Source organism: Labeo rohita, unplaced genomic scaffold (genome assembly GCF_022985175.1).
Source record: "Labeo rohita strain BAU-BD-2019 unplaced genomic scaffold, IGBB_LRoh.1.0 scaffold_95, whole genome shotgun sequence".
Classification (NCBI taxonomy): domain Eukaryota; kingdom Metazoa; phylum Chordata; class Actinopteri; order Cypriniformes; family Cyprinidae; genus Labeo; species Labeo rohita.
In genome coordinates this window covers 381,185-488,499 of record NW_026129909.1, presented here as the reverse complement: position 1 = coordinate 488,499, position 107,315 = coordinate 381,185, and the positions used below count along the sequence as shown (strand labels likewise).

The following is a 107,315-nucleotide window of genomic DNA, read 5'->3' as shown; positions in this document are numbered from 1 at the left end:
AATGCTTCATGATAAACCAAATCCAACGTCAGTAAACGATGTTTAGGTGCCTGAATATAAATGATATCACAGTAATCCAACACTGACAAAAATGTAGCTGCTACCAATCTCTTCCTTGCTTCAAAAGAAAGAAAAGTTGACTCTTAAAAAAAGTCCCAGTTTCAACTTAAATTGACTCACTAGGTACTGAATATGAGGCCCAAAAGAAAGAGAATAATCAGTTAAAAATCACAGGTATTTATACTTAGATACTACTTCAACCTCCAAACCTTGAAGAGTAGTAACTGAGCATGAGTTTGAGAGTGCAGGCTTTCTTTTTGTGAACATCATACGTTTAGATTTCTCCACTTTTAAAACAAGTTTTAAATCGTTCAGTGTTTGCTGAACTACATCAAAATCAAACTGAAGATGACTCAGAACCTCATCCAATGTTTATGCAGAGTAAATCACCATATCATCAGCATATAAATGAAAACTATAATGTACAAGATTAGCACCAATATTATTAACATATAAAATAAATAATAATGGCCCAAGGACCGATCCCTGTGGTACGACCATATTTATCTATAGAAGTGAGCACCTCTATATTCATTGAGATCAATCCGATAAGTAATTAACAAACCATCCAACAGCATTTACTGATAAACCTACACTAATAGTCTCTGATACCGATATATATCCTTTTGTATGGAAAGTTAGTTTTTAACAAGAACTTATTTGTTAGGATTAAATAAACAATAATAAGTGTTTAACGTTCAACCTCTTCTTATTCATCAGTAGGCTAGTATTATTTATGATTTGAATTTTGTGAAAGAAGTTCACTTTTGCTGTATTATAAGCCGAGCTTCAGATGATTTCACTTTCGAATTCGCAATCTTGTTGTCACGTTATAAAGAAAATTGTTTGTTTTGCTTATATCTATACACCCTCTCACTTTATAAGTCTTTAAGTTAATTTGTAAAATGAGGGAACAAATTAAAAAGTCGTATTAACGAATTCTTAATTTATTGCCATGAAATCTTGTATTTCCCACCCCCAGTTTACCACAGTAAGAGATGCGAAATCATGGATTAAAAGTGAATGATAAGAAAATAAACCTGCGAAATTAAAGGGTGAGATGGTGAGGATTTGGGAAAAGACCGCCAAAACAACCCAGTCGTTGGGTATGTCCATATTTTACCCAGCGCTAGGTTGTTTTTAACCAGCAGTTTTTTAGAGTGTAGCCGCGTATGACTTTAAATGTATGGGCCCCAACGACATGAATCCAAAAGCATGGTCACTAGGGATGCAACAATACAGTGAGTCCACGGTTCAATATGTACCTCGGTTTTTAGCCACGGTTTTCGGTTCAGTTCGGTTCTGATTTCTTGCCACTTCAGTTTTTTTTTTTTTTGGATCAAATTAACAAAATACTCCCTTAAACTTCTGTACATTAAAAAAAAAGCGTGTTTTAGTATATGTCTGCTTATTTTTCTTTTGAGAGAGGTTTTATTTTTTTCGATTTTTACGCTAAATAGAATGGGTTTCATTCATACTGGACGCTAGAGGGCGCACTCGTGCAGTAAATCCACATATGCGTCAAAGAAGTAGCACTAATTACGTTCCGTTCCTGCTTCTCTAATGTGGATAAAAGCAGCGCTATGATCTCAGATTTCTCTACCTGCTTGTGTAAGCTATTGAAATAACATACTTAGTGATATAGAATGGGAAGAGTTTTGGCTTCTTCGACAGAAATTCTTCTTGTCTAATAAATTGCCATAACGGCGACACGTGACACTTTCTCACTTTCTCGTGACGCGCGCATCCCAGAGCTACGCGGTTTTTCCAGTCATTGCAGGATCAGCATCCACAGATCGGTAGGTATCTAAAGCCTTACTGATTTCTTCACACCACCTTGTTTATTCCCGCACAGCGCCAAAAGACGTTGCTGTCAAAACCTAATATGTTTGCACGAATGTCGGTTTCATCCTGGGGATCACTCTGAGTAGTTGCAATAACAGTGGTACTGCGGTCACGCCAGCCGCGTCTTGAAAATACACGGTCAAGCCAGCCGCACTTTTTTTTCCCTTTGCGCATCTAATCGCGTACTTACGGTATGGGTGCTGCGAGCGGTCAAAATGGATGTAAAGATGCTGTCAGAACGGCGTTTTCTTTATGCTTTAGCTAATATTTTCAGTAGATTGCTGTTCACGAATATTACTGCATAAAATCTAATTTAACCCTTAAAAGACCATAAAGCAACACCAGAATAGTTGCTTATTGCTATTTTCCATCAGAATGTAAAAAATAGTAGTACAATTACTGATTTTTTTTAACATTGATTTGAATGAATCTGAATATATTACATATATACATATATTTATTTATTTATTTATTTATTTCTGTATCAAAGCTGATTTTTTTAGGTTAATTAGTCCAGTCAAATGATCCTTCTGAAATAATTCTAATATTCTAATTTGCTGCTCAGAAAACATTTATTAATATTATTATGTTGAAAAGAGTTCAGGAGAACAGCATTTATCTAAAATAGTAATCTTTTGTATTAATAAATGTCTTTAGCATCACTTGTGATCAATTTAAAGCATCCTTGTTAAATAAAAGTATTAATTTCCATAATGTCTTCCAAAAAAAAAAAAAAAGAATAAAAAAGGAAGAAACATTTCTCTTTAAGAAATGCTGATCTTTGGATTTTCTATTAATCAAAGAATCCTGAAAAAAATTACTCAACTGTTTTAAATAATAATAACAGCAACATCAACAACAATATATTATATATTATTAACACCAATATATGTATAATTATAATACATTGTTTCTTGAGCAGCAAATCAGCATATTAGAATGATTTCTGAAGTATCATGTGACACTGAAGACTGGAGTAATGATGCTGAAAATTTAGCTTTGATCAAAGTAATAAATTACATTTTAAAATACATTCAAATACAAAACAGTTATTTTAAATAGTAAAAATTAATTCACAACATTGCTGCTTTTGCTGTATGTTGGACTCTTTCCTTTATAGGTTTGCTCATTCTTTCACTTGATTTCTGTTCACAGTCACCCTGACTATTACTGTATTAATTTCCAAGTAATTTTACTGTATAGTTTTGGAGACAATTAAAGGCAAATTCACATCAAGCATGTCTGCATTCTAGCACTTTTGCATCATGTCCCATTTTAAAATGCTCATAACAATCTTTCCTTTATAGGTTTGCTCATTCTTAATTTTAATTTTTTAATTTTTATTAATGTCTATGTAATTTTAATGTACAGTTTTGGAGAAAATTAAAGGCAAATTCATCCCAAACATCTAAGAGCATTTTATCACTTTTGCATTATATCTCATATTCAAATGCTCATAAAAATCTTTACTTTATAGGTTTGCTCATTCTTTCACTTGAGTCCTGTTCACAGTCACCCTGACTATTACTGTATTAATTTCCAAGTAATTTTATGTGTATAGTTTTGGAAAAAAAAGAAAGGCAAATTCACCCCAAGCATAAGTGCATCATGTCCCGTATTCAAACGTTCACAAAAATCTTTCCATCATAGGTTTGCTCATTCTTTCACTTAATTCTTGTTCACAGTCACCCTGACTATTACTGTATTAATTTCCAAGTCATTTTACTGTACAGTTTTGAAGAAAATTAATAGCAAATTGAAAATGAAATTGAAAAATGAATATGGGACATGATGCAAAAGTGGATGCACTTACGCTTGGGGTGAATTTGCCTTTCATTTTCTCCAAAACTATACAGTAGAATTACTTGGAAATTAATACAGTAATAGTCACGGTGACTATGAACAGAAATCAAGTGAAAGAATGAGCAAACCTATAAAGGAAAGATTTTTATGAGCATTTGAATATGGGACATGATGCAAAAGTGATAAAATGCTCTTAGATGTTTGGGATGAATTTGCCTTTAATTTTCTCCAAAACTATACAGTAAAATTACTTGGAAATTAATACAGTAATAATCAGGGTGACTGTGAACTGGAATCAAGTGAAAGAATGAGCAAACCTACAAAGGAAAGATTTTAAGAGTCCAATACAGCAAAAGCAGCAATGTTGTGATTTTTTTTTTAACTAATTAAAATAACTGTTTTGTATTTGAATGTATTTTAAAATGTAATTTATTACTTTGATCAAAGCTAAATTTTAAGCATAATTACTCCAGTCTTCAGTGTCACATGATACTTCAGAAATCATTCTAATATGCTGATCTGCTGCTCAAGAAACAATGTATCATAATTATATATATATATATATATATTGGTGTTAATAATATATAATATATTGTTGTTGTTGCTGCTGTTATTACTATTTAAAACAGTTGAGTACATTTTTTCAGGATTCTTTGATAAATAGAACATCTAAAGATCAGCATTTCTTAAAAAAATACTTTTATTTAACAAGGATGCTTTAAAGTGATTTCTATTTGAGATAAATGCTAATAAATGCTTTTAGATAAAAGATTACTATTTTAGATAAATGCTGTTCTTCTGAACTTCTATTCATCAAAGAAACCTGAAAAATCATACTCCTCTCTTTTCAACATAATAATATTAATAAATGTTTCCTGAGCAGCAAATGAGAATATTAGAATTATTTTTGAAGGATCATTTGACGGGACTATTGAACCTAAAAAATCAGCTTTGATACAGAAATAAATAAATAAATATACATACATATATATATAGTATGTAATGTATTCAGATTCATTCAAATCAATGTTAAAAAAATCAGTAATTGTACTACTATTTTTTACATTCTGATGGAAAATAGCAATAAGCAACTATTCTGGTGTTGCTTTATGGTCTTTTAAGGGTTAAATTAGATTTTATGCAGTAATATTCGTGAATAGCAATCTACTGAAAATATTAGCTAAAGCATAAAGAAAACGCCGTTCTGACAGCATCTGTACATCCATTTTGACCGCTCGCAGCACCCATACCGTAAGTACGCGATTAGATGCGCAAAGGGGAAAAAAAGTGCGGCTGGCGTGACCGTGTATTTTCAAGACGCGGCTGGCGTGACCGCAGTACAGTGGTGGACAGTAACGAAGTAGTTTTACTTTGTTATTGTACTTAAGTACATTTTTGAAGTATCTGTACTTTACTTAAGTAGTTTTATTTTAAGTAACTTTTACTTTTACTTCACTTCATTCCAAAGCATAAGATCGTACTTTTTACTTCACTACGTTTCATAAAACATATCGTTCCTCCTTGATAAATATTACATGCTCCGGTGTCTTATTCATGAAGAAACTGATTATTTTCAACGAACCTGGTAAATCGGTTCGAAAATCGCACCAAACGATTCATTCACGAATTGGACTGATCCGATTGCAGCTGTTCTCGAGTCGACAACTCACTGATTCAAAGGAGTCGTTTAGAGCGAGTCTCCAGTCAACTGACCTTATTCTCATATCATATAAAACTGTGACGTTCTGCTAAACAACAAGCTTTAAAACACTTTTTTCTTACTGGTGAAAATTAGGTGGTCAAATCTGTTTTCTGTCAGGTTCACTGCAGTGTAAGCCTCACAGTGAACATTACTACATCACTCTCATCAACAAAGTTCATATCAACAACAAAAATATATCTGGACTCCATATAGGCTAGGCATTTTGAACAGTAAGATTATAAAAAAATATATGTATAAAATTATATAAATATATTATATATAAATTGCTAAATCTATCAGTACTTTTTTACTTAAGTGCATAAAAATTGAGTACTGTTGTACTTTCACTCGAGTAAAATTGAAAAAGGAGTACTTTCACTTTTACTGGAGTAATATTTATTTATACGTATCTGTACTTTTACTCAAGTACTTGATTTGTGTACTTCATCCACCACTGTGCAATAATGCAAACTTTGTCTCCGAAATTCATGTTAGCCATAGGTAACACTGCTCTAGTGTAGGAATTTTCTCGCTAATCTAGAAGGTTTGGGTTATCAAAACAGCAGCCTACTTTTAGACAGTCAGGATTATGTTTGAAATATAGTGTGTAGCTATCAAAATGCAGTTGCTCTGTTTGTGCAATATGTGTAGGCTAAATTTAAGTGTAACTTAGCTTGTTATGAGCGCCTTGAATAGGCTAGATTGCATTAGAGATGGGGTGAAGAAAAGCTAGTGTTATACCTGAACTATAATAAAGTAATGTTTTTGACACCAGGAGACCAGAGAAGGTGATAGATAAAAGCACAAAACTTAAAAACAAGTTAAACCAAAGCATAATAAAGAACAATCCTGAAGCATGTTAATTGCCCTAACACTAAAGAACTAGGCTTGTTGGTTTGGCAACCCGAGCTCATGCAATGTTAGCTGTAATTGTTATTTACCATCATAATTTTGTCAACTAATTTCATAATGTTATTTTGTATCATGTGTAATCCTACTTGTGTATTTTTTTTTGTCTGCAGATTAATTGTGAGGCACCCAAATATTTCTCCTGTCTATTACTTTTCAGCATCTTTATTTTCTCTCTTTTTTATATTTTCTTCATCCCAACATTTCAGTAAGTATCCAAGGATAAAAGTTATTTTCTTCACTGTACAAACCAAATACCAGTCTTCAAATGGTTCTTTAAAGGCTCCATAGTGTTATATACTGTGCCAGCACATATTTGTTGCTAAACCCATGTAGATGGCCAATTAGCATTAGGGAAAAACTACTAACCAATTCAAGTTTGATACAGGCAGAGCAAGTTACAAAATGATTATACCAGATTCTGTGGATCAGTCGCATATGTGTTTCGACAAAAGTTTGTCAGTTATCGGATTAGTGTATATTGCAACACAGTTAAAATATTGACACCATTGTTATATAGGTGAAATGTCTTAGCAATTAAGTTTTTTTTTTTTTTTTTTTTTTTGCAATGATAACAGAAGTTATACCTTACTCTTTCTGGTTTACAGCATCACCAAACCATGTCCAAGAGGGGAGGGGGGCTGAAGAAAACTTGCCCTGCTTGTATGGAAACATTTTTTAATGTATTTAAAATGTGCCCTAATTGCAAGGCCCCACAGCCAAAAAATCTGAGATTAAAAAAAAAAAAATTTAACAAAAAAAGAACACATGGGTAGTGAACAACAAAAGAAATCACGTGATCTCCCACTTATTGGATGATGCAGTCATTTTGGTAAGTAACTTGTATTGTGCTTGGTCACTTTAGTAGAAATGATGTTATCAAAATGACAAAGGTCCTGGTTAGTGTGCAGTGATTTTGGGGTCTTTGAAATGCATGTATTTTTTCAAATGGCAGGTTAGTGTTTCTTAATTGCTGGTTCACTATGTGGGTTAGTGGCAGTTTAACACACCTTTCAGGTTATATATTTGACATTCTGATTCTGAGACAAGATTATGCATCATATTTAAGGAGGCTGTTTATTTAACAGTTTCAACATAACTTTACCATATTATCACTGAAAAACATTGCAAACATTAACCAGAGACTCTCAGGATCAGGTCATAGCCTGCAGTACTGTTGTGATATTTCACAGCTCTTTATATCAAGAACAGTTGACTTTTCCCTTGTCAGCGGCTTGCACAAGTGCCAGTATGTTAGCACATAGCACATGACAAGTTGACATCACATCTTGTGGGCAATGTGATGTGTGAACTGAACTTGACCAATAAGACAGAGGTGCATTAGACAGCAGACCAGCAGAAATCGTATTGTGCACCATCTGACCATGTCAGTGAGTGAGCTTTCACTGTTCTTATTTGACAAATCACAAGAGAAGACAGTATATTGACAAAACACAATGACAGAGGAGTGCACAGTCTGCTTTGATCCAAAGATTTTCATGTTGACTTCATGTTGTATTTGTGCATTGTGATATGCAAACAAAGATCCATACACACCACACCAAAGCACTTGTAATTGTTTTTAATGTTTTTTGTTGTTGTTGTTGTTTTTTTCCTGATAGAGAAGCTATACGCAGTTGGCTGGAGGCCTTTGCTCCTGCTTGAATACCCCCACAAGGAGGCAAAATTGATTTTGCCTAAGGATCTGGCGTTGGACACAAATGTGCGTGAAAAATATCCATGAGATCTATAAAATTATGGTTGAAGGTGAGACTATATTTAACATATATATTTTAAAAACTCATGTCAATTATTTTATATTTTTATATATGTGTAGATGGTGGGGAGCAATGGTTGGAAATAGTGAGGGCAGATATGCTAATCCGAATATCTAAGGCGTGTGGGATGCAGGTTTATTTTACCTTACCTTTCACATTTTGACCTAACTGCATATTGTATGTTTTTGTGTTTGTACTGTTCAGGAAATACAAACCAGGGAACAGAAAGTAGCCAGGAAACTGTGGAAGCTACTGTCATTCTGCATTTAGAGACTTTGGTCAACGTTTCAACAGCAGAACAAGGTGTGTTTGGCACCTCCGGTTTATGTTGTTCCCCTTAAGATCTTTGTGAGAATGTAGTTTAGCGGGGGGTCTCTGTTTTCTTTACAGTTATCTAAACTTTTATGAGAGACAACACAATCTCTCCACTTATCCTCAGATTCGACAGCCGCAGCGTGTCTGGACCAGGGGTCTGGGACAATGGATGGTCCAGAACTGAACCTTCACTCCCCTCCTACAGGACAAGGTGTTTAACTCTTGCAGCTGTATCTGTTTTGTTCATATCCTTGTGAGATGTCCTTCAGCAACTGATCTTTATTTTGACCAGATTGTCCATCATGTAATCTACATCGACCAAGCATGACATTATGACCACCTGCCTAATATTGTGTTGAGTGGGTATATCCCCCTTTTGCTGCCAAAACAGCCCTGACTGTGATGCACTGTGTATTCTGATACCTTTCTATCAGAAGCAGATAGACAGATACACACACATGTACTCCAGAAACTATAAAAGCTCTAAAAAGGGAAATGTGTCCATGCTGTGACCCAGTTGTCTACCCTTCACAATTTTGGCCCTTGTCAAACTCACTCAAATCCTTATGTTTGCCTATTTTTCCTGCTTTTGAGGACATTTTCACTTACTGCATAATATATTCCATCCACTTACAGGCGATGAAGAGATCATCAGTGTCAACACAATATTAGGCAGGTGATAATAATGTTATGCTTAACCAATGTATGTGTGTACACTTTGGTGAGACAACACCATCTCTCCACTCATCCTCAGATTTGACAGCTGCGACGTGTCTGGACCAGGGGGCTGGGACTATGGACGGTCCAGAATGCGATCTCAGTCTTCTTTCTAGAGGACAAGGTGTTTCACTCTTCAGCTTTATTTGTGTTCTTCATGTCCTTGTGAGATGTAGCAGAAGATCTCTATTTTGACCAGGGACCGTATTCACAAAGACTTTTATCTTAGTGTTAAGAGAACTCCTAAATCACAGTCAAACTAAATTTCTCTCTTAAAACCAATTTACAAAGCAGCTGAGACCTACTTTCTAGTAAGGAAAAATGACCTCTATGATATGATATAAATTCCTTTGCTATGGTTGATGTCTGTTGTCATGTACAAGCCTGCTTGCAGTTACCTCTGTGATCGGTTGATAGGGGTGGCATGGTATGTGTATTCGTGTTGAACCGTCACGGTATGGGGGTCACGGTTCGGTACGTGCATTTTTTACAGAGAATACATGGTACAAAATATAAAATTTGATATTGCACTCAAAGTGGAACTACTGTCTCATGTAGGAGTTCTTTCAGGACATGTTTAACTTGTAGCGACTTATTGGTCACTTTCAAACACTGATTGGTGATTGATAACTGAAACTAGACGGAAGAAAAGTCTCTAGTTAGGCCTGCTTCTCCCCAGCGTACTTCACTAACCATTAGACACAAACTTGATCTACACTCACCACTGATAGTGTGGACAAGCTTGTTTTAAGAAAAACTTAAAAATAGAATAAAGCTTGAATACTTTTGAGAGGTGCATGTCTAATATTGCAAAATGTTAATGTGGTTGTTTCCCAAAGCATAAAATTGTGTTTGATTTGTAGATGTGCTAGTGAAGTAGTATATTGCCTTTCTTTTGCATCTGGTAGGCTGAAATGATTGAAATGAAAACTTTTATTTGAGCATTTTCATTGCAAACAAGATGCATTTCAATTTTTGAACCTTGTGTGATTTTCTTTTTACATCAGCCACCATATATGTATGATCTGTGCTTTACTCTGAGCTTTACTCTTTAGTTTGCACTTAAAATGATAAAATGAGACAATGTGTCATTTTCTTTTTCATTTGTTTAATTTAAAAACACAGCCTTTTTTATGATGCATTTTTTATAACCCTATATTGTATCGAAAATGTATTGAACTGTGGGGTCTGAACCGAAGTATGTACCGAACCGTGACTTTTGTGTACCGTGCCGCCCCTATCGGTTGATAAGCAACAAGTCTGTATAGAATGTGCTGTGTGATTGTCATGGTGGGATAGATGACAGAGATAGATGACAGGCTATGAATGAAATGGTAATGTAATACACTGCAGATAAACTAAATATCAGTGCACTGATTTTTAAATGCATCCATGATAACATGTTTGCACAAATAGAAAGTAGGCTTCTTTAATTTGATTATGATTAAAGACAATGTTTTATGAATTGGTCTCAGAGTGTGAGGAGTCATTTGGATTACCTCTAAGATATCGCAGACAGGTGCTGCTTTTAGCGCAAAATATTCTCCTAAATTGGCCTGTTATGAGCTACTTTTAGCCCTAGGGTTCTTTGTAAATACAGCCCCTGATTTGTATTTTATGTAATTTGTACACTTTTGAGAGACAACACTTACTCACCACTCATCCTCAGATTTTACAGCCACCACATGTCTGGACCAGAAGATTGGGACTACGGATGGTCCAGAATCAAAAATTAGCCCTCTTCCTACAGGACAAGGTGTTGAAGCTTACAGGCCTTCTTACCATAGCCCTGTTATTCCAGTTCACCGTATGCTGTCAGTAGGAAGAAGAACCAGATTATTTGGTATAAAATAGACCAAATAGTGAACTGGCAGCTAACGTTAAATTAACTAGTTGAGTTAGCATAAGCTGCCAGTTTGCTATTCTCTCATTTTTCTTCCAACCAACAGTACCTGGTGAGCTTGAACCACAGGGATCTGGTTTAAGCTTATTTTTCCAGATCTTTATTTTGACCTAATTGTATATTATGAGACAACGTCATCTCTCCACTCATCCCCAGATTCCACAGCCAACGTGGTTATGGACCAGGAGTCTGGGACTACAGTCGATCCAGAACAGGATTTAAACCTTCCTCCTACAGGACAAGGTGTTAAGCACTTCAGCTTTTTTTGTGTTCTTTATCTTTTCAGGAATATGCTTGAGCATCAAATCTCTATATGTACTGAACCAAGTCTATTTGTCTATCTATCAAGACAAATTCGGAGGAAGAAAGGTGAATTTAAATGTGACAAAGCTAATATTCTGCCATCTTTTACATTATCAACACAGAGTATGAATTGATTTGTCATGCAGGTCTTCCTAATATTATTGGTTTAGTTAATGTCTACATAATATACACTATAAACATAGTGTATATAGATGCATTTACAGATACCCGAAGTTGTGGAGTTAAGCCACACCAAAAATATTTATTCTCTAATTTGTGTTTGGTTTTTAATTATTTTCTTTTTGGCTATCACTACTATATGTACTTATCCTACACATGTGGAACAAAACAGAAAGATTGCCCCACAACAACCGGGAGGTTCACCCATACAAGGGCATAATCCGGACAAAGCAGAGAAAGGTAGGACAGCAGATGCTTAATTATGTGACGGTTGCTATACTTACAGACAATTTTGCCTCCATGCAATCAGAATATGGACCATAATGTTGGGGAATATTCCTGTTAACATCTTTCATCTTTATTTGGAAAAAATCTGCAACCCCATTGTGTTTATTCAAGTTTAAAACAATGAGCTTACGAGTAAATCATTAATCTTTTTCTTAGCCACTGAAGGCTCCTTCACACTTTTTGCAGTACATATAACTTTTTGCAAACCTTTCACGTTCACACTACAAGAACTACTTGGGCCTATTGTACAGATAGTTGGTCTACAGTTCCTAATAAGTGTTTTAGCTCTTACCTTGGGGTGTGGTCTTCTCTGTTAGATCACTGTCTCCATGCCTAGACAAATAAAATCCAGCCCCGGATGCCAGATCCTGTCAGAAAATATCAGTTTGTCCAGTATCAGAACAACTCGTCAGCAGAGTAGTCTAATACCCAAACCCTGTTAACAGGAGGTCTTGTCTGGTACCCAGAATCTCAGCTCTGAATAGTTCCAGAAATCAGATGTGTCGTAGCATCTCAAACAGCAGCTAGACATGACTGATACACCAGTAAGGTGTTGAATCAAATCTGCTAAAAGACTGGTGAAATAGCTAGTAGCATTGACCAACACCCATTAGCAACATCAGTTACTAAAAACAATTGTTGTCCTAAAAATCTCTCAAAAATGACCAGTTTCACATGTCATTGAACTTGTAAAAATAACCTGATGAAATCACTCTTTCTCAGAGTCTAAAACAAAATTATTTCCCATTCAAGCTGATAAAACTACGGGAGCAAGATTTAAATTCCCCCAAATTATTAAAAGATATAAATATAGCATACACTGTAAACCCTAATGCTGTCTTTACTTATACAATCAAGTAATGTTGACTAAACATTACTTAAAATTTTGCATTTTGGACGTATTACTTAAAAATATGAGTTCATTTAACTTATTTACTATCAAAATGCATAAACTTAAGATTTCAAATGTTGTGAGCTCAAAATCATGATTAATCATTTGAAAAAAAAAATCATTTTAAAAAGTCATCTTGAATGTTGAATTTTCAATACAACTGAAATATTTGAGAGAACATCACATAAGCTGACTTCATAAATTAATGTTGATTTTCCTGAAAAGGTTTTTTTTTTTTTTTTTAAATACTCACCATTATAGTGAATAGTGTTAGTTTTGGTTGGGCACTTGGAATTTTGTTTATATTACTATAGTTTTCTTTCTGTTGTTGCAACAATGCAGCATGAAATCAGAGTTCTTTGATTTCAAAGAAAGAAAAGTAATAAATAGATTGCTTTTAGAAGGTGATCTATATTCTAATTAAATCATTAGGTTTTTTAGGTAATTAAATCATGAGTTTTTTTTTTATACTGATTAATGATTTTACTGATTTTCTTTTTTTATAAACACTATAAGAGGCTTTTAACTGCGTTTATATAATCTTTTAATATTTGGGGTAATGTGCGTGAGTCACACACAGACTTCAACATTCAGCATGTGAATCACAACAATGGTAACAACTCAATTTTATTTATTTTTATTAACTATCAATAACCATTTTATGAGCTTTTTTTGTTTGTTTTTTTGTTGTGCTACTACTGACATGACTTGCAGTCAAATATAAGAACATTGTTTAACAGTTTTAAGTTACATTTTCATGTTGAGTTAACTTAAATATATAAGTACACTTAAAAAAATGAATACCAAGTGAACACAATCGTTTAAGTACATTAAATAAGTGCTAAGTTTGTTGAACTGAATGATTTAAGTACAGTCTACAAAACCGCCAAGTTAAATAAACTTAAATATGCAAGTTTTGGAAGATTCCATTACTCAGTTAAATTGAGGCAACGAGTTTACTCAATCAATTTAATCCAATTAACTTATTAGGGTTTTCAGTGTACAAATATGTATATTAGGCTGCAAATCAAGATTCACACTGGCTTTGAGGCTAGCTCTGTCTGCTTGTGCTATATCTTTGCAGCTATCATAATAATAAACAGAACACACTCACTCTGCACTGCAGTAGTTAAGTCAGGAGAAGACGCCTGCGAGAGTCGTCCCCGTCCTCACTCGTGGCCCGGAGTCAGAAGCCCAGTGGTCTGGGACATTCCACCGTCTGGTCATGTGAGAAACAACCCGACTCCACTCTTATGGAGATAACAGCTCCGTGTTATTCCATCCTGCCGACAACGCCAAAATGTTATATCGCTGCCTCCATGCCTAGACAAATAAGATTCAGCCCCAGACGCCAGATCCTGTCAGAAAATATCAGTTTGTCCAGTATCAGAACAACTCGTCAGCAGAGAGGTCTAATACCCAAACCCTGTTAACAGGAGGTCTTGTCTGGTACACAAAATATCCAAAACACTATTAACAGTCTTCTATCAGCCAAGAAGTTGACTGAGGAAAAAGCCAATGAAAATGAAGAGCAGAAGCAGGAGATGAAGTAATGATGATAAAAGGAGCAGAATTTATTGAATAGTCTTAGTTGCGTATGTCTCAATGCTCAGACTTCGTCTGAAGAACACAAATCCAACAAGTATTGTTATAACAAACTGATTCACAACAACATCCCATAAACCTTGAGTTTCCATAAACATTCCCTTGTATCTCTTATTCATGAAGACAAACAGCCCTTGAAGCTACACAGTCATAAGACTAAACAACAATGGAAAAAATATATAAAAAACAACTATAATATAAATGACTAATCAATTAATGAATCAATAAAATTAATATAATGACTATAATGATTATTATAAATGATTAAATAAATGAAGAATATATGAAGAATATATAAAAAGAAAGCAAAACACAACACAAATGTATGGTTGCTCTGAGGCAAAACACACACAGTTTGCATTTGAGGATCGTCGGATCCTTCACTAGTATCAGTGTTATGTACAGACCCTCCCATCAATAATAAAAACTCTGTAGGGGGCATATTCATTTGTAACTTGAATGTGGGCGACTTCCAGTGCCAGTTGCTTTCAGTTTTTTTTACCTGTACAGAAACAGTGTGTTATTCTGCGTAATATTGCAAACTGATTTATAGTTTTACTAACATTTCTCATTCTGCATAAATCAATGTCACAGCAGCACTCTTAAAACTGAAAGAAGATCCAGTAGCAGTTTTATTGTAGTCTAAAACAATGATCCAAAAACAGAGCAACAGGCAGAAAGCACTGACAAAAGGTAATCCACAAAATACTGAACCCACAAACACAAACTAACAGATGCAATACTGCAGCAAACAAAGACACAGACCACAGGTGAGCTGAGTCTCTCTTAACTACACCCACCTGAGGGTAATGGACCAATAATCAGAGCAAAGGGTGATGGGAACACACACATGCAATGGGCAATGATCTGTGAGGAGTGCCCTCTGGTGGCTGTCATGGGCACATCAGCAGATGACTGTGACAAGCACTAACAAAACAAGACCTGAAAACCACTGATATGAGCTTCTCTTCACTCGCTTGTGGTTTATTTGAAATCAAACCATTAACTTCTTAGGGCCTGTCCAAATACCCACAATTGCATTCTTGGCCACTTGAGAGCATGTGCATGCGACAGGAAGTGTGTGCGCAAGATTGTCCCAGTTCTTAAAAACGCCAAAGTGCAGTGCCCTTAATGCACACTGGCCGTGCCCTAATCCCTTTAAAGGGTTTACCCCTGAGAGTGAGAGCTTTGAAGGGTTGAAGGCTGTAGGGGACCAAACAACTGTTTCTTGAAGTGCCCTTCTGTGTCATCATCCCGTGCCCATGCAAAATTTCTAACCAGCATGCACTGCTTTAAGTCAGATTTTGATCGATCTGTGCAGTGCCGCATTAAGTCGAACACACCTACAGTGTTGCATGTTTTATTGGTGCAAAGATATAAAATTAAAACTCTGTGAACACTTGCATTTTTTACAACATTTTAAGTGTGTCCCATCAGGTAATGAAAAGTTCTACACACACTTGTGGTCTTCAAGCTCACATGAACATTTGGACCAAATACAGAAAATAGATCATATAAGTAGTCAAGTGGTTGAAGTGCAAAGACTGCAGGTGTTTATTTGGACAGGGCATTAGTAATGCATCTAATTTAATGCAAGCTATTTATTCTTTCTCTTGTACTTCCTCTTTCACATCATTCTCTCAGTTAAATATTGATGCATGTCTGATGTCAGCTGTATCTTTCTAAAAAAAAAAACATATTTATAAGAAAAAAATATATATGGTTACTTTCTTCAGATTTGCTACAGTTTTTACTGACTGTGTCACTAATCAGTCAACAGTGCAAAACATACAGTGACCAGTGTAGTCTGCATTGTTGTCATGTTATATTTTACTTTTGTATTTGACATTGCTGTGCTTTGTTGTTGTTGTTCAGAGTCTACAGTACCTCACACATTTCACTGCTTAGTTTTACACTGTGTAAACTGTTCAAATTACAATAAAAGACTCATGTCCTTTTAACACAATTAAACAGACTTCTGGGAGCTGAAAATAATAAAAAAAAAAAGTTCCTTAAAACAACTGAAAAATGTATTTTCAAATTAAGAATGAGGATACATAAAGATAAACTGGAATCATAATCATTAAGTTTGTTTCAATGCTGTCCCTTGCCTTAGCGTATAAATATTAAACTGTGTTCACAGGAACAAATATATCAGTGTCAGACTCCAACAGCCCTGACAGAATAAAAATAGATCATCTTGAGCTCACAGGTGTGGTTTGGTTTCTTCTATTTCTATTTCAGCTCCACTGCACTAACCATTATTATAAATACGGTTAATACCACCATTATGATAAAGAGAAATCAAAATATTGTTCCATTTCTCCTGTTCATTGAACACACTGGAATATAACTTCTCATAATGGAAAATAATACTGTACAATTTAATACTGAATGGGTCATGACAACATTTCTGTAGAAAGATTGCATGTAAGTCAGTGTGACATTTTGTGAAAACATGCTACAAGATTATCAACATTATCAAAAGATCTTCTGTAACACATGAGGTACATTTATATGTGTTTAATCTGTCATGATGTTTCTAAAGATCTGACTGCAGGTTTCAGGAAGTCTTGAGTCTTTAACACAGTCTGTGTCTTTAACCGTCTGTCATCAATCAGTCAGTATGAAGCTCAGTCAACTTCCTCTTGTGCTCTGTGAGTATTATTTTCTCTAAATCTATTTCAGTGGTATTGCTATTATGTTATGTAAATGATCAAGTGTTTTAGTGTTTCTAGATTTTTTTTTTTTTTTTTTTTTTTTTTTTTTTTTTTTGCTGCTTTTAAGAGATGAGTTTTGTGCAGTTAGTTCTGTTTGTGAAAGAAATGCACTCTGTTGTGTTGTAGATCAGTGTGTTTGTTCAGTCATTCAGTTTTGTGATGTGTAATGGTGTTAAATCAGTTCTGTTGGTTTGTTTTGCAGTTATTGTTGCTGTTGTTGTAATATTCACTAGTACAGTTTGTAAGAGTTTGTCTTTATTCTTCTGCTCATGATCAGAAAGTTCCCTAAACAGTTTTCTGCTACGACCAAATCTATAAAATACCAGTCAGATATTTTTATGTTTGTCTGGACACATATACAGTCCCCCACACAATATTTTAATATTTGGTCATATTTATAATTATCAGCTCAATATTCACATTGTAATGAGTTTTTCTCTTTGTATTTTTAGTGCTGATTTCAAACATCTACTCTCAACATACTGGAGGTGAGTCAATTTAATTCATATATTTTTATCACATATGAGTGATTCTACGGTAAACTAACAAATCAACTGAGAGTTGAGAAATTACTTACATTTTTTATGATTATAAATGCACCCTTTTTATAGTTGAATTCATGTGACAATTCTGAGCTCAAACAAACAAACAAACAACATCAGTCTATCAAAAACAGCAGATACAAAGTTCTGGCATGAAACTATATGTTTGTGCAGTCTGATAGGTATAACTTAATCTGACATAATGACATCATTATCACATGGCACAGCCGATTGGTTCTTTCCTGTATCGGTAGCCAATGAGCTCGCTGCTCAACATTCAAATATATGACTAGTGCTAACTGTAATAGTTTTGCAGCTTGCTTCAGAAATTCTCCACCTTCCCCAGCTCCACCTGTATAGATCTGCTATGAGGTGAATCATGTATGTAATATGAGGGTTATTTCATGTGTGTTATATGTGCAGCAGCAGTATTTCTTACATTCTCACAGCAGCATGTTGTGGATGTATTGGCAGTAGCAAGTCTCTGTACTTGCTCTGTCACAGCAGCATAGCAGATCTATTCCACCAAGACCAAATACATTAACATTGTCATGTACATTACCATGTCAATCCCTCCGAGAGTTGTCATGACAGAAATATATTTCTTACATTTTCTGTGAAACTGAAATCAGAACAGTGAGACACAAGATCCTTCTGTTAGAAAACTTGTTGAAAAACAATTCATGTTTCCAAATTCATACAGGATTATATACTGACAGATCTTTTATAAATGACAACAACAGCTATAGAGAACAACACTTCAGTCTCATCTGATTTAGCATGTGTGTTTTACAGTCAAGTAACTGTGTTCATACAGTAAAAGCAGCACATTATTTTCATTGTGAATTGTTGTCATTGTACAGAAAAACCAAAAGCCAAAGTGACCATCAAACCTGCTCAACATGTATTCAGAGGAGAGACAGTCACTCTCAGATGTGACATATATGATGAAGGAGTCACTAGATGGCGCTACAGCTGGTATAAAAAAGGTTCAATCGGTGTTTTCAGTGATAAACAGGAACACACATTCAGTCCTGTTAAAGAGGTTGACACAGGTAAATACTCCTGTTATGGAGAAGAGACAGAAGGATCACAGACAACACACAGTGATGAAATTACACTGAGAGTATCAGGTGAGTTTGATCATCTCTTCACATTCACACACAAGTTTAACATGTTATTAATGAGTGATTTCTCAACTTCAGTTCCCAGAGCAGTTTTAAGTGTTTCTCCACAGATGTGGTTGACTGAAGGAGATTCAGTGACTCTGATCTGTGAGGTTAACGGCTCCTCTACAGGCTGGACATTCAGCTGGTTCACTGAGACTGTCTCATCAGGTAAAATATAATGTGCTTCATGTAGTAACATCTGAATAAACTGGTTTAAAAAAAAAAAAAAAAAAAAAAATTAGAGATTCAAAATATTTAATCATTGGGATTGTACCAACCCAAGTAATTTATAAGACATAAAAAAATATCTGCTCATTTCTTGAGGTAACTGCTCATTTTTACTTTATACAGACTACAGCAATCATTATAATCTGCTCTCAGACAGCAGCAGAGGAGCTGGAGGAAACTACACTGTCAGTTCTGCTGCTCTAAATCACACAGGAGTTTATGTGTGCAGAGCAGAGAGAGGAAAACCAGCCTATAACTCAACCATCAGCAACACACAGTTAATATGGGTCACTGGTGAGTTCAAACTGAACCACAGAATGAGTGAAACACTCTTGAAATTTTCATTGATCTTTTCAGAGCTTGAAGTGTCTTGAAATTTTATCCTGTCATAATATACGCTAATTTTTAATGGTGTCAATGGAGAAAGATGCTTTTGCTGTCAGGTGTAGTTACTGCATCTACTAGCAGGGCCTAAATAGACCAAACTAACCAGCAAAACCTTGATTCCTGAGATCTACCTACCTGCAGGTTCCAGCTCCAACACAGTGTCTGTAATTATCAAGTGCTACCTAAGACATTAAAAATCAGGGTTGTAGCTAAACTTTGTAGGATTAATTGAGCTAATGTAAAATGTTTAATTCTAATGGTGGAAAACAGTCATGGAAAAACTAAAATATAACTATTGTCACAAAAGTGTTAATTACATAAGTGGACTTGAGGGAAATTAATCAAGGCGTAATAAATGTATAATCTGAGCTATTTAATATATAATGTTTTCATTATGAAATTTATTTTTAATTGTTATGTCATTGACCACACCTCAATTCTAAGAGGCGCTTTACCAAAAACACAGGACACTCCATCAATGTGCACATCAGCAAATTTTATAGGCTGGACCACATAAACACTTAATCAGTCATTTTACAGTTTGATTAATATCAGTCTACTAATTATATCTTAATATACAACACATTCAGTTAACTATAAATACTACTAGATTTACACTGTATAGGCAAAGAAGAACTGACTCCTTTGAGTCTGGTTCCTCCCTAGGTGTTTTTTTTCTCCAATAGTAACACCTTATGCAGGTTTTTGTTGTTTGTCACCACAGTTGTCCTTGGCTTGTTTGCTGATGCCATAATGACAAATTTATTAATCAATATACCAACTTGTCTTGATTTTCAAACTGTATCTGTAATTGTCTTCTCAGGTGTTTCTCCTCCAGTCTCTCTGATCATCAGTCCCAACAGAACTCAACACTTCACATCTGTCTCTGTCTCTCTGAGCTGTGAGGACCAGAGTGACTCTACTGGATGGAGAGTGAGAAGAAACACAGACAGATTTGGGCTGAAATATTGTTCATCATCAGTGTGGGGATCACAAACAGGATCTACATGTACAATCAGATCCACCATCATATGGGACACTGGAGTGTACTGGTGTGAGTCTGAATCTGGAGAGAAAAATCATCCTGTTAATATCACTGTACACTGTGAGTCATTGTTCATTTGCCCACGTCATGTAAACAAATAAATGTTTATTTATAAATAGAGTATTATTATTATTATTACTACTGTTACTCTGTGCATAATTACTAGAGTGTCTTCCACTGAAATCGTTCGGTTGTGCTGTTGTTGTTGTTGTCTCCACATTGTTGATTCATTCTTACTATATTTTTACTATTTGTCAGTTGATGTTTGCTCTGTTTCTGTAGCTGATGTGATTCTGGAGAGTCCTGTTCATCCTGTGACTGAAGGAGATACTCTGACTCTACACTGTTTATATCAAAATACAACACCACCAAACCTCAGAGCTGATTTCTATAAAGATGAATCACTCATCCAGAGTCAAACTACAGAGATGATCATCTCTACTGTCTCAAAGTCACATGAGGGTTTCTACTACTGCAAACACCCAGAGAGAGGAGAGTCACCCAAGAGCTGGATCTCAGTCACAGGTGAGACTAGGAACTATAAACACTATTGAAATGCTTCTGTATAATATACAGCACTAATATGATTGTAAAATGTGTTCATCTCAGCTTCCTCCAGAAGATCAGGATCTGATGGTCTCAATCCTGTGATAGTTGGAGTGTCTGCTGGACTGACTGTCACATTTTTGATTGTTGTCTTCTTGGTCCTGTTGTGGCGCTACAGAAACAACAAAGGTTCATCTTCTGCCATATTAAAATTCAATGATGCAGACTATTTTCCTAAACCTGTGATGTGTCGTCCTACAACAGCCTAAGTTAAGCATCTCAAGCTTTATTGTTGACTGATTTTAAAGGGTTTCTGGGTAGTTTTCTACTGGGCAGGTACTGCTCCAAATAATAGGCTACTACAGATTAGCCATTTATGTATTTAATGTTTATTTTTCTGTGGGCTTAAATTCATAAGATGCAATCATTTATTACAGGGACTGATCATATTTATGACTCCACTGATGCAACAATTAATAAAGACACACAAATAAGCACAGGTAACTAATGATATTACAGAAGGTAATTATGTCATATTGATAATTTACCAATGCAGTACTTATATTAAAAATAATCAAATCTATCTTTGTTTTACATTTCACTGTGATAGTTATTTGCAGAAAAAAAAATCAGTTCACTTTTTTCTGTTATTCATTGTAGACACTGTAAGTGGAGCTACTGAACTCACCAATGCTGAGATTGAACTCAAATCTACAGAGAAACAGACAAAAAAAGAAAATAAAGGTAAACTAAAACAAAAGTTGATTCTCTTATGTTTTTATGATCATGACAATAGTGTTCAGCAGAGCTAAAGACCTCTGAGGTAAAAAGCCCCTTTGATTTTATTTTCTCTCGCAACAGTAAATAGCAACAAAAAACACCTCAGTATTTTCTTAAACACTCATTTGTGAAATCAGCCTCATCCATAAAGATCATTGCATGCAAATTACAATAAGTTGATTCTGAGGTAATATGGCTAAACATATAATTGTTTTAACATAAATAATTGTATTATTTCTGTAGAAGCTGTAGAGATTTTATGAACATAAAATGAATATTGGACACACAGTGAGCACTGGTGATATTAACTCTTGGCATCTTTTAGGGAAAACCAGTGAAAGTTCAGACACTGTTTACTATAAACTGACCCTGGTGACCCATCAAGGTGAGTGTCAAAATAAAAACATCAATCACAATTCACAAGGAGCTGCTGAAAACTGCATCTACAAGCATCGTTGAGCATCTAAAAATAAAATGAAAAATGCAAAAATTGAAATGTGCGTTTTTAATTCATTTATTTTTCAGCTGCCGGATCTAGTTATGTGACGTTTGCTCAGATTGAATCTCCAATGGCTGAAGTAGATACTTTCAATCACAGGACCCTGACGAGTTTAGGTTGAGAAGGGCTGGAGAATGACCAGGATTGTCAATTATTTATCATCTTTGTGATTCTGAACGCTTGGCAAAAGTTTTTTTTCGATATTTAATGTCCATGATTATCTTTTTAGCTCTGTTCTGTATTATTAAAGGTTACGTCATTACATGGAAAAGTCGTCTTTTTTGTAAAGCTTTTTTTTTTTTTTTTTTAACTGTTGTGAAAGTTTCAGTTTCTCTTTTGTTCTTTTTTATCTTAAATGTATTTGTAGCAGGGTTTTTATGGTCATTTGTAACGCCACGCCAGCAGAGGGAGCCCTCAACCATAGACTGTCTGTTACCGCTCCCTCTGCTGCTTCTACAGTGACTTCCTGTTTGGCAGCCATAAAAGGCAGGCCATGCCAAACTAACCTTGCGAAGTATTGTTTTGCTGTGTAGACTCTACTAAGCATTTTCTCTTGTTTCATTGCCTTGTTTTTGCCACGGTTTTGTTTCTTGTCATTGTTTTGTCATTGTTTAGTTCTGTTCCATTGCCATAGTTTAGCCTACTGTCATAGCCTTGTTCATTTGTTACTTTGGACTGCTCTCTGTGGTATTTTGACCCATTGCCTGTTCTATTGGATTTACGCTCTCGCCTTGCCCAGGATATTACTTTTTGTTTGGTTATTGACCCTGCCTGTCTTGACTACGCTGTGTCCAATAAAGCTCACACTTGAATCTTATACACTTCCTATGAGTCCTCCTTACATCATTGAAACAGGGAATTTTAAAATTGTGATTTCCAAGCCTGAAAAACCATGTAACTGTTCTAGGTTGGAAAAAGTTGTGTTATAAATCTATGTAGTGAATGTTGAATTTTCTAGCTATTTGTAGCTCTAAAATATTTAATTGCTATAAATAACTCAATGTGAGTATAATCTTTAGACTTGAAAACTGCATAAAACTGGTCAAAACTGGTTTTTGACTTATGTTGCAGCTTGCTTGTTGTTCTTAGTGAGAAATTAGAATAATTGTTCACAATTATAAATATAAACTGTAGTTTTGCTGTGTGATTTATAATTTTTGTTGTTTACAGTAAAATCTTTATTACAATAAAATAAGGTTTAATTGCTGCCCATCTGTTTTTAATGTAGCTAACGTCGCCAGCTCCGTGTCTTCAACACACTCGTTAAACTTTGAGGAGTGACCCAGCAAACATGCCTGCGTGGGTCCGCTGCGGGTTTACTGTGGGACAGTGTGGGCAGAGTGAACCCACACTAAACCCTCATGGGCCCCATGTGGGATAGCCCATGCGGGGCCCACAGCAGTTTTACCCTTAGGGGGACCTATGTAGGTTTTGAGTGTCAAAATAAAACGAAACCCACTCTGGGCCCTTTGTGGGTTTGCCCTTTTGGGCCCGCATGATGGTTTTTTGTGGGCAGTCCATCTTGTTAACAGCACAGCACCAGACAGCTAAAAGTAAACTTTTTTTTAAACGTTTTATGATTGGATTCTAATCAAACTTGATATTTTTTGTAATTTTTTTTTTATATCTACAGTACAGACCAAAAGTTTGGACACACCTTCTCATTCAAAGAGTTTTCTTGTAGATTATTGTAGATTCACACTGAAGGCATCAAAACTATGAATTAACACATGTGGAATTATATACATAACAAAAAAGTGTGAAACAACTGAAAATATGTCATATTCTAGGTTCTTTAAAGTAGCCACCTTTTGCTTTGATTACTGCTTTGCACACTCTTGGCATTCTCTTGATGAGCTTCATGAGGTAGTCACCTGAAATGGTCTTCCAACAGTCTTGAAGGAGTTCCCAGAGATGCTTAGCACTTGTTGGCCCTTTTGCCTTCACTCTGCGGTCCAGCTCACCCCAAACCATTTCGATTGGGTTCAGGTCCGGTGACTGTGGAGGCCAGGTCATCTGGCGCAGCACCCCATCACTCTCCTTCTTGGTCAAATAGCCCTTACACAGCCTGGAGGTGTGTTTGGGGTCATTGTCCTGTTGAAAAATAAATGATGGTCCAACTAAACGCAAACCGAATGGAATAGCATGCCGCTGCAAGATGCTGTGGTAGCCATGCTGGTTCAGTATGCCTTCAATTTTGAATAAATCCCCAACAGTGTTACCAGCAAAGCACCCCCACACCATCACACCTCCTCCTCCATGCTTCACGGTGGGAACCAGGCATGTAGAGTCCATCCGTTCACCTTTTCTGCGTCGCACAAAGACACGGTGGTTGGAACCAAAGATCTCAAATTTGGACTCATCAGACCAAAGCACAGATTTCCACTGGTCTAATGTCCATTCCTTGTGTTCTTTAGCCCAAACAAGTCTCTTCTGCTTGTTGCCTCTCCTTAGCAGTGGTTTCCTAGCAGATATTCTACCATGAAGGCCTGATTCACACAGTCTCCTCTTAACAGTTGTTCTAGAGATGTGTCTGCTGCTAGAACTCTGTGTGGCATTGACCTGGTCTCTAATCTGAGCTGCTGTTAACCTGCGATTTCTGAGGCTGGTGACTCGGATGAACTTATCCTCCGCAACAGAGGTGACTCTTGGTCCTCCGTTCCTGGGGCGGTCCGCATGTGAGCCAGTTTCTTTGTAGCGCTTGATGGTTTTTGTGACTGCACTTGGGGACACTTTCAAAGTTTTCCCAATTTTTCGGACTGACTGACCTTCATTTCTTAAAGTAATGATGGCCACTCGTTTTTCTTTACTTAGCTGCTTTTTTCTTGCCATAATACACATTCTAACAGTCTATTCAGTAGGACTATCAGCTGTGTATCCACCTGACTTCTGCACAACACAACTGATGGTCCCAACCCCATTTATAAGGCAAGAAATCATTTATATTTATTCCAATACAAAATAATAAATGAATTTATATAAATTACCCCGTTCAAAAGTTTACATACCCTTTAATCTTAATACTGTGTGTTGTTTCCTGGATGATCCACGACTGTTTTTATCTTTTGTGATAGTTGTTCATGAGTCCCTTGTTTGTCCTGAGCAGTTCATCTGCCTGCTGTTCTTCAGAAAAATCCTCCAGCTCCTGCACATTATTTGTTTTTTCCAGCATCTTCTGCCTTTTTAACACTTTCCAAAATTGACTGAACTTTTTGAACTTTTCTAGTGCTTTTCATCTGCTGCAAGATTACTTTACAGTAGTAAAATGAAAATATTTTTTTCCCAAAAGTTAATTGCTGAATTACAAAATCTGTAATTTAAGTTATGTTGTATACTGTAATAGACCTTGAGTTGCAAATTATTTCCTAATAAGACTTTTTTGTTAGTGTTACTGATCTCATGAGTGTTCACTGCACAGGAGAGTCATTGTTGTGTTTGAATTGTGTGTAATCATTTAAGAATACATGTAGTAACTAGATTGAAACGTTTGAAAGACAAATGTATGCTGGCTTGTCTTAAGACTTGTTTAAAAATATAAATAGTTTGGTCAGTTACATGTTCTAGATGTTTGGTGAAGTGTTGCGTGTTGGTTGCTAGGATATTCTGGGTGGTTGCTAGGCTCTTGCTATGTAGTTGCTGGGGTGTTGCTAGATTGTATGTGTCACAAATCTGGTCGGTGACCTGCAGTCCGCTCACCACCAGATGTCGCACTTGTTCCATTATTACACACAGACTGTTGCACTACACCCCGGACTGCATCTCCCACTATCCACCACGCTGATTGCGCCATACACCTGTGGCCAATCAGCAACCCTATAAAAGCCTCGGACTTTCACTCGGCAGGTGCCGTGTATTGTGGAGTGTTATGTGGAGAACTGCACTGGTTGCATTTAGCGCTCTCCTAGTGCTAGCACCTTAGCAGAGTTTGTTTCCTTGTTTTTCTAAGTTTCCTGAGTTCCTAGTTTCCTAGTTCCCGTGTTCCTGAGTTCCTAGTTTCCTTAGTTTAATATTCTCTCCTGGCCATCTCGTTTCGTCTGTCTTGCTGCCTGCCTTTTTGGACTCATGCTCGTTATAAGAATTTTTCTTCAGTCGCACGTTATGGATTATGTTCACCATTGATCGACCCACGCCAGCATCACGGACTTCTCTTGTGCCTCCCTCCAAATACCTGTTTGTTATTGTTCTGACCCTGCCTGTCTGACCATGTCTTTGCCTCGTCCCACTAATAAAGGCTTGCAATGCCGGCCGCGCAACCTGTTCGCAAAATGGCGGCCGTGCCGGAGCACTCTCATGCAAGGGCGGCGACAGCGGTGCCCGTTCACAAGATGGCGGCCACGCAGGTGCGCACTCACATAATGGCAGCGACAGCGGCGTCCGTGCACAAGAAGAAAGTGGCGGTGACGGCGGAGCCCGTTTACAAAATGGCGGCGATAACGGAGCTCTGTCACATCACAGCTGCCATGCCTGAGTCCAGTCAAGTTGCAGCTGTGTTTCCTGAGTCAAGTCAAGTTTCTGAGTCAAGTCAAGTTGCAGCTGCGTTTCCTGAGTCAAGTCAAGTTTCCGAGTCAAGTCAAGTTGCAGCTGCGTTTCCTGAGTCAAGTCAAGTTCCTGAGTCAAGTCAAGTTTCCGAGTCAAGTCAAGTTGCAGCTGTGTTTCCTGAGTCAAGTGAAGCTTCCAAGTCAAGTCAAGTCAAGCTGTTTCTGAGTCTAGTCAAGATATGGCTGCCACTCCAGAGTCAAGCAAGATTACAGCACTCGTTCCTGTGTCAAGTCAAGTTAGAGCTGTGTTTCCTGTGTCAAGTCAAGTTAGAGCTGTGTTTCCTGTGTCAAGTCAGAACTGCTTTTCCTAAGTCAAGTCAAGCTACAGCTGTATTTCCTCTGTCAAGTCGAGTCACCATTGTATTTCCGGTGTCAAGTCAAGCTACAACTGTGTCTCCAGGGTCAAGTCGAGTTCAAGCTGTATTTCCTGTGTCAAGGCAAGTCAAAGCTGTTCTTCCTAAGTCAAGTCAAGCTACAGCTGTATTTCCTCTGTCAAGTCGAATCACAATTGTACCTCCAGTGTCAAGTCAAGTTACAGCCATGTTCCCAAGGTCAAGTAAAGCTACTGCTGTTGTTCCTGCGTCAAGTCAAGTCAGAGCTGCTTTTCCTAAGACAAGTCAAGTTACAGCTGTTGTCCCAGAGTCAAGTCACGTCTCGTCTGTCCGTCCAGAGTCAAGTCACGTCTCGTCTGTCCGTCCAGAGTCAAGTCACGTCTCGTCTGTTTGTCCAGAGCCAAGTCACATCTCGTCTGACCTCCCAGAGCCCCGTCACAGCTCCACTGTCTGTCCAGAGTTTCGTCACGACATGTCTGATCATCAAGAGTCCTGTCAAGTCTTGTCCGACCTCCCAGAGTCTTGTCATGTTATGTGTGCCAGGGTGATGGCTATCACCATTCTCAGTATATGGGTGGCACACTACGCTCCTGAGGTCACGTCTGTTCACAAGTCTGCTCCTGAGGTCACGTCTGTTCACAAGCCTGCTCCTGAGGCCACGTCTGTTCACAAGCCTGCTCCTGAGGTCACGTCGGCTCACAAGTCTGCTACAGAGGTCTTGTCCGACCACAAGTCTGCTCAAGAGGCCTCTGTCGCCGGAGAAGCTGCGCCCATGCCTCCTGAGGTGTCGGCTTTCGCCGTGGAACCTCCCAGGGAGGCGGCGTTAACCTTTACACTCTCTGCTTCTCCCCTTATTCTGTCTGCCTCCTCTGTCCCTGTTCTCCCCAGGTCCCCGTATATGACACAGGTTCCTGCTCTGCCCTGGAGGCCTCCTGCGCCTCCGGCTCCGCCCTGGAGGGCTCTTGCTCTGCCTCCGCCCTGGAGGGCTCTTGCTGCACCTCCTGCTCCGCCCTGGAGGGCCCCTGTGCCTCCTGCTCCGCCCTGGAGGGCCCCTGCGCCTCCTGCTCCGCCCTGGAGGGTTCCTGCTCCGCCTCCTGTTCCGCCCTGGAGGGCCCCGGCGCCTCCTGTTCCGCCCTGGAGGGCCCCGGCACCTCCTGTTCCACCCTGGAGGGCCCCAGCGCCTCCTGCTCTGCCTCCGGCTCCGCCCTGGAGGGCTCTTGCTCCGCCTCCTGCTCCGCCCTGGAGGGATCCTGCTCTGTCGGTCCTGCTTCAGTCACCAGGTCCTCCGCATGGACCTGATCCTCCAACCCTCGTCCTGTCTCGCTCCCGCTCCCCTGCTCCCCTGGACTGTTGTTCTGTTGGAGCGCCTGGAAGCCGCTCTTTGTGGGGGGGCTATGTCACAAATCTGGTCGGTGACCTGCGGTCCGCTCACCACCAGATGTCGCTCTCGTTCCATTATTACACACAGACTGTTGCACTACACCCCGGACTGCATCTCCCACTATCCACCACGCTGATTGCACCATGCACCTGTGGCCAATCAGCAACCCTATAAAAGCCCCGGACTTTCACTCGGCAGGTGCCGTGTATTGTGGAGTGTTATGTGGAGAACTGCACTGGTTGCATTTAGCGCTCTCCTAGTGCTAGCACCTTAGCAGAGTTTGTTTCCTTGTTTTTCTAAGTTTCCTGAGTTCCTAGTTTCCTAGTTCCTGTGTTCCTGAGTTCCTAGTTTCCTTAGTTTAGTATTCTCTCCTGGCCATCTCGTTTCGTCTGTCTCGCTGCCTGCCTTTTTGGACTCATGCTCGTTATAAGGATTATTCTTCAGTCGCACGTTATGGATTATGTTCGCCATTGATCGACCCACGCCAGCATCACGGACTTCTCTTGTGCCTCCCTCTGAATACCTGTTTGTTATTGTTCTGACCCTGCCTGTCTGACCATGTCTTTGCCTTGTCCCACTAATAAAGGCTTGCATATGGATCCCCTCGCCTCTCGTCTCCCTCTCCACGTTACAGTATGGTTGATTGTGTGTCATGAGTGATTGCAGACATTCCCACCTCTGTTAATAACAGAAAATCAAACATTGTTTCCAAAACTGATCCAGTTTCAGTGCTTTAATATTATAATAAGAATTGTAATAAATTTCTTACTAATGTTAGTAAATGAATATTAAATCATCAACATTAACATCTTAAACTTGCACTAAAACGTGATTTATACCATCTAAGTAGTAATTTAATACAATCTCATGTCTTCTTTAGTGATACAAGCTCTGAAACATTTACTGTATAACCTGTTGAATTTTTTCTTTTTCTTTTTTTTTAATATATATTGTTTATTGACTTGGTGCCATGGTGAACATTGAAATGTTTTTTTTTTTTTTTTCATTTTAAACAGTATAGATGATTACTTAATGGTAATGCAATATTTGTGAACACAACTGTGTATGTCAGACTATAAATCCCCCAAAAATATGCATGAGGGCTTTCTTTAGAGTTGCCACCCCTCATAGACTGCTGTTCTGCTGTTGACTGACACTAGAGGGAGACTGAGATCTTCCACCTAGTCAAACATTAAATGTTTATGAAAATATATTGAGGAAATAAGAGGGTCCAAAAAATAAATAAATAAATAAAATAAATAAATAAATACATCTCCTTTATACATACATAAATGGCTAATCTGTAGTAGTCTATTATTTGGAGCAATACCTGCCCAGTAGAAAAACTACCCAGAAACCCTTTAAAATCAGTGTTAAAGTTTTAGATGTTTAGCTTAGGCTGTTGTAGAATGATGGGTCACAGGTTTAGGAAAATAGTGTGCATCATTGAATTGTAATATGGCAGAAGATGAACCTTTGTTGTTTCTGTAGCGCCACAACAGGACCAAAAAGACAACAATCAAAAATGTGACAGTCAGTCCAGCAGTCACTCCAACTATCACAGGATTGAGACCATCAGATCCTGATCTTCTGGAGGAAGCTGAGATGAACACATTTTACAGTCATATTAGGGCTGTATATTATACAGAAACATTTCAATAGTGTTTATAGTTTCCTAGTCTCACCTGTGACTGAGATCCAGCTCTTGGGTGACTCTCCTCTCTCTGGGTGTTTGCAGTAGTAGAAACCCTCATGTGACTTTGAGACAGTAGAGATGATCATCTCTGTAGTTTGACTCTGGATGAGTGATTCATCTTTATAGAAATCAGCTCTGAGGTTTGGTGGTGTTGTATTTTGATATAAACAGTGTAGAATCAGAGTATCTCCTTCAGTCACAGGATGAACAGGACTCTCCAGAATCACACCAACTACAGAAACAGAGCAAAACATCAACTGACAAATAGTAAAAATATAGTAAAAATGGATCACAAGTGTTCAGTGGAGGATGCTCTAGTAATTATGCACAGACAAAGTTATAGTAGAAAAAATAATTATAATAAATACAGAATTCATAAATAAACATTTATTTGTTTACATGGTGTGGGCAAATGAACAGTGACTCACAGTGTACAGTGATATTAAAAGGCCTATTTAACTAGTCAACAAGGTATAAATGACCTGACACAAATTTTATTGTCAAAAAGTCATATTCTGGAGGTTTCACTTGCTGGGGTCAAATTGACCCCACTGTAAAAAAGGTGTTAGCGGATTTTCGGGTAACAGGAGGGTTAACAGGATGATATTTCTCTCAAGATTCAGACTCACTCCAGTGTCATATTGGGTGGTGGATCTGATTGTACATGTAGATCCTGTTTGTGATCCCCACAATAATGATGAACAATATTTTAGCCCATATCTGTCTGTGTTTCTTCTCACTTTCCATCCAGTAGAGTCACTCTGGTCCTCACAGCTCAGAGAGACAGAGACAGAGACAGATGTGAAGTGTTGAGTTCTGTTGGGACTGATGATCAGAGAGACTGGAGGAGAAACACCTGAGAAGACAATTACAGAAACAATTTGGAAATCAAGTCAAGACAGTTTTATTGGTATATTGATTAATAAATGTGTCATTATGCCATCAGCAAACAAGCCAAAGACAACTGTAATGACAAACGACAAAAACCTGCATAAGGTGTTACTACTGGAGGAAAAAAAAAAAACACCTGGGGAGGAACCAGACTCAAATCAGGAGTCAGTTCTTCTTTGCCTATACAGTGTGAATCTAGTAGTATTTATAGTTAACTGAATGTGTTGTATATTAAGATATAATTAGTAGGCAGATATTAATCAAACTGTAAAATGACTGATTAAGTGTTTATATGGTCCAGCCTATAAAATTTGCTGATGTGCACATTGATGGAGTGTCCTGTGTTTTTGTTAAAATGCCTCCTAGAATTGAGGTGTGATCAATGAAATAAAAATTAAAAATACATTTCATAATGAAAACATTATATATTAAATAGGTCAGATTATACATTTTTATTACGCCTTTATTTTCCCTCAGGTCCACTTATGTAATTAACACTTTTGTGACAATAGTTATATTTTAGTTTTTCATGACAATTTTCTACCATTAGAATTAAATAATTTACATTTTTGCAGCTAACCCAGGAATCAAGGTTTTGCTGGTTAGTTTGGTCTGTTTAGGCCCTGCTAGTAGATGCAGTAACTACACCTGACAGCAAAAACATCTTTCTACATTGACACCATTAAAAGTAGCCGTATATTATGACAGAATAAAATTTCAAGACACTTCAAGCTCTAAAAACATCATGTTTCATTCATTCTGTGGTTCAGTTTGAACTCACCAGTGACCCATATTAACTGTGTGTTGCTGTACTGTGTGTTATAGGCTGGTTTGCACAAATAAACTCCTGTGTGATTTAGAGCAGCAGAACTGACAGTGTAGTTTCCTCCAGCTCCTCTGCTGCTGTCTGAGAGCAGAATATAATGATTGCTGTAGTTTGTATAAAGTAAAAATGAGCAGATATTTTTACATGGTTTATAAATTACTTGGGTTGGTACAATCCCAATGATTAAATATTTTGAATCTCTAAAAGTTTTTATGAAACCAGTTTATTCAGATGTTACTATATGAAGCACATTATATCTTACTTGATGAGACAGTCTCAGTGAACCAGCTGAATGTCCAGCCTGTAGAGAAGCCATTAATCTGACAGATCAGAGTCACTGAATCTCCTTCAGTCAACCACATCTGTGGAGAAACACTTAAAACTGCTTTGGGAACTGAAGTTGATAAATCCCTCATTAATAACATGTTAAACTTGTGTGTGAATGTGAAGAGATGATCAAACTCACCTGATACTGTCAGTGTAACTTCATCACTGTTTGATGTTCGTGATCCTTCCGTCTCTACTCCATAACAGGAGTATTTACCTGCGTCAACCTCTTTAACAGGACTGAATGTGTGTTCCTGTTTATCACTGAAAACACTGTCTGAGCCTTTATACCAACTGTACTGCCATCTAGTGACTCCATCATATACAGGTGCTGGTCATATTATTAGAATATCTTCAAAAAGTTGATTTATTTCACCAATTCCATTCAAGAAGTGAAACTTGTATAATGTATACATTCATTCCACACAGACTGATATATTTCAAGTGTTTATTTCTTTTAATTTTGTTGATTATAATTGACAACTAATGAAAACCCCAAATTCAGTATCTCAGAAAATTAGAATATTACATAAGACCAATACAAAGAAAGGATTTTTAGAAATCTTGGCCAACTGAAAAGTATGAACATGAAAAGTATGAGCATGTACAGCACTCAATACTTAGTTGGGGCTCCTTTTGCCTGAATTACTGCAGCAATGCGGCGTGGGATGGAGTCGATCAGTCTGTGGCTGATGAGAGCTCAGGTTGCTCTGATAGTGGCCTTCAGCTCTTCTGCATTGTTGGGTCTGGCATATCGCATCTTCCTCTTCACAATACCCCATAGATTTTCTATGGGGTTAAGGTCAGGCGAGTTTGCTGGCCAATTAAGAACAGGGATACTATGGTCCTTAAACCAGGTACTGGTAGCTTTGGCACTGTGTGCAGGTGCCAAGTCCTGTTGGAAAATGAAATCTGCATTTCCATAAAGTTGGTCAGCAGCAGGAACCATGAAGTGCTCTAAAACGTCCTGGTATACAGCTGCGTTGACCTTGGACAGAAACCTTGGTGGAGAAAACACAGTGGACCAACACCAGCAGATGACATGGCACCCCAAACCATCACTGACTGTGGAAACTTTACACTGGACCTCAAGCAACGTGGATTCTGTGCCTCTCCTCTCTTCCTCCAGACTCTGGGACCCTGATTTCCAAAGGAAATGCAAAATTTACTTTCATCAGAAAACATAACTTGGGACCACTCAGCAGCAGTCCAGTCCTTTTTGTCTTTAGCCCAGGCGAGACGCTTCTGACGCTGTCTGTTATTCAAGAGTGGCTTGACGCAAGGAATGCGACAGCTGAAACCCATGTCTTGCATACGTCTGTGCGTAGTGGTTCTTGAAGCACTGACTCCAGCTGCAGTCCACTCTTTGTGAATCTCCCCCACATTTTTGAATGGGTTTTGTTTCACAATTCTCTCCAGGGTGCGGTTATCCCTATTGCTCACTTTTTTCTACCACATCTTTTCCTTCCCTTCGCCTCTCTATTAATGTGCTTGGACACAGAGCTCTGTGAACAGTCAGCCTCTTTTGCAATGACCTTTTGTGTCTTGTGCTCCTTGTGCAAGGTGTCAGTGGTCGTCTTTTGGACAACTGTCAAATCTTCCCCAAGTCTTCCCCATGATTGTGTAGCCTACAGAACTAGACTGAGAGATCATTTAAAGGCCTTTGCAGGTGTTTTGAGTTAATTAGCTGATTAGAGTGTGGCACCAGGTGTCTTCAATACTGAACCTTTTCACAATATTCTAATTTTCTGAGATACTGATTTTGGGGTTTTCATTAGTTGTCAGTTATAATCATCAAAATTAAAAGAAATAAACACTTGAAATATATCAGTCTGTGTGGAATGAGTGTATACATTATACAAGTTTCACTTCTTGAATGGAATTAGTGAAATAAATCAACTTTTTAAAGATATTTTAATTATATGACCAGCACCTGTATGTCACATCTGAGAGTGACTGTCTCTCCTCTCCTCTGTTGAGCAGGTTTGATGGTCACTTTGGCTTTTGGTCTTTCTGTACAATGACAACAATTCACAATGAAAATAATGTGCTGCTTTTACTATATGAACAGTTACTTGATTTTAAATCACACATGCCAAGATGAGACTGAAATATTGTTCTCTATAGCTATTATAGTCATTTATAGAATATCTGTCAGTATACAATCATTGGCCAGTTGGATTATGAAACTGTGAAAGTTTTTCAACAAGTTTTCAAACAACATCTAGATGTTCTCTCAATGTTCTGATTCTGAATTATCAGAACTGTCACATGAATAATTGAACTTGTTAAAAGGGTTTATTTATAATCATTATAAAGTGTAAGTAATCAGATGGTTTGTAACAGTTATTGTAGAATCATTTATATGTGTTGAAAATATATGAATCAAATTGACTCACCCTCAGTATGTCCAGAGTTGATGTTTGAAATCAGCACTAAAAACACAAAGAGAAAAACCTGTGACAGTTCTGTAGAACTGATGTAGACCTGTTGGTTTTATTCCATTTTTCCTTTTTTTTTTTTTTTATAAAAACATTGTGAGTTACTAAGTATAACACTTTCATTGTACAGAAAGTAAGCAAAAATATTTACATTATCAAAACATTTTCATTGACTTAAATCTAGTGTGAGCGCTCTCAAATATATATTGTTATATATTAAAACTTGTCAGTGTGTTCAACCATATAATGTTTATGTTTCTCACACTGTCACGAATAAAGTGAAAATGAAATGAAAAGTGTCAATTACGGCACTAAATTTATATCTGCTCATGTTGCATCATATTTTATTTGACGTGTTTACGCATTAAACCACACAACGAATCACAAACGATTCTCTAGCTAATGAATGCACTGTTCAGTCAGAATCGTTCAGATTAGTCATTGCTGATTTCACAGTGCAGACAACTTCATTCATTATAGGCAAACCCCAGCAAACACAGAAGGGTCCCCTAACGTTAGGTTTTTTTTGTTTTGTTTTTGTTTTTTTTTCTTTTTGAGGACCAAGGACCCAACATTCTAGGAGCGTTCTTTTTAGGTTTAATTTTTTGCAACCATAAAATAACGTTCCCGGAATGTTTCAGGGTGTTTATTTTTAATAACCTAAAAATAAAATGTAAAAAATTTCCCTAATGGACATTTTTGGGGTTATTATTTTGCAATCATAGAATAACGTTCCCAGTCAGCGCCACACTGTAAATTCTAATTAGTAAACCTTACTTAAAAAAAGCATGCAAACCGATTGCCTTGAAAAAAGCAAGTAAAGTGAAATAAGAACAGTATTTTGTACTTAGAAAGGTTTATTTAGTGTTGTAAACTTACACGCAAGTTCTGGTAACTCAGAATCACTTAGTTGTATTTACTTGAACAGAAATCTAATTTATTGCTAAAACCATGCAAACCGATTGCCTTAAATAAATCAAGTAAGCGTTACTCTGGTGCTAGAGTAATGCTTACTTGGTTTATGTAAAGCTATCGGTTTTCATGGTTTTAGCAATAAATTAGATTTCTGTTCAAGTAAATGCAACTAAGCACTTAAATTACTAACTATTAATTTAAGTAGTAACGGGCGTTTCTAGGATTTAAAAACATCAGGGGCTAGTAGTGATGGATAGGAGCTCACATCATACTTACGTATGATGTATGCATGACGTACGTATCATACTCTAACGTTTTGTTAGACACAGGTGGGTGAACCTGGATTTTTCTAGGTTTCCCTGAATACCTTTACATTTCTGTAAGTATATGACCCTGGTTTACTCAAATGAAACGGTGAAGTGGTCACAAAGTACTCTCAGAGCACTTCTGGAGATGTTGTTCATGCATTTTCTATGGCAGCCGCTGAAATTATGAAATCACCGCGAGCGTCACGCGCGCTTGTGTGTAGTAAAGGAAACCGCGCCTGCGTCTGCACCATTCATTCATAAAGAGACACGCAGAACATGCAGGATTCATATTTAAATGGAATTTTGCGGCCCAATATTTACAGATAGTCCACATCGCGATTTGATTGAAGTGTAATGACTGGCTTTTGATTCATTCATTCAAACTTTGACAAACTCAGTGAATTCCTCGGAAATCATAGGGCGATACAAAAACATTCGGGGCTAGAGGAAAATCGTTCGGGGCTCGAGCCTCGAATTATTAGCCCTAACGACGCCCCTGAGTAGTAATAGTAGTAATTTAACTAGTCTAGTAACTTAAGTGCTTCAAAAAACCATTACAAATTAATGAAAACAATGTTCCATTCATATGACACATACATTTAAGGCAGTGACAATTCAAAGTTAAAGGTAATGTATTACACAAACCAACAACAATCTGATACAAACCAACAACAATCTGATTTAGGGTATGCTTAGTGTAAGAAGTGGAGGTAGCAGTAGGAGGATGAGTTTAAGTATGGCACTGGGTAGGCTGCACATGTTGCCAATGGATTATATAATTCAAAAAATTACTTTAGTTTTAGGGTTTTGTTTTGTCCCAAGTAAAGCACCACACTTTGAATGAATCTCCAAGTGTTTTTCATGGTATTAGGTCAATCCAAATGTAGCAGTGATTCAAATGTACCAAATGACATTCCAGAAGCAAACAGTTGATGTAGATTCTACAGACTGTTCTTTGCAGTGTACCCTGAACAATGATGGCAGAAGACACAGGGTCAAGGCAGAGAAGATTTGGAGAAATACATCATCATCAATGATGGTCAGCAATCCAACACATATTAGTGTCCAGACTGCATCAACATCAGACACCTGCATAAAAAACAAACAAATAAAATATTAAGTAGGGCAATGTGATGGTTATTTGTCAGTGTTATCAGTCCTGCCTGGTTCACCAAAAATTTAAATTTGTTATCATTTACTCACCCATGACTTTTGTTCATTTTGGAATGACATGAGGGAGATTAAATGGCATAGTTTTCTTTTTTGGGTGAACGAGGTATATAATCAACAATAATCTTATAGAAGTATCTCAGTAATATAAGAGCAAATACACATTACATTTTCCCACAATTAAGTGTTTGTTTAAGGTGTATTTTTTTATTTATTTTTTTTTTTAGAACTTACAAAGCGGGTTAGTAGTAGAAGTATCTGGGGTAATCACAAAATGAAACAGGAAGGCCCGAGATGGGTGTGCAGTGCTGCCAAATCTGGGTTCTAGAAGAAAAAAAAAAGAAAAAAAAAAGTTTAAGACATTCAAGTGTTACAGTACAAATGTTTTTGTCAAAGTGTCAATAAAGAGGTCAATAACTGTTTATTTAAAAATTTTTGAAAACAATTAACATAGCAACATACATTTTAGGGGTTGTAGGGTGTGAAGTGTCCTCTTAAATCTGCAAAAAAAAAAAAAAAAAGTGGTTAGAGGTATACTGCATATGCAAGACTTTTTTTAAATGAAATTGTAAATAGTGTAGCACAGTGATTACTGAGTAAAAAAAACTGCTGTACTGCTGTGTATTAGCTTGAAATATCTCACCTCCAGTGTACTGAGGCCTGTGCTGATGAGACCGCTGTTCAGAGAAGGCAGTTGCCACAAACACTTGTCCTAAATATGACAAATAAAAGTAAGTTACACTAGTGTTGTGGCTTCTAGATTACAGACACATTCATTCCTTGATAGTTGCATGTTTTAGAAGGGTTACATTAAGAAAGAAAGAAAGAAAGAAAGAAAGAAAGAAAAAGTGTCCACATTTCTATACATATCTATTTGAAGCCACAGTCATAAAATCAATTCAAAAGCAGCATTTCCTCTGTATTACTGTAGAAATAAAAATTAAAAATTACTGTGAGACAAAGAGCTCATTTAATTTAAACCACAAAGGTTTAATCATGCAATGGCAATAACTGTGACATATTAAAACATATATGATGATAAAATTGTAAATTGAAAAAATTAACTTAAAATCAACATGAGTTTGCTACATCAACTCTGGGCAAAACAGAAAACTAACTACAAAGTTTTACATTTGTGACAGTAAAAAAGCATCTAGTGTAAACAGAATCACTTGTCTTTTGTCTACTTTACATGCAGCCCATGCACAAAATAGGGCTAAGTCAGTTAAAATTAGCAGCAGACAGAAAGACGCATTTACACACAATTATTTTTTTGATAACTTACCTTAGTGTCTTTGTCCAGAGGTAAAAATGCAAGCAGTCTCTGCTTCTTTTCCCAGCTTCAGCAAATTCTTCACCAATTAGCTGGAGCCAACCGATGTCAGCACAAATTCAAAACATTGCTTGTTGCACATGCTCTAACTGTCCTAATTTCTTCTTCTGTGGTTTTGTTGCACATTAGCAACACATTAGCGCACTGCTGCCTCTCACTGGTGTATTCATGTCATTGGTTTTGTTGTGACTACTTGAATATTTTAAGTAAGCCTTACTCAAAGCAGCAAGTAAACTGTTTTTTTCGCCTTGGAATTAGCTGTAACTTGATAAAACCTAGTAAGTAGAGCAACTAAGTAAAGATAACTAATTATATACAAGTAAGGTACACTATTGGATTTTACAGCAATAGCCTTGTGGGCAGCGCACTGACATAATCAATCCCAAAGCCTCCCAAATTCAAATCCCGACTCAAGGACCTTTCCTGATTCCGCCCTACATCTCTCTCTCACTTTGCTTTCTGTCAGCTCTGATCTGTCCTGTCATAATAATCATAATGTTACAAACGTGGAATAAAAGGACACAAAGCAAGAAGATATTTCAAAAGGGTGTGGTGCAATCATTGTAGAAACAGTACACATGTAGAATTTCTGTGCAAGAAAAGGGAGACCAAGATGGCGTCAGAAAGAATGTTGATGAACAAGACAGTGTGGCACCATCAATGTCAGGTCAGAGTACCCTACAAATTTTCTAGACTCCATCACGGCCTTCAAGCAGACGCCACCACCCTCAGACACCATGGCAGACCTGCTGCTACTGGATCGAACTTGCTTGAAAAATAGGCCACAGGTCACAGTCTGTCCCCATGATGCTGTCCCCATGGCGCCGGAGACTACTTTCATGTTCAAGAGAACAGAAGTCATAAACCCATTTTTCTCATCCACCATCTGAACAAAAAGCTTTGTTGGTACCGGTAGGCCCAAAGTCGGCGCCGGAGACAGTTGAACTTTCATGTTCACGAATGCCTCGGCCACCTCCTCTGTCCACTTAATTTTGTTGCATGACTTCAGCCCCGTCCCTATTGTTAGGGCTCTCAGAGGCTGCTTGAGAATCGCATAATTTGTAATGAATGTTTCTTTGTGATTGGCTTCAGTACATCTTTTATGGCCTGCACTCTTTTGTCAGACAGGGACTTACTGTTGGGTGTTATGACATGACACAAAAATGGTTACTTGTTGTTTTTATAAACTGTAGTTCTGGCAGGCTGACCTTGTAGCCCTCCTGAGCCAAATGCTTCAGGAGAGAGACAGTGTCAGCCACATGTATTCATCTCTACTAATAAGAAACTAATAAACCTTTACATATTATAGCAAAGCATTTTCAGCTGTCAGAGTCAAAGGTTCTAGGCTTCTTTGAAGCACTTTGTTATCTATCATAGGGGTTGTTTGAAAAACCCTGACTCAAACACGTAAATTTATAGCCTTTTGCCATTGAATTCAAATGCAAACTAGTAGCCACTGTTTTTTTGTCCAGTGGCATGCTAAAAAATGCATTAGCCAAGTCTACCACTGAAAAGAATGTTGCATCTTGCTGAATTTGTGACAAGATTGTGTATGGATTTGGCACTGAGGGGCCCTTTGTCTGACAGCTGCATTCACTGCTTGTAATTCTTGGACAAAACGCCATTCTGTAGGTTGGCCCTTATCCCTTATAATTTTCACATTAAATATTGGAGTGCGCACTGGAGAATCATTACATAGCACTATTATACCCTCTTTCAAAAGTGAATCAAACACTGATTTTATACCCAGTACTGCCTCTGCTTCAGAGGATACTGCTGTTGACACAGCCTGTAATCAGATTTTAGAGTGATTACAACCGGTTCACATCCCTTGATCAAACCCACATCATATTTGTGTTTTGCCCACAATTTAGGAGGCACCTCTGCCAAAGCAGGGTGTATGTCTGAGGTGCAAATATTTGCCATGCAATGATTTTCTTTTGTGCTTTTATTAATAGGGATCACAATTCTATCTACTTTAATGTCATATTTGCGGTCTGACACTCTTACTGTGTTTCATACCCCCACCTATCTCACACCAGTCTGTTGCATGAACAGATTTCTTCACAAATCTCCCTACTTCACCCCATGACTGATCCCTGGCCTTGGAAACAGATAAGTGAGGCACAGACTCTCCTGCCACTAGACAAAATGGAAGCTGTTTTTCTGTCAGGCTGATTGAAACCGCACACACACTTTCTGTCCAAAACATCTGATCACAGCTCAAAGTTTCACTCGTCCCTCTTTTTTTTTCTTTTTTTTTTCTTTCACCTTACGACATGTGACGTGCAATGCAAATTGTCAGGCATCATAATTTGTGTTGAATGGCTTTGTTCGATTCTTAGCCAATTCACACATCATCTGAGCCCAATCATTGTTTTTAATGTGCCAATTATAAGCCCACTGATGCTCAGCTCGCAGACAGCACAATTGCTCCTCCTGTTCTGTCACTCTGACACCCCAGGAGTCTGCGACGAGCACTAAATTTAGTTTACATAAATCTCGACCCATGATGGGTACAGGGCATGCCAGTGAATATGTTAATGCATGTTTCAGCACCCGGCCTACCTTTGTTTCACAATTCAAAGGCACTGTGAATTTTTCAAAAATTTTATGCGCCAATCATAAGCCCACTGATGCAAAAGTGGACTCATTTGTGTTATCAGTCAGTACCGGTTGACATGGCAAGTCACATGGTCGTAAACACCCACACGGAAATAACCTATATAAACATATATGTTTTAATATAGGTTTTGATATAGGTTTTTAATAAATTGGCCGTTTTCCTATATTATATGTACATATATGCACATGTGGAAAAAAGACTTGATTGACAAAATTAAAAAAACGACAAGCCATTTTGTCATACATTTCCTTCTTTTCCACTATTTTCATACAAGAAAGAATTGACCTTGTAAATGTTTCAGGAAAACGTGTAGACATCCTAGCTTTCCATCTCCTCTCACTTATTTGCCATAGTTAAATTCCATAACATGCCAATTGCATGTGATACCAATTTCACGTGTTCGCACATAAGTTTTTTGCATTTTTTTTTTTTTTAGTTAGTTCTTAGTTATTGCCTTGATAATAGAAAATATGAGCTAGGCATCATGTATGACAGTTGCCAAAGTGAGATATGAACTAAAATGACCAGATTCTGCCATTAGCTATATAGGAGACATATCTTGTATGTACATATAGGGCTTTTTTGTGGATATAAAGAAGCAATACAGGAGACCTATATGGCCTGTATATGCACATATATGCACCTCAATTTCGCCTATATGTGGCATATATACGCATATATGCAGCATATATATTATCATATATGTGCATATATACTGCATATAGGTTTCATATATGCGCATATATCCTCATATAGGTTCTTTCCATGTGGGCAAGATCTGGTTGCCCCAGAATCTGCTAAAAATTCAACTAATACTACTTTCAAACATCACTCTACATTTATCAGAAATTTCATTATTCAAATCGGAAATACTCAAACATATGCAAGCTTATTCTTCATTGCAGAGAGCAGTATGTCAAATTAGAGACACAAAGAAATGCAAGCTTTTTCATCGTTGCAGAGAGCAGTGTGTTTACATCAGTGTATGTGTGTGTGTGTATGTGATATTAAAAGACGTTCACTTCCCTGCACTGTAGCTGTCAGCTGCTCGCCCGGGACCCCTCCTCCCTGCTCTCCGTCTTTCTTGCTTCAGTCTTCTGCTTGATTTTACTGATTCTCTGGACATTCTCGGCTCCAGTGATCATCCTTCTTACACAGTTTGCATTTACTGCACTTTCTGGTCAGATGATCATCAGTCCCACAGATCATACACCCCCGTTGCTTTGGGGTTCTTTCAGTCCAGCTTGAGGGTCTTCCTCCCCGTCCTTTCCCTCTCCTGCCCCTCATCTGTTGGTTTTGGGGAGCCGAATAGCCTCCCGGTCTTGACACAGCCTGCCCTAAGGCTAGCTGTAATTCTTTGTCAGTCTTTGCTCTCGCTCTTTCTTTCTTCGTCATCGTCCAGTTGCTGCTCATTCTATGATAATCTTCCCCTCTCAGCTTCCCACTCACAGTCCAAGGTCTAAAGACCATCACCACATCAGGCCGTGAAACTTCGACCATCGGGGTGCTCACATTTCCTTCCTTTACGGTGTTTCTTGTCTTTCGTTTCTTTGTTGGGGGAAGTCTGCGAGTTCTTTTATCGTCGGCCTCTTCGTTGGGCGATTTGGGAATCATTTCAGGGTTTTCTTCTTCCTCTTGCCCTCCAGCTGCTGCTGCCTGTGGATGTGATGCTGTCTGTATTTCTGACGGTACTGCCGGTCTCGCTGGCAATGCTGATGGTCTTGCTGGTGGTGCTGTCTGTCTTCTTGGTGGAGAGCAGTTGAGATCAGGGTCCACTTTTAGGGCTTACAGCTCAGCCACAGGATAGTGATGATACGGTGGTGGTACATGTGGGAAAATAAACACAAAGGAGTTAGTGGATCTATGTGTTGCAGTTACTTTTTCTTCACACTCTTCCTTTTCCGTTCCTTTTTCATCCCTATATGCCAGTTCTTTTTGCATTGTCTTTTTTTCCCTTTTATCAGCCTCTCTTATCCAACAATCCACTGCCTGCTCACGTTTCTCACACAGCACCCTTTCTGTTTCTCACTCCCTTCCTCAGTTGACTCCTTTACTACCCTTAATCTTCTAGCACTCAAGGTACCTTCTTTCAGAAAATCATGATATTTAACCAACTTATCCATATCTTGCATGCATTTTGGATATATAATTTCCTCATTTGATGAAATACCGGTGTATCATATTTAACAAATTTACTCTGGGATTTCCCCATAATGGCTTCCTTTTCACCCTTGGGCTCCCGTCGGACGTCTCCAACAGATCCGACCTATATCCTCAAGTCGGCCAGGCAGAATGCACCCTGCACCCCGATTAATTACACGCACACCTTTTCAATTCCTTCAAAATGTACTTCTCGTGTCGTACTTACTTACGTGATCTCAATTTCCCGAAATCTATTTCACTTTCTTTTTAAAAACGTTTTGACCACGCTTACTTTCCTCACACAATTTTCTTTTCTACAGAATCAATTTCCCCTTGAAATTATCTCTAATCACGTTGCCCACAAGCCACTATGGTTCGTCCACCCTTTTTTTTTTTTTTTAATTAACCCCAATTCTAATAATACCAGTTCTAATTTCAAAACCAAATTCTATTAGAATATCTTGATCTGTCTCTTACCGGAGAGTTCTGATGCCACCTGGGTTTTTGTTTGCTGATCCAGTGGTGTCTCTCCTGGGCCCTGGCGGTCGGTTCCTCATCCCTCAATCTAGTCGGGGTAGGGCTGTGACTTCTAAGTCCAGGATGATCAATCACTGTCTGCTCTCGGGTCCAAAAGGTACATCCAAGGAATCCCACTTCTGACACCAAATTGTTGTGGCAAAATAAAACCGACTCTCACCAGAGTAAGAGACAAACTCAGTCAAATGTCTTTTATCAGTTTATTCTTTGCAAAGAAGGTCAGACAGTCATACAGAAACACAGGTTACTGCAGAGTGCAACCCAGAAGGGAGGGCTCACTCCAATTTATATCTCTTCCCTAGCCTTCAAGGTTACATCTCCTAACTGGTAACTTTCCACACGTAATAAGAATCAGACAAATACATTCTGCTACGTCATATTCCCAAGATTCAAATCTTTATATTTAGGGCCCTAACACCCTTCTCTTATGTCATTCTTATAGCAGGTTTAAATAAAGCAGACCCTTACACAATATTCCATAAGCACATAGATGAGTAAAATGATTTTTTTCTTTCACAAAATAAAAGCTTTTGTAACATTATACATCACACAGCTTGGAGTCTATTTTGAGAAATTAATGATAAAAATAAATAATAAAAAAATTTATTTAGCAAGGATGCTTTAAATTGATCAAAAGATGAGATGTCATGATAAAGACATTTATAATGTTACAAAAGATTTCTATATCAGATAAATGTTTTTGAGCAGCAAATCAGAATATTAGAATGATTTCTGAAGGATAATGTGACTGGATCATGAGTAATGATGAAAAAAAAAAATCTCCTTTGACCTCACAGGATTGAATTACATTTTAAAATATATTCAAATAGAAAACATTTTAAATAGTAAAAAAAAAAAAAATTAAACATTTAGTTTTTTTGCTGTACTTTGGATCATATAAATGCAGGATTGGTGAACAGAAGGGAAAAAAAACCATTAAAATTTTTCTGTTAGAAAACTTTTGACTGGTAGTGTATTAATGTCTACAGTCTGTCTATTACTCTGTATTCATCACAAACTGGGCTACACTAATATGTGAGCAGCATTAATGTATTTGTATTATATTTGGGTTCTTCTTCTACAGGTTTTTAAAAATACATCTGAGCACAAACACTGCAAGCTGAAGTTTGAGATTATTTTCGTCTGTTTTATACAGTATATGTTTCATGTGTTAGTTTAGTTTATTATAGTAAATCCATTGCTGCTAATCATTTGATTTTTAACTTTTATGTGTCCAGTGTTGATCTAAATGCAAACTGGTTCTAACTGAACCCACAGTTGTGTATTCACTGTTGTTGAAAGGTAAGACGATGAAACAACGTCGCGTTTTCAACGTTGATTCAATTTGCAAAATCAACACCTAATTCAACGTTAATCCAACGTTTACAGAATGACCTTAGTTCACCCACACTGAAGGTAAAATGGTGAAACAACGTCGCGATTTCAAGGGTGAAACAACGTTGTAATTTCAAGGTGCAATGACGTCACAATATCAACGTTGATCCAATTTGCCAAATCGAAACATAATCCAACGTTGATTCAACCATGGTACCGGACGTTGTTTCAACGGTGAATCAAGGTGAAATGCCAGCTGGGCATTGCTGCTTCCATAGACATATGTGTGCATTTTACAAACTCTAAATGTATTGTTTTACTAGTACTTATGTATATTTAAATGTCTGAAATCTAAAATAAACGTTATGTGGTTGAAAACACTGCATAATTGTGATTATATGACAAGCGCAGCGCGCGTCTCTCTCTGGATCAGCGCCAGCCAACGCGCGAAAACACAGTTTGAACATTCTAAATCCCATATGTGGGACTGTACCGCTCATAGGGTTAAGCAAGAATATTCACTATCATACATACCAAACATGAACATGAACTCTTAAGCTACTCAATAGTTATTAAAATGACATACACAATAAATGATTACTAGAACATAACAGTCAAATGTGAGTTACTTACGTGATAATGGAGTCATGCAATAGACTGATGTTTGTTTATAAGTCCTTTTGAGATCATACATACCTGTCAAGTTTTGGATTTGAAAATAAGGGAAATTTTCCGGCGCCCGCCGCGAGCAGTCCCACCACCCCAACCAAGCTCCAGTATCCCTTACATTTTAAGACAGGTGACAAGAAAGCTAAAATCACCACTTGTCAACCACTTATAAACTACAATCGGCTTTATGCACAGCTGCACTACTTCCTGAACTTCAGGCAGCTCCTTTGTTTCCTGTCTGCCATTATTGGACAAACTGATTAATCCAGGTGATCAGTTTGTCCAATAATGGCAGACAGGAAACAAAAGAGCTGGCTGAAGTTCAGGAAGTAGTGCAGCTGTGCATAAAGCCAATGATAGGCCTACCTTTGTTGACATTGACATGCTGTGAACATTCATAGCCTAAATGAAAACACAAAAGGGTATATATGAAGAGCATTTATTTAAAGGCTTATTTGCATATTTTCTGTTCATTTAACATTGCTTGTCTTTACATTTACATTTCATTTTCATTCCACATTCTTTTCACATTCACACACTCATTCATTTCGTATTGCTTTTTTGTACAGTTTTTCTTTTCATTTCACATAACTTTTCTTTACTCTTTTAGTGACTTATTGTACTCATTTGTTGCAGACTTTGCATTCTTTAAGACTGTTTTGGAAGGAGTGTATTTGTGGGCTGGGCCAGAGTGGTTAATTTTACATGAGAGCAGAGCACAAACAGTTCTGTTGTCTAACGACATCCTATTCTCTGTAACAATCTTTCGTACCATGCTAAACACCCTTTCTGAACTTGCATTGCTATGGGGAATGCATAGTAAAGCCTTCATAAGTTTTGGCAGCTCACTGAACCTCATGTCCTTTCCTACCAGGCCCCAAAATCTGTCGATTCTGTCTTCTTGGGGGAGTTGCTTGCTATCTGTCACCTGATAGTCTGTGAATTCCTCCCTCATCTTATCCTCTTTCAGCCTCAACTGAGGGAACAGGGCCCCTAGCCTTTCCACTGTAAAGTAAAACAAGTGTTTGACTAAGCTCCACTACTCCCTGAACTTAAGCCAGCTCCTTTATTTCCTGTCAATTTCTGCACTACAATGGTACTGTTACCACACTGCACATAGCTGTACATACTGTACATATCTGTTTATATGGTTCATACTAAATATCCATATTTATTCAGTTTTTCTGTAATATATTCTATTAATACACTGCATATATCTATATTGTTTTTACTACTACTATAATGATACTGCCACTACATTGCACATATCTGTACATATTGTTCATATTACATAGCCATATTTATTCTGCTCTTATAGGTTACTGCTAACAAACTAAACATACTTATATTTAATTTATCCAGGTGTGTCTGACCATTGCTAGGGTGGTTGCTAGAGTAAGTAGTTACTTACTAGAGTAAGTAATTTTTTTTTTAATAATGCAGGTTAAAATACGGGAGATTTACGGGAAAATACTAATACGGGAGGACGGTGGGAAAGAAGGGTAAATTACGGGACTTTCCCGGCCAAAACGGGATACTTGACAGGTATGAGATCATATAATGTAGATATTTGTAAGGGTAAAGAACTTTTAGACAATTTGAAACTCTAAAGCAGTGGTTCTCAATCCTCGTCCCTTATTTAACACAGCTGATTGAGAGCATCAGCTCATTAGGAGAGAGATCCATGAACTGAACTAACGAGCTGATGATCATCTCAATCAGGTGTGTTAAATAAGGTAGACATGCAAAATGGGCAGAGCAGGGGTGCCCCGGGTCCCAGGATTGAGAATCACTGCTCTAAAGGGATTAGAGTTCCCTGCTATTAAACAATCTCTGTTCAAATCAGCTTGAATGATTTTATTAATGGCACCAAATATAGCTGTCCAGAATGAATCGGATTTGAGTGATTTTCTGAAGCCAGAGTCTGTGATAGGGATGTTAGTGATGAAAGGCTCACAGGAAGGTCATAAATTGAACTTCCCTCCATAAAGTCGTCACCAGTTTAAACTTGGTCATCTTTTTTTCTTCATTAAATAGAAGAGCTGCTCGTAGGAATGGACTGAAGTTAAACTTTTCAAGCTAACTAGTCCCTTCATCGCCAGTTTGAACCTAGACCTACTCAGTTTTCAAAAAAAAAAACAACAAAAAAAAAAACTAAGGATATTGACAAGTTATTACTAAACAATTAAAATGTATTGGAGTGATTGAAGACATTCATGTAAAATTTAGTTCTGTTCAATCTGTTCAGATATTTTTATACATTTTTGCTCAAACATAAACATGCCATGTAGTCACATTTATGATGACCAATTTGCTCACACTCATACTACAAAGTGGCACTGTAGCAATTAAATCTTATTTTATTGTAATGATATAAACTGAAAGTATAAATATTATAGCAAAACTACAGTATATAATTTTAATTGTGAACAATTATTCTAATTTAAAACTAAGAACAACAAGCAAGCTGCAACATAAGTCAAAATCATTTGACCAGTTTTAGCAGTTTTCATATCTAAAGATTAAACACACATAGAGGTACTGTATATAGCAATGAAATATTTTAGAGCTAAAAAATAGCTAAAAAATTGAACATCCACTACACACGTTTATAACCTAGAATATTTCCATGATTATTCCAGACTTGAAAATCACAATGTTTTTATGACCATGAAAACCCCGCCACAAATACATTTAAAATCAAGAAGAACAAAAGAGAAACTGAAACTTTCACAACAGTTAAAAAAAAAAAATCAACAATTTTTCTTTCCCACATAATGACGTAACCTTTAAGAATACAGAATACAGTTAAAAAGATAATCACTGACATTAAATACTGATATATATATACTGTCATCAGTTGTTCAGCATCACAAAGATGATTCAGAATTGATGATCCTGGTCATTCTCCAGCCCTTCTCAACCTAAACTCATCAGCGTCCTGGAATTGAACGTTTCTCCTTCAGCCATTTATTCAATCTAAGCATATGTCACATCACTAGATCCAGCAGCTAAAAATGATTGGAAAATGTGTAAATGAATTAAAAATGGCGCATTTTAATTTGTGCACATTTCATTTTATTTTTAGATGCTCAACTACACTGTTAGACATTTCTGTAATTTCTACAGTTATTAACTGTATATCACCCAGTATAATACTGCAAATTCCCTTTGCAGTAAATAACTGTAATAACCATTGCATTATGGGAATTCTCTGTGAGGTCAGACCCCAAATACAGAGACTTACTGTATTTTTTAAAATTGCTGTATACTACTGTATTTGCTGTAACGTTCTCATTGGCGGCGTTCTAACGAGGTTGTTTTTATTTTCCTCTTTTATTATATTTGCATTGACACGATTTGCCCTACACCGTGTCTACAACGCCACAACAGCTTGGGACGGATACACTGGATGTGTTGCATCGCTTGTAATGACTGGAAAATCCGTTTGTCTTGTTACATCTGTAAGTCAGAAATATACCGGGACATTACTGTACTGTAAGCATCCACTGTATATTTAATGGGTTCAATATTGTCTTCTTTTGTCGAGTCGCGCTGCGCCGCGCCACTCGTGTCTGAGGAAGACGCTGAAGCAGCGGGCAGAGTCGCGGCGTTTGCGGAAGAGTTCCAGAGAAGGTCCGCGCTGTGTGTCGATGCAATTTACGAGAGATTAAGACCAGCAAGTAAGGTAAAAATATATATACGTTTGTCTGAGTGTTTGTCAGATTTTTGCACACAAGTTTAACCTAGTAATATTTACCCGTCAACATGGCGGTTACAAACTTTATTATAGTACACTGCGCTGTCGTTTCAAACGGTTTTTGTCAGCTTATTAAATTAAGTTACTAAATTAAAATATTTTTTAACAAGCAACGCTTATATTAACATTAGGTTAACTAATGTGAAATTTTGTTCAGGTGTTAGTATAATGTTGGCCAGTAGACTATTGAAAAAAAAAATCATATGTTAGCAAGGTTACACAAGTTATATGGCTAACTGTTAGCTGCCTTTCTAGTTATAGAATTAGTTTGTTATAATTATTAATGGAATTTAAGATTTACTGCATTTTGTTGTGTTTGTGTTTTAAAGGCAACTGCAATGAAGCATCACGAAAAAAGACATGATCATGCCAACCACTCTGAGACTGATAGTTCATGGTAAGAGAACAACTATGGTTTTGAGCAGTTTGTGTATTTTTTGTGGGGTTTGCCTTTTAAAAGTGTGCCATTTCTTCTGCTTGTTTTTCAGAGAAGACATTTCTGTCACTAACAAAGTGGATGGTGAGCAAAGGTGGTGGCCACGTTTTGGATCAGCACCTGAGTTTTGAAGATGGCTGTGTATTCTTTGGCTGCATGTCTTTTTCTCCATTATGTTTCTGTTGCCTATAGATTCTTTGTGAGGATACAACATAATGCACTGCAAAACGTCCTAGGGGAAATGGTGAAGATGGACTGTTCCAGCAGTTTAAGACTGTATTTTTAAGTGTTATACATGCATTGTTTTAAATAAAGTATTTGATATTTTGTGATTATTGTGTCTGTTTTTAATTGAATGTCAGTAGTACCTATGTAGAGCAAAAATAAAATAAATTTAAATAAATTCAATATAAAATTATAAAATCTACTGTAAATCTATATTAAATCTATATTAAAATGAATGAATTACAGTAGTATACTGATGAATTTGACCTTTTTTTAATAGTATTTGGCTGTTAAACAGCTACAGTTTGCAACTGTAAATTAAATACGGTTTGCTACTGTAAATTCTAATTACAGTAACTTACTGGCAACAGTGTTAACTGTAAAAACCCTTTGAAATGTCTAACAGTGTATGCTTGTAAGTGCAGTTTTCAGCAGCTCCTTGTGAATTGTGATTGATGTTTTTATTTTGACACTCACCTTGATGGGTCACCAGGTTCAGTTTAGAGTAAACAGTGTCTGAACTTTCACTGGTTTTCCCTAAAAGATACCAACAGTTAATATCACTAGTGCTTACTGTGTATCCAATTTTCATAAAATCTCTATAGCTTCTATAAAGAGAACAAAATAATTTATTTTAAAACATTACATGTTATGGCTCAGGCTGATTTCACAAATGGGTGTTTAGGAAAATACTGACCCGTTTTTTGTTGCTATTTAGTGTTGTGGGAGAAATTAAAATCAAAGGGGCTTTTTACCCCACAGGTCTGCTGAACACTATTGTCATAATCATAAAACCATAAGAGAATCAACTTTGGTTTCAGTTTACCTTTGTTTTCTTTCTTTTTCTTCTGTTTCTCTGTAGATTTGAGTTCAATATCAGCATAAGTGAGTTCAGTAGCTCCACTTACAATGTCTACAATGAATAACAGAGAAAAGAATGAGACATTTGTTTAAAATGTAAAATGGAAAACAAAGATGAATTTGATTACTTAGAAAATAACTACTGCCTTTGTAAATTATCATAATAACATTCTGTAACATCAGTAGTTACCTGTGCTTATGTCTTTATTAATTGTTGCATCAACAGAGTCATAAATATGAGCAGTTCCTGTAATAAATTAATGCATCGTATATATTTAAAATACATATGAAATATTTTGTTATGCATTATTGTTAATGAAATAAAACTGAATTACGCCTAATTGAAATGTAAATGTCAGGTACACAAATATCATATTACACTTTAGAAGAAAATTATTTTTTGTGTTTGTTAGTTGACAGTTATTTCTAAGTATCTTCAATCTCAGCTTGTAAAGATTCACGGTTAAATATTAATGGTTAATGGGTAAAGACTGACCAGACATGAGTGTTTTATTTCCTGTTTCACTCTGGTTCTGCTCTGATGTCTGACTGCTGTTCTGCTGTTGACTGACACTAGAGGGAGACTGAGATCTTCCACCTAGTCAAACATAAAATGTTTATGAAAATATTTTGAGGAAATAAGGGGGTCAAAAAAGACTTTAATCTCCTTTATGCATACAGTAAATACATGGCTAATTTGTAGTAGTCTAGTCCAGCAGAAATCTACCCAAAATCAGTACACATACAAGTTTAAGACCGGCTAAAGTCAGATAACCAGCTTAGGCTGTTTTAGGACAACACATCACAGGTTTAGGAAAATAGTGTGCATCATTGAATTTTAATATGGCACAAGATGAACCTTTGTTGTTTCTGTAGCACCACAGCAGGACCAAGAAGACACTGATGAAAAATGTGACAGTCAGTCCAGCAGACACTCCAACTATCACAGGATTGAGACCATCAGATCCTGATCTTCTGGAGGAAGCTGAGATGAACACATTTTACAGTCATATTAGTGCTTTATATTATACAGAAACATTTCAATAGTGTTTATAGTTCCTAGTCTCACCTGTGACTGAGATCCAGCTCTTGGGTGACTCTCCTCTCTCTGGGTGTTTGCAGTAGTAGAAACCCTCATGTGACTTTGAGACAGTAGAGATGATCATCTCTGTAGTTTGACTCTGGATGAGTGATTCATCTTTATAGAAATCAGCTCTGAGGTTTGGTGGTGTTGTATGTTGATGTAAACAGTGTAGAGTCAGAGTATCTCCTTCAGTCACAGGATGAACAGGACTCTCCAGAATCACATCAGCTACAGAAACAGAGCAAATCAACTGACAAATAGTAAAAATATAGTAAAAATGTGTCGACAATGTGGAGACAATAACAGCAGCACAACTGAACGAGAAGTGTTCAGTGGAAGACGCTCTAGTAATTATGCACAGACAGAGTTACAATAGTAATAGTAATAATAATAATAAATACACTATGCATAAATAAACATTTATCTGTTTACATGACGTGGGCAAATGAACAATGACTCACAGTGTACAGTGATATTAACAGGATGATGTTTCAGACTCACACCAGTACACTCCAGTGTCCCATGTGGAGGTGGTGATGATTTTACATGTAGATCCTGTTTGTGATCCCCACACTGATGATGAACAATCTTCCAGCCCATATTTGTCTGTGTTTCTTCTCACTCTCCATCCAATAGTGTCACTCTGGTCCTCACAGCTCAGAGAGACAGAGACAGATGTGAAGTGTTGAGTTCTGTTGGGACTGATGATCAGAGACACTGGAGGAGAAACACCTGAGAAGACAATTACAGATACAATTTGGAAATCAAGTCAAGACAGTTTTATTGATACAACACTTTACACAACTTCAGCTTTTTAGAAAAAAAATATTACAGCTCTAACATCTGAAAACTCATAAGTCATCACTGAGTATTTCTATTTAAAACACAAACAAACATTACACCTTAAATATTTGTCATTATGTCATCAGCAAGCAACATTTTACATTTTTGCAGCTAACACAGGAATCAAGGTTTTGCTGGTTAGTTTGGTCTATTTAGGCCCTGCTAGTAGATGCAGTAACTACATCTGACAGCTAAATCATCTTTCTTCATTAACACCATTAAAAAGTAGCTATATTTATGACAGGATAAAATTTCAAGACACTTCAAGCTCTAAAAAGACCAAGGAAAATTTCCATTGTTTCACTCATTCTGTGGTTCAGTTTGAACTCAGCAGTGACCCATATTAACTGTGTGTTGCTGTACTGTGTGTTATAGGCTGGTTTTCCTCTCTCTGCTCTGCACACATAAACTCCTGTGTGATTTAGAGCAGCAGAACTGACAGTGTAGTTTCCTCCAGCTCCTCTGCTGCTGTCTGAGAGCAGATTATGATGATTGCTGTAGTCTGTATAAAGTGAAAATGAGCAGTCATTTTTTACGAGTCTTACAAGTTACCTTTGTTTGTATAATTAATGTACTCAGATTGATTAAATATTTTTCATCTGTACAATATTTTATGAACCCAGTTTCTTCAGATTTTACTACATGAAGCACATCATATCTTACCTGATGGACCAGTTACAGTGAACCAGCTGAATGTCCAGCCTGTAGAGGAGCCGTTAACCTCACAGATCAGAGTCACTGAATCTCCTTCAGTCAACCACGTCTGTGGAGAAACACTTAAAACTGCTCTGGGAACTGAAGTTGAGAAATCACTCATTAATAACATGTTAAACTTCATCATATATGTCACATCTGAGAGTGACTGTCTCTCCATTGAATACATGTTGAGCAGGTTTAATGGTCACTTTGGCTTTTGGTCTTTCTGTACAATGACAACAATTCACAATCAAAATAAATGTGCTGATTTTACTGTATGAACACTGTTACTTTGCTGTAAAACACACATGCTAAATTAGATGAGACTGAAGCGTTGTTCTCTGTAGATGTTATAGTCAAAAGATCCGTCAATATACAATCATTGGGAAACAGGAGACATGAGTTGTCAAAGTTTTTCAACAAGGATCCAGCAGAAGATCTTGTCTCTCACTGTTTTGACTTACAGAGAATGTTTTTTGTGTTTCTTGTCAAATAATTCAACTTGTTAAAAGGGTGCATTTTTAATCATAATAAAATGTATGTATTCTCTCAACTCTCAGTTGGTTTCTAACAGTTACTGTAGAATCACTTATATGTGATTAAAATATATGAATTAATTTGACTCACCTTCAGTATGTCCAGAGTAGATGTTTGAAATCAGCACTAGAAACACAAAGAGAAATAAAACTCATTACAATGTAAACACTGAGCTGATAATTATAAAGATGAACAAAAACGACAATTTATATGACTGTATGTGTCTAAATAAACATGAAAACATCTGACTGGTATTTTATAGAGTTGGTCATAGCAGAGAACTGTTTAGGAAACTTCAAACCAACAGTCTGATCCAACGTGATCTCATGATAATTCGTATGTATTTTAGGTAAAATGTGGTTCCACAAAACGTATATTTACTTACGTTTTTACAGGCAGTAAAACGTACAATACGTATTTTCAGCATCTAAACGTACAAAACTGACGTATTGAGGACACCTAAAAACGAATCCATATGAATATTGATATCACTGCATTGTTTTTAATTGTCATACCAATGGCCTTATGTTTTCAGTTGCACTTTTAAATAGTTTAATAATTTATTTAATATGAAATTATAACATTTCATTCTGTTCTGTGTGGTTTCTGCTGCCAGATCGTTTCCAAGGATAGGTATACATAATGTTAAATAAGACCACACTTTAAACCCTTAAAATAAATAACAATTCTGCAATCGTTTAACCATCCATGTAATATTTACTCAGTTTGCTGTGGTGGGACACAAAAGACGTTTTCTCCAACATGCTGTGACTAACAAGAACCATAAAACACACCGAACACGCATCATAATTACAAATTAAACAATTTTATTCGTGCGCTGTAATCCAGATCTTCAGAATCCATACGATTGTGAGGAACAGCCCCAAAATCAAGACTATATATATATCCGGCAATCTTCACCTCCATCCGAGCAGTGAGTCCAGAAACAACAGCAAATAAACCCGCGCTGAAGTGCATTTTACAAATTCAAATACTGCCGCATCAAGAAACAACAGGTTTTGCTGCAGGAAAATCGAACGCTCATTGGCTCTCGCCTGCATTTGTCACAGATTACGACATGCCGTGTTTCTGGTGGGAAGTGTTTGAAAGATGCGCAGGCGCCTTTTCACGAAGTGGATCAGGATAGTAATTTGGATATTTTCACCAATTAACAATTTAAATTTTGCTCTGCACCTCAAACAAACCTACTGTATTCCGCCAGAGAGGACTGCGGCTGCAACACATCGTCATTTCGATTACTTTTGGTACTGCTGTACGTTTTTGCAATAAATAAATGAATGTGATTGCACTTTTCTGTCTGCCATGTTTTTGTACAGAGAGAGTTCTGATTAACGTTAGGTTTAGAGGCAGGAATGTTATTAGTGACTATAAATATATTTTAATGCTGTATTGTTACTAAAATGGTAATTTCCCTGCATATTTTGGTCAGTTACGTTTTATATCTTTTTATATTTGCTATAAAATGGGTAGGTTCAGGTTTGGGGGTAGATTAAGAGGGTTAAAAATCTAAATCACTTAATAAAATGACAAAAAGGCATTGATAGGAATGAAATAAAAGATGCGTAAATATTTTAAGTTTTTTTTTTTTTTAATAAAATTAGGTAGCGATTTGTACGTTTGAAACCTTGAAATACGTCTAAATTGTACGTTTTACGTATACGTAAATACGTATAAATACCTACGTGTAAACCAGGCTGTCTGATCACAATCTGAAGAATAAAGACAAACTCTTACTGTGTACTAGTGAATATTACAACAACCGCGACAATAACTGCAGAACAAACCAACAGAACTGATTCAACACCATTACACACCACAAAACTAAATGACTGAAGGAACACACTGATCTACAACACAACAGAGTGCATTTCTTTCACAAACAGCACTAACTGCATAAAACTCATCTTTCACTCATATATCATGGACTAGAGCTGCATCTGAAACTCTGAGAGCAGAAAAGACAAAAATCTAGAAACACTAAAACACTTGATCATTTACATAATATAATAGCAAATCTGCTGAAATAGAGAAAATAATACTCACAGAGCACAAGAGGAAGTTGACTGAGCTTCATACTGACTGATGACGGACGGTTAAAGACACAGACTGTGTTAAAGACTCAACACTTCCTGAAACCTGCAGTCAGATCTTTAGAAACATCATGACAGATTAAACACATATAAATGTACCTCATGTGTTACAGAAGATCTTTTGATAATGTCGATAATCTTGTAACATGTTTTCACAAAATGTCACACTGACAAATGTGCAAGCTTTCTACAGAAATGTTATCATGACCCATTCAGTATTAAATTGTACAGGATTTATTTGCTATTTCAAAACATTGAATTCTGGTGTGTTCCTGTGAACACAGTTTAATATTCATACAACAAGACAAAGGAACAGGCATTGAAACAAATGTAATGATTATGATTCCAGTTTATCTTAATGTATCCTTCATTCTTAATTTGAAAAATACAATTTTCAGTTGTTTTAAGGACGAAATTATTATTTTCAGCTCCCAGAAGTCTGTTTAATTGTGTTAAAAGATCATTAATATTTTAATGTCATTTGAACAGTTTACACAGTGTAAAACTAAGCATTGAAATTTGTGAGGTACTGTAGACTCTGAACAACAACAAAAGCACAGAAGTACAATATAACATGACAAGTGTAAAAACTATAGTCTGCCTCAACCCAGATTCCCCTCCACAATATATGTTTGATCATGCATATTTTCACAAAATGGCTCAATTATTATAGAGAAGAAAGTCAAGAGTTATGTTGTTTCTAGACCATTTGAGATAACTGAGCAAACGTTGACCACTTGTAACATAGAAGTGGGTGTGGGACACTGAGAACCATCTCAGATAAAGAGGTGTCAGAGCTTCATTTACATACAGACCACAGCTGTTACAACAGGAGCAACTTCATTAAAGCTAGTAAACTGTAATGGTATAAAACGTTTGAGCGGTTCTGGGTTCATTCCTTATTCCTGAAGCCAAATTTCACAAACAAAACATTTTCTAAAATATTTCTCAGAACTATTAATGCTATTCTTGTGTTTCACAACTCTATTCAGCATTTTACACCATGTTTTCCTGTTCACTAGCATTCACAAACCATTAATGCCACCAAAACCAGTTCTGAAACCATGTGAACACTAGTATGTAGCATTTTCACACTCCAGTCAGAACCACAGTAAATAATCACATGTGAATTCATTGGATGTAGAAAAAAAGCAAGAAAAAAAAGCAATCTTAAAAATGGTTTAAAATTGCATAGTTTTCTTTTTAACTGCATGCTAACTGTAAACAATTATGTAGATTACAGCAGCATTTTGTTCCAAAGTGCAAAACACTTTTACTGTGACACTGCAAGAATGTTTAACAAAGCATCAGCTCCAGAATATTTTAAAAAGGCACCGTTTCCACTATTTCCATCCACCGTAGAGCTCAGATCCTGTGTACAGTCTGTGCACAAATTCAGAAATTGCCACCAGAAGAAGTGTTATGTCAGCTTTGGTTGTAAAATGCCATCGGCTTTTGTGTATCTCATGATCGACTGCGTCATGCTAATGTTCAGGAGTATCTTTCTGAATGAGATGTGAGTGCGTTAACCAAGTGGCATCATTTTCAGCAATTAAAACCTTATGTTTTACTTTCTTCTTCACATAAAGATATTGTATGGCTTCAGAAGACTTGGACTGCAACACGACTTGTTTCTAATACTTTTATGCTGCTTTTATGGTCAGTTTTTGCAATAAATACCTGTGACTGTAATTTTATTTGCCTGTTGCATGTTTTATATTGTTCAGTAGTAGTTAGGTTACAGTTCGTGATGGGGTTAGATGCTCCAATGAAAGTAAAAATTTATATTAAATAATTTCTATTTTTACAAATGCATGCAAACTATTAAATTACGGCAAAGAACTGAAAGCTATGGAGGACCCTGAATGTCGAAAAGGGACGCTAAAAGGGTACCTTGTGTGTTAAATTAAAATAAAAAAATGGAGCTAAAGGGGTACCTTGAGCATCAAAAAGTGGTGACGAGTTAGGAGTGAGAATGTGTTGACTGGGTCGTGCGTGTGCTGGATGATTACTGACGTACAGTGGGGTAATCATATCAGAGTAAAGCGGTTAGGGGAATGTTATAACATTATGGGAATGTTAAAATAACTTCTAAGATTCATTTCTAAGAAAATCTAGTTAATGGTTTTGTAAATGGGTTTGTAAATCTCTTTTCGTTTTACAGTTTCCTCAGTTGCTTAGACACTATTCATTATAAAATGTCACAAACATAACATTTTCTAAAATATTTCTCAGAACTATTAACACTATTCTTGTGTCTTACAACTCTGTTCAGCATCTGGCACTATGTGTTCCTGTTCAGTAGCGTTAATGCCACCAAAACCAGCAGTTCTCACAATGTGAACACTAGTATGCAGCATTTTCCCACTCCAGTCAGAACCACAGGATGAGCACAAAATAATCACGTGTGAATTCATTGACTGTGGATACAAAAAAAAAAAGAAAAAATAGCAAGCTATTTGTTGTGTTTTTTTTTTTTTGTAAAATATTTGATAGTTTTCTTTTGAACTGCATACCAACTGTAAAACATTATGCAGTCATTTTGTTCCAAAGGGCAAAATACTTAATAATTGATGGTAACGGTACCTGCTCGTAAGGGAACAATGTGCAACGTTTGGAGAATAAGGGGGTAATAACCTGCAAATTATAAAACATTAATACTGTATTATAACTAAAGGGCACCTATTCTGAAATTATGTGGTATGTATGACACACAGACCAAAATTTTCTGCATAAGCATAACTTACAGCTGAACGTGTACGTAAACAGAAACAATGTGTTTGGGGGATAAAGGGGTAATGACTTGGAAAATTAAAAGTAGTTTTTCTGGGTGAGGTGTAACTATTCTAAGATTACATGGAATGCATGACCGACTTTAAGCAACAAGAGTGTGATTTAGAACAAGTTGGCTTAAGTTGTAATAACACAAAAAATAAGATGCAATATATTTTTACACTACGTACCAGGTGCTTATTGTATTATTACATCTTACATGACATTGATACAAATAGTAAACTGTAGTATACTATAGTATAATTTAGTAATTATAGTAAAGTTAAAAACATATTTTATTTCCATTAAACAACATACAATGTAATACAATAATTTAGATAGACACATAATAGTAATTATAACTCAAGTCTAATTCCAGGCATAACCTGAAAGAAAACATCAATATTTTTAGACAATACACAATACTGTATAATATCTTTTATTAAATAGTAATGTGACACAAATTTGCTGGTAGGCCTAATAATGCTGCAACTGAATCTTACCTGTCAAAAAATTCCCTACTCTGCATTCCCTTAAAAAAAATAACAATATCAACGTAAAATCTATATAATGTCAATTATGAATATAAATAAATATGTACATATTTTGCAAATATATACTGTATGTGTGTGTATTTACATAATAAATATACACAGTATACACACATATATTATATAAACAATGTATGTGTCACATTTATGTCTGTGCTTGTCTTTGGTTTCTCCCATTGTCTCCCCCTGTTGTTGTATTGACTTTGGTTTCTCCCTGATGATTGTCGACACCTGTCTGTAATTAGTCCCACCCTTTATAAGTCTGCTTGTGTCCTGAGTTTGCTGTCGGTCCTTAATGTTATTTGGAAGTGTGTGGATGTCTCGTTGTGTTCCTGCCTGTTCCTATGAAGATTTATATTAAATTGTTATTTGTTTGTATCGTATCTCGTTTCCCGTCTCGTCCATCCAGCACGACAACGTAACAGAAGGACAGACCGAAACAGTTTTTCCCCGGCGTTTGCCTGCTTTATTTTTCCATTTTTTTTCTCAGTGTTTATTTTTTTTTGTTATTTGGTTATGGATAACCCCGCCGTCCTCCTCCTTCTCCTGGAGCAGGGGAATCGCTCTCTCGTGGACCACACTAAAGACTTTGTGTACCTCGCACCACTCACGCACTACCCGGACAGCAGCTTGTGCACATTCTACCGTGCAGGACTTAACATCGCCACCAAAGCACAGCTGTCCGGGGAGGGTCCACGAGAGAGCATCACTGACTACATCGAGTGGGTGCTGGTGTCCTGCAGATCTTCGTTGACCGCGGAGGATGACACCAGCCCCACTCAGGACCCAGAGCCCAGCCAACCAGCATCCCGACACGCGGAGTTTGAGCCCGAGCCCGAGCCCGAGCCCACCGCGGATGACGAGCCAGAGCCACGAGCGACAGAGCCAGAGATCGCCACAGAGCCAGAGCCATACACGTCCGATCAGGTGCGAGAGCCGGCTACAGCTACCGTGATGGGGGAGTGCAACATGGAGCAAGTGAGGGCTATGGAGAGCCCTGCCCACTGCACCATTGCTGGGGGTGAGCTGGAGAACAACTCTGGGGACTTGATTGACTTTTCTACTGAAGTTCTAGAAAATGACTCTGGGGATTTAATAGACTTCTTTACAGAAATATCTACCTGTCGCGTTATGCGTGCCTGTATGGATTCCCCACCCACCCTCCCTCTTCTGCCTATGTCAACGTCTGTCTGCTCACCGCTGTCCCCTGACAGCCCCTCTGCTCACCCTCAGCCCACCACCTGTGCAGTGGGCTTGCCGCGGGTCTGCCAGCTTCCATCGGTGTCAGGGCTGGAGGATCCCTCATCTCCGCCTCCAGCCTCAGAGTCCAGAACTCCGCCTCGGCCCTCCGACCCTGCGGCTCCACCACGGCTCTCAGCGAGACGCGCCTATTCGGAGGGGGGCGTAATGTCACAATTGTCTGTGCTTGTCTTTGGTTTCTCCCATTGTCTCCCCCTGTTGTTGTATTGACTTTGGTTTCTCCCTGATTATTGTCGACACCTGTCTGTAATTAGTCCCACCCTTTATAAGTCTGCTTGTGTCCTGAGTTTGCTGTCGGTCCTTAACGTTATTTGGAAGTGTGTGGATGTCTCGTTGTGTTCCTGCCTGGTCCTGCCTGTTCCTATGAAGATTTATATTAAATTGTTATTTGTTTGTATCGTATCTCGTTTCCCGTCTCGTCCATCCAGCATGACAACGTAACAGTATGTAATTGTGATTAATCGTTTGGCAGCACTAATCAAAATACATCTTTTTATTGTAATTTCTATCATTTTCATGTTTTGAATAATTCTAAAATAATCATTCTGAAATTCTACAATAATACTAGAATAATGAAATCATCAATATATGAAATAGCAGACTATATAGGTCCCAACGAAAGTATTGTTTTGTGTAAAACATGTTGAAGATTAGCAAACAGGTTGTCGAATGATTACAGGGTTCATCAGATGCAAAACTCACTTTTACATGTTGTTTGAACATAAATGTGTGTTGGCAATGTATGTACACATCTACCCTATTATAATAAAAAATCCACCTAGTGGTATTTTTGTAATCTTTATAAAAAATATCCCCTTTTTTAAATCAAGCCATTCTCAGCTTCTTGTCGGTGTGATCTTGTAACGTAGTGAGGGAGACGTGAAGCGGGAGGATCCAAATGCATAACTTTATTAACACGTAGCAAAGACACGGTCAAATGTAGGCAGGGTCGAACAATAGCAAACAGGTATATTATTACACAACACAAGAGTAATCCGTGGTACAGGCAGGGGTCGATCAATGGCAAACGTTATCAAAGGGGCTAGGCAAAAGGGTAATCCGATAGACAGGCGAGAGTTCATATGAGGGGCAAAACGGAGTCCAAAAACGACAAGGCAACGGGTAATCCAAGGCAGGTGCTAAAACAAATAAGACAAAATAACAAGGCATAGAATCAAGACTAGAACGACTAGAAAATTCAGGAAGGCTCCGTACGACTTCTAACACAATACACAATACAATCCACAATCCAATACTGGGCGAGATGCAAGGAGATGTTGAAGCTTATATAGAGCGTCTGATTGGATACAGGTGTGTGCGGGTAATCAGCGCAAAGGATGATGGGAAATGTAGTCCAGGGTGTGGTGCAACAGTCTGTGTAGTGTAAAATGTCAGTGAGATGCACAGACGACCTCTGGTGGCAGGCAGACCGGACAGGATTCATGACAGAAGTCCCACTGACAAAGGCCGCTCCCACGATAGTTGATTGACATGATTGTCTTACCTTAGACCCGCCCTGACTGAGCTGTGAACAGTCCGACTCCGATGGCCATTGTGTCGACTCCAGTGCAGGGGAAGACAACGTCTCCGATTGAGGGATTGAGGTGTTCTGTTGTTGGATGTAATAATGATCACAGCAGTCCTAATTTACTCCTGACATTTGAGCCGCAGAGGATTAACATTACTTTTGCTTTAGAAGAAAGTACGCCCGGCCATCTACACACGTGTCTATGTTTGCGTGAATTATCCCTGATGCAGCTTCACCTACAGCAGAAATGAGTAATAAGGGATTTTATGCATCTTCGCAAATCGCCTTTCTTAATAATGTGCTAGTTAGCAAGTTTCACGGCTAAACACGGTTAATTAAACAGACCGGCTCATCACCCCACAGAAGAGAGAGGTGGGGTGAGCAGAGCTCATTAGCATTTAAATGAACATGCAGTATAATGGCTCACTCTGAACAGGGCTGATTTTGTCAAGGTGAAAAGGGTGCTTTTTACACTACCACTGACAAATTTTAACCAAAGTATGTTATAGACTTCTCATTAAGACCCTTAAGAATCATATCAATTTGTGGAAAATGGGCATCGATGGCCCCTTTAAATGATAAACTATTTCCTCACAAAAGCTGTTCAGTGTATTCAGTGTAGTGGAGCCTGTCCTCCACTGACCGACATAAAAAAAAAAAAAAATGTTGTCTCAGTATTTGTCATAAATAGAATGAGGTATCAGTTTACTATCTGGGATTTGTCGTGTCGCATCGCCCCTCACTGTGTCGTTTTCAGTGTAGACAGTACCTAATTATATGGTATTTTGTCACGTTGTACCACACCACTCACGTCCAGTGTAGACACGGTGTCTTACTTCATAAATAAGGTGGGTATCTCTGAGAAATTAGTTGTCGTGTTAGTTGTCACAAAGCCATGAGAACTGTTATTTGACTGTGGGGTATCACTGCAACCCACCATACCATGACTCAAGGCCTTGCTTATACAGTTCAGACAGTCTTTGTAATGTTTGAAGTTGACTATTCGCTGTCTACACTTAAATCCATTGTGTTGCATTAGGCCTATTGTCTACTGAGCAGCAGGACATGTGATAATTAATCCACGATGCCAAAATTGACAAACATCATTTTTTTTGGGAAAGTTTTTTTACATCTGAACTAATTACAGATGGTCAATACGGTGCAGAGGTAATAAAGAGATTTTTTTAAGGGTAAAGGACATTTAGACTATATTTGGAACTCTAAAGGGTTAGAGTTTCCTGCTATTAAACATTCTCTGTGCAAACCAACTTGAACGATTTATATATTATAACATTTTTTAGAGCCCATTTTCTGAAACCAGAGTCTGTAAAATATATTCATCTGTGATATAGATGTTACTGATGAAATCCTCACAGGAAGGTCATAATTGTTTTGAACTAGGGATGAGCATATCAATCCTGAAGTATCAATATTAAATTATTAAATATTAAACATTATTATATTGAAAGTATCAATACTCAAAAAATATTGATAGTAAGATTTTGTCATGAATCTGGTCCTGTACGCCAGTCCACTCGCCACCAGAGGTCGCCTTGTCATTTCACATTACACAGACTGTTGCACCACACCCCAGACTACATTTCCCATCATCTATTGCGCTGATTACATGCACAGAGCTGCATCCAATCAGAGACTCTATATAAGCCTTGGACTTCCTCTCACTATTGGCCGAGTATTCTGTAATTAGCCTTTTTCACAAAAATCGGAAGTGACGTCAGCGCAGGGTAAAGTCAGTTCCGCTACAGGTCTGTGCCTATTATATTAATATGCTCTTGTCTCAAATAATGCCTTTTACCTTTTCTTTTTTGTCTGCTTTCCAAGTTGTTATATAATCAACAAAGAAACAACATTTTACTTGTTTGTAATTTATATGGGCACTCAGACCGGTACTCGTCAATATAATATATGCGCAACATAGTGCCAGCTATAGTTTCTGTTCTCCATCTCCGGTATATTTAAGCGTATTTTCTCAATTTACTCAGTCATTTCCCTCGAATCACTACATCATGGTAAATTATGACAGCGTTTATATCCAAATGCACATTTCCCCAAGAATAAATGAAACAATTCTGAGTCCGGATGATGCATAAACTCAATCCAGATCCAAAAGGAATAAAACCATTAATCGGAATCATGTCTTATTTAGTATTATATTATTTTATTATGTATATCCCTGGGCACATTATGCAACGTACATTTACACCCTAAAGTTAATAATGCAAAGGAGAGCAAGTAGAAAATACAATATTACTTTCATAATAATAATAATAACAATGTTAATCGTGAAAAAAAATGATGTGAAGAGTCATAATGCACAGCCAGCACCAAACAGACAGTACGGCAAAACTTAAAACTGTACTGTATTATAAGTGCTAACATTCATAATTAAATAAACATAGTATTTGTGATGACCAGACGCTGACACAAAGTTTTTGTGTAAAACACCGGTATATATCATAGTATCATAGTATCTATTTTGTAAAAATAGACTTTGATTCCCGAACTTACTCTTGTTCAGTACGGCCGCTGCTGTCACCGGAAAAACGTTTACCCTGCAAGCGCCAATCCGGAAGCCAGAAACACGGAAGTGTGAAAAAGGCTAATTGAGTGAGGGAGACGGGTTGCGGGCGGATCCAAATGCAAAGCATTATTGAAACGTGACAAAGACATGGTCAAACACAGACAGGGTCAGACATCGGCAAACAGGTATGTTAGAGCAAGACACAAGAGTAATCCGTAAGGCAGAATGACAAGACGACCTCTGGTGGCGAGCGGACTGCCGTACAGGACCAGATTCAAGACAGATGTGTTTTATTTACCAGTGATTTTGTTTATTTAACCAAAAAACAAAAAAAATTACAATATGCATTAAATTGGACAAATAACCTTTGTTAGTGAATGATTGTGTATGATAGAACTATTTTCCTGCTCATCTGAACACACACAAATGTTGCAAGACAGAACCAATCAAGAGAGTGTTCTGACACTCACTTCTGACAGTGCATTCAAACAGGGCTGCATTTTCCAAAGTATCATAAGAAAGCATTGACGTTTTTGGGAACTGCAGCCCAGAACAATGCTTATCAGAGTACAGATAAGTTATTTTACAATAAACAAAGTAAAAATGCTTGTGCATTTACATTTATTTAAATCGAACATTAAAAGTTCATATTGATCATGTTCCACTGTGTAATGTTAAAATAAATCATACACTGTCAGAATAAAAAGGATGCATTTTATGCATGTAACAGCCTGTCACTGGCAGTCTCTTACGAAAATGAATCGCAAAAGAGACCGCAGTTCAACTATTTTGTAGATTTCCATGTTTACCACTACAGTAAACATATTTTAAACATGTGTAAACAAAGATATAACCTAATAAGCTGCAATTAAGGCATCTTGAGTGTTAAAATATGACGTTAAGTGGGTATCATTGCACATTTTACTCTTAATTTAATAATTTAATAAATTTCATAATTTAAAAGTTCAGTTTAGAAGTATTGTATCATTATCTGTACCGGTATCATATCGAAAACAGTGGTCTCGCCCATCCCTATTTTGAACCTCCCTCCATAACAGAGTCGTCACCAATTTACACTTGATTATCTTTTTTTTCTGTCATTAAATAGAAGAGCTGCTTATAGAAATTGAATGGAGTTACATTTTTCAAGTCAGCTAGACCCTTCAATGCCAATTTCAACCTAGTCCTAATTTCAAAATATAAAAAAAAATTGCATAAGGATATTGACAAGTTAATTCTCTTAGAAACAATAAAAAAAAGTATTGGAGGGATCGAAGACATTTATGCGTGTAAAATTCAGTTCTGTTCAATCTGTTCAGAGACATTTATACATATTTGCTCAACCATAAACATGAAAGTTACTCACGCTCATGCTACATACTAACATTTTAACAATTAGATCTTGTTTTATTGTAATAAAGATATAAACAAAAAGTATAAACATTACAGCAAAACTACAGTTTATAGTTATAATTGTGAACAATCATTTTAATTTCTAACTAAGAACAAGAACAGAAGGCAAAAAAGTTTGACCATTTTTAAGCAGTTTTAAAATCTAACCATTAAACTTAGAGGTAATTATAGCAATGAAATATTTTAGAGCTGAAAATAGCTAAAACATTCAGCATTCACTATATACATTTATAACCCAAATTATAACCCAATAAAGAATTGATGATCCTGTTCATTCTCCAGCCCTTCTCAACCTGGCATTGAATGTTTCTCCTCCAGCCATTTATTCAATCTGAGCATATGTCACATCACTGGATCCAGCAGCTAAAAATGTGTAAATGAATTAAAAATGGCACATTTTAATTTTGCATATTTCATTCTATTCTTAGATTCTCAATAATGCTTGTAGATGCAGTTTTCAGCGGCTCCTTGTGAATTGTGATTGATGTTTTTATGTTGATATTCACCTTGATCAGACCAGATTCACCAGGTTCAGTTTATAGTAAACAGTGTCTGAACTTTCACTGGTTTTCCCTAAAAGATGCCAACAGTTAATATCACCAGTGCTCACTGTGTGTCCACTATTCAATTTATATTCATAAAATCTCTACAGCTTCTATGTTAAAACAATTATATGTTTGACCAAATTACCTCAAAATCAACTTATTGTAATTTGCATGCAATGATCTTTATGGATGAGGCTGATTTCACAAATGGGTGTTTAGGAAAATACTGAGGTGTTTTTTGTTGCTGTTTAGTGTTGTGGGACAATTAAAATCAAAGTGCTGTACACTATTGTCATAATCATAAACAATGACAGCATCGACTTTTGTTTCAGTTTACCTTTGTTTTCTTTCTTTTTCTTCTGTTTTTCTGTAGATTTAAGTTCAATCTCAGCATTGGTGAGTTCAGTAGCTCCACTTACAATGTCTACAAGGAATAATTTTTTTTTTTTTTCTGTAAATAGCTATCACAGTGAAATGTAAAACAAAGATGGATTTGATTATTTTGAAAATAAGTACTGCATTGGTAAATGATCAATATGACATAATTACCTTCTCTAACATCATTAGTTACCTGTGCTTATTTGTGTGTCTTTATTAATTGTTGCATCAATGGAGTCAAAAATATGAGCAGTTCCTGTAATAAATTATTGCATCTTATGAATTTAAGCCCACAGAAAAATAAACATTAAATATTTATGGTTAATGGGTAAAGACTGACCAGACAAGAGTATTTTATTTCCTGTTTCACTCTGGTTCTGCTCTGATGTCTGACTGCTGTTCTGCTGTTGACTGACACTAGAGGGAGACTGAGACCTTCCACCTAGTCAAACATAAAATGTTTATGAAAATATATTGAGGAAATAAGAGGGTCCAAAAGAAATAAAAGAAATAAATAATAACAAAAATAATCTCCTTTATACATGCATAAATGGCTAATCTGTAGTAGTCTATTATTTGGAGCAATACCTGCCAAGTAGAAAAACTACCCAGAAACCCTTTAAAATCAGTCAGTGATAAAGTTTTAGATGCTTAGCTTAGGCTGTTGTAGAACGATGGGTCACAGGTTTAGGAAAATAGTCTGCATCATTAAATTTTAATATGGCAGAAGATGAACCTTTGTTGTTTCTGTAGCGCCACAACAGGACCAAGAAGACAACAATCAAAAATGTGACAGTCAGTCCAGCAGACACTCCAACTATCACAGGATTGAGACCATCAGATCCTGATCTTCTGGAGGAAGCTGAGATGAACACATTTTACAGTCATATTAGTGCTGTATATTATACAGAAACATTTCAATAGTGTTTATAGTTCCTAGTCTCACCTGTGACTGAGATCCAGCTCTTGGGTGACTCTCCTCTCTCTGGGTGTTTGCAGTAGTAGAAACCCTCATGTGACTTTGAGACAGTAGAGATGATCATCTCTGTAGTTTGACTCTGGATGAGTGATTCATCTTTATAGAAATCAGCTCTGAGGTTTGGTGGTGTTGTATGTTGATATAAACAGTGTAGAGTCAGAGTATCTCCTTCAGTCACAGGATGAACAGGACTCTCCAGAATCACATCAACTACAGAAACAGAGCAAAACATCAACTGACAAATAGTAAAAATACAGTAAAAATGGATCACAAGTGTTCAGTGGAAGATGCTCTAGTAATTATGCACAAAGTTACAGTAGTAATAATAATAATAATAATAATAATAATATTTGATAATAATAATATTTAATAATAATAATGATAATAAATACACTATTCATAAATAAACATTTATTTGTTTACATGATGTGGGCAAATGAACAATGACTCACAGTGTACAGTGATATTAACAGGATGATTTTTCTCTCCAGATTCAGACTCACACCAGTACACTCCAGTGTCCCATGTGGAGGTTGGGCTGATTTTACATGTAGATCCTGTTTGTGATCCCCACACTGATGATGAACAATCTTCCAGCCCCCATTTGTCTGTGTATTTTCTCACTCTCCATCCAGTAGAGTCACTCTGGTCCTCACAGCTCAGATTGAGAGAAACATATGTGAAGTGTTGAGTTCTGTTGGGACTGATGATCAGAGACTGGAGGAGAAAACACCTGAGAAGACAGTTACAGATACAATTTGGAAATCAAGTCAAGACAGTTTTATTGGTATATTGATTAATAAATTTGTCATTATGGCATCAGCAAACAAGCCAAAGACAACTATAATGACAAACAACAAAAACCTGCATAAGGTGTTACTACTGGAGGAAAAAAAAAACACCTGGGGAGGAACCAGACTCAACTCAGGAGTCAGTTCTTCTTTGCCTACACAGTGTGAATCTAGTAGTATTTATAGTCAGCTGAATGTGTTGTATATTAATTTACTAAGATATAATTAGTAGGCAGATAGTAATCGAACTGTAAAATGACTGATTACGTGTTTATATGGTCCAGCCTATAAAATTTGCTGATGTGCACATTGATGGAGTGTCCTGTGTTTTTGTTAAAGTGCCTCCTAGAATTGAGGTGTGGCCAATGACATTTAAAAAAAAAAATCATAATGAAACTATACACTATATATGACACTATATATTAAATAGCTCAGATTATACATTTATATTACGCCTATTTGATTAATTTTCCTCAAGTCCACTTATGTAATTAACACTTTTGTGACAATAGTTATATTTTAGTTTTTAATGACTGTTTTCCACCATTAGAATTAAATGTTTTACATTTTTGCAGCTAACCCAGGAATCAAGGTTTTGCTGGTTAGTTTGGTCTATTTAGGCCCTGGTAGTAGATGCAGTAACTACACCTGACAGCAAAAGCATCTTTCTCCATTGACACCATTAAAAAAGTAGCCGTATATTATGACATGATAAAATTTCCAGAGTGTTTCACTCAATCTGTGGTTCAGTTTGAACTCACCAGTGACCCATATTAACTGTGTGTTGCTGTACTGTGTGTTATAGGCTGGTTTTCCTCTCTCTGCTCTGCACACATAAACTCCTGTGTGATTTAGAGCAGCAGAACTGACAGTGTAGTTTCCTCCAGCTCCTCTGCTGCTGTCTGAGAGCAGATTATGATGATTGCTGTTGTCTGTATAAAGTAAAAAATGAACAGTTACCTCAAGAAATGAGCAGATATTTTTACATATCTTATAAATTACTTGGGTTGGTACAATCCCAATGATTAAATAATTTGATTCTCTAAATTTTTTTATGAAACCAGATTATTCAGATACTACATGAAGCACATTATATCTTACTTGATGAGACAATTACAGTGAACCAGCTGAATGTCCAGCCTGTAGAGGAGCCTTTAACCTCACAGATCAGAGTCACTGAATCTCCTTCAGTCAACCACATCTGTGGAGAAACACTTAAAACTGCTCTGGGAACTGAAGTTGAGAAATCACTCATTAATAACATGTCACATCTGAGAGTGACTGTCTCTCCTCTGAATACATGTTGAGCAAGTTTGATGGTCACTTTGGCTTTTGTTCTTTTTGTACAATGACAACAATTCACAATTATACGTTTGATGTCTCAAAATCAACTTATTGTAATTTGCATACAGTGATCTTTATGGATGAGGCTGATTTCAAAAATGGGTGTTTAGGAAAATACTGAGGTGTTTTTGTTGCTATATAGTTTTGTGTGAGAAATTAAAATCAAAGGGGCTTTTTACCCCAGAGGTCTTTAGCTCTGCTGAACACTATTGTCATAATCATAAAACCATGACAGCATTGACTTTTGTTTCAGTTTACCTTTATTAATTGTTGCATCAATGGAGTCATAAATATGAGCAGTTCCTGTAATAAATTATTGCATCTTATGAATATAAGCTGACAGAAAAATAAACATTAAATATTTATGGTTAATGGGTAAAGACTGACCAGACAAGAGTATTTTATTTCCTGTTTCACTCTGGTTCTGCTCTGACGTCTGACTGCTGTTCTGCTGTTGATTGACACTAGAGGGAGACTGAGATCTTCCACCTAGTCAAACATAAAATGTTTATGAAAATATATTGAGGAAATAATGTGCTACTTTTACTGCATGAACACAGTTACTTGACTGTAAAACACATGCTAAATCAGACGAGATTGAAGTGTTGTTCTCTATAGCTGTTGTAGTCATTTATAAAAGATCTGTCAGTATATAATCATTGGGAATTTGGAAACATTAATTGTTTTTCAACAAGTTTTCTAACAGGAGGATCTTGTGTCTCACTGTTCTGATTTCAGTTTCACAGAAAATGTAAGAAATATATTTCAGTCATGACAACTCTCGGAGGGATTGACATGGTAATGTACATGACAATGTTAATGTATTTGGTCTTGTGGAATAGATCTGCTACGCTGCTGTGACAGAGCAAGTACAGAGACTTGATACTGCCAATACATCCACAACATGCTGCTGTGAGAATGTAAGTAATACTGCTGCTGCACATATAATATACATGAAATAAACCCCATATTACATACATGATTCACCTCGTAGCAGATCTATACAGGTAGAGCTGGGGAAGGTGGAGGGTTTCTGAAACAAGCTGCAAAACTGCTACAGCAAACACTAGTCATATATTTGAATGTTGAGCAGCGAGCTCATTGGCTACTGATACAGGAAAGAACCAATCGGCTGTGCCATGTGATAATGATGTCATTATGTCAGATTAAGTTATACCTATCATAGAGTTTTATGCCATTACTTTGTATCTGCTGTTTTTGATAGACTGATGTTTTTTGTTTGTTTTTTTCACAGCTCAGAACTGTCACATGAATAATTCAACAATGTAAAAAGGGTGCATTTATAATCATAAAAAAAAAGTAATTTCTCAACTCTCAGTTGGTTTGTTAGAGTTACCGTAGAATCACTCATATGTGATAAAAAATACATTAATTAAATTGACTCACCTCCAGTATGTTGAGAGTAGATGTTTGAAATCAGCACTAAAAATACAAAGAGAAAAACTCATTACAATGTGAATATTGAGCTGATAATTATAAATATGACCAAATATTAAAATATTGCGTGGGGGACTGTATATGTGTCCAGACAAACATGAAAATATCTGACTGGTATTTTATAGATTTGGTTGTAGCAGAAAACTGTTTTAGGGAACTTTCTGATCACAAGCAGAAGAATAAAGACAAACTCTTACAAACTGTGTACTAGTGAACATTACGACAACAGCAACAATAACTGCAAAACAAACCAACAGAACTGATTCAACACCATTACACATCACAAAACTGAATGACTGAACAAACACACTGATCTACAACACAACAGAGTGCATTTCTTTCACAAACAGAACTAACTGCACAAAACTCATCTCTTAAACTCAACTCTGAGAGCAGCAAAAAAAAAAAAAAAAAAAAAAAAAAAAACATAAATCTAGAAACACTAAAACACTTGATCATTTACGTAACATAATAGCAATACCACTGAAATAGATTTAGAGAAAATAATACTCACAGAGCACAAGAGGAAGTTGACTGAGCTTCATACTGACTGATTGATGACAGACAGTTAAAGACACAGACTGTGTTAAAGACTCAAGACTTCCTGAAACCTGCAGTCAGATCTTTAGAAACATCATGACTGATTAAATGCATACAAATGTACCTCATGTGTTACAGAAGATCTTTTGATAATGTCGATAATCTTGTAACATGTTTTCACAAAATGTCACACTGACTAACATTCAAGCTTTCTACAGAAATGTTGTCATGAACCATTCAGTATTAAATTGTACAGTATTATTTTCCATTATGAGAAGTTATATTCCAGTGTGTTCAATGAACATGAGAAATGGAACAATATTTTGATTTCTCTTTATCATAATGGTGGTATTAGCTGTATTTATAATAATGATTAGTGCAGTGGATCTGAAATAGAAATAGAAGAAACCAAAACATAACTATGAGCTCATGATTGTCTATTTTTATTCTGTCAGGCCTGTTGGTGTCTGACACTGATGTATTTGTTCCTGTGAACACAGTTTAATATTTATACATCAAGACAAGGGACAGCATCGAAACAAACTTAATGATTATGATTCCAGTTTATCTTAATGTATCCTCATTCTTAATTTGAAAAATACATTTTTCAGTTGTTTTAACAAACAAATTCTTATTTTCAGCTCCCGGAAGTCTGTTTAATTGTGTTAAAAGGTCATGAGTCTTTTATTGTCATTTAAACAATTTACAAATAGTGTAAAACTAAGCAGTGAAATGTGTGAGGTACTGTAGACCCTGAACAACAACAACGAAAGCACAACAATGCAGACTACACTGGTCATTGTATGTTTCACACTGTTGACTGAGCAGTGACACATTCAGTAAAACTGTAGCAAATCTGAAGAAAGTAACCATATACATATGTGTGTGTGTGTGTGTATATATATATATATTTTTTTTTTTTTTTTTTTTTTTTTCTTATAAATATGTGCTTTAGAAAGATACAGCTGACATCAGACATGCATCAGTATGTAACTGAGAGAATGATGTGAAAGAGGAAGTACAAGAGAAAAAATAAATAGCTTGCATGAAATTAGATGCATTACTAATGCCCTGTCCAAATACCCACACTTGCAGTATTTGCACTTTAACCACTTGACTACTTTTTACTTACTGACATATTTTCTGTATTTGGTCCAAGTGTTCAAAAATCTGACTTGAAGCAGTGCATGCCGGTTAGAAATTTAGTATGGGCACGAGATGATGACACAGAAGGGCAGTTCACAAAAAAAGTTGTTTGGTCCCCTACACCACTCAACCCTTCGAAGCTCTCACTCTCAAGGGTAAACCCTTTGAAGGGAGATTAGGGCACAGGGTTGAGCCCTTCTGAATGGAACACAAGGCCAGTGTGCATTAAGGGCACTGCGCTTTGGCGTTTTTAAGAACAGAGACAGTCTTGCACACTTACTTCCTGTCATATACACACGCTCTCAAGTGGCCAAGAATGCAATTGTGGGTATTTGGACAGGGCATAAGAAGTTCGAGTTAATGGTGCCTTGATTACAAATAAACCATAAGCGAGTGAAGAGGAGCTCATATCAATGGCTTTCAGGTCTTGTTTTGTTAGTGCTTGTCACAGCCATCTGCTGAAGTGCCCATGACAGCCACCAGAGGGCACTCCTCACAGATCATTGCCCATTGCATGTGTGTGTTCCCATCACCCTTTGCTCTGATTATTGGTCCATTACCCTCAGGTGGGTGTAGTTAAGAGACTCAGCTCACCTGTATTTATACCCTGTGGTCTGTGTCTTTGTTTGCTGCAGTATTGCATCTGTTACTTTGTGTTTGTTGGTTCTATGTTTTGTGGATTACCTTTTGTCAGTGCTTTCTGCCTGTTGCTCTGTTTTTGGATCATTGTTTTAGACTATAATAAAGCTGCTACTGGATCTTCTTTCAGTTTTCAGAGTGCTGCTGTGACATTGATTTATGCAGAATGAGAAATGTTAGTAAAACTATAAATCAGTTTGCAATATTACGCAGAATAACGGACTCTTTCTGTACAGGTGTAAAAAAAAAACTGAAAGCAACTGGCACTGGAAGTCGCCCACGTTCAAGTTACAAATTAATATGCCCCCTACAGAGATTTTTTTTATTATTGATGGGAGGGTCTGTAGGGGGGGAAACGCATCATACGCAGAAGTCACAAGTCAATACATTTAAAGTCTTATTTATTGAAATTTGGAAGCCATAACATATTTTATTTCTATTAAACAACATGCAATATAATAAAGTCATTTACATAATTAATGTAAAATGCATTACATCAACATAAGAAATGTGGTCACATAATAGTAATTACAATTCAAGTCTGATTTCAGGTAAAACCTGAAAACCAAAGAAAGAAAACATTGATATTTTTAGACAATATACAATAATACATATATTTTATTAAATAGTAATGTGGTATAAATTTGCTGGTAATAATGCCATAAATGAGTCCTACCTGTCACAACATTTCCTACACTGCCCTCTCTTAAAAAATAACATTTTTATCAAGGTAAAATCTACATATAGTTCCCAACGAAAGCATTAGTGTAAAACATGTTGAAGATCAGTTGTCGTATCATTAATTGATAAGCTATTTCCTCACAAATTCCGTTTATTCAGTGTAGTGAAGCCTCTCCTCCATTGACATCCATTCAAAAAAAAAAAAATTGTCTCCTTCCCTTCTCCCTCTGATTCTGTCTACACTGAATGCAACAAGTGACCATTGCAAATCATTTGTACTTTGTGTCAGTATGTCATAAATAGAACGAGGCATCAGTTTACTGTCTGGGATTTGTCATGTCGCACCTCACTGTGTCTCCAGTGTAGACAGCACCAGTGATTATATAGTATTTTGTCACATTTTACCGCACCACTCACGTCCAGTGTAGACACAGTGTCTTACTTCAAAAATAAGGTGTGTATCGCTGAGAAATGAGTCATGGTATTAGTTGTGACAAAGCTGTGAGAACTGTTATTCGACTGTGAATGTGATAAAACAGATGATTAAAAAAAGAAGCTAAATGTAGCTGTCACACCCCTGGACTTTCTAGTTGGTTTCTCCCATCATCTCCCCTGCAGTTCTGTGTGTTTTGGTCTCTCCCTCATTGTCTACACCTGTTGGTAATCAGTCTGTGTGTATATATAGCGTGTGTTTCCCCTCTTGCTTTGTCGGATGTTAATGTTACTACCCTGTGTCCCCTGTGTCCCCTGTGGATTTATTAAATACCTTCGTTTATTTACGTCGTTGTTCGTGTGCTTTGTCTGAGTGTGACAGAATGTGCGACCAAAACAGTTTTTTCGTGCTTTCCCCTCCGTTTTATTTTTCGTTACTTTTTCCTCAGTTTTTTGTTTCCGTTGTGTTTCCCCTATGGCTTCCTTACTCCGTCCTGAATTCAACCTCCTTCGGCTGAAGCAGGGGGATTTACCGCTCGAGGGATATACCATCATGTTCCGGCTAGTAGCTCACACCACCAGCTACCCGGACGACGTGCTCTGTGCGTTTTATAACGCCAGCCTCAACGCGTCATGCAGAAACAAACCCTCGTTCCCCACCTGTTCCTTGGAGAATCTCGCTAGTGCCACTCCGGACCCAGAACCCAGCCAACTACCACCCCGACACGCAGAGCACGAGCCCGAGCCCGAGCCCGAGCCCACCGCAGATGGATCCCACGCTACCAGCGCGACCCAGGAGCCAACGCCCATCGGAGCGACAGAGCGAGCGGTCGCAACAGAGCTGGAGGAAATTGCATCTGACCAGGTGCGAGAGCCGGCCACAATTCCCGCGACGGTGGTAGTGTCAGCGGAGCGTGAGAGTGCTGAGAACAGCATCACCCACTGCACCACCGCTGAGGGTGAGCAAGATCTGGAACTGGGAGAATTTATAATGGACGGTAAACAGGACTTAATGTATTCTAAGGATATAAACTCTGAAATGTGAGCATGCATGGATTTCCCACCCACCCTCCCTCAGTTATCTATGTCAATCAGACATAATACTTCAACCATGCCACCTCTGCCTCCTGACAGCCCCTCTGCTCACCCTCAGCTCACCATCTGTGCGGTGGGTTCGCCGCAGGTCTGCCAGTCTCCATCGGTGTCATGGCTGGAGAATACCTCATCTTCGCCTCCAGCCTCTGAGTCCTGGACTCCACCTCGGCCCTCCGACCCTGCGGCTCCACCCCGTCTCTCAGCTCCCTCGTCTCCACCGTTGCCCGTCGGTCCACCAGCTCCACCGGGCTCCATCGTCCCTCTGGCTCCGCCCTGGTCAGTCGCTGCCCCACCTTCGCCTCTGGACTCTACTCCTCCAGCTGCGCCTCGTTGCTCCGTCCCTCCGGCTCTGTGGACCTCCTCGCTCCCACAGGCACAGCCTCGGTCCTCTGTCGCTCCGGCTCCGCCGCGGACCTCCGGATCTCCGCCTCCGCCGCGGACCTCCGGATCTCCGGATCTCCGCCTCCGCCTTGGTCGCCAGAGCCTTGGGCTCTCCAGATCCTCGGGGTCGTCCAGGACCATCGGCTCTCCGTCTCCGCCTCGGGCTCTACCACCACCTGCTCCGCCTCCGTCGGTCGGCCCCATGGAATCGTTAGCCTTTCCTCCACCATGGCTCCTCCCTCCATCGGCTCCACCGTGGGGCTCCATCATGGCTGCGGTCTGGGTCTCACCTGGCTCCTCCTGCTCCAGCCCCCTCCTGTCACCTCCTTGGCTCCTCCCTCCATCATCACCTCCATGGAATATCCCGTCATCACCCTGGACTCCATCTTTTGCCCTCCTCCCGGGAGTCCGTCCTCCACCGAAGCCCCCTCCTAAGACTTTGTACATCTTGTTGTCCCTGTTTGTCGGCACGAGGACGCGCCTTCCGGGAGGGGGAGGTAATGTCACACCCCTGGACTTTCTAGTTGGTTTTTCCCATAATCTCCCCTGCAGTTCTGTGTGTTTTGGTCTCTCCCTCATTGTCTGCACCTGTGTTTGTAATCAGTCTGTGTGTATATATAGCGTGTGTTTCCCCTCTTGCTTTGTCGGACGTTGATGTTACTACCCTGTGTTCCTGTGTCTCCTGTGTTCCCCGTGGATTTATTAAATACCTTCGTTTATTTACGTCATTGTTTGTGTGCTTTGTCTGAGCATGACAGTAGCTTTTGATTTTTAGACAGTATATTGCCAGTTTCATTTTCTGTCTCTTTGTCCAACAAAAATGGTATGATTCCTGAATAAATTGTTGCTTTTGAACTTATTTTAAACTAACAAACTGAGGGAATAGTTCAATGACTTCCGATTATTTTGAGAATTACCATACGCTTCAGTAACCAGATCAGAACCGTTTTTTTTTTTTTTTAATTAAATATAAGGTAAGCCATAAAGACTTGCCGAGTCATAGGGCTCAAGTCCAAATCAAGTCTCCAGTCATTGTTGTAAAGTCTAGTCGCAAGTCTTCCTTTGTGTCTATCAGCCAATCACTGTGTGCATAGTTAATAATCATGCTGACATCATCCATAGCAGCAAGGTCAACCCCGCCCTTACTCTTAGCTTAAGACTTCTCTCTATTCCTTAGTAAAAGTTTGTCTCAGCAGCATTTACTGCTTTTTAGGAGAACTAAGATAAAATGTTTTGTTAATATGGGCCCTGGTGTATAAATACCTGTTGCTTAATTTGATAGGCTATATTACTGGGACCACAACAGACAGAAATGTTGCAGTTGAACATTTAATATTCAGGAATTTATATTATAGACACTACCACTAATTCCCCATGTAACAAATTAGCCACAATTTCACACACCCATTCATGGCCCAGCCAGTAATATGTTTTAAAAAATTCTTGTTCATAATCACATAATATGAGCTGCACTGTGTATCTCTAATGTAATGTAATGTATTGGTATGTTTGTGTTCTTTCCAGAGTCCAAAGTCCTGTGTGACTTTCATAGAGTAAAGGCCTGGTTGAACTGGACCAGGAAAAGAGAATGGATGTCATGAAGAGGTGCTCCTTCTCCTCGGGTCTATTTTGCTCCAACAAAGCAAAGCATAACTGGAGAATGAGAAACTAAGGAAGTGGTTCTCAAATAAATGGCTACTCCAAACCAAAAGTGAGCACATCTCCACGCTGTTATGGTGAGATTCAGGGTGTGACTTTTGTTTTTTTGGTATACCGCCCCCTCTCTTGTCTATACTTCCCTGCCTTTGCTGAATTATTTTTATCCCATGTGGACAAAAAACATCCCACGAACCCACTCCAAAGTCCTGATCTAAATCAAATGATTTGCGATATGCAAACCGAATGAAGCGCTTTATTTTAAATCATTTTGTGACGCACTGGTTTAACTGATCCTGAGTTTAAAAAAAGCACAGTTGGCACTGTTCTTTGCTTGTTTTCTCTATATAATTTATTAATTGCTTGAACAACTGTGGAAATTAAATCATTGCTTTGGGAGTTGGGTCAACCTGTGCCCATGGAGAGAGAAATAAGTTTTCAAAAGCACAACCTCCTCCCCCCCGCTGTTTTCACAAATCGCACCCAGGTTAAACTCATGTTGACATTGCATTATTGTCACATCAATGGGTTCCTTTCTGAAACAGCATTTCAGTTTTGAAAGGTATGAGTATTTACCACTGTTGTCTTTTCTAAATCAGAGATGGGTTTGTGTCTTCAGAGGGGAAAGTCTCAGAGTGGCCATCTACACCAACAATGGTGTCAAGAGACAAAATGAGACTCTGAAGACACTTATTTGGAGGGCTACAAAAACTGTAATCTCAACGAAATGCTGACAGTGATTGTGACAGTCTTTCTACCAAGGACATATCAAAAGTAAGTCAAAGAAGTATATGTAAATATGTAGAAACTGTTAAAGGGATAATTCACCCAAAAATGAAAATTCTGTCATTAATTACTCGCCATGATGGTGTTCCAAACCCATAAGACCTTCGTTCATCTTCAGAACACAAAGTAAGATATTTTTGATGAAATCTGAGAGCTTTCTGACCCTGCTTTAATTCAAACTATATTCACTGATTTCTTGTCTCCTGGGACAGTCCTCCACCATTACAGTACCGCGATGCATGGTGTGCTTTGTTCTGCTTGTAAAAACGGCATGCAAAGAAAACAAAAATATTTATTAATTTATTCAACAATTTCTTCTCTCTCGGGACGGTCCTCTGCCATTACAGAGAGTACCATGAGACACACACATGATTTTACTGACATAGAACACGCATGTGTCGCGGTACTCTCTGTAGTGGCGGAGGACCGTCCCGAGAGAGAAAAAACCGTCCCGAGAGAGAATTTTTTTGTTTTCTTTGCACACAAAAACTAAATTAATTTTAGTTTCAAAGATGAATGAAGGTCTAACGGGTTTGGAGCGACATGAGGGTAAGCAATTAATGACAGAATTTCCATTTTTGGGTGAACTATTCCTTTACAGGAGAAGTTTACTTTCAGAACAAAAATTTCCTGTGAATTTACTCACCCATTTGTCGTTCAAGATGTTCATGTCTGTCTTTCTTTCTTTCTTCAGTCGTAAAAAAATTGTTTTTTGAGGAAAACAAATACAGTAAGAGGCTGCCTTTGTTCCTGAGAGACAGGCCTCGTGAGAGTCTTGGGAATCTCTGCTCTCTCTGCTTTACCCATCATCCTCTCTAGAACAGTGGCTGAAATCCAGCAGAAGACTGGTATGTGACACATGATGAACAGACTTCTTGATGATCGGATGTGTGTGACGATTCTATCAGCCAGACTCTGATCGTTTATTCTCTTCCTGAAATATTCGTCCTTCTGAGGGTCGTTGAATCCTCGTACCTCTATGACCTGGTCGACACACTCAGGAGGGATCTGATTGGCTGCTGCTGGTCGAGAGGTGATCCAGAGGAGAGCAGAAGGAAGTAGATTCCCCTTGATGAGGTTGGTCAGCAGCACATCCACTGAGGCTGATTCTGTTACATCAGACAAGCTCAGATTGTTTTGGAAATCTAGACGTAGTCGACACTCATCCAGACCATCAAATATGAACATGACTTTGTAATCATCATAATCTGCTGACTTAAATTCTTTGGTTTCAGTGTGAAGTTGATTTAGAAGATCCACAAGACTGAGATTTTTCTGTATCAAATTCAGCTCCCTGAAAGGAAGTGGAAATATGAAATGAACATCCTGATTGGTTTTTCCTTCAGTCCAGTCCAGGATGAACTTCTGCACAGAGACTGTTTTTCCAATTCCAGCGACTCCTTTAGTCAGCACAGTCCTGATGGGTTTGTCTTGTCCAGGTGAGGGTTTAAATATGTCATTGCAGTTGATTGGTGTTTCCTGTGTCTCTGGTCTCCTGGACACTGTCTCAATCTGTCTCACCTCATGTTCATTATTGATCTCTCCACTCCCTCCCTCTGTGATGTAGAGCTCTGTGTAGATCTCATTCAGACGTGTTGAGTCTCCATGATTGGACATTCCTTCACTGACTCTCTGATATTTGTCCTGTAGTCTGGATTTGAGCTTTTGCTGATATACAGACATCAGTTCTGAGCAAAGGAAATAATTTTAATAAACAATATTTTACAAATTTATTGATAGGTTTTATATGTTAGCTATTAGAATGTGTCATGACATTTAGGAACTGAAGACAGAAGGTTCATAATAAAAATACAGACTATAATCTGCTGATCCAGAGCTCTTACTGGTCTGTAGTGTGTTAGCGAGGTCTGTCTGGTTCATCTTCCTCAGGATGATCAGTGTGATCTTCAGAAGCCCCTCTCTGACTCTGTTATGACCCTCATCATCATAATGGTCTCTTTCAGAGCATTCTGGGTAATCTGGACTCAGCAGTCTCTTAAAGCTTTTTAACTCACTCTTCATCACAGACATGATTTTCTGCTCAAGCTCCTGAAATCATAGTGAATATTCAAACATTAAACCTCCATTTCATCACAGAGAGGGTGAACCAAAGGATCAATACACAAGAGTTAAGGCATGAACATTAATAAACATTACTTAATTATATCACACCTGCTAATAACTTCGACTGTATGCTCAAACATTAGCGTCTACAGATACTGCGGTTAAAAGAGGGAGTTTGACTGGATTGGCTTACAGGTTACATATGGATTTTAGCTTCTCTACTTTAGTGGTCACTGATCTGCTTTATAGTGGCCTACAAAATATCTTGCATGGTTAGGAAAGTAAATATGACTATTACAGAGAGCATTTCACAGATTTCTCCATTTCTCAATACTTTTACCCTTATGGTTATTGTGTTGGGACACACACAAAACCAACCTTGAAAATGGAGTCTAAGTTCTTCTTTGCTGTATGTGATTCTGGTCCTTCAGTTTTTTGACTGTAGTTAAACAAATATTGAATATTTTTGTAAATATGTGTTAATGGATTTAATACACATCAGTAAATGAATGAATATCATAAACAGTATATATTTCTCATACTATAAACTAAACATCACCTCAGATCAGCAGATGATTCTCCAGAGCTGAATTTAAGTGGCTGATCCATTGACTGGTCACTCTTCATGGACACACAGCTGGGTTCAGGAGATTCATTCTGCCACAGACTAAAATATAACAGCAATCCAAATTGTTTCAGAAAGTTTCACAATGCTCTAACAGAAATAGATGTACTGTTTCAACTGCCTTAAATGTTTATCTTTCACTTTGATCTTTCAATCTGTTGTGACTTGAGAGTTAAAAGATTAAAGTATTATTTTTTTCTATAAATAGAAGAAATCTACCCCACATGCTCTTTTCATTCATGCATTACAGAAAAAAATTAGACCAATACACACATATAGATGAAGACAGAAACAGAAACATCCAGCAGTAACAGGGACACCTGATGACAATGTCTATAATACACTACACCTACAGTTTATATGACACTCATAATATCTCATATGGACTCAACAGAAGAGTCTTTATCTCTGCAAAGATCTGAAAGATCCATCGGTTGGTTTTTCATCACAGACACATTGATGTGTTCAGGTGAATCTGATTCACCCCCTGAATCAGACTATAAATGAAAATGCTATTGTAGTATGTATTTACTGTTTGTGAGCATTACAAATGTAACACATTGCAAGTCTTATCACCTCTTGACTGTCTTTATCTTTGTTTCATGTTCTTCAGAGAGATTCATTCTGGAGGTAACAAATCAAACTTACGGTTCTGTCAACTTCCTCATCACTTGCTCCCCCTACAGGATACGGGTGGAATATTATAACAGTGTCGAGAATGCAGTTATTTTCTTTAGTGATGTGAGAAGCAAACAAAGCAGTAATAATCTGACTGAGTTATTTCAAAACTTAACTATTTCAAAAAGTTATAAAAATCAAATCTATCAATAAACAGGATTCAAGTCTAATAAAAAGGCTGCTGGTTACTCTTTACAGATTCCCATCTGCTGCTAACACATTTACAGTATAACAGACTTTACAGTGAACAACAACACAATCCAAATTAATCACCAGAAACAGTTTATTTAAATACAGTACAAATTTTAATACAGTCTCAGTCTCTCAGTGCAGCACCTACTTATAACTACAGCAGTCCTTGGTGAAGTACAGTATATGAGCACGTCCTCATGTTGTCTGTAATGTAGTGAGAAAATCAGTCAGCTGACAGGATTTTGAGCAGCAGTTCATGTGGCTACAAAAATCAGCAAATTCTTATGTGAGCACATATATTCCATTGGTTGTACCTAGACCAGAAATCCCATCTTTCTTTTAAGGAGTGAGTCACAGTGATTCTCCAGGGGGGCCGCGAGATAGCTTAAAATTAATTTCAATATTATCCTAAAATTGTTCAATTTCATTATTAATGTTTTAAATTAAAATGATCAAAGCACAGCCTCTGGTGTTCTGTGATTGATTGCTTCAGGCACAGCAAGCCTCATGTTAAATACAGACTGAACGGCGGCTCAAAACTTCCACCTCTGCACGCAAACTTCATTTTAGAGACCTGCAAGGGACTCATGTTTTAGTCCCGCTTCCGCAAGATTCTGTCCCGTGCCCACCTGCTCCCACAGAGATATGTTATTTCGTCCCGCTCCCATCCACGGTGTTTTGTCCCGCTCCTGCCCGCAAAAGCCACATAAATGTAACCTATGTAGACATTTTTCACTACATGGATGAAATGTACATGAAATAATTCTCTAACATCTCGTAATTTCCACAAGATCTAAGCATCAACATTTAGAAACCACTGTCATAGCAGTCTGTTTTTATTTATGAGTATGACTGAAGTGTGTATTGCATCACTTAATGTGAATGGTGCGAGAAATAGCAAAAAGCTGAACTGTTTGAAGTTATTAAACAGAAAAACATAGATGTTATTTTCATTCAAGAGACAAACAATGATGTTACAAATGCTGCTGATTGGATGCAGGAATGGGATGGTGTTTCTGTCCTAAGTCCCAAAACCATCCACAAATGCACCATCCAAATATTTTTTAGTCTTGAAAAGAAAAATGGACAAAAACTTTTTCTGCATGCTTTGCGCTCTGAGACAGGAGATATTTTAAGTAGTCATGCAGAAATACGTAAAAGAGCTTGCACATTTTATGAAAACTTGTAAAGGAATGAGTTGGGAGCAGGGTGGGATTCTGAGAGTTCCTTTTTTGTAGGCCTGAATCAAATGTCAGAGGGGGCCAATGCAGTTGCACAAGGCTCTACAAGGCATGGATTCTGGAAAAGTTCCCGGAATTGATGGACTTCCGGTTGAATTTTATAAATTCTTTTGGACAGAGGTAGGGGAGGATCTTTTGCACTTGCTTAATGATAGTTTGGCCTCAGGCAAGTTGCCGGTTAGTAGCCGTAGCGCGGTCATTACTCTTCTTCCCAAAAAAGGAGATCTTTTAGAAATTAAGAACTGGCGTCCTGTCTCACTCCAATTATAAATTGCTTTCTAAGGTTTTAGCTAACAGGTTAATGAAAGTAATAGATCAGGTGGTGCATCCAGATCAGACTTATTGTGTTCTGGGTAGGTCTATTTTTGACAGTATTACCCTTATGCGGGATATGTTTGATGTCTCAAAGTTGCTCGGTGTTAATATTGGACTTATTTCACTAGATTAAGAAAAAGCTTTTGATAGGGTTGAGCACCCTTACTTGTGGAGAACATTAGAAGCTTTTGGAATTTGTCAGGATTTTATTGATAAAGTGAAAGTGCTTTATGGTGATGTTGAAAGTGTGCTGAAAATAAACAGTGGGTTATGCACTCCTTTTAAGGTCTGCAGGGGTATAATTGAAAATTGGTCGAAAGGGAAACCCAGCCTTCCTGATGGTTTGAGCTGGGGAACAAGAGGTGTTAAGTACTTAGGTGTGTATTTGGGAGATGAAATGTTTATTCAGAAAAACTGGGAAGAGGTTGTTGATAAGGTGAAAGGTAGACTTGATAAATGGAAATGGCTAATATCAAAGATGTCATACAAAGAGAGAATACTAATTGTGAATAATTTAGTAGCTTCCAGTCTTTGGCATAGGCTGGCCTGTTTGGATCCTCCCTCACAACTTATAATAGAAATTCAAGGTGTTTTAGTCAACTTTTTTTGGGATAACTTGCATTGGGTCCCACAGAGCGTGTTGCATTTACCTAAAGAGGAGGGTGGTCATGGTTTGGTACAATTAAAAAGTAGAATAGTAGCATTCTGTTTGCAATTTTTACAGATATTTTTGTATGGGTCCACAGTGAATGGTTGGTGGGCTGTTACATGCTCCATTTTACACAGTGTTGCAGGATTGGGGTTGGATAAATCTTCGTTTTTAATGAACCCCCTTAAACTGAATGTGAGTAGACTGCCAGTGTTTTATAACAATCTCTTTAAGGTTTGGAGTCTTTTTGACTTGCAGAGAAATGAGACAACACCTTCTCTCCACTGGCTTTTGGAAGTGCCTTTAATAAATGGAGCTCCTTTTGATTTAACAAAGGACAGTTCTTCTTTTCATGGACTTAATGCACTGTTGCTGAATTCACAGATCTTCACTTTTCGTTGTTTGATTCGTGTTGCCGGGATGGACTTTGAAAAAACAGAAGAAGTGGCCTCTTGTTTAAAGGTCAGGTCTTTGCGGACTGTTGAACAGATGCTAAAGAACTGGAAGTCACTGGTCAGTGATGAAGAAAAAAGTCTACTGATGGACAATCATGGAGGAGTAAATGTCACTAATTCTGAAGATTGTTTCCCTGTTTTTGCCTTGTTACCCAAATTGGAGGGTTGTAAGGGACCAACTTCAACTTGTCTACAGCTACTGGCAAAGCTTTTTATATAATGTAACATTGGAATTGTTGAAACAAGTGTTTTAACAAAGTGTGACTTATAGTAATAAAAGGCATTTTAAAATTCAATTCAATTCTCTCTCTCTCTCTCTCTCTCTCTCGGTGCATGCCACAACTTGTTTCAGATGCGCAACTCCTACAAAGATATTATTGATAAAATCATATATCATTTTTTAAGTAACAATAACATGACAGTAATATGGCTCTATCTTTGTAATAATCTTTAAGCAAATATTGTTAGCGAAACTGTCCTATAATTAACAGTTACCGGTCATCATGGAGAATTTACCGATGTCTGTCAGTTTTAAACAGATATGTTAATGATATGTAACGACATGTAATAACTGTGTAGCCGAAGCATTGTATTGTGCTATATGTAAATCCCTGTTTGTGTTGCTATTTAAGACTTTAAAACAAAGATTAGCTCCATCTTGCTCGGCTATTATTACTTCATTGCGTAAACAGCAATGAAAAATGACAATAATCCAAATTAATACCAAAATGGACGTAAACTAATTTAATTCAGTGATGTCAGGCATTTACCACAGCCACCTCCATCTGACACACCTCCTCAAGCACCACTCACACGTTCTTCATCACCCGAGTACTGATTGTCTGCACCTGCACCTCGTTGAGCCACGCCCTATTTAAGGACCTTGCTTGCACTCACACTTCGTCTGGTCTACTGTTCACACGCTGTGTGTTCTCTCCTGGATCCAGTGTTTGCTACATGTGCTCATGTGCTTTCCCTTCGCAGTGGCGTGGCTCTCACATGGACTTTGATCTGACTCACACACTACAGTTAAGGCTTCATGTTTTTCATACCATTGTGTTATTCTGTGAAGATCGTTTTAATAAACAACTGGATTGAACTGTTACTCATCTCTCATCTAATCCTGCATTGTGTATGTGTGTGTGAGTCTGTGACAAGTGAATTCACGTGCAGTTTTAAAGGATATATTCCCTCAGAGTTTAACGTTACCTCAGAAAACAGCTATTTGGCCGTTATGACCGTTCGTCGTTTAAACAAGTGAAAACAATACACTTGTAATCAAATTGTCCACTAAAATGGGTGTAATTTAATTCCTAATAATTAATTCACAACTATTTTGACTAATTTTAATAGAAAATTCAGAAATGAACCAAGAAAATTAAACATTACCTGATTGAGTTCAGCCTGGCGGTACCAGTCGAAGTCTGAATGACCGCTCGTTAACGATGCAGAGTTCCAGCAGTTCAGGTTCTCATTGGCTAGAATTAATCACATGCTGAAGAGCTGACACACCATTTGATGTATTTTATCATTAAATATTTATTTTTCCTTTTAGAAATATTTAATAAATTATGTCACTAATCAACACCAGCAATAACAATGAATAAATTAAAAAATCAGTCAATGATCTGATTATTCACATGGTTTAATTGTCTCAAATAAATTAATTTCATTTAATGATAGCCTACAATGTATTTATTTACAAATATAAATGCATTATTACTACAAAAAAATAATTAATTTTTTTTATGAGTCCTTTGTTTGTTCTGAGCAGTTTAGCTGTCTGCTGGTCTTCAGAAAAATCCTCCAGCTCCTGCACATTATTTATTTTTCCAGCAGCATCTGCATATTTGAACCCTTTTCAGAAGTAAATGTAAGATTTTGAAATCCATCTTTTCAATTGGACAATTTAACTCCTACATACAGTAACTTTATAAAAGATGGAAACATTCACTGATTCTCAAGAAAGCAACACAATGCATTAAGAGTCAGGGGGTGTAAACTTTTTGAATTGGATGATCAGGGTAAATTGCAGGGGCGGATCTAGAAAATAATTTTTAGGGTGGCAAAGTGGTGACATGGGGTCTATGAGGGGTGGCAACTCCAAAGAAAGCCCCCATGCATAGTTTTTGGGGATTTATAGTCTGACATACACAGTTGTGTTCACAAATATTGCATTACCATTAAGTAATCATCTATACTGTTTAAAATGAAAAATAAATAACATTTCAATGTCCATCATGGCATCAAATCAATAAACAATATATAAAAAAACTTCAACAGGTTATACAGTAAATGTTTCTGAGCTTGTATCACTAAAGAAGACATGCAATTCTATTGAATTACTACTTAGATGGAATAAATCACGTTTTAGTGCAAGTTTAAGATGTTAATGTCGATGATTTAATGTTCATTTCCTAACATTAGAAAGAAATGTATTAAAATTATAATATCAAAGCACTGAAACTGGATCAGTTTTGGAAACAATGTTTGATTTTCTGTTATTAACAGAAGTGGGAATGTCTGTAATCACTCATGACACACAATCAACCATAAAATCTAGCAACACCCCAGTAACTGCATAGCAAGAGCCTAGCAACCACCCAGAATATCCTAGCAACCAACACGCAACACTTCACCAAACATCTAACTTGTAACTGACCAAACTATTTATGTTTTTAAACAAGTCTTAAGACAAGCCTAGTTATCTCAATCTAGTTATTACAGGTGTTCTTAAATGATTACACACAATTCAAATACAACAATGAATTTCCTGCCCAGTGAACACTCATGAGATCAATAACATTAACAAAAAAGTCTTATTAGGAATAAATGTGCAACTCAATGTCTATTACAGTATACAACATAAATTAAATTACAGATTGTTAATTCAGCAATTAACATTTGGGGAAAAAAATATTTTCATTTTACTACTGTAATCTTGCAGCAGATGAAAAGCACCAGAAAAGTTCAAATAACAAAGAACTGTATATGAACTTGGTATGCACCACAATACAGTACAGTAAGAAATAAAATAAAAAATTAAATTCAGCATCCTCTGCTCATTTGGCTAAATTTCATTAGAGTATACAGTACTATTTGATCTCCTGACACAAGACTATATCTCCAGGTAGTCATTTCTCAGTTCTGCAAAAATGCAGTAGGCTACATATAAAAAAAATGGTTACAAATAAAATTTGACAGTCACACGTCTGAAGGTGTACAACATGTGCTACAGTTTACTGTACATATAGAATAGTGGAATTTCTATCATCTTATATACTGGTACTGTACTACAATTTTACTGTATGTGTAACCCTGGTGAAAAAAACAGCATATGCTGGTAGGTATGTTTTGATGCTAGGATGCTGGTAAGGTATGTTTTGGTGCTGGTTTAAGCTGGTCCTTAGCTGGATTATGCTGGTCCTTGACCAGCATAAACCAGCATCAAAACATACCTACCAGCATATGCTGTTTTTTTTTTTTTCATCAAGTAAGTGTAATACCCATGTAAATAATTTGTTCATTTCTCTCCTCTCTCCGTTGTTGGATGCAGAGATTCTGATTGGTGTGTCATCAGTTTTACTACTTAATGTTTAACTTAATTGTTAAACTTTTTGAGAAATGTGTCTTTGTTTTTAGCACTGAATGAATGGTTTGGGAATATAAGACAGCTAACATCAGTTACATTGTGTTAACAATCGAGAAAACTGCAATACGACCAGATGCTTACCTATCTCTGCTACTAGTATCTGTCATCGGCATCTTCTTATTGATTTCATGCTATTATTGTTTCGTCGGATACGGCAAAAATTCATGATGAACATGGAGCGAGCGGTCAGAGAATCACCAAACAATTACACAATGAATCTCAGACATATCCGGACGGGATTAGATGTTTCAGAGGACTTCTGAGTTAGCTGAGAAGCAGTAATTATCTGATTCACAAACAAATGTAAAACAATTCGTTAATTAACTGGGCCGCGCTGTGTGTTTTTGACTCAAAACGAACCGGTTCATAAGAGTCATTTGTTAATGAAGTCGAATACACTGGGCGCACTGCGTGCGCGTGCAACTATCGTGCACATTTTATTGAAATACGTGTTTTTTTGCCATCATTTTGCGTTACGCTTTCATCGCTGCGGCTGAAAAGTAGCACATGAAACACGGCTTACATTTATTTTATTCTGTGACAATTCTGGGGTGGCTAGTGATGGGTCGTTCTTGAACGATTCGTTCATTTTGAACAAATTTTTAATGTGACTCGGGACGAACGAGTCGTCTCGGGGAGTGATTTGTTCAGTCGCGCATGCGCAACATCCTATTAGGTTCTGTACTGGAATTAGTTCACCTGTAAGGGGCTGTCACGTGATGAACGAACGACTCAAACCCGAAAACTTGTCAGATAAGAGGCGAGGTGAGCAAATCATAGACTGAAGACCCAGGTAAACAATGAATTAATATTTTCTGTTTCTTAAAGCATTACAGTTTTGTTTTGTTTGAAGTGTGATCAATGTTTGTGCAGTAGATGTGTTAGGGAGGTAACAGATAACATTTTAATTATATTTTGCTAAAATGAACGAAATGAACAAAATGACTTGAAAAAAGATTCGTTCATTTTGCTTAACGAGACTCAAAGGTCCGAGTCGGTAAAATGATCCGAACTTCCCATCACTAGGGGTGGCAGGTGGGGTGGCACAGCTTTTTCTTAGGGTGGCAGTTGCCACCCCGTGCCACCCCCGGTAGATCCGCCCCTGCACTTACACTGTCTTCTGCAAGACATGTAAATATTTCTGTAGTCTGAAGTGCAATACTAAACGGAAAAACAAAATCTGTAAATAAAATATACTTTTACAAATAAAATATAAGTTACACATCATCATTCTGTTCAAAAGTTTATGTCCCTTGGCTCTTAATGCATCGTATTGCCTTCTTAAGCATCAGTAAATGTTTTCACATTTTGTAATAGTTACGTATGAGAGTTGTTCTCAGTGTGGAAAAATAGATCTCAAAATCATACAGTCAGTTCTGGAAAGTGTTAAAAAAAAGCAGAAGATGCTGGAAAAAACAAATAATGTGCAGGAGCTGGAGGATTTTTCTGAAGAACAGCAGGCAGATGAACTGCTCAGGACAAACAAGGGACTCATGAACAACTATCACAAAAGATAAAAACAGTCGTGGATCATCCAGGAAACAACACACAGTATTAAGATTAAAGGGTATGTAAACTTGAACGGGGTAATTTATATAAATTCATTTATTATTTTGTCTTGTGGAGTATATATAAACATCTGTTATGTTAAATAGTTTATTCAGGACATTACTAAATAAAAAACAATATGCAGTTTTCATGATCCCTCTCATTTTGTTAAAATTATTAACATTTATTCTGCAAGGGGCATGTACACGAGTACAACTGTATTACATTTTTGTTATGGACTTATTGTTTACATTTTACTGCCATTGACACAGAAATATAATTTTAATGTAACGTTTGCATGTAGATATAAAAAATAATTAGAAAAATAACAAGTTGATTAGAATCCAATCTTAAAACATTGAAAAAAAGTTCAGTTTTAGCTGTCCTGTGCTGTTAACAAGATGGACTGCCCACAGAAAAAACACATGGGGGCCCAAAAGGGCAATATTCTGGGGCTTTTTTGTGGGATTGCCCACAGTGGGTTGCCCACAGAAAATCCCCATGGGGCCCCAAATGAGCAAACTGCTATGGTCCCCAAATGGGCTAACCCACAGGGGGCTCAGAGTGGGTTTCGTGTGGGCTAGCCCACTGCGGGCTTGCCCCCAGAAAACCATCATGAGGGCCCAAAAGAGCAAACCCACAGAGGGCCCAGAGTGGGTTTCGTTTTATTTTGACACTCAAAACCCACATAGGGCCCCCTAAGGGTAAAACTGCTTTGGGCCCCGCATGGGCTATCCCACATGGGGCCCATGTGGGTTTAGTGTGGATTCACTCTGCCCACACTGTCCCACAGTAAACCCGCAGCGGACCCACGCAGGCATGTTTGCTGGGTCACTCCTCAAAGTTTAACGAGTGTGTAGATGACACGGAGCTACTGACGTTAGCAACATTAAAAACAGATGGACAGCAATTAAACCTTATTTTATTGTAATAAAGAATTTACTGTAAACAACAAAAAGTATAAATCACACAGCAAAACTACAGTTTATAATTATAATTGTGAACAATTATTCTAATTTCTCACTAAGAACAACAAGCAAGCTGCAACATAAGTCAAAAACCACTTTTGACCAGTTTTAAGCAGTTTTCAAATTTAAAGATTATACTCACATTGAGTTATTTATAGCAATGAAATATTTTAGAGCTACAAACAGCTAGAAAATTCAACATTCACTACATACATTTACAACACAACTTTTTCCAACCTAGAATAGTTACATGGTTTTTCAGGCTTGGAAATTTTGAAATTCCCTGATGTTTCAATGACTATAAAAACCCTGCTACAAATACATTTAAGATCAAGAAGAACAAAAGAGAAACTAATACTAACAACAGTTAAAAAAACAAAAAAAAAAAAAAAAAAAAAAAAACAAACAAAAAAAAAGACTTGACTTTTCCATGTAATGACATAACCTTTAATAATACAGAACAGAGCTAAAAAGATAATCATGGACATTAAATATTGAAAAATCTTTTGCCAAGTGTTCAGCATCAAAAAGATGATAAATAATTGACAAGCCTGGTCATTCTCCAGCCCTTCTCAACTTAAACTCGTCAGCATCCTGTGATTGAAAGTATCTACTTCAGCCATTGGAGATTCAATATGAGCATATGTCACATAACTAGATCCGCCAGCTGAAAAATGTGTAAATGAATTAAAAACTGCACATTTTAATTTTTGCATTTTTCATTTTATTTTTAGATGCTCAACGATGCTTGTAGATGCAGTTTTAGCAGCTCCTTGTGAATTGTGATTGATGTTTTTATTTTGACACTCACCTTGATGGGTCACCAGGGTCAGTTTATAGTAAACAGTGTCTGAACTTTCACTGGTTTTCCCTAAAAGATGCCAACAGTTAATATCACCAGTGCTCACTGTGTGTCCAATATTCATTTTATATTCATAAAATCTCTACAGCTTCTACAGAAATAATACAATTATTTATGTTAAAACAATTATATGTTTGGCCATATTACCTCAGAATCAACTTATTGTAATTTCCATGCAATGATCTTTATGGATCAGGCTGATTTCACAAATGAGTGTTTAAGAAAATACTGAGGTGTTTTTTATTTTATTTATTTATTTATTTTTTTTTTTTTTGCTATTTAGTGTTGTGGGAGAAATTAAAATCAAACACTATTGTCATGTCTATTGTCTTTTGTTTTAGTTTACCTTTATTTTCTTTTTTCTTCTTCTGTTTTTCTGTAGATTTGAGTTCAATCTCAGCATTGGTGAGTTCAGTAGCTCCACTTACAATGTCTACAATGAATAACAGAAAAAAAGTGAACTGATTTTTTCTGTAAATAGCTATCACAGTGAAATGTAAAACAAAGATGGATTTGATTATTTTGAAAATAAGTACTGCCTTGGAAACATAACATAACATGACATAATTACCTTCTGTAACATCATTAGTTGTACATATCATTACCTGTGCTTATTTGTGTGTCTTTATTAATTGTTGCATCAATGGAGTCATAAATATGAGCAGTCCCTGTAATATATTATTGCATCTTATGAATTTAAGCCCACAGAAAAATAAACATTAAATACATAAATGGCTAACCTGTAGTAGCCTATTATTTGGAGCAGTACCTGCCCAGTAGAAAACTACCCAGAAACCCTTTCAAATCAGTCAACAAGAAAGTTTTAGATGCTTAGCTTAGGCTGTTGTAGGATGACACATCACAGGTTTAGGAAAATAGTCTGCATCATTGAATTTTAATATGGCAGAAGATGAACCTTTGTTGTTTCTGTAGCGCCACAACAGGACCAAGAAGACAACAATCAAAAATGTGACAGTCAGTCCAGCAGACACTCCAACTATCACAGGATTGAGACCATCAGATCCTGATCTTCTGGAGGAAGCTGAGATGAACACATTTTACAGTCGTATTAGGGCTGTATATTATACAGAAACATTTCAATAGTGTTTATAGTTTCCTAGTCTCACCTGTGACTGAGATCCAGCTCTTGGGTGACTCTCCTCTCTCTGGGTGTTTGCAGTAGTAGAAACCCTCATGTGACTTTGAGACAGTAGAGATGATCATCTCTGTAGTTTGACTCTGGATGAGTGATTCATCTTTATAGAAATCAGCTCTGAGGTTTGGTGGTGTTGTATGTTGATATAAACAGTGTAGAGTCAGAGTATCTCCTTCAGTCACAGGATGAACAGGACTCTCCAGAATCACATCAGCTACAGAAACAGAGCAAACATCAACTGACAAATAGTAAAAATATAGTAAGAATGAATCAACAATGTGGAGATGACAACAACAACAGCACAACCGAACGAGTTCAGTGGAAGACGCTCTCGTAATTTTGCACAGAGTAACAGTAGTAATAATAATAATAATACTCTATTTATAAATAAACATTTATTTGTTTACATAATGTGGGCAAATGAACAATGACTCACAGTGTACAGTGATATTAACAGGATGATATTTCTCTCCAGATTCAGACTCACACCAGTACACTCCAGTGTCCCATATCATTGTGGATCTGATTGTACATGTAGATCCTGTTTGTGATCCCCACACTGATGATGAACAATATTTCAGCCCAAATCTGTCTGTGTTTCTTCTCACTCTCCATCCAGTAGAGTTATTCTGGTCCTCACAGCTCAGATAGAAAGAGACAGATGTGAAGTGTTGAGTTCTGTTGGGACTGATGATCAGAGAGACTGGAGGAGAAACACCTGAGAAGACAGTTACAGATACAATTTGGAAATCAAGACAAGTTGGTATATTGATTAATAAATTTGTCATTATGGCATCAGCAAACAAGCCAAGGACAACTGTGGTGACAAACAACAAAAACCTGCATAAGGTGTTACTACTGGAGAAAAAAAAAAACACATAGGGAGGAACCAGACTCAACTCAGGAGTCAGTTCTTCTTTGCCTATACAGTGTGAATCTAGTAGTATTTATAGTCAGCTGAATTTGTTGTAAATTAATTTACTAAGATATAATTAGTAGGCAGATATTAATCAAACTGTAAAATGACTGATTAAGTGTTTATATGGTCCAGCTTATAAAATTTGCTGATGTGCACATTGATGGAGTGTCCTGTGTTTTTGATAAAGTGCCTCCTAGAATTGAGGTGTGGTCAGTGAAATAAAAATTAAATATACATTTCATGAATTCAATGAAAACACTATATATTAAATAGCTCCGATAATACATTTTTATTACACCTTGATTATTTTCCCCCAGGTCCACTTATGTAATTAACACTTTTGTGACAATAGTTATATTTTAGTTTGTCCATGACACTTTTCTGCTATTATAATTAAAAATGTTAAATTTTTGCAGCTAACCCAGGAATCAAGGTTTTGCTGGTTAGTTTGGTCTATTTAGGCCCTGCTAGTAGATGCAGTAACTACACCTGACAGCAAAAGCATCTTTCTCCATTGACACCATTAAAAAAGTAGCCGTATATTATGACAGGATAAAATTTCAAGACACTTCAAGCTCTAAAAAGATCAATGAAAATTTCCAGAGTGTTTCACTCATTCTGTGGTTCAGTTTGAACTCACCAGTGACCCATATTAACTGTGTGTTGCTGTACTGTGTGTTATAGGCTGGTTTTCCTCTCTCTGCTCTGCACACATAAACTCCTGTGTGATTTAGAGCAGCAGAACTGACAGTGTAGTTTCCTCCAGCTCCTCTGCTGCTGTCTGAGAGCAGATTATGATGATTGCTGTAGTCTGTATAAAGTAAAAATGAGCAGTTACCACAAGAAATGAGCAGATATTTTGTTTATGTCTTATAAATTACTTGGGTTGGTACAATCCCAATGGTTAAATATTTAGAATCTCTAATTTTTTATTTTTTTTTAAACTAGTTTCTTTAGATGTTACTACATGAAGCACATTATATTTTACCCGATGAGACAGTTTCAGTGAACCAGCTGAATGTCCAGCCTGTAGAGGAGCCTTTAACCTCACAGATCAGAGTCACTGAATCTCCTTCAGTCAACCACATCTGTGGAGAAACACTTAAAACTGCTCTGGGAACTGAAGTTGAGAAATCACTCATTAATAACATGTTAAACTTGTGTGTGAATGTGAAGAGATGATAAAACTCACCTGATACTGTCAGCGTAACTTCATCACTGTTTGATGTTCGTGATCCTTCCGTCTCTACTCCATAACAGGAGTATTTACCTGCGTCAACCTCTTTAACAGGACTGAATCTGTGTTCCTGTTGATCACTGAAAACACTGCCTGAACCTTTTTTATACCAGGTGTAGCGCCATCTAGTGACTCCTTCATCATATATGTCACATCTGAGAGTGACTGTCTCTCCACTGAATACATGTTGAGCAGGTTTGATGGTCACTTTGGCTTTTGGTCTTTCTACACAATGACAACATTCACAATGAAAATAATGTGCTGATTTTACTGTATGAACACAGTTACTTGACTGTAAAACACACATGCTAAATCAGATGAGTCTGAAGTGTTGTTCTCTGTAGCTGTTGTTGTCATTTATAAAAGATCTGTCAGTATATAATCATTGGGAATTTGGAAACATGAATTGTTTTTCAACAAGTTTTCCAACAGAAGGATCTTGTCTCTCACTGTTCTGATTTCAGTTTCACAGAAAATGTAAGAAATATATTCCTGTGATGACAACTCTCGGAGGGATTGACATGATAATGTACATGACAATGTTAATGTATTTGGTCTTGGTGGAATAGATCTGATACACTGCTGCGACAGAGCAAGTACAGACACATGTGCACATATAACATACATGAAATAACCCCCATATTACATACATGATTCACCTCGTAGCAGATCTATACAGGTAGAGCTGGGGAAGGTGGAGGGTTTCTGAAACAAGCTGTAAAACTGCTACAGCAAACACTAGCCATATATTTGAATGTTGAGCAGCGAGCTCATTGGCTACTGATACAGGAAAGAACCAATCGGCTGTGCCATGTGATAATGATCAGATTGAGTTAGACCTATCAGACTGAACAATCATAGAGTTTCATGCCAGAACTTTGTATCTGCTGTTTTTGATATATTAATGTTTTTTTTGTTTGTTTGTTTGTTTGTTTGTTTCACAGCTCAAAATTGTCACATGAAAATGCAATGTGTAAAAAGGGTGTTTTTGTAATTATAAAAAAATGTAAGTAATTTCTCAACTATCAGTGGGTTTGTTAGTTACCGTAGAATCACTCATATGTGATAAAAATATATGAATGAAACTGACTCACCTCCAGTATGTTGGGAGCAGATGTTTGAAATAAGCACTAAAAATACAAAGAGAAAAACTCATTACAATGTGAGTACTGAGCTGATAATTATAAATATGACCAAATATTAAAATATTGTGTGGGGGACTGTATATGTGTCCAGACAAACATGAAAATATCTGACTGGTATTTTATAGATTTGGTCGTAGCAGAAAACTGTTTAGGGAACTTTCTGATCACACGCAGAAGAATAAAGACAAACTCTTACAAACTGTGTACTAGTGAACATTGCGACAACAGCAACAATAACTGCAAAACAAACCAACAGAACTGATTCAACACCATTACACATCACAAAACTGAATGACTGAACAAATGTACTGATCTACAACACAACAGAGTGCATTTCTTTCACAAACAGAACTAACTGCACAAAACTCATCTCTTAAACTCAACTCTGAGAGCAGTGAAAAAAAACATAAATCTAGAAACACTAAAACACTTGATCATTTACGTAACATAATAGCAATTCCATTGAAATACATTTAGAGTAAACAATACTCACAGAGCACAAGAGGAAGTTGTCTGAGCTCCATAATGACTGAATGATGACAGACGGTTAAAGACACAGACTGTGTTAAAGACTCAAGACTTCCTGAAACCTGCAGTCAGATCTTTAGAAACATCATGACAGATTAAACAAATATACATGTACCTAATGTGTTACAGAAGATCTTTTGATAATGTTGATAATCTTGTGAAAACATAAACATGTTTTCACAAAATGTCACACTGACTAACATTCAAGCTTTCTACAGAAATGTTATCATGACCCATTCAGTATTAAATTGTACAGTATTATTTGCCATTATGAGAAGTTATATTCCAGTGTGTTCAATGACCAGGAGAAATGGAACAATATTTTGATTTCTCTTTATCATAATGGTGGTATTAACTGTATTTATAATAATGATTAGTGCAGTGGATCTGAAATAGAAATAGAAGAAACCAAACCACAACTCTGAGCTCAAGATGATCTATTTTTATTCTGTCAGGCCTGTTGGAGTCTGACACTGATATATTTGTTCCTGTGAACACAGTTTAATATTCATACACCAAGACTAGGGACAGGCATTGAAACAAACTTAAATGAGTATGATCCAAGTTTATCTTAATGTATCCTCCTTCTTAATTTGAAAATAAATTTTTCATTTGAACAATTTACACAAACTAAGCAGTGAAATGTGTGAAGTACTGTAGACTCTAACAACAACAACGAAAGCACAGCAATGCCAAATACAAAAGTATAATATAACATGACAACAATGCAGACACTGGTCACTGTTTTGCACTGTTGACTAAGTAGTGACACAGTCAGTAAAAACTGAAATCTGAAGAAAGTTGATTATTTGATTTTTTTTCTTATAAATATATTTTTTAGAAAGATACAGCTGACATCAGACATGCATCAATATTTAACTGAGAGAATGATGTGAGCGAGGAAGTACAAGAGAAAGAATAAATAGCTTGCATTAAATTAGATGTGTTACTAATGCCCTGTCCAAATACCCACACTTGACTACTTATATGACGTATTTCCTGTATTTGGTCCAAGTGTTCATGTGAGCTTGAAGACCACAAGTGTGTGTAGAACTTTTCATTACCTGATGGGGCACACTTAAAGTGTTGTAAAATTGCAAGTGTTCACAGAGTTTTAATTTTATTTTCAATTCTTTGAAATTGAAATTAAATTAAATTCTAAATGTCTGAAAAAAAGTTTCAAATTTTGTACAAAAAAATAAAAATAAATAATATATATATACAGTATATATATATATATATATTGTGGCGAGCCACCCGAGCACTCATCAGCGTCGCCCTGGAAACAAACACGGGTCAGCTGCACCCGATTAGCGCCGGCCAATCAGTCACGGCTGCAGCTTGTTACACGGCGGCATAAGAGAGCGCGCCGCACCAAGTCAGACGAGAAACGCTCTCCGCTCAACAGAGACACTAACCCTCTTTTCTCTTTGTCCTAGAAAGTAGCCGTGACTGATCGTCGCGTTCGGACGACCTCACTGGACACTTCTTCGAGCACGCAGAAGACGGCACACAGCGCACGGGGCACACAGGATCGAGCACCTCTCCTTCCCTTTTCACCGGTTCTACCTTCTTTATTGTCAATAAAATCCACCCTCCGGGGGCTTTCCACTACTCTCTGGGTTGTGTAATTCCTCAGATCGCCACACTGGTGGAGAATGCGGGCAGATTGAGGAATTACCAACGCACCCTCACACACAAAAAAAAAAAACAGCTGACAAATTTTTTTCGTTTCCCCCATCCAGTTCGTCACGGTTGTCAGAGCAAGTGACGGCGCTCTTTCCTGATCATGGAAGACCTTCTCAAATGCCTCACTGAAGTTAGCATCCGACAACAACAAATAGTGGAACACATCGCAACCCGGCAAGAGAAGGTCGAAGAGGACCTCGCTGCCCTCTGCCACGCCACCGGTCAACGTGCTCCGCTTCCGGATCCTCGTGTTCAGGCCGCCCAGCTAATCCCCAAGTTGACGAACAATGACGACATTGAACTCTATCTGCAGATGTTTGAGACCCGGCTCGCCGAGTACACTGTCTCTGCCGGATCGGGAGCGTGGAAGCTCGAGGCAGCTTTCACTGGCCCGGCCTCGACAGTGAGGTGAAGCGGTTTTGCCAGGCCTGCGCGACCTGCCAGCGAACGGCCCCCAAGTTACCTCCCCCCAGTCCACTCATTCCGCTCCCCATCATCGAGGTGCCCTTCGAGCAGATTGGAATGGATCTGATGGGGCCGTTGCCTAAATCTGCCCGTGGTCATGAACACGTGCAGGTGATTGTCGACTATGCCAACCGGTATCCAGAGGCCATCCCACTAAGAAAAGCCATGGCAAAGGCCATCGCCAAAGAACTTTTCCTACTCAGCACCTGAGTCGGCATCCCAGCCGAGATACTGACTGATAAAGGGACCCCCTTCATTTCACGGCTAATGGCTGACTTCTGCCGGCTGCTGCAGGTGAAATAGCTCCGCACCACGGTCTACCATCCGCAGATGGTTGGTTTGGTGGAACGTTTCAACCAAACGCTCAAGCAAATGTTACGGCGTGTGGCGGCTGAGGACAAATGGGACTGGAACTTAATGCTCCCCTATGTATTATTTGGCATCCGTGAAGTTCCCCAGGCATCGACAGGGTTCACCCCGTTTGAACTGCTTTTCGGCCGCCAACCCAGAGGCCTGCTGGACATCGCACGGGAGCAGCAGCAGCCGACCCCTCTCCGCTCCGTCGTGGACCCTGTGAGAGAGATGCGTGAGCGGATCGAGAGGGTCATGCCGTTAGTCCGTGAACACCTGGTCAAGGCGCAACAGTCCCAACAGCGACTCTACAACCGGGCGGCCCAACCACGGGAGTTCCAGCCGGGAGACAAAGTCATGGTTTTGGTCCCCACCGCCGCATGCAAATTCCTCGCTACCTGGCAAGGTCTTTACACAGTGATAGAGCAGGTCGGACCGAGTCCGACAGCCTGGCCAAAGACAAAAAGAACAACTGTATCACATAAACCTCCTGAAGCGGTGGGTAGGGACCCATGAACAGCTGTCCCCTTTGGCCCACACTGATCCGGCAGTTGTGGACATAGGAGACCACCTCTCGGCCACCCAGAAAACGGAGTTGCAACATCTGATCAGTCAGTTCTCCGACGTGTTCTCTGCTCGCCCCGGGTAGACCAACGTCATTGAACATGACATCCGCACCGCACCAGGAGTCATTGTCAGGCAACGGCCCTACCGAGTCCCTGAGGCTCGGAGGCAGGCTATCGAGGATGAGATCAGCGAGATGCTGAAGTTAGGGGTGATTGAACCATCACGCAGCGTCTGGTCCAGCCCCATCGTGATGGTCCCAAAACCAGATGGCACCCTCCGCTTTTGTAACGACTTCCGTCGCCTCAACCAGGTCTCAGAGTTCGACAGCTATCCAATGCCCCGGGTGGACAAGCTGTTGGAACGATTGGGGAGGGCCCAGTTCATCTCAACCCTCGACTTAACCAAAGGCTACTGGCAAGTCCCTCTGATGAAAGCGGCAAAGGAGAAAACAGCCTTCTCTACCCCGAGTGGACACTGGCAATACCGGACCCTCCCCTTCGGCCTCCACGGGGCCCCAGCCACGTTTCAACGCATGATGGACGTTCTGCTCTGACCCCACCAAGCTTACGCCCCTACCTACCTCAATGACGTGGTGATACACTCTGAGACCTGGACGGACCACCTGAAGTGACTTTGGAGGGTGCTGTTGGAACTACGACGGGCTGGACTGACCGCCAACCCCCGTAAATGTCATCTGGCCCTGGCCGAGGCTCAGTATCTGGGGTTCCGGGTGGGTCACTGACGGCCCCAAGAAAACAAGGTCAAAGCAATCATGTCGGCTCCCCGTCCGACCACCAAAACCCAGGTACAAGCCTTTTTGGGGTTGGCGGGTTACTATAGGTGTTTCATCCCTAACTTCTCCACCTTAGCATCTCCCCTGACAGACCTGACCAGGAAGGGGCAGCAAGAGAAGGTCGTTTGGAACACCACCCTCAAGAACGTGCTTCAGGACATCAAGACCACTCTCACCACCGAGCCTGTCCTGCGAGCCCCCGACTTCACCTGCCCCTTTCTGTTGCAGACCCATGCTTCCAACACTGGTCTCGGTGCAGTCCTCTTCCAGATCCGGGATGGAGAGGAGCACCCCGTCGTATACATCAGCCGAAAGCTGACCCCAGCCGAGACACGCTACGCCGCCGTGGAGAGGGAGGCCCTAGCCATCAAGTGGCCAGTCCTGGAGCTCCGGTACTATCTGCTGGGCCGTCGCTTCACCATGACAGACCATGCACGTCTCCAGTTGATGGCCAGCGCCAAAGATACCAACGCTAGGTTGACGCGGTGGTTCCTAGCACTCCAGGACTTCCACTTCTCTGTGGAACATCGGGCTGGGGCCAAGAACGCCAACGCAGATGGGCTCTCCAGGCTGTGGTCATCTTTTGCAGGTCTGTCAGGGCACACTCCCCGCCCACCCCTATATTTCCCATTCTGCATAACTACATCTCGTTTCAGGTCCAGCACGACGTCTTGGGGGGAGCGGGATGGGTGGGATTGTGGCGAGCCGCCCAAGCACTCATCAGCGTCGCCCTGGAAACAAACACAGATCAGCGCTGGCCGATCAGTCATGGCTGCAGCTCGGTACACGGCGGCATAAGAGAGCGTGCCGCACCAAGTCAGACGAGAAACGCTCTCCGCTCTACCGAGACGCTAACCCTCTTTTCTCTGTGCCCTAGAAAGTAGCCGTGACTGATCGCTGCGTTCGGACGACCTCACTGGACACTTCTTCAAGCATGCAGAAGACGGCACACAGTGCACGGAGCACACAGGATCGAGCACCTCTCCTTCCCTTTTCACCGGTTCTACCTTCTTTATTGTCAATAAAATCCACCCTCCGGGGGCTTTCCTCTACTCTCTGGGTTGTGTAATGCCTCAGATCGCCACAATATACACTTACCTTTGCACCAATAAAACATGCAACACATTAGGTGTGTTCGACTGCGCACATTGATCGAAATCTGACTTGAAGCAGTGCATGCCAGTTAGAAATTTTGTATGGGCACGGGACGATGACACAGAAGGGCACTTCAAGAAACAGTTGTTTGGTCCCCTACAGCCTTCAACTCTTTGAAGCTCTCACTCCCAGGGGTAAACCCTTTGAAGGGATTAGGGCTAAGGGTTGAGCTCTTCCGAATGGAACACAAAGCCAGTGTGCATTAAGGGCACTGCGCTTTGGCGTTTTTAAGAACTGGGACAGTCTTGTCCACGCACTTCCTGTTGCATGCACATGCTATCAAGTGCCCAAAAACGCAATTGTGGGTATTCGGACAGGGCATAAGTAGTTTGAGTTAATGGTGCCTTGATTCCAAATAAACCACAAGCGAGTGAAGAGAAGCTCATATCAGTGGTTTTCAGGTCTTGTTTTATTAGTGCTTGTCATAGCCATCTGCTGAAGTGCCCATGATAGCCACCAGAGGGCACTCCTCACAGATCATTGCCCATTGCATGTGTGTGTTCCCCTCACCCTTTGCTCTGATTATTGGTCCATTACTATGGAGATGAAATAATGCCATAAAGATTTGCATGTGAAGAGTAGGTGTTGTGCAAGTGTACATAAGACTGTAAGTGTAAATTAAATTTGCATGCGCAAGAGAAGCTTTGTAAAAGTGTAATTCACGTTTCAAGCCAAAGAAAAACAAGATTTGCAGCATTTTACTGTTACTTGTAAGTGTAATTCATGTATTGTGAAGCTGCAGCTTCATGCTTTCGCAAAATAAATACGATCTGCATTCTTCCAACTTCCATTTCTCCACGCTTACACTTTTGGCACGTTCTTTTTGCTAAAATACGGTCAAAAGCACTGCAAGCCTGTGAACAGTGATTTGCACACGGAAACAACAGTTTAAAGAACTGCAAAACCGATTAACTGCTCAGGACCAATCTGTATGTGTAAAAACAAACTGTTGCAAATGTCTAAATGACTTGCTGTGTATATAGGACACAAAGTTGCCGAAATAATCCGATATGTACAGCTCCGTCTTTCTTTTATCTGCGCTTACACTTTTGGCACGATTCTCTCACTCACTGAGTTTTGCAAGCGTGAGGGGGAGGGTGGGTCCACCACCTTTTTTGTAGCCAATCAAATGAGACTCTTGTGGACTCCATTTACTCTTATCTGATTGGTTCAATAAACACATCACATGCCAAATCCTCTTGATCCTATTATTCAGAACATGCTACAACTCACCGAACTATACAACTGCTTCACTTAGGATCATTTTGAGCACCTCTTATACACTCAGCTATATACGGCCACCTTTTGGTTAAACTGCTAAACACAACATTTCCCCTCTCACTTGAAAGGTTTCTTCGTGTCAAAAGTTACTATTTAGAACATGTTTGGGTTGTTTTTTTTTTTTATCTACTACAAATTACAGCCTCAGTAAGAACTTAAGTAACCAAATAACAAATAAGCATTTCTGTACACGGTTACTAACATTAACTTTACACTGCCTTAAACACTGTAATGAAATTACATTACTTCTGATACACATCTCAATTATAACAGTTCACATAACTTCCAGTGTAACATCAAACAAGATTGTTTTTTTTTTTTCTTCCAAGCATGTATACAGTTTCAAAGGTTATCTTTGCTATAATCCTTCAACCACACAGGTGATCTACACACTCTATTACTCCTCCTAAGATCAAATGTCACTTGTGACTGCAAGCCCTCATGTTGAGTTGCAACAGGACCTTTAAAACGTGTTAGTTTGGACGCATTCCATTTCTTTTTGTCACTTAGCACGAAAGTACTTTTCCCAATTTGTTTCTCAATGTTCAAGGGTGGAGAGAATTTGGAAGCTCCCTTTCTCACATGAACAGGTCTTTTCACTCTCACTCGGTCCCCTGGTTTGAAAGTAGGGTACTTGGCTCCACGTCTTTTGTCGGTATACGTCTTACTCTTAAGCTGCTTGTTACTCACAGTGTCCATAACTCGAGCACATTTGTCACTCTTAGGGCCCACGGGAAAAATGTTCAGCTTTGTACGCATTTTGCGATGGTGCAGAAGTTCAGAAGGAGAAACACCTGTAGTACTGTGCGGAGTAGCTCTGTAATTCTGCAAGAACTCAGTTCTCGATGATCAGTTCGGAGTGTAAAGTGTTGACCCCATAAATATGGCCGCCACTTTTCTACGGCCCAGATGCAAGTCAACGCTTCCTTCTCGACCGTAGAGTACTTCCTTTCGGCTGCTGTAAGTGTTCTAGAAGCGAATGCTACAGTTTTCTCAGTCTCGTCTGGGTGCATTTGTGTCAAAACCCCTCCTAGTCCATAGTCAGATGCATCCGTCGACATTATTATGGGAAGAGAAGGGTCAAACAATGCAAGCACCGGGCTTCTAGATAGCAGTTCTTTCAATGCTTTAAAGCTGCAGTCAGCAGAATCAGTCCAGTCAAACTCAGCATTTGATGTATCTCTCAGCAGCGCACGCAAAGGCTCAGCAACAGAAGCAAAGTTAGGCAGGAATTTGCTGTACCACGAAATTAGGCCCAAAAATGAGCGCAGGGAAGCAAGGTCATGCGGTGCAGGAGCATCAATGATTGCAGACATGTGTTCATCATCTGGAAAAATTCCACTTTTGGAAATGACATGTCCAAGGAATTTTAGGGATGACTGGCTGAACGTACACTTCTCCCAGTTCAGTTCTAGTCCTGCATCGGATAAACGCTGCATGACAGAGCGCAGCGTCACATCATGATTATCCTGAGTAGCACCATACACGATAATATCGTCTAGGTAGTTCCTGACTCCATGTATGCCTATAAGAACAGTTTCCATCATCTTTTGGAATGCAGACGGCGCAGAGGCAAGTCCATATGGGACCCGGCAATATCTGAAGAGGCCATCGTGCGTGATAAACGCTGTGATATCTCGGCACTCCTCATGTAAAGGAAGTTGATGGTAAGCAGACATCAAATCAATTGTAGTGAACACGGAAGCGCCTCTAAGATCATTCAAAAGTTCCTCCATGTGCGGTAGAGGGTGACTGTCAACAATTAAAGCCTTGTTTGGCTCACGCAGATCAACACAGAGACAAATTTTTCCTCCTTTCTTTGCAGTCACGACAATAGGTGAAATCCAAGGGGAAGAATCGATTTTCTCAATTATGCCCTTTTGCAATAGTGAGTCCAGTTCTGCAGAGACAGCTTGTCGGACAGCGAACGGCAGTCGGCGTAACTTTTGGCGTACTGGGGTAGCATCAGATTTGACTGTTGGCTTATGGACGAAGCCTTTCACGCAACCCACAGAAGCATTTGGAGCAGGAATGGTTTCACCAACAACTGCATGCAATTCGTCAGGTGCAGGTATGGTATGAAAGTGGAATGAACAGTTCAAAGCTCGAATTAAGTCCATACCCATTAAAGCAGTGCCGCCTTTGACAATGTAAAGACACGCAGGTGTTACCTTATCATTCACTGAGACGTCTGCATGTAAACATCCAAGGACTGGAATATCCTCTTTCAAGTATGTGACTAGTTTCACTTTAGGAACCGTGAGTGAGCAGTCTGAAAAATGACTTTTGTAGACGGCTTCAGGCAAAATTGACACTGAAGAGCCAGTGTCCACGACTAATTTAGTCTCAACTGAAAGTTTGTTTGATGTTGTAACACGAACATCGCATAAAAGCTTGTCTGCAGTACTATTGATAGCATCAGTCAAAAGAACAACAATGTCAGGGACTACTTCCCTAACATCTTTAGAAGAGCGACATACTTTAGAGAAATGTCCGATCTTACCACAGGTATGGCATTTGGCACGGGCGGCAGGACAGTTGGTAGCATTAGCAAGGTGATTTTTAGCTCCACATCTGTAACATGTGCGATTTCCTCTCCGTGTACTATCAGCAACAGATTTAGCTCCGTCACAACGTGACGTGCTCTTTTTCCGATACCGAAAGGACTTGGATGCCACAGCATTAACCGAACTTTGCGCAGCGAGCGTGTCCGAACTTGAAAGCGCTTGTTCCACCTGACACGCAATAGTAACAGCAGAGTCCAGCGTCAGTGACGGTTCCAACAAAAGTCTGTCTCGTACTGCTAGAGCATAGGATCGCTCAACCAGCTGGTCTCGCAGCATTTCGCTTTCCATATCAGCATAAGCACACGAGGAAGCTAATTCCCGCAGAGCAGACAGGAATTGTGGAATTGTCTCATCAGCACATTGAGAACGCTGACGAAAACGATGCCGAGCGACCACAGTATTGACTTTTGGCATGAAATAATCCTCCAGCACATTCATTATGTATCAGGCAGGGTGTAGAACAGACGCTGTCCTTCAGTACCCAAGCTGTGTAGCAAAACAGCACGCTTTCTTGCATCAGGCCATGAGCCCCCTGTAGCATTAATGGCTAGCAAATAGTTCTCAAATATTTTTCGCCAAGTAACAAAAGGGATTGCAGGCTCTCCACTGCACGGAAGAAAAGGTGCAGGTGCAGGCGCAGGCACGGAAACCATCGTCGCCAAATTGTTGCGTCCTTGCCACTTAGTAACTGCACAAAAGAAATCCTCTGGATCCTTTTATTCAGACCATGCTACAACTCACCGAACTATACAACTGCTTCACTTAGGATCATTTTGAGCACCTCTTATACACTCAGCTATATACGGCCACCTTTTGGTTAAACTGCTAAACACAACAGTACTTTTAATGTACACATACATTAAAATAAATAAATAAACAACAACTTAATTAAAACATGATACTTTATAAGTTGTGTACCATTAGGCTAGACTCTCATGTGTTCATCCTGAATTGCTAGCTGGTGTTAACATTATTGGATTGGTTTGGCTTTACATTGAAATGCATATATCATATAATATAGCCTAATATATAGCTGATGTTAATCATTACAAAATGATAT

The 107,315-nt window shown here is 38.1% G+C and overlaps 3 protein-coding genes across 3 annotated transcripts; 1 reads left to right on the top strand and 2 right to left on the bottom strand.

Moving 5' to 3' along the window:
- The first annotated feature begins 8,076 nt into the window (after positions 1 to 8,076).
- LOC127162494 (uncharacterized) lies at positions 8,077 to 22,532 on the top strand. Its single transcript, XM_051105276.1, has 15 exons — positions 8,077 to 8,086; positions 8,302 to 8,400; positions 8,537 to 8,623; positions 11,189 to 11,275; positions 17,473 to 17,508; positions 18,426 to 18,699; positions 18,751 to 18,899; positions 19,083 to 19,253; positions 20,170 to 20,451; positions 20,674 to 20,916; positions 21,001 to 21,126; positions 21,375 to 21,437; positions 21,598 to 21,681; positions 22,043 to 22,102; positions 22,243 to 22,532. The coding sequence occupies exons 1-15, from the start codon at positions 8,077 to 8,079 to the stop codon at positions 22,335 to 22,337; spliced, it is 1,866 nt and encodes a 621-aa protein (XP_050961233.1). The 3' UTR covers positions 22,338 to 22,532.
- Positions 22,533 to 29,592: 7,060 nt separating this feature from the next.
- Positions 29,593 to 36,205, bottom strand: LOC127162493 (uncharacterized). The gene is given in 12 exon segments (XM_051105275.1): positions 29,593 to 29,648; positions 29,942 to 30,067; positions 30,153 to 30,395; positions 30,592 to 30,622; positions 30,761 to 30,792; positions 30,795 to 31,019; positions 31,836 to 31,961; positions 32,143 to 32,274; positions 32,347 to 32,529; positions 34,140 to 34,220; positions 34,607 to 34,642; positions 36,193 to 36,205. Coding segments are annotated over 12 exon segments (1,284 nt in total).
- Positions 36,206 to 46,026: 9,821 nt separating this feature from the next.
- LOC127162496 (Fc receptor-like protein 5) lies at positions 46,027 to 97,383 on the bottom strand. Its single transcript, XM_051105278.1, has 13 exons — positions 97,353 to 97,383; positions 96,809 to 96,844; positions 95,670 to 95,939; positions 95,466 to 95,597; positions 95,118 to 95,288; positions 93,995 to 94,276; positions 93,530 to 93,772; positions 51,825 to 51,950; positions 51,462 to 51,563; positions 51,156 to 51,212; positions 50,931 to 51,017; positions 50,582 to 50,641; positions 46,027 to 48,694 (listed from the first exon to the last, which is right to left on the bottom strand). Exons 1-13 carry the CDS (start codon positions 97,381 to 97,383, stop codon positions 48,663 to 48,665), a joined length of 1,629 nt encoding a protein of 542 aa, XP_050961235.1. The 3' UTR covers positions 46,027 to 48,662.
- Between the last annotated feature and the right edge of the window lie 9,932 nt (positions 97,384 to 107,315).

Excerpts from the sequence above, each read along its gene's own strand:
- LOC127162496 (XM_051105278.1), bottom strand. The coding sequence starts at position 97,383 with ATGGAGCTCAGACAACTTCCTCTTGTGCTCT. Across the intron at positions 95,289-95,465 it reads CACTGAAACTGTCTCATCGG|ACTACAGCAATCATCATAAT; the intron begins GTAAAATATAAT and ends TACTTTATACAG. Across the intron at positions 51,564-51,824 it reads GTGCTACAGAAACAACAAAG|GTGGAAGATCTCAGTCTCCC; the intron begins GTTCATCTTGTG and ends ATGTTTGACTAG.
- LOC127162494 (XM_051105276.1), top strand. Across the intron at positions 19,254-20,169 it reads ACAGTTAATATGGGTCACTG|GTGTTTCTCCTCCAGTCTCT; the intron begins GTGAGTTCAAAC and ends TTGTCTTCTCAG. Across the intron at positions 21,438-21,597 it reads AGACACACAAATAAGCACAG|ACACTGTAAGTGGAGCTACT; the intron begins GTAACTAATGAT and ends TATTCATTGTAG.